Below are 134,183 nucleotides of genomic sequence, written 5' to 3'. Positions count from 1 at the left end.
GGATGTAGAATGACGCTAATACTCGTAATACAATATACAAATTATTCTTTTTCAAATATTTCATTATTTTATAGTATGAAAGAGAAAATAGAGAATGAGAAACATCCAGAGAGGAACATTTAACAGCGACTACCTAATAAAATTGACATAGTTTCTTTTTTATGTTCCTTCTCTGTCAAGCCAGTTTTTTTTTTTTTTAATTGCAGTATCCTGTGTTTGTCAAGTATGTAAATATATAATTCATAAATTGTTATGAAAAACAAGATAGCAAATATTTATTTCTTTATTTTAGCAGAAGAAAAAAACCAAGCGGAAAAATTACTGAGAAAAACATTCAGGAGGAACTATTTAAATTAAATGTAGTTTCTCTTTTATGTTTGTTCTCTGTGTTTTCGACATCTTTTAAAATTATATCCTTTAACGCTCAAACATATAAGGTATGTATATCTTATAATTTAATAATTGCAAATGTGAAAACACATGCTTTATGCAGCATCAGTCCATTATTTTTGCAATTTTCTCATATTTTGAATTAAAAAGTTTTCTTGGCTGTTTTTCAGAACAAAAATTAGAAAAAGGAGATGTTTAATTCAAATATTTTGGAACAGTTTGGACTTTTTGGTGAAAAGGTCTTCACGCTAGTTACATCTGCAATTGTGGTTATGGCTGCAATTTTCTTGAGTATTGTATACTCGACTGCAAGTTTACTTGACAATGGAGAAATAAGATGAGACCAAATGAAGGAAATAGTTCATTGCGTCTTTTCCGATATTGGGGTGAAATTGTGCTCTACCGTTTAAAAATAAGATTTGTTCGTTAAACCCATGCATACTACCTTTTTTAGTCTTAATTTCTGTCAATCTTTAAATATTTTCAATTTTACGAGCAAAGCAGCGAGGAACATTAAAACCATTTGAATCAAACACGCTAGCCAGTAGCAGCTCATACACAGGTGGTGATCTCCTCTTATTCGTGAAGCAGGTAAGGTGAGGAAGCTAATAAGTGTGACATTTTATCTGTTAACTCGGTTTTTCTTCTGTGTGTGGTGATGATGTCACTGTCCACTTAAGTTGCAGACAAGTATAGTTCCAAATGTCATGTTATTGTAATTGAAATTCTAAATTTTTGCATTAAATTCTAAGTATTTATGTATGCTGTAATATGTAGTAACAAAGTTCCAGATTGCATTGCCAAAATAAGTACTTTTATAAATTGGTTTTCTCCCAGTATTAATCAAAATTAGGGCAACAGGTTCTGCCATGAAAGTTGTGGTTAAAAAGTAGTTGCAGCAAATCAAAACCTGACTAGATAAAATCAAATAAATAATAATAATAAACCTGAATTTTTGACATCTTGAATTAAAATGAAGCTTTTTGCAATCATGAGTGTGCATGTGCTGGTACGTGTGTTTTTGTGTAGGTATGTGTAAAGATATGCGAATGTTTGAAGGCGTGTGTATGTGTAAAGACGTGTGTATGTTTGAAGGCGTGTGTGTAAGATACAGAAGCAACCGCACAGCAGGAGCGGATTCTGGTGGTCAGTGCTGCTGATGGAGACCGTGCTTGCTGAAGAAGCAGGAAGCTGAGCCAGTCAACAGTGGTGCTCCCGAGGCTCCTTTCCAAAAATCAAAGGACTAACATCATTCACCGGTGAAGTGAAAACAAGAAGCAATTCGTGATTGCTGAAAACAAACATAGATGTTTTGTCCCTGTCAAATTTTCATGCATTTGTGATATTTTGTTTGTATGCATTTTTTAAAATGTTAGTCAATAAAAATATTTTACATTAATTTTGATGACATTAAAGCTTTTTTCACTACGTAGAATTTAGTTTTAAAAAGTAGAGATTGCTGTGTGTGACTCATGTAAAGGAAGGAGCATATAAAGGTAGGTCATTTTGCCTAAAAATATCAAAATTTTATTGTAGTTCAGTTTTTAGATTTGAAATTCGACATCTTTTAAGAGATATGAAACAAAATAAATATTTTCATATTTGTCTATTATTTTTTTTTCTAGATTATACATGCATTAATCACAATGCATCATAATATTTTAGTGTGATAGTTAATTTTTTTTGAACACTTATCAAATAAACTAAACTTTATTAAGTATTATGCATTGTGTGAAATCCTTTTACTTATAAATTATATTTGAGCCACGAGTTTCTAATAATATATTATTGGATGTAAAAGTTCAAATTGGTTGCAAATAAAGTGAATTACTAGCTGAATAAAAATATTTTTTTGTGTGTGTATGGGTGAGGGGGGGGGGGAGAGGTTGCATATTTATTAGTAAAGCTACTTTAAATTACCAAGTATAATTTAAAAGATTTAATCAAATACAATTAATGACATAAGGTTTATAAAATATATAAAATTGCAGTAAGGAGGTTATTGCTTAGAGTTAGCAATTATGATTTTATCAAAATAAAGTAAAATATAAGTACACATTTTAAATTTGACATTAGTCAAAAAAATTGATGTAGTTATTTTTATTTTTTGATCAAACTACTATAAAGTGTATTAAACCTATAGCATTTAATATCTGAGTAAATATAGGTTGCATTTTTAATATTAAAAATGTTAAATTTGTCTTAAGTAAATATTTTAAATGAGTAGTAGTAAAAATATATATATTTTAATAATCTCTGTTTTTTTTTAAATGATTTAGTATTTAAAATTTTAAGGATGCATTTTATGTCCAGATTTATTTTGCTTACAGGCTTAGTACACAAAGTAAACAACATGGATATTCTAGATATCTATAAACTATCTAAATAGCTATCTCCCATGGCTATCTAATGCACGTAATCGACGTAAAACGCATATCTCGTGGATATCTATCGCAAATCCATAACAACCATTGGAGATCATATCATATCCAAGAGAGATCCAAATATCCAGACCTCCCTGGGATGTCTTTTAAGTGCAACCTTTCTGACCTCTGGTGGATATGGACTTGGATATGTAGACCACGCATGGATGTCTAGTGGATTTGGTGATGTCTGCTTGCTTTATCCAATGGATATCTTAAAGATGGCTTTTGGATTTGGTTGGTTGTCTGGGGTGGAGCCACCAAACCTTCCTGCCTAAACTAGACTGAAATTGATTTCAGTTTCAAAAAACAATTCTTGAGGGCACACTGAACCCCCACTCGCTCTTTGTCCCATCGTTATCAAACAATGCCTAAAATATGATTTTGGGACTTCCATTTCTAAAAAATTCCGGATGGCTTATGTAAACTTTCACGGCGCTAGGGCATCCGGCATCCCCCATCAATCGCCGAGGTGAGGTGGAGAAAAGTCTTTAGTTGTATTTTTCAGATACAGTGAAACCTGTGTAAGTTGACCACTTGCGGTGCAGTACTTTGGTGGTCAACTTAGACAGGTGGTCAACTTATAAAGGGGGTAATGATTTTTTTTTGTCATTTCTTGCACCATGTATTCATTTTTTGATTGATTGACACTTACTCTTTCTGTTCAATTCACTTTCATTGTTTAGCATTACTTTGAAACAATAATTTAAAATGTTATTCAAATATTTTTAAAGATTATTTTCCCGGAATGACGCATAATGTGTCATGCAAATTTAAAATTTCAGTAAATTGATCAAAAAAAAAAATTAGGAAAAGTTACTCATTTGATATTAATAGTTCCTAAAAATTCATAGCTTCTCAAAAATTACAAATTTTTTATACATTTATAACCCCATGATGATCTACTTTTCAACAAAATAACTCCTTATTGAAGTTGGCGCACTTATTAGACACTAGTTTTAGAAATTCCATATGTGTCAGCTATTTTTCTCTGGCTTTCTCCCTTTTCAAATAATTTTAATATTTCATATCTTTTATCAATCTCAAGTTCAACTAACTTTCTTTTTGAAGCCATTTTATGTAAAACTATAACACAAAGAGCAATAAGTTGGAAACTCATAGTTCAAAAAAGCAGTTGCAAATGAAAATGTCGTATCTCTTAATCCCTTGCACCAGAAATACTGCAATGCAAGTAACTTTACTCTTTAGCACAATTCCATTGTTGCCACAAAATATTGCAACTGGAAAAAAATACTTTGTACTTCTCTATAGGGTTCTTAGTAGTTTTCCCATGTGGTTAAGCTCAAAAGGAGGTTTAGTTATGCTGCTGTTCCATTTAGTTAGTAAAATGCTGGTCTGGTATCAAAAATATTCTTGGAAAGCTTTAAAAAAAATAATAATAATAATTTGCTAAGTAAAATTTTAAAAATAAACCAAGTGGTCAACTTACAAAGGGTTTTTTACAATACTCCAAACCAAATTTGGTGTTCATTAGTGGTCAAGATAGACAGGTGGTCAAGATAGAGAGGTGGTCAAGTTACACAGGTTTTCCTTTATTATATAACATAGGACTAATTCCGTTCCTGACAAAAGCAGTCAACATAGACAGGTGGTCAACTTATAAAGGTGGTCAACTTTACAGGTTTTACTGTATTGATATCGAAAAATATTCAGAAAGATCCGCTGAAGCTTCCAGGTTTCCTTAACATCACTAAAGATAGGACTAAATTGCGCTTTTTAGAGCCCCAAAATCCTCCCTTCACAAAAATAGTCTGAAATTGATTTTAATTCCGAAAAATATTTCAGTTCGGAATTTTTTCCCGTTCCCCCTATCGTGTCCAAATCTAGCCAAAAATGTGTTTTTGAAACAATAATGCCGATAAATTACCGGAGGAAAGATGCCAGACCCCCTAACGTCACCAAAGACAGCCTAAATTTGAGTTTTAAACTTCAATTTCGAAAACTTTCGATAGAAGAAGACGACCGAATCTTCCTTTCTTCAGCAATTTCAACAAAGATAACCCAAAATTGCGTGTTTAAATCTTCTGTTTCAGAAAATTTTCGGGAAGAACGCCAATCTTTCTTATACTAAGGTCACAAAAAATAGCTGCAATTTGACATCAATTTTGAAAGAATTTCAGGAAAGAACTCCAACATTACTTTCCCCTCAAGTCTCGAAAAATTTCCTAGAATTGCAATTTTTGACGTCAATATTGAAAATTTCTCCATGGGCCTTAAATGTCCCCGACTCTTTTGTCCTTGCAACCAAACACAACCAAAGATTAATTACAGCTATTTTTCATGCGCCAATATCGTATATTTTCTGGGGGCGATCCCCCCCCCCCCTTTTCTGATGTCACCAAAGACAGACTATAAAATGCGTTTTTACGACTAGTAAATTTCGGTACCTATTACTTACTTCAAAGATATAAATTGTACCTAAGGAGTTTCTAATTTTTTACATAAATTCATCCTCCTTCTGCTTTTTCTTAAAATTAGAACTTGATACAGAAATTTGAAGAAAGATTTATATGGGCGTTAAATATTTGTTAAAACATGCAAATTGCTCTTCAGGGGCGGCACATTAGGTCTTTGCACACGGGCGGCCGACACCCTAGGATCGGCCCTGACTGCAACCAACCGTCTAATGGCAGATGACAAATTTAAAAAGAATGTATGCAGTAGCGTGTAAATGCTAATAAGCCTAGTAGTTTTTGTTTATATGTATGATGATTTTTTTTTGTTTTATTCTTTTGACATTAATTTTCTCAATCTTGTGGATATTCTAGACAGCGTTTGAAAGAAATGAGAAATCAAGAAGCAGTACTAAAAATTTTAGAAATTAATGCAAATCACGTAGCTCGTAGCTCTCCAATTAACCATTTCCACGACGTTGAATTCAATTTTTATCAATTTTTGATGGAACTAAAGTTTTATAGTGGCTATAAGAATGACAAAAATAACATTTAATACTAGATAAGTTAATTATACGACAGTGCAATTGATTATCAAAAGAGGAGTATAATAATTCTTTGTTTCTGAATTAAATGATTTTATTTCGTTCGGATTCTCGCGAATAGATGGTGGTAGTTTTCTTTTTAATTGATCTTTCATTATTTCTTTAAACTTATCGAATTCTGTAATATTCCAGCTTTTTTAATCCACTCATCATAAAGATGGTGAAACTGATGAGCGAAATCTTGCCAAAGGTACTTAGCTCGCACAATATAATAATACTATATCCCTGAACAACTTTTTCGTGAAACTATTCTGCCGATAATGCAAGCAATAAAGTAAAGTTGGCGCACTATTTTGGCGATTAAAATTCTCAGCTTTTGTTTCTGCTAGTTCAAATTCTAAACATTCTTTCTCGGTTAAACATTTTTCATTTCGTTCTGCGATAATATTGTTAAGAATATATTTTGCATACTCTGTGTCCGTTCTAATAAATGCTACTGTTAAATAAGGTTAGTTAAATTAATTCTTTTTAAATTAGGCGGAGATGAAAGTCCTTATTCTTCAGCTAATATAATCAAATCCTCTTTTTGAGCTTTGAACGCACCCCTGGTAAAACTTAATCCTCTTTCAAAAATATGCTTCGAACAGACGAGCATATTCGTTGTTACTTTCATGCCAATGCGAAGTTTGTTAATACAGAACTTTCTTGTGTTTACACTTTCTTCATTTACGACGATCAACTCACTTTTCAGGGGAAAATAATTAAAACTAACACTATATTAGAAACTCGATAATACCATTTAGGGACAAAACAATGTCTGTTGCTGAAAGCAACAGACATTGTTCAACTGTTGTTAAGGCAGTTTGTTATGAGTAATTATTAAGACGCATCAAATGCGTTAATAATTACTCATAACAAACTGCCTATGTTTACCTCAACAGACACACGTGGAACGCAATGTTTTACCTTTTTCTATAATTTTGTAAATCACCGCAATGTAGAACGTATTCGAGCGCTGGAGTAGCGAATTACAGCATTAGTATCAGTGCACTGGCGAAACGATGCATTTGAGGGAGCAGCCATTAAAATTGTGAGATAGAAATCGCAATGCAAAAGTTTGTACTCCTTAGATGTTTAGTTTGTTTAAATTTTATACATTAATTTCACGATTTACTGTTCATTGAGTTGTGAAATATTTCTGTTTTCGGACGTTTTCTTCTTAATCTTAATTTATGTTTGCATTGTCGTTATGTTTGGAAAATAAAGCTCGCTAGAATGAACTTCCAAGCATTGGAAACGACCTCACATTGTAGCATGTATGCAAAGTCCTAACGAAACGCAGTGGAGAATTTTTTTCTTGGATTTGAAATGTCAATACACATGTTTTTATTGGACATATAACTACAGTTGCAAAGCGTACATATTTATCTTCTAAGAGATATTGTCATCCAAAGTGGCTATCAAAAAAAAGTTCAAGTAAATAATACTCTTTTCAAAGCGCGGTAGCTCAAGTTTGTCACCTTTTGCAACTTCTTTCTATTAGTATCACTAGAAAGAACAGATTTCGATGGTGTTCTTTGAGATAAGGATGAAAAAAATTAGCTTGAAACACTGCCTGTCGTTTACGAGAAAAGCTCGTTCAACAATGTATAACGGATGGTGATTTCCATGCAAACCGCTTTATCGTAACAACTGTTATTAGTCAGAAATTGTTTTTATTTTTCTTTTAAGAAGTTAGTTAGAAAATTAAATATGAGAGAAACAGAAAAACATCTTGTTGTGTCCAATGTATCATTGTTTCCAAAACAAGATATTTTTCTATTTCTGTCATATTTAATTTCCAAACTAACTTTTTAAAAAATAAATTTAAAAAAAGAAACAATTTCTGACTAACAACAGTTGGAAAATCACTATAAACCGTCTTCCATGTCGATCACCATACGCTATTCATTGTAGAACAAGCATTTCTCTTGAACCACAGATAGTATTCAAACTCATTTTTTAATAAAAGAACACCATCGGAATTTTATTTTTTGTATTTAAGAAAGAAATATATTCTTTCTAATGGTACTAATGAAAAGAAAATGCAAGGTGACGAATTTGAGCTGCAGCGCATTGAATATAGGCTATTTTTCACTGGAACAATTATGACAGTCATTGGATCTTGGATGGCACATATATTTTAGCAAACCAATATTTACTCTGCAACTGAAACCCATTAAAACCATGTGTATTGACAGTAGATTTGCAAAGAACGAGATTTTGAATTATTATCCATAAAAAAAAAAAAAAAAAAAAAAAAAAAAAAAAAAAAAAACCTAATGCGTTTCGCCAAGTCTTTGCATGCGTGCTCCACAAAACTTATTGAACTCAAACTCACAAAAATGCTAGAACGTATTGACAACCAAAGGTACTTCAAGCTCCAAATGTTTCAGACTTCCAGCGTGATAAAGTGTTCAGCAGCCTTAGCTTAAGCATGGCAATTCGTTGTGACAGACATAATTTCGAATTCATTTTCTCATCTTCATCTGAAAGAACACCGTCGAAAAGAAAACTTATTATTACATGAAAAAATGTGTTCTTTCTAATGGTCTAATCCTTTATTAACGCAATTGGTAAAGATTTCATTGTTGGCAGACAAACAGAGAAAGCTCGTTGATTTAAAAATTTTCTCCGTTGCCATTCAAGTAAGGTTTTATTGCGACAACCCTTCACCAGTTCGCGCTCTTCAGAGAATATTTAAAATAGAGTGTAATTTAAACTATAAATTTTCATGATAATGAACTGAAGTTTTTAGTTGCTAATTTAGTTATTTTTGGGTTTGCGATATGAAATTTTATTTATTTATTTTTTTTTAACACTCCGTATCTACTTCTACTCAACATTTTCTTTTGAAACTTTAGAATGTAATCTTCCCCGCTGGTCGAAGACCCACCGTCGTCATTAATGGGGACTGGGCGACGTTAAATATGCTCGTGGTCTCAATGTCCTCCAAGTGAAACGATACCTCTGGGGGTGCTAGTACTAGGTAGCTATTAGCTCCTGGACTAGTTCAAAATTCTCATTAACTGTTCGATCCGGCGATGGTGCTGCCATCTATCGGTATATAAAAATAATGGAGGCAAGGCACTTAGTATGCAGTCCTCGACATAAATACAGTTGAAGTCAGTTGTGACTCTTGAATAAATAGAATAGAATGTAATTTTAATTATGTATAAAAATGATTCGTGAAAACTTTTTGAATGAAAACTTTTGCAACGAATTCTAAATGAAACACGCATGAAAAAGAGTTGGCTTTTTCAAAGAAATTTTAACATCTTTATGTAATAGTTTTATTAAATTACATGCGTTCATGAGTATGAGTTAAACACAGCTAAACAAATATTTTAATATGGAAAAAAAATTCCACATTCAAATCGATATCTTTATCTTTACTAATAATAAAGCTGAAAGTCTCTCTGTCCGGAGGATGTCTGTAGGATGTCTGGATGTCTGGATCTCTGTGACGCGCATAGCGCCTAGACCTTTCGGACGATTTTCATGAAATTTGGCACAAAGTTAGTTTGTATCATGGGGGTGTGCACCTCGAAGCGATTTTTCGAAAATTCAATGTGGTTCTCTTTCTATTCTAATTTTAAGATCAAAAATATCATAAGATGGACGAGTAAATTACGAAATTGTCATAACGTGGAACCGTAACATGGGCACAAGCCAATTGGCGAGATACGAAATTATCATAATGTGGAACCGTAACATGGATACAAGCCAATTGGCGAGAAAATTCACCATACATTATTTGTAAATATACAGGCGAACCAAAAGACCTTTTAATTTTTCTATTACGGGCAAAGTCGTGCGGGTACCACTAGTTCTACAATACAAAGCGACCCTAGATGTGTGTGTGTGTGTGTGTGTGTGTGTGTGTGTGTCATGCCCCTCCAAAACCGATAAAGAAAAAAATTCTGATGTACGGCTTGCGTATGACACAGAATCATGGGTTTTACTTACTTGCTTGCTCGTAGATAAACGATGTTTGCTATAGTTCAGAATAGTTTAAATATCCCGTTTCTCAACTATTAATCAGGTCCCCCGCCGATCTTATCAGTCTTTTGTTTTGATTATTTGAACTTGTAGTCAGCAAAGGCGTTTCTAGAGAAAGGTTCTATCCAGAAATTTCCCAAGGAGGGGGCGATTGAGTTTTTTACTTGCCTCTAAACCTCTTCTCTACGTATCTGATTTACACACGCTAGGGAAGGGGATTGCAACATAATTTTTATATGAAACAACAAAAATTTAGAGATTTAGCCTAGGAGGAGAAGAGGTTCCCGGACCCGCTTTCCATTTCCGAAGGTATTGTAAAATTGCATTTTTATAACTTCAATATCGTAATAACTCCGAGAGAATGCTCCGAAACCCCCCTACATCGAATATCGTTTTTTTGGAGAGCCTCAATTTCGAAGAATTGACGGTGAAGAGTCCCTCAAGGGAGGGGCGATCGCCCCCATCGCCCCTTCCTTGTATCCGTCCTTGGTGTCTAGGAGGAGTACGGAATAAGTTCTAGAAGTTTTATGAGTAAAAATTTACTATTTCACTCAAAAATTCGTGGGGGGGAGGGGTAAGAAATGTCCAAAATTTTAATTAATTTAACTTTTAAAAATGTGCATTTACAGATGATATTTATCAACAAAATCACTTTTTTGTACACATTCCTAAGTCAGAAGGTGTATCCAGTTAAGTGTTCAAAGCAAATCCGACGAAGACTCATTTTGGGTTATGAATTCCAGTTTCTCCATAAGCTTTCATGAAAACATATAAAAAATAATAGTAATAATAAAAAAAAAGGTATTTGAACGCAGTTAAGAAAATAAACTGTTAGAATGAGGAGTCCTGACCAGCAGAAGCTTGCAAACATAAAAACAATTTTGTTCGAAGAATGGTGGTCTAAGGTTCGAATAGGACTATTCCACTAAAAGTTATTAGACGTAGAGGAAAGATCTTACCTTCCAATTTTCCATTTTTTAATACACTGAAATTATTAGCTTTTTGTTTACCTCAAATACTAAACAAGTATTTTTACTCAGAAAAAATTATAAATTAAAAAAATTATTATTCTTTTATGTTTTAAAAAACTTTTACAGAAAATAGAAAAAATAGTAGTGCATCGTAAAGACACACGATAAAAATGAAAACTTTTTTTTTACATTCTGAACTATCACTTCACTCGCACGTTTTCTCTCATGCCACGCTCTTGTTCTTGCTGCGCCTGACTTAGGCATATTCAAAACAAAATTGTACATTTTAATGAAGAAAATAGACTATAAACAACGAGAAAACTAAACAATACTTATAATTTGCTGTTAATTGTTGCTAAAAACAATGAAAAATAACAGTAATTATTATGTTAATTTCGTTAATATAAGTTAACAAACAAATTTCAAAGCTGAACTTAGCAATGTGGATTACGCTTTTAAACTGATGACATAAATCAAATAACTCTTTGAAAGCCTGAATTATTTGAGAAGTTTAAAATGCTCAAAAGCCAAGTGGATGCCGGTTAATTGAATCAGTGGTTATTTGAATCAACAGCTTTAATAATGAATCGCCATTAAATCAAGCCATTAAATTAATTTGTTAAAATTATCAACAAAACTGAATTTATTAGGTATTACTATTATTTTTCATTATTTTTTGGCAGGAATTAAAAAGCGAAAGTATTTTACTTTATAATTAGTTTTTTAATACAATTAATAACAACTTCGTCGCTTCCGTCGCACAAAAAGGTTGCAGATCAGAATTTCAGAGCCCTCTCATGAAAAAGTTACAATTCAAAAAAAAAAAAAATAATAATAATAATCAATAAACAATTAAAAGTAAATTATAAACATATTCTCGTTTCATTCAAATTAAAAAAAAAAAAAAAAACGAACTGATGTGTGGATCACATGACCTTCTTTTCCACCCATATACATAAATGATACAAAAAAAAAAGAAGATAAATTGTCCAGGCTTTCGTTACGTTTTATACAGATTAATTTTTCCAATATTGGCAATTTTAATGTGATTCAATGGTTTACTCTCTAAATATCGCCAATAGTGGCCAAAATGAAACCAAATTTTAAAAAAAAATCGCCAAATTTGACGCTAAGTTGGCGACAAGACTTGGCGACCAAAAGCTTGGCGATATATCGCCAAGTGTTTGCTAAATTATAACACCGCTTGACTTTGCATTGAAATTAACAATGATTTCTCCCCAAAAAGGCGTAAAAGACGCCCTTTGGAACATCCGAATGCAACCAAAAGAGGAGGTGCACCACTAGATCCTACTAGGAATCTACGTACCAAATTTCAACTTTCTAGCACATACCGTTCTTGAGTTATGCGACATACACACATACATACGCACATACGTACATACAGACATCACGAGAAAACTCGTTGTAATTAACTCGGGAATCGTCAAAATGGATATTTCGGGGGTCTGTACGTTCTTTGGTATGTATGCACGTGTGGTCGGGTCGAAAAAAAAAAAAAAAAAAACTCAACATTCATTCGGGGGTGAGCATAATGGCCGATTTTTGAGTGAAAATTTTTTCGCGAGTACAATACTTCCCGTTTTGTAAAAGGAAGTAAAAATGAACAAATAAACCCATTCCTGGGATTGGTAAGTACCTCCGTTTTCCTTACAACCACTATGTGCCAGTCACAAACAGGAGCGTCTCGAACTAACGAAGAACTTAATCCCCCGTAAGAACAATGGGTTCGTTTCCGAAATTTTTAAAGAACTTTTTTCTGAAAGAGCATGCTTAAAACATAGGGTTTGACCATTTTTTAAATAATTCGGCAAAGTTTAATATTAAAAAAAAAGTATTTTAATCGGTGCGCGGATTCAATTTTATTTTTTACGCTTCTGCACATGGCATCAAAAGTGATGAAATGCCATTCACTGATGCCATTAGCGTAGAGCGCAATATTTAATTCGCTTCTGAATTAACACAATGAGTACATATATTAATGGAGATTATTTCCCTAACTATAACTTAGGGGACCTGGGGCCCGTATAAAAAGTTAAATTTTGTATTTTCTGACTCATTTTTATTTTCACTTCAAACTTTCAATATCTTAACTCTGCATCTGATTTTGAACATTTTTGCAATTGGAAGAATACATCTAGGACTAACGGTTGTGAAAATAAAGGTCTTGCAGGTTAAAACGGAACACCCTGTATATCAGACTAGAGGAAAAAAAAAAAAAAAAAACAACGCTTTAATTTACTGACTATTTCTTCTATGGGGATGTCCATGAATGATGTCATACTTTTTTTCAACAAACTTGACCCACATCTTTCAGTGTCACAAAGTGTCACGCTTATCCTCCTCCCCCTCCCAGGGCCTGATTATAGCACAGGCCAACTAGGCCTGGGCCTGGGGCCCCATCTTCCTAAGGGGCCTCAAATTTCCTAAAGAATTATGCATAATAATTAAAAATAATAATTATAACTTATTAATTGCAAAAAACTTCCTTATAGAAGAATTTTTAATCATTCTGCTGCTAGCGAATTTACCATGTCACAACTATGAGGGGCCCTGAAGGGATTCATAAATGCACATGGTTAATGATTTATGTAAAATTCTGGGATAGACAAAGAGGCCCCAAAAAATGAATTCCGACGGGGACCAAACCTGTAACCACCGTATCCCACTATAGAGTCTTCAGGGGGCCTCCAAAATATTGTGGGCCTAGGGCCTCACTTTTAGTTAGTCGGGCCCTGCCCCCTCCCCCACCTTGTCACATATGCTGTTCTGCACAAGCAGATTGCGTGATGTCACACTTCTTGTTACCTCCTTCCTCTTCCTTGTCACAAACTGTCATAATTTCACAATTTTTCCCACCCTTTGAAGCGCGACATCATTCATGGAAGCCCTCTATTGAAAAGACATCTAACAGAGAAGAACCTCTTTACGAAATGAACCTTGTAAATGTGTTTCAGTTTTGCGTATAGATGGCAGCACCACCTAAATTTAAACTGCTCTAAAAGAAAAGAACGAACTTTTTTTTAAGTTAGTTAAAATAAACTGATTATTGTTCTTGTGCTATATTTAACTAAGTATGCTGTTTCGCATGTTTATATTTTCTGAAGTTCACTTCATTTTTTTTGAACCGCTTCATTTCGCAAAAGGTTCACTTTATTTTTGTCAGCAAGACCTATTGCAACTACCTTACATTTTGCATCAGGGGCTTTCTTTATGCTAAACAAAATATGCTTTCCACCATCTTCATCTTTTATTTGAACTGTTTGAAACAGTGACATTGAAGCAATTTCTGATCCACATAGCTTACTGCGCCACCTACAAATCTGGTACACATTTTTTTTTTTTTTTGTTAATTTGCCGATCAAAGCGTGTGAGATGGAAAGGTTATCAAAAAAATCGCTGTTGCTTATTTTCAGGTGGCTCCAAAATAAGATCTATTACAACTGCACCCCCCCCCCCCCATGCCAATTCCATATTCATCTAAAACAGCTCCTGCACTTCTGCATATGGTTCAAATGATACACGTTTCTAAGTATGCGCAGCTGCACCCCACGCTTTTTTCTTTTACATTTAAGGTAATTGTTTGTCGAATTATTTTATTCCTGGTATTTTAAGCTTTTTTTTGAGCAATCACGATTGCTTATTGCTTTTATTTGACCGTCCTTGATGTTGTGGTTCCTTTTTCAGCTCGGACCAGGGCAAGGCCGTATCCAGAAATGTTTTTCGAGAGGGGTCCGGATTAGCACATTGCCCTAACACACACACACACACATACAGTATATATAGACACACCAAACGCATAAAAATGTTAGCATAGAAGACTTTTTGTCTCGATTTTTAATGATTCCACTGCTTGAACTGTTGTTATTTTTATTTCTTATTATTTTTCTTATTCACCTTGTAGTGGTAAGGATAACAGGAGAGTGTCCCTTTAAGTCGGATGTAGAACATCCATAATTTCAGGGGGTCCGGGGGTTTTTCCCCCGAGAAATTTTTGAAAAAAAAAATTGTATTTTGAGGCCTAATATTAGGTAATTAAGACTACAAAAATATGAAAAAAAAAAAATAGGCAAACAAAGTCTTTTAAAAGTTATACATTCTTTTGCAAATCAAGATCAAACAAAATAAAAATTGCTAGCTCGTCAAATCATGGAACTTAATGGACAGAGAGGAAAAACGAAGGAGGAGAAAAGAGAAGCACCCCGCCATCTGCTCATATCGGCTTTTAGTGAAGTTTGTTTCTGATCACTCCCCCTACCCCCATTTTTTTTTCCATTGAATGCCCTACAGTATGAAAATTGTACAAAACAGTTTAAAAGAAATGGTGTAGACATTCAGAAAATAAGAACGGAAGAGTAATATTCTGGCCATTTGGACAATTCATACTTTATTTTCTTGATAAGATACAAAATTGAAGAACTTTTGAAGGAATTTCAAAAACTTAAATAATTTTCAAAGACTCTCGAACAGTTGAAATTATTTGAAGCTTTTTATTTACACTTTTCAGAAGTTGATTGCACAGTCTTACAAAACGATTATAACTTTGTAAGACACACCCGTTTTAAGTTAAAAATAAATGCAACGAAATATTTCTCGAAACAAACTTTTTTTTTTCAATCACAAGTAGTGCAGAAAATGAAAGAGAGTAGAGTAAGTGTTTTTTTTTCTCATACTTTAAGGTATTAACAGTATGCAGTAGAAGTAAGGAAAAAAAAAAAAAAAAAAAAACAAGCAATAACAAAAGAACTTCCATGATACTGAATTCGGCATTAAATAAATGCAAGACAAGAAACATATCAGTCACAAAAATGATCTTGAAAATTATGCTACAGAAACGCGAGAATCGTGATTTTTGCATTTTTTACTCAGGATGTATCAAGGAGCTGAATTTCGCACATCTTGGTAACAAGATACTCGCCTAATCGGAAACTAGGGGCTCAGCCTTTGGGGAGTCCCCGGCTCGAAATCAGTACAGTGTAAGTTTTATAAGAGTTTTAGGGGGAGGAGGGCAGGGTCGTGCACAGAGGGGAGAAGGGACACCTGTTGGCCCGGGCCCGAGCTTAAATGGGGCCCAATATTTTTAAACCTAGGGTTGAAAATATGGGTAAACAATATGGAGGGGACCCAAAAAAAGCATTTGTGACAGCTCCAAAATTTCTGTGCAAGCCTCTGGAGGAGGAAGTGCACAGAAGTCAGTTTGGTAGACTTGAAAAGTCTACCGAACTGACAAAGGGCCTGCCTGCCTTGACCCTGGACTGCCCTGAATTGAATTTGGAAAGAGAGCAGGAAGTCCTAATTAAAGGTCTAAAATTTAAGTGTGCCTTGCAGCTAATGAGAACTAGAACTGCTTTTTCTGTATTTCTTCAAAATATTATAAGTTTTGAATAGTAGCAAAACTAAGAATTAAAAAAAAATTGTTATTTTCCTTTTCTGACAATAGGAATTTAAAAAAAGAGAAAAAAAAACCTTCTTCTGTTTTACGGTACAAAACATTTCGGGTTTCGGGGAGGGGGCCGGGCCCGTCAGGCCCTCCCTCTGGATACGGCCTTGGACCAGGGGCACCAGCACCACCGGCCTCTGCAGGCGCGGCTGTCCCCCGGTCCTGAGCTATCCGCCTCTCCTGGTCGGAGGCGTCCATGTCCTACACACACGCACGCTCACACACATACAAACACACGACTTCACACACATACACTCACACACGCCTACGTGCATACACACAGGTCCACTCACACACACAAGCCTACACACACACAACTATGCACACGTAACCGCCCAGGAGGAGGGGCAGGCTTGGGGGGACAGGAGCCGTTTCTAGAAACAATAACTCTAATGAGTAGGGTCCTGTCGCAGTTCGTGATTGTGAAAAACATAATTTGAATTCAAAATGTCAGAATTCAAATTAATTTTCTTTCTTTCTTTCTTTTTTTTTTTTTTTTTTTTTTTTGAGCAATCGCAATTGCTATTTTTTTTTATTTGACCGTCCTTCATGTTTTGTTCATTTTTCAGCTTGCACCAGGGGCCTCTGCAGCATCGATCTCTGCAGGTGCGCCTGCTCCGGTTGTACCAATATCCCCCGGAATCCGGTGATGTGCATTTCCTACACACAAGCGCGCTCCATACACACTCACACACACACGTCTTTACACATATACACACTGACACACATACACTCACACTTACGCGCATGCACGCAGGTCTACGCACACACACAAGCCTAGCCTACACACAAACGGACAGGAGCCGTTTCTAGAAGCAACAACTCCAATCAGTAAGGTCCTGCCGAAACTCGGGATTGCGAAAAACATGATTTGAATTAAAAATTTCAGAATTCAAATTACTTTTTTTTTTATAGTTATACTAGCTATGGGACATCTTCTCGCTACTGAACGTACTTCAGATCCAAAAATTATTTTTTACTTTTTAGTTTCAAATTGCTACAAAAGCGGATTTTTATATATTTTTGAACTACTATTTTATTTTTCCATAGATCAGCAGAGCTTGAAACTGATTAATCTCGCTAATTTGAGACAAATAATTACACAAAAGTACACATGCATTTGTGTGTGTGTGCGTTAATAAAAAGGTTTAATTTTCCTTTGCACATAAGAAATAGTTGCAGGGGGGGGGGGATAGTTTTTGGAGGTGTATTTCTGTGTTCATCTACCTTCTACAGCATGCAGGGACGCTCCGATGGGAAGTCACGGGAGGTAAAAATGATCTCTCAAAATTTTTTCTCATTCGGCAAATTTTGACTGACATTTTGAAAATTTGGAATTAGTATAGCAACATTGCATTTTTTTTTAAATTACTTTTTGATGATACCTAATGTCTGTTCTAGTCTGTATGCATTTGCGTTTTATCTAGTTATTTATTATTATTTTAACATTCGGAAAAATCGGAAGTTTTATTCGGTAAATTAACAACTAAGTATTGCCAACCCAAAAATTTAGGTCCGTGACGACCCTGACCTCATGCTTCAAACTTTATTAATTCAGTTCAACTTACTGCGTCATCATGGATAACCACCTGGGGAGGAGGGGGAGAGTTCAGCCGCGTCATTTCGAGCCGCGTTTTACGGGAGGGGGGGGGGGTCAAAGGTTGTGTACTCATCGTAAGAACTTATACCGAAGAACAACCAAAACAACGCCCATGTGTAAATACATTAATTTCTCAAAGTCGGTGTGGGGGGGAGGGCTGATCGATTGCCCCCTCCTGGTCCGAACTCTCCTAAATGACGGGCCTGGGGGGGGGGGTCATGTCACCGACTGCACCAGTGTAGTTTTCAGGGAGATTTTTCCATTTTTGGGCGGCTTTCGCTCTCGGGTGTCTCTTTGTGGTATTTGGGGGGATGTTCCACTGTTCGAAAGGGGATAGGAACCTGTAACGTTAAACTACATCCTCTATGATTAACTTAATTAAAGTTCAATCATAAATATAATTCTTTTTAAAAATTAATCGAATATTTTCAAGTTTCTTTAAGAAATAAGAATTTTAAAAACATGGAATTTTTCTCAGACGAAACTTATCTCCCAAAAGATGGCGCGCAAGAGAGCGGTTTCCATCGTTATGAACTTGACAAGAGAAATAAAGCAACATAATCATTGAGGTGTGCATAAACAAGAGGGAAAATCAAGTTTTTCGTCGTTCATCGTCGTGGCATCGAAGAAGCCGCAGAGAATAGTCGCTCGCTCCACTTCTTCCAAGTTTGTGAGGTCAAGCAACTCCACATTTAGCTTTTCTTCCAGCAAAAGTCCTCAAGGTGAGTTTTATTATTAAAGTTGAATTTTCAAACGCAGCAGCTTGTCCAAAATATTTTACATGCGTGTTTATTCCCAGTTGTAACTAAAAATTTGTTTTAGAACGTTATTTTGGATGATTTACGTTAAATAATGTTCTACCAGCAGTGATATGCCTATCTATTTTTTGAGGGTATACTACCAGTAATCCATTACGCACAATATGTGTATGCGATTATACACATAATGTGTCAAAATATGAAAATTTTTGAAACTTGAGGGTATACGTTATATGTCTATAAAAAATATTTGAGAGTATACGGCATATATGGAGTATACGCATACCCTATAGGAACACCACTGTCTACCAGGAAAAACAATGTTTGGAATACTGCATTATATTCTTTTACAGAAGCATGATTGTTTAAGTGGTGATTGATTTCGTTAATTATTTTCATTCCGATAAATAAATCTGCAGCTTTTCTCTAATCAAGAGACAGTTTTCATGTTTGTTCTGCCCATTTTTGCATAATTGCACTTGTCGGGCCCTGACCCCCTGATGATAACCCCAACGCCACCCAGATCCTTTGAAGGCAATCTCCATGTAACAGACATATCAGTTCTTGCTCAATACAGCCTACAAAAGCTCCAGATACAAGGGCGCCCATATAGGGGGGCAAGGGGGGGGCTTGAGCTCCCCCTCCCCTTTGAAGTTAGAACTTCCTTGCTTATAGCATTTTTTTCTTTGCAAAAATGTAAAAACATTTCTTCTCCTGCCATTAATGAATAAGTTATTAAAAATGTCAAATTTTAATGACTCTAATCTGTCCTGAAATCAGTTTCCATGGGGAAAATATCCAGATAAACCATGGGGAAAATATTTGAACCCCCCCCCCCCTTGCAACTTCGCATATGGGCGCCCATGTCCAGATATGTTAGATAACTATTTCATTCCATGAATTTTATGAAAAGCATGGACTTGACTTCTGCGCAATGCAATAAAATTTTGAAAATTTCCATGAAAAATATTAAAATATTTGCTTTTGCTCAGTAATGGAAGTATCTCAGAAGATACATTTACTGAGCCAAAAAATATTATTTAAATAGGGTTTCTGGACGCCTTTAAAAATTTAATTGCATTGTATAAATGCAGAGTCTATGTTCTTCATGAAATTCATGCAATGAAACAGAAATCTGACATTTTTAGACTCTTTACAGAGTATTTTTGTGCAAGAAATAATGAATTTATTAAAAAGAAAATGTGCCCTACAGTAGTTTTATTTAGTTAGTTAGTATAGTACTATTTAACTAATTCAGATTTAAAACTAATTCTGTACCGGGAGGTAAACAGTACTAAATCACAAAAAGAAAAATATCCAGGAGACGTCGTCATAGTTCTCTTTTGTGATACTTTCGTTCGCACCAAGCTAAACTATGCGAAAGCTGAAAAGACGCGATAACTGAAAGCCATAAGAACTTTTAGCTGTAGCAAAAAAAATGAAGAGAATGCAATATTCCCAGCAACGAAAAAAAAATATGCACACAAAAACTTGACGACCGTCCGAATTCCTGAATTCCCGCAAAAGCAAAGCAAAGAACGACTTGAAAGTTATTTTAAAAGCCTTCTTTGAATTAATTAGATGTTTTATTTGTTAACAAACATAAGATGGCAACAGTTAAAAATTTTAAATCATTGCGATAACATTTCCGATTATTTCCCAAAAATTAAAATCACGTGAAATAAGCAGACGACAGTATTACAATTTATCTTTCTTATTGTTGCATTTATAAAGCTATTTTTATTTACGCAAAAAAAAAAAAAAAAAAAAAAAATCAGCCCTCATGGAGCGATTGGCGCCAAAATTGAAACAACGCCTATTTACAAATAGATTCACATTTATTCCAAATTTCATCCAGAACGTAGCATTACTTCTTGAGATATGGCACTCACAATGAAAAAAAAGAACATTCGATTGCGCTACCCCGTTTTCAGCTTTTGACACCAAAATAAAATCTGCTATTATACCCTCTAGGGGCTACTTGTCGATAAATTTTTGTTCGATTCCGTTCATTATTTCTTGAGATACATCAATCACAATTGACAACAAAAAATGTTCTACAGCTCAACCCCCGTTTTAGCTATTGACACCAAAATTTAATCAGCACCTGTACCTGTTAGGGGCAACATATGGACCAAATTTTGTTTGATTCCACCGTTACTTGCTGGGGAATAGCAGGCACTTATAACTCAAAAAACTTCCTATTGCTCCACCCCCCTTGGAGGAATTCGCGCCAAAAACCAATGGGCACAAGTTCACATAGCGGCACATATGTGTACCGAATTTCGTTCGATTTCATGCGGTAGTTTTTGCTGTAGAGCGGCCACAAAAAACTGGTCACACGCAGACGTGACACACACACGGACACACACATACACACAGACAGACAGACATTTTCCAAAAATGGTTGAAATGCACTCCGCACACCTCAAAACGTTCAAATCCGTCGAAATTCGAAATTCGAAAATTTGCACGAATCCAATACTTTCTTCTATATATTAGATATAGAAGAAAGTAAAAAGGGCAAAAGTACAAAATTTTGCTAGGGCTGGTTTTGAGAGCAGATGAGTGGTAATTGATGTAAATTTAACAGCTTAACTCACGTTTTCATTAAGATTTTGATGAATTTTGTACACAGGTAACTTTCCCCGAAGAAACACTTAGACATGAATTAAACTTGCATTATATCCCAAAGTATTTAGAGATATCACAAACACTCGGCAGTCATTTCATTCAACAAGTATGGCTCGTTTAAGTAAAACAATTGATTTACTAATATCTAAACAATGAATCTTTACTAATAATAAAGCTGAAAGTCCCTCTGTCTGTCAGGATCTCTGTGACGCGCATAGTGCCTAGACCGTTCGGCCGATTTTCATGAAATTTGGCACAGAGTTAGTTTGTAGCATGGAGTGTGCACCTCGAAGCGATTTTCCGAAAATTCGATGTGGTTCTTTTTCTATTCCAATTTTAAAGAACAAAATTATCATAAGATGGACGAGTAAATTACGAAATTATCATAACGTGGAACCGTAACATGGGCACAAGCCAATTGGCGAGATACGAAATTATCATAACGTGGAAGCGTAACAAGGCTACAAGCCAATTGGCGAGAAAATTCACCATACATTATTTGTAAATATACAGGCGAACCAAGAGACCTTTCAGTTTTTCTATTACGGGCAAAACCGTGCGGGTACCACTAGTACCTACATAAACTAAAAGTTACTGTTTGTGCTAAATAATGTTTCATAAACAGACATACAAAGTAAAACAAACAATTATACTTTGAAACTTTTGACAGTTCTGCTTTATTTTTTTAATAATTTCTAGTTTTGGTTTCTAAATTGGGAAAAAAATAAATAAATAAACCATAAAAGGGGGGTGGCCCCTCCCAATCGCCGCCACTGAAATTAAGTATTGTTTAATTAAGTACTTTTTTTGCGTTAAAAAAATAAGTAATATGAAACTATGACGTAAATGCATAGTCAAAATCATTATTTATTTCACTATATTGATCAAAGCTGGTTCTTATTTCTCAAAAGAAAACATAATCATAAAACTGTATTTTCTTTTAAAGAGGATCGTGGGGGAGGAGAGATAAATGAAGTTTCTCCAAATATGATTTATTTTTTTGTCTCCCACTATAATTAGATTTAAAATGAGTATTATTTAAATACAAAAGGCAATCGAATAAAATGCTATCAAAAATAATGAAGCCGTTTTTCTCCTGAAGGCGAGCCATTTCCCCTTTTGGAACTGACAATAGAAATAAATTACTTAACTAAAAGTGCCAGTTAGAGTTGAAACGTTATGGATCGAGTTACAAGCTTGTGCATTTTCTATACTTTCTTAGGAGTTGTAAGGTGCCATTCATTAATTACGTAAGGATGATTTTGCCAATTTTTGACACCCTCTCCTCCTATGTAAGGGTAAGATTTTCTTACGTAAGATTCCATTTTTCTCAAATCATCACTGGAATCGAAATTAAATTCACTATTATAAATTAAACTTTTTATGTAAAAAAATATTTACTAAAAAGTTGGAATCTGGACTGACTGTTCCTTCAACATTTTTTTTTTTTTTTGTATATAGTGCGATACTAATCTTCTTTACTAATAATAAACCTGAAAGTCTTTCTGTCCAGATCTCTGTCTGTCATGATATCTGTCTGTCAGGATCTCTGCGACGCGCATAGCGCTTAGACCGTTCGGCCGATTTTCATGAAATTTGGCACAGAGTTAGTTTGTAGCATGGGGGTGTGCACCTCGAAGCGATTTTTCGAAAATTTGATGTGGTTCTTTTTCTATTCCAATTTTAGGAACAAAATTATCATAAGATGGACGAGTAAATTACGAAATTATCATAACATGGAACCGTAACATAGGCACAAGCCAGTTGGCGAGATACGAAATTATCATAACGTGGATGCGTAACATGGGTATTGGCGAGAAAGTTCACCCCACATTATTTGTAAATATACAGGCGAACCAAAAGACCTTTTAACTTTTCTGTTACGGGCAAAGTCGTGTGGGTACCACTAGTTACTAATAATAAAGCTCAGAGTCTCTCTGTCTGGAGGATGTCTGTAGGATGTCTGGATCTCTGTGACGCGCATAGCGTCTAGACCGTCCGGCCGATTTTCATGACATTTTGCACAAAGTTAGTTTGTAGCATGGGGGTGTGCACCTCGAAGCGATTTTCCGAAAATTCGATTTTGTTCTTTTTCTATTTCAATTTTAAACACATTTTTCGGAGCAAAATTATCATAAAATGGACGAGTAAATTACGAAATTATGATGACGTGGAATGGGAGAGCGAATGAACATAGCCAATTGGCGATAAATTCGTCATCCATTATTTGTAAATATACAGGCGAACCGAATGACCTTTTAATTTTCAACTACAGGCAAAGCCGTGCGGGTGCCACTAGTTAAAAATAAAACTTGCCACGCATGATTTTTTTATTATATTTCACACTATTCATTCTTTGTAGAACAAATAAAAAACAGCTCATCCTAATACGTTTTTTACCTTCCATGTAATCCTTGTCAAATGTCTGGCCGCGCGATTTCTAATGTAAAATATCGACTTGGAAAATATTACGTAAAAATGGGTTTGGACGCCCCCCCCCCCCACCAAAACTAAGGGTATGTGGAGATTTTTCCAACTCTCCTCCCCCTCGGGATCCTTATGTAATTAATGAATGGCCCCTAAGAGGAAAAAGCAATTTGTTGTGATAGGAATACTTGCGTTTGTTCTCACTGCCGGTGACGTCTGAACCCGGAAAGTAGTAACTGAGTAACTTCCGCTAAATTGTAAATTTATTTCTAATATTAGAAATCTGTTAGATTGTTCTTCTTCTTTTCCCCCCGTAAATTGGTTCTGTCTTTAACTTGCAAGGGAAAGGAAACGATGACACACAAAATGGTGAATATCAGTGAAATCACTCGATCTTTGAATTGATGCGTCTACTCGGCGAAAAGAAAAAAAGATGAATATATACTTGTGTTTTTTATCAAATTTAAAATTAATGCCAGACTAACGCATATCTACTTTTCAGGCGAGCGTAAAAACATTTGTCTTGTGCATGCATAGGTTTTGACTTGCACTCTGAAAACAACACTGGTAAATAACTATGAAGGGATTTATTTTATAGAATTACGGTGTTATGGCTCATTGGGGTACAAGATTATACGTACAATGCAGTAATAACTTGAAAATTGCCATTTTCGACTTAGTCTGCCACTGAGGTACAGAAATAATATATAAATTATATTTAGAATTGCAAGTGTGGTCCTATTTTCTATAGTTCTGTGTTATCAAGAGTTAGAAAGAGAGAGAGACAGAAACGAAAAAAAAAAAAAAAACATTTTTACAAAGAACAATAATTAAATAGGGAGGATCTTTTGTTAGGAGCATTTTCCCCACGTGGAGGAAGTGGAGGGACACAGCAATGGGCCACAGTCGGAGAAAAGAGGGAGAAAAAGGTTATTAAAACTAGTTTATATATATTTTGACAAAACTGGAAAGGGGCCAGCGGAGGTATCTGGCAAGGGGGCCCTGTAATAAATGTGGGGTCCATGAGCAGTCCTTAATTATCGGAGCGTACTTAAGGGAGGGCAGAGAGAAAGCAATTACTGTTTTGATTTTGAAAAGTAAGATACAATTTACATTGGCGAGTGTGTATTTTTTAATAAAGAATATATATATATATATACACACAGACACGTGTGTGTGTGTTGAAAGTATTTGCCCCTTCTTCCTCGAAAAATTTGAAATTAAGCTTTGCTTACGGTTCTATCCCCAACATCGCGGGGATGTAAGGGGACACCAAAACAGTGGGTCCAGTGTCCAAACCACTTGGCTTCCCAGTTCACCCATGGCCTCTCGTGACAACCATCAAACCTTGAATTTATCACATACTATCGGGGAAAAAAATATTTTGGTAATTTTAAAGCGTTTTCAAATTGAGAAACGAAATATATTGAGGTAGTGGAGACTGGAGAGCAGAACGTTTTCGTGCTCCCTGGCAAAGCCCCTTTGCTCCGCTACGTATCTCCGATAGTAACCCCCCCCCCTTCCCGGAGCTTTTTTAAATGAGGGGTGTCTATAAATGATATCACGCTTTGAGGAGGGAGGGGGTTTGTGAAATTGTGACAGTTTGTAACAGGAAGAGGTTAGGGAATAACAAGACATGACATCACGTATTGTGTAAGAATATGCTTATGAAAAAAAGTCATGTGACAAAATGTGAAGTGAAACCAGGGGCGGAGTGGGTCCGACAAGAGGGTGTCAACCTTGGCCTTCAAAGGTCGCAAAAAAAAAAAAAAGGTGCAATTAAAAAAAATTAAAAAAGAAAAGAAAAGAAAAAAGGAAAAAAAAAAAACGATGGTACAAACGTTTACGAGTTAAAAGAAAAGAAGAAAAAAGCAAAGGGAAGTCGCATAGATTTGTGAGCGAAAAAAAAAAGGAAATTGGCCCCAAAAATATTTTAAAAAATAAACAAATTAAAAAAAACTTTTTTAGATAAAAAAAAGGTGTTCAGGCTTGAGGGCGCATAGGTGGAGGGCGCATCGGATGGGTCGGCGGGCCAGTCCGCCCCTGAGTAAAAGTCGAAACTCAAATACTCGCCCATGTTCAAAGGTAGACTTGTAAGTAATGACCCAATAAATAAAACTGGGTAGCTTGCAATATTAATTGTTTTTAAAACAGATGTCAGCCTTGAGTGACTCCGGTTTAAAAATCATTATCGTTATTCTGTTCATATTATGAAGTATATTGCATTGACATAAGGTTTTTAATGATATGTCCATGATGAGTGACCATGAAGCATCCGAACAGTCTAAAAACTACGTGTAGCGAATAATTTCAACAAAATTTTGAAGCTTGAAAGTGAACAAACAGATTGAAGAAAAACAATGTAACATGTCGCAAACAACGATGAAAATAGCATGCATACACTATGTAATTACTAGAGCCCGAATTATATGGGTCAGTCTTCAAAAAGTGTTAACTTCTCGGGCACTCGCCATTTACAGTAAAAACTTTAAGGAACTGTTCATTTAATAAAGTTTTTTAATTTCAACAAAAATATATCTATTTAAACCGCCAACAATTTTTTAACAATAGTTTTTATTATAATATATTTTTGGTTCACAGCCCGTGAATTCTCACCTCCGTGGCATGTCAAACACCTGCTATGGCTGTTTATATTGCTTAATAACTTGTTTAATTAAAACTATATGTTTATTTATTACTTCCTTTTACAAAAAAAGGAAGTATTGTATTCGCGAAAAAAATTTCACTCAAAAATCGACCTTAATTTCCATTTTGCTCATCCCCGAATTAATGTTGAGGTTTTTTTTTTCCTGACTCGACCACACGTGGATAAGTGCCTAAGAACGTACAGACAAGCGAAATATTCATTTTGACGATTCCTGAGTTAGTTACAACTGGTTTTCTCGTGATGTCTGTATGTGCGGATGTGCGTATGTATGTCGCATAATTCAAGAACGTTATGTCCTAGAAAGTTGAAATTTGGTATGTAGACTCCTAGTGGGGTCTAGTTGTGCTCCTTTGGTTGCATTCGGGTGTTTCTAAGGGGGTCTTTTGCCCTTTTTTGGGAGGGAAATTATTTTTAATTTCGTTATAAACTCAAGTGGTGTTACAATTTGGCGGACACTTGGCGATATATCGCCAGTGTTTTGGTCGCCAAGTTTTGTCGCCAAATTTGGCGACAAATTTGGCGTGCTTTTTAAATCTGGTTTCAATTTTGCCAATGTTGGTGATATTTAGAGAGTAAATTATTGAATCACATTAAAATTACCAATAATTGGAAAATGATATTAAATTGAAGTAAAAGGAAGTCATGTAGGCACACATCAGTTCGTTTAATATTTCTTTCACAAGTGTCACAAATACTAATTGTTTAAGCACATTTAATTTTTTAATATTGGGTTTTAGTTTGCTTTAGCAGGGTAATGAATCATGTCACACAATAAATTCTCACTACCGTTACACACAAAATGCCTAACAGATTGTAGTAATGACATCACATTTTGTTCCCCATGATACAAGGCAGCTCCTTGTTTGCCGTAAAGAAGTTGTAAGACTTTTGTTGAAAAACAAGAAGATACATTTTGTTTTAAAAACCAAGTGTGGTTATTTGAAATTCTCACCTTCCTGACATTGAATTTCAGGGATTTAAATTATAGTAAAAAAAGAAGTGCACATGTTTTCACATGCTTTACATGTGCAGATTGTAGCAACGAAGAAAAAATTTCTTAGTCCTGAAAAATGTATCCATTAGGCCTATTGGAAAATTCGTCACCTCCATGATAGACCTCATCAATGTCCTTATTTCTGAGTTGAGAATAAATGATGGATGGGGAATACATCAATTTTAGACAGTCTACTAAAACTATAAATTATCAGTAAACTCAAATTTACTAATTCGGAAATATATTAATACTATACTATTTTTAACACAAATTTGAATTAAAGAGATAACTAAAATTTAAGCCGTTATCTAAATAAGAAGCTTAATATTAGATTCGCAATAATCATTGAACTTGCTCATTCTTTGCGCAATTAACAAAATGACTTCTTTGACATTAAGTTGTCCTCTGTTTTCAAACACTAAAAGTTTTTCTTTTTTTTTCATTTCCGTAAACAAGTTTTTATTATTATTATATTTATGAGTAATCAATGACCCATGTGCACTAAAAAATCATGAAAATATGCATGTATAAGTGCACTAAAAGTTTCTAAAATATGGATTAATAGCTAAAAATATAAACACTTTTAAAAAAACACCTGAAAAGATTGTTGCTTCTGAAAACAAATAGCAGCTCTATTTTTTCATTTTGCGACTGAGGCGTTTCTATATCTATATCTAGTAAAGCAATTATTTAGGCAGAAAAGCGATGACCCCACTAATTACTTTTATTGTATCAAACTACAATATGGTCTTGAAAGTTTTCTTTCTAAGCGATTTTTTTTTTCATTTAATTTCATTTGTAAAATTGAAAATATCTCTTCAACTCCTACAGAATTACTTAAAGTAAAAAAATATCTTAAAGTGCGTAAAAACTACAGTAATATGCATTTATTAAAAAAATAATAATCCTCCGTTTTTATGCATTTATAAGCACTGACATCATAAGAGGATAAAAGATACAATTGCTATGCACGTTATGCATTTGCATATAACCCCTGCTCTAGTAATTATTTATTTTTAATACAATAAATTAAAATGCGGTTTTTTTATCTCAAAAAATAAATGAATTAAATTACTTGTAATATGATTTAAACAATGGGGTTGTTTCCTTCAGTCAAAAGGTACTACTTTTAATCCCTGAAATTGATAGAATAAGCAATAATAATAATAATAATAATAATAACATGGAGGTAGAAAAAACTTTTATTTTCCCAACAGTTATTTTTTATTCAATTTTTTTTAAAATGTCTGATATTGGAAATAAGGCGTGGTCTTTACGACGACACAAGTGTACTTTGGCGCGATACTCCATTGCCGTGCTAAACGTTTACGCAGCGCAAATTATCATAACCGCGTTGCCAGTTTATGATAATTTGCGCTGTGCGCTTATGCTATCAGTGAAATGCATTTCATTACTTGTGATGCCATGTGCGGAAGCGTAAAAAATTAATTTCAGTCTGCGCACCGATTAAAATAATTGTTAAAAAATATTAAACTTTATCAAATTATTTTTAAAAAATGGTTGAATCCTATGTTTTTAAGCATGCTCTTTCAGGAAAAAATACTTTTAAATTTTCGGAAACGACCCCATTGATGCAGTTTGGAACAAAAGAATGAAAGTAGGCGTTTTGAAGTTGTGAATAAAACGAGTTTTAAGTTCAGGCCCTGTATACATGGGCACCCATATGAAAAATTTTAAAGGGGGGGGGGGGGGGGCTCGTATATTTTCCCCATGGTTTAGCAGGATATTTTCCTCGTGGGAACCGATTTCAGTACAGATTAGAGTGACTTAAATTTGACATTTTTATAACTTATTCAAGAATGGCTGGAAAAGAAATGTTTTTACATTTTTGCAAAGAAAAAAAGTATTAAAAGCAAGGAAGTTTTAATTTCTAGGGGGGGGGGGGCTTAAGCCCCCACTTGCACCTCCCCCCCCAATAGACGCCCTTGCCTGTGTAGACTTGAATTTTTTCTAAATCATGTTATATTTATGCTGCTCTTACCAGGGCTACTATTATCATCGCTTACCCCCAAACAAATGAAAGTATCTCTTTCTATTAAATTAAAGTTTTGGCACTTACATCCCTTTCCTTAAACGTTCGTGACATTTTTTGAAATATTTCTTTGAATGAATATGGAAAATATTTTATTTGAAAACTTTTTTGGAAAAAATAGCGAAGAAAGTCTCTTGGAGGATGTCCCCTTGCTCCTCGCTAGGCGCCCGCTCTCTCTCTCTCCGCTCGGAATCTGAAAAGTTTGTGTATTTTATTATTACGAAAGAGCTCTAGATGACTATTAACGCAAATACGGTACAGTAGGCACAAACGCTTTGTCTACTTTGATTACATTGGTTCTCAAACTTTGTCGATTCGCGGCACCATTTGCAATAATTGGCTTACCCCCAGTTTCGAAACATTTCAAAATCCCTCCCCCTTTAATGTTTTAAAAGACATGATTGAAACTGAAAAACAGGCGGGGGGGGGGGATTTCGTGTCGTAGAATCTGGGGAGACACCAAATAATTAGAATCTTCTCACGGAACACAGTGGGGCAAAAACACGAAAAAGCGCTGATATAAATGGGTTTTTTCCCCTATAATCAACCAATTGAGAATTAATAAATTTTGCACAGGCCTCCCTCTTAGGCAATCAGAACTGGAATTTTAGAGCTATTCGTCCACTACAAAGCTAAGGGAGCCTTTAGAAAGTTGAAGAACCATGAGTGCGGGAATTTAAAAAAAAAAATGCTTTTAAGCAGTCTATTTTTTTTTTCTTATTAAAGGCGGGTATATTTAATTTCTCTTGGGGGTGTTCAACGATAGTATTAGGATGAATAAAAAATGAATAATTAAATTCTCAAACCGAAAATCGGTTTTGATCAGCATCGAAAACTTGGGAATACAAGGTTATTTTTTTTTAAAACACTCTAAAAAAAATTTCTCTTATGTCCTCTTTGAAATTAATATTAATTAGTCATCAATGGTCTGTAGAAAGACCCTGAAAAAGAATTAGCTGCGTAAACCTGCGAACTTTGAACACTGAGCCCAAACAAATCGAAAAAACTCCCTAAGAACATTCCTGTGTATCAAACAAGCGATAGAGGTATGAAAACATTTTTAAGCGCTTTTTGGCGTTTTCGCCCCACTGTGCGGACAGTGTTGCCAGGTGGACAAATCCAGATTTCCCTAATTCCCTTCCAACTTTTCCCCAAAAAGCGATGTTTTCTATCAAAATTCCCCAAATTTAAAAATTATTTTTCCATCAATATTTTCATAAAATAAATCGATTTCCTTTAATATTTTTGTCTCTTGAAAAATTTTGTTTTCCCCAAATAGCCAAATTTTCTTATAAAACTCTCCAACTTCTTTTTCTTCCCATTTTCGCTTTTTTTTTTTTTTTTTTGTCTTCTTCATCTTTATCTTTCATGATCTTTACTATTACTTATAATAAAGCTGAAAGTGTCTCTGTCTGGATATCTCTCTGTCAGGATCTTTGTGACGCGCATAGAGCCCAGACCGTTCCGCCGATTTTCATGAAATTTGGCACAAAATTAGTTTGTAGCATAGGGTTGTGCACCTCGAAGCGATTTTTCAAAAATTGGATTTGTTCTTTTTCTATTCCAATTTTAAGAACATTTTCCCGAGCAAAATTATCATTAGTTGGACGAGTAAATTACCAAGCTATCATAACGTGGAACCGTAACCTGGGCAAGCCAATTGGCGAGAAATTCATCATGCATTATTTGTAAATATACAGGGGAACCAAAACACCTTTTAATTTTCTACTGCGGGCAAAGCCGTGCAGATGCCACTAGTCACAAATACAAGCGCCTGACCGAGAGATAAGAAATAGCCAAATGTTTTTTTTTCTACTTGCATTTACTACTCTGCTTCTGTATGTACATTTAAACTACGATTTTTGTATATATTTATCCAAGAACATTCTTCATCACACTTATTTTTACCTGTTTCACGTATCAACTAGTTACTCACGCAGAACATTAATGCAAATTTCGTAGCATAATATTCTACATAATACGAATTCTATAAAGTTTAGCAAAGCTAAACCAATGCTGTTTGATACAAACAATGTAACTATATTTCTTGTCGTGAATCTAAATACGAAAAGAATTCTTTTTTCCTCGAGGTTTTTTCTTTCCCCAGGTTTTCCCCAAGAAAAAAAATTTTCCCCAAAGAATTCCCCTCAAAACTCATTTCCCCGAAATTTCCCCAGAGAGCACCAGATTTCCCCAAAATGGGGAAATTTCCCCCAATCTGGCAACACTGTGTGCGGCACCCCGTCATTTCGCTATTTTTCCATATGAATATATTGAAACCATTCTTCCCGGCAACCCCCCCCCCCTTCCCTCCTTTTTCCCATCTCTCCCTGCAACACCCCAGGGTGTCGCGGCACTCACTTTGGGATCTCCTGCACTAAGAGAAGAATTTAATCTCTTCCAATTGGCTACAATAATTAATAGCTGCTCCAAATCCAAACCAAACAAGAAAAAATGCAAGTCCAGCTATTGAATCATCATGTTCAATATTTTAAATAAAAATTAAAAATAAAAAATTATTTATCGTTCGAGGCTCCGAAAGTTGAAAAATGCGAAATTTAAAGCGGGAACCAAGCAACTTTCATACGTAGAACTATAAACGATCAGGGCCGATCCTAGCAGGTGTGCAGGGTGTGCACCGCACAAGGGCGGCCAAAGCAAGGGGCGGCCGCAGGCCGCATCATATAGTTCTTTTAATCAAGCAAAATTCTTCAAGAATTTCTCACAAGACAACTTATAATAAGGCAAATAAATATGCTGAATTTTAAATGTTCAATTACCAACGTAAGTGCCGATTTCTAGACAGCATAGCATAGTTTAAGAAAAATAGATTGTTAGGGAACATTGTGTTGATTCATTGTCCATTAATATCTACTCTTTACACACATGCTTCATTTGGTTGCAAAATTTGTCGCAGAACCGGTAATCAGGCATGGATACAGAGGAGGGGAGATGAGGGAAATGGCCCCCTCCTGAAGCATGAAAGGGTGCCTTCTAAAAGGAGCACTCAGGGCCCAGGGCAGCCACTAATGTTTACCCCCAAGCTTTTATAGACATAAACAATGAAGACATATTTTATATATTATATTTAAAAAAAGCTATACTGATTAGATACTGTCGCAAGCATTTCAAACAATAAATTCTGTTTTCAACATTCACGGATACGTGAAGAGACAGTGGAAAATTACGACTCCCCTGAGTGTCAAACATATATAAACAACGAACAAAAATTCTGTAATTTTCTCCCTTTACAGCATTTTTTCCCAATTAAAATCACGAATGAACTGCCCGGTTTCAGATCAGGGCTCTTGCCCCGGGTATTAAATTTAAACGTGGCTTCAAAACGAAGATCCAAAAGGATGCCATAACCTCTTTAACGAGAGTAAAGAAGGCTTAAAATTGCGTTTTTAGGACTTTAATTTCGGAAAACTTTGCTGTTTGAACCACCGTTCTTAAGGACCCAATTAAATCTCTGATTCACCCCTGCCACCTTAACTTAATCAAACAAGCCTGAAAATGTTGGCTTTAAAATCCAAAATGTGTTTTCAGAGGACAGCCCTTCTTAATGTCATCAAAATTTGCTTAATGACATTTTTCGTATTTCTTTTTTGAAATTTTTGCGATGGAGTGCCCCGAAATCCATTCCCAAATATTACTACCAAAGATAGTCTCAATTAGCGTCTTTAGAGAGCCCCCTAATCCCACCCCCTCAGTTTGAAATTGACTTCAGTTTCAAAAAACGCGAGGGCAAACGAAACCCTCGCCCGCTCTTTATCCCATATTTATCAAACAATGCGTAAAATACGATTTTCTGAAAAACTCTGGAGGAGAACTGCCTGGCTTATGTAACTTTTTAAGGCGCTAGGGCATAGGGTAGGTGGGGGTAAAGCCCCGCGCGGGGTAAAAACCCGCACCGACTTTTTGACCTGACCGCCTTGGAGTGAAAAGTTTAATTTTAGGTGGTTGATTTGTCCTATTAAAATCTATTATGTCATGAAAATCTGTCCTTACCAGGCAATCCAGACACGAGAAAAAGGGGTAAATCTGTTTTTTACTACTTTGATCTAACTTTTCTAAAGTATTATTTGAACATTGGAAAATATAGGATTTGAAAAGAATAATCAAGGAGTAACATGTTGATACTGTTGCGTTCAAGCTTCACCTTTGAGTAAAAATAGTTATTCTAATGTCTGTTTGAAAACAACAGGGAGCGTTTTTCATAAAGTGGCAAAATGGGGGAAATCCCCGCATCTCCAAAAGTGTGGAGATTTGCTCCATTGCGCTTAAAATTGTCATTTTTGAAGTTTTATTGACATTTTTGTTTAGCATGCGTTTTGTGCAGTTTATTCTACTTTAAAAATAAATTGTCGCTGGACATTTATTCATAAAGATTTAATTTGAATAGGAATTTTATGTATAAAACCTTACGTCTATTTAAACTCAAATATGTTTCTAATAATATAATATAATTTCCTTTTTTTTTGTTCATATACGTACGTATGATTTTCTGTCCCAGTACTTATAAAAGAAAACAATTTGAAACCATGAGAAATGTCAAGCTTAAATGAAGCACTTAATTGCCACCGTTTCTGCGTTTTGTATGTAGACATTAAAAATCGGTTCAAATAGATGGAATGAAGAAATCGCTGAAAAATGGAACAAAAGTGTGGGATTTCAAAAAAGAAAGATTTCTCTTCACTTTGAGTAACAGTGCTGGGAAAAACCGAAAACTTATCCCTGCGCAATGTGGCCAAGATAACTCCAATATGCCAAGAAGGAGAAGGCTATGTAAAAGGTTTTTTTTTTGTATTAAAAAATATTCCAGTAGCCAGCAAATTTGCTGAGACACAAAGTCATTCATAGCAAATGAAGACATAAATTAAAAAATTGTCGTAACCTCACAGGACAGCATGGTTTCACAACACAATAACTGTTTTAAGAGACTAAACTGGGTGAACTATATGCTACGTAGGTACCTATAGTGGCAGTAGTAAAACTAACCTGGCAGCGTCGCGTCGTAATGCTATGATAAGAATCAAGAGAGCCTTCAATTATGCAGCCAGGTTAGGTTCGTCCCAACTATACATAGCTTAGCTTCAGCCGATTAAGTTATTTTTCATAATGCGACTGTAATATTTTCCCACGTAACTGAATCCTTCTCTTGTGGAGACGGAATTATTTTTATACTAGGTTTTAAAAAATCTTGTTTAAATTTATGAGATATTCAAGTTCAATACTGATGAATAACAATAAACCAATGACACTTTAGGGGTTGTCAAATGTTTTCCTCAAGCAGTCACTCTTATTATTCACATTCATCTTGAATGGTGTAAAGCTCCGCATTGCGGGGCTTTACCCCATTTTATGGGGTAAAACCCCGCAATTTCGATTTTCAACTAAATTGTTTATTTCTGGATAATTATAAATCAGACAGAGTTTGAATTCGATGGAGTTATAGTTAACAAACCGTTCTACGACCCTAATTTAAAAAAGTGCTAAAAGCTATCCTTTCTTGACTATGATGTTATAGAAACTGTAAATCGCGGGGGTTTTACCCCCACCTACCCTATACCCAACAATCGTCGAAGTGAGATGGAACAAATTCTATAGTTGTGTTTTTCACATATTAATATCGAAAAATATCCGAAAGATCCGCCGAAGCTACCCAGTTTTGTTAACGTCACCGAAGATAGCATAACATTGCGCTTTTAGAAATATCCACTTGGGAGCTTCAAAACCCTTCCTTCCCAAAAATAGCCTAAAATGGATTTTAGTTCTGAAAAATATTTCGGTTCGGAATATTTTCACGTTTTCCCTATCGTTTTCAAATGTAGCCAAAAATGGGTTGTTGAAACAATAGCGCCGAGAAATTACCGGAGGAAAGACGCCAGATCCCCTACCGTCACCAAAGACAGCCCAAATTTGCGTTTCAAACTTCAATTTCGAAGACTTTCGATAGGAGATGATTGAATCTCCCTCCCTCTAGCAACGTTAACAAAGATAACCCAAAATTGCTTGTTTAAAACTTCAGTCTCGGAAAATTTTCGGGAAGAGCGCCGATCTTTCCAAAGCTGCGGTCACAAAAAATAGCTTCGAATTTATTTCAATTTTGAAAGAATTTTAGAAGAGAATTCCAGCATTACTTTTCCCCTGAAGTCTCGAAAAAGTTCCTAAAATTGCGATATTTGACGTCAATTTCTAAAATTTCTCCATGCACCTTGAATATATCCCACTCTTTTCTCTCCTTGCAACCAAAGATTTCTAAAACTATTTTTTGTACGCCAATTTCGATAATTTTCTGGGAGCAATCCCCCCTCCTTTGTCCTTTCTCTGATGTCACCGACGACAGACTATAAAATGTGTTTTTACAACTAGTAAATTTTGGTATCTATTTCTTTCTTCAAAGATATAAATTGTACTTAAGGAGTTTCTTATTATAAAACTTTTCTTCCTTTTTATGAGTTAATCATTCTTGTTTTTTTTTTCTTTTTTAAATTAGAACTTGATATAGAAATTTGAAGAAATATTTATATGGACGTCAAAGATTAGTCAAAATTTGCAAATTACTCTTGAGGGGCGGCACATTAGTTCTTTGCACACGGGCGGCCGACACCCTAGGATCGGCCCTGTAAACGATTGTTTCCGACAGTTCCATTTGGAATACCACGAGGAAATAAAATTAATCTCCTCGCCTGTGTGACGAGGAAGTTTTTTCTGGAATCGCCTCTAACTGCTTCGAACAGTAAGAAAAAAATTGTTCTTTTTCCTTTGTCCTTCTGCCTTGCGAGTAAAGGTAAGGTGTTTTTGCTCACACGAGGAAACAGACGACGAATAGCAACTTTCGGTTACATTAGCATAGTTAGCGTTCTTATCAGTATTATTAAGAGCGAGCTGCATCATTTCGTCCTTCTGGATCATTCAGAATGGAAATTAGAAGGTTGGATGTGATATAAGATGTAATACAATAATAAGCTGCAAGTCACAGCACCTTGAGAGTGAAAATGAAGTGTTTTGGTATCGGAATCGTGCTGTCAGTATAAGTTGCGTAGTAAATATTTTGCAAATGCGGGGTTTTTATGAAGTCTTGCACTAAATGAAGAAAATTCATTAAAAAATGAAAAATGAAAAATAATTCAAAAAAAAACTTCTTTAGATATTAGCAAAATTCCTTTTTTATTCTGATGCTTATCTCAAAATGTTTTTTTTTTTTTCCCGCCAACTTTAATGCACTTCTACATATGCCACTCTATTTTATGTCTTACAGTAAATATGTACCTTTAAAAAAAGTGGAAAATTTACCTTTTTTTTCAAGGAGCAAAGTGAAAAACAAAACATCCTTCGCCTTAAATATCCTTGATTCAACTATAAAAAATAGTTTTGATCAAATGAATGAGTAAATAAAAAAATAATGAATAGATGAAAAGAAAGTGAAAAGGAAATTAATAAAAATAAATAAATTTATTAATATATGAGAAAAATAATTGAACAAAATAGTGAATGAATAAAAAAAATGGGTGTGAATGGATGAATAAATAAGGGAACTATTAAAAGAAGGAATGTAAATGAATTAATTAATAAATGAATACGTTAGGGGTTTAATAAAGGATTGAATAGGCAAACGAAATGAACTATTTCCCTTTGCTCTGTATGCACTTGACTGATTGTACAAAGCATTTAAAATGCAAATACGCTTAATATTAAATAAATAAATACTGTATTGAATATTATTTGGTCTCAATTTATATTTGAAATGTTAATAATCAGAACTATATCATTTTGAATAACAAAAATAATTTTTACGTATAACAAAATATTTCAATATGAGTATCAATTTTTGATAATTTTTTTAGCATCGTACATTCTGATTTTCATAGATAACTCTTCCCTGTCCAGAATAGAACACATGTGTTACTACATAATTAAATATTATCAAATATGTGGCGCTAAAAGTAGGATAAATATTTTTCCATTTCACTTAGCCCCACATTCCCCGACTTAACCTCTAACCAGTCAAAGTGTGCATATTTTTGCTCTAAGAAGCAGCATTACTCTGAGATACACGTTTCATTCAGGTTTCCGGTCATAAAGCAAACTAAAAGTTAATTTCTTAGGTAATAATCGGACACATTTTTCTGTCTTACATAAATAGGTAACTATTATGCTCTAGGACATCTTATAACAACTGATATTACCTTCTCGAAACGAAACATTAACCCTATAATTTTGATTGTCACGCTTTGGAGACTTTTTCTTTCTTTATTTTCGGCTATGTTATCATTACACCAAATAAGGAGGCTAATGAGTTGCCTTAAGGATTTTGAGATACACTATAGTTTTTACCATTTCAATCATGAGCTTCTAATGCTACGGATCTGGTTTTGGTATTTGCAGGAGGTTGTTTTTTACTTCCTTTTACAAAAAAGGAAGTATTGTATTCGCAAAAAAAATTTCACTCAAAAATCGGCTTTAATTTCCATTTTTCTCGCCCCCGAATGAATGTTGAGTTTTTTTTCCGACCCGATCGCACGTGTTTATGTGCCTAGGAACGTACAGACACCCGAATTATCCATTTTGACGATCCCCGAGTTAATTACAACGAATTTCCTCGTGACGTCTGTATGTACGTATGTATGTGCGTATGTGTGTATGTATCTCGCATAACTCAAGAACGGTATGTCCAAGAAAGTTGAAATTTGGTACGTAGACTCCTAGTGGGGTCTAGTTGTGCACCTCCCTTTTGGTTGCATTCGGATGTTCCTAAGGGGGTCTTTTGCCCCTTTTTGGGGGGAAATCATTGTTAATTTCGATGTAAACTCAAGTTGTGTTATAATTTGTCGAACACTTGGCGATATATCGCCACTGTTTTGGTCGCCAAGTTTTGTCACCAACTTGGCGACAAATTTGGCGATTTTTTTTCTTTTTAAATTTGGTTTCAATTTGGCCACTGTTGATGATATTTAGAGAGTAAACAATTGAATCACATTAAAATTGCCAATAATGGGGAAATGACATTAAATTGGAGTAAAAGGAAGTCATGTGATGCACACATCAGCTCGTTTGTGAAAGGGTTTAGTTCATGAAAGTATGCTATATATATAAATATATGTATGTGTGTGTGTGTGTGTGTGTGTGTGTGTGTGTGTAGACACATATATATAGAGCGAGAGAGAAAGAGAGAGAGAGAGAGAGAAAGAGAGATTGTAGACACTATTTTGGTTTTGGTGTTAAAATTAAGCTTTTCAGAATGTTCAAAAACTAATCCGACTGCAAGTGTTATCCTATGCTTTACTTCTTGAAAATGACTGATTAAAATTCCATATTATAAATTCACACTAAATTTAGTCCTCTTAGCTTTAACTTTATTATGTTGATAGTCAAGTTCTGAAAAATCTCTAGAAAAATCATTTGTGGAAAAATCAAGGTTTCACTTCATCGCATCTTTACTGTGCATCAGCTTTGTATCAAGGTCTACCGCTTCGTCTGAAATGGAAGGAAATTTCCCGACAAGGTCTTTCTTTTTTTAATCAAATTTTGTTCCAGGTAAATCTGAAACAAATATGATCAACCTTGGGGGAAGTAACAGGTTGTTGACTTGCAGTGTTTTTCCAGTTGTGGTTTCTCATGTGAACAAAAAAGAGAATGGTTTACTTCCTACGTAATTTCTTATGTTAATTCGCTAATTTCAATGGCTGAAAAAGTTTAGAAAGTTCTAAAACAGATTTTTTTTTTTAAATACATAACTTAAGCAAGTTACGAAATAGTGTCAGTTCAAAATACATTGTGAGAGTTTGCGAGTATAAATTGTTAAAATGAGAAAAGGGAAAAATAAATCATTGTAATGAAATTTGAAGAGAATTTTTTAGCGAAAAAAAAAAAGTAGAAGTGATGAAAAAAGAAATGATAGATGAAATAATTAATCACTGATTTAAATAGCATCAGATGTATGCCTGCTATTATTTAAAAAAAAAAAAACCCTCAAAAATGATTCTCTAGTGTCCAGTCCCAGAGATAACTTCATTTATTTTTAAAATGTAAAGTCGAACTTTCTTGGAGCGAAAAATTAAGATAGTCCTCAAACCTTCACTACAGTCTTCCATTTCATATTAAGAAAATTATAAATTTTTTTAAAAGGAATTAGTAATCACTATTCTGGATTTTACTGTTTCTTTACACTTCATTCCTGCGAGATAAATTTCAGTCCTATAAGACAATAGTGCCCAACCTACAGCCCGCGAAGCTGATCAGTGTGGCCCGTCGTTATATTCAATGTTACGAATCGAAAACGACTTTCTAAAAACTTCCAAAACAACCGACCGAATTACGAAAGATTGTTTCCGATTCGGACTCAAATGGTCGGAAATTGGTTTTCTAAAAGGTAAATGGAAACTTTTATGTTGTAATTTTAAACATGAAGTATTTATGCCAACAATTTTTGGTTTGTAATTTTTCTTTCTTTTACGTGTTTTCCCAAGTTATTTTTTAAATAAGAAGTTCCGCCCAGAACTAAACGAGCCTACTTTCCCGTATACCAGTATAGACTTTCTAGTATCTGATCAGTGTTCTCAAAATGACGTAAAATCGCAAATTATTTCAAACGTAACTTTTTAACATTTTAACCTGATTTTCAAAAATAAAATATGATTCGCTCAACTGAAGAAAAAATACTTAAAAAAATAAGTAAACGAACAAATAAAGTAGTTGCACTTTTTGAACAAAGCAACTAATATATTTTTTTCCACTTAAAAAAATTTTTAATCGCTTTGAAAAAAATAAAGAAAAAAGAATGAAACTAATAAGCTTATTAAAATAAACACATTATGTCAAAAAAAAAAGAAAGAAAGAAAGAAATCGTTTGCTTTGCCCCTGTTGCCAAAAAAACTTAATACTTTCAATGTAAATAAAACACAACAAATTGTCAACTTAAACAAATAATTTTCATTATCAAAAAAAAAAAAATTAAAAAAAATCGTCTGCGCATATTTTTATGCACAAACATAAATTACTCCGAATTTCTCCACCAAAACCTGAATACATAAATTAAAATTTTAGGGTGAAAATAAAACCAATTCATATCAATAATAATTATTTCAAAGTAAAAACCATGGCTGCGGAGTCGGAGTCAATCTCATTTTTGGGTAAAAGAGTCAAATTCGGAAGTCGAAGGTTTTTAAATCGGTCATTTTTCATCAAAGTCCGCAACTCTGCCAAGGTTTGCTGAGTCGAAGTCGCACTTCTTTTGGGAAAAAAGACTCGGAGTCGAATACTTTAAGGGGAGTCAGTACCCTAAATACTTTCAAAAATTCGATTTTTTTTTATTTTTATATATTTTGAAACTCCATTTCAATACCTTTTTAATGATACAAATTTTTTGATCGTGCTCATATTAGAAGTAAGTAAAAATAAACTTTAAAAAAATTTAAACCTATTTTGATGAGGTATGATTTTCCCCTTCAAATTGCAATATCTCGAAATGGTATTTTTGAAACTAAATGTTCCTTTTTCTCAGAAACTAAATTGTGTTAAGCTTTGAAATTGTTGCCACCAATTCCATACATCTAATTGCCTATATTGAAGTAAAATTTTTCTCATATTGGAAAAATATTTTTCTATAGAGCTGATTTCGTGTTGCAAAATCGCATTTTTTGAAAAAAATAGTGACTTACACATTAGAATTTTTTACAAAAAAAACTAAGCTTTATTTCTCTAAAATTTTACTTCAGTATAGAGAAAAGAGTCTACTCAAGGTACAGAAAAAACTTCATAATTGTATCTCTAATAGATTTTCAGAAAAAGGTACATGAACCAGTGCAAATTAACATTAACGGTATAGGGGGTACTGACTCCCCTTTTAAATTTCCAAAAGTCGGAAGTCATTTCCCCTCCGTGTCTAAATTTTTGCCAAAGCTGCAGAGTCGGAGTTCGACTAATTTTCAGGTACAGGAGCCAAATTCGGTATCGACTGCCCTAAAATTTTAAGAATCGGAGTTGGGAGTTGGTCATCAAGAGCTATTTCCAACAAAATTTGTTTGAAGTAAATCTGCTTTTAAGTTTGGGATCTATTTTGACTTTAAATTTTGCCTTAGAAACAAATGTTAAGGGATTTGAACTGTTCAAAATTGAACGAAAAATTGTTCAAGTCAAAAAATGAAATTTGGAAATAATGTGTCAATACCAAGCTCTTTCGAACTACAACAAAAAAAAAAAAAAAAAAAGGTTTGAATCGGACTACTCATTCAAAAGTTATTTAGTTATTTGAGGGGGGGGGAGGCAGACCGACAGACATTTTTCCCCATCTCAATACCCTACTTTCCAAATTTTAAATTTTCGATATTTATTTAGATAATGGGGTTGTTTCCTTCAGTCAAAAGTACTACTTTTAGTCACTGAAATTGATAGAATGAGTGCAAAAAATAACATGGACCCAGAATATACTTTCATTTTCCCAACAGTTGTTTTTTAATTAATTTTTTAAAATGTCCGATTTTGAAAACAAGGCGTAGTCTTTATAACAAATGATGCAATTTGGTGCATCTTTCTACCACGTTTCCACGTTATGATAATCAAGAAGCAAATTAAATATTGCACTCTACGCTTGCTATCAACCATATCATTGACAATGCACGTGAGTAAAGATGTGAATTAAATATTTTGCTCTGTGGATGGCAACACTGAATGGCATTTCACCATTTGCGATGTCACACGACAGAAGCGTAAGCAATGAAAGCGCACCAATTTAAGTAATTTTTTAAAAATATTAAACTTAAATAAATTATTTAAAAAATGGTCAGATCCTATGTTTTTAAGCATGCTCTCTCAGAAAAAAAATACTTTTAAAATTTTGAAAACGACTCCATTAATTTATTTTTGCTTTTTTGTTTTGGTTTGTTTTCCGCGATATTTTTAAGATGCATTAAGCTTTTTTTCATGCTTTTTTCTTCATTTTACTGGGAAAGTAGGCTAAAAAAAAAAAAGAGTTCAAATATATTTAAATTTTATATATGTTCTGGCCCGCCAGATTCATCCATCTCAATATGACGTGAAAAAAACAAAATCTTCTGGTAAAAAAATGGTTGTGAAACCAATTGCTACAAGAAATAACAAGGAGTGTTTCAGCGCCATGGATGTGGGATGGATCCTACCTCCATGTTTTGCGCCTTGAATATGTACTTCATTCTATACTTCATAAGTTCCACGTATTTATATTGTGTCTCAATCAAGTGCACTTGATTGATACATAGTATAACTCAAGAAATTTATGAGCAGAAAATACCTTAGCACAGGCGATTCTTAAAAATTCCAATAGGGAAGTTTTCGATTTTTCAATTTTATTTTTATATGATAGAGTAACATGTATGAACATCATACGTGAAAAATTTTTGCGATACAATAAGTATTTTTTTTTAAATTAATTTTTAAAGTTTAAGCAATTGTGACGTCAAATGGCACAGGAAGTGACGTCATGCGCTCTTCCGTCGCGGGAGAAGCCGAAGGACGTGCAGTTGGCTTCGAAGACGAAACGTAAGGCTTACCTCCTCGCATTTAACTCCTGGCGTTTCTGGAACATTAAACCTCTCATCCTCTCGGAAATATTCGAATACCATCATTGATGTTACTTGTGGAAGATTATTAGATTGTGCTTTAACGAATTCGGCCTCCATAGTATGTTCAAAAGGATTATTGAATTTCTAAAAAATAAAAATATCAGCGCGCTCAAAATGTCCGTAGCGAAAACAAGGGATCTTCGGCGGAAGGCTGCCCATTAGTGCCTGTGACGTAAGCTCGTGACGTTTCAGAAGAGCGCACTTTTGCGCTTAGATTTTTAAAAATTCATTAAAAATCAATCACGGTGTTTTAAAATTCGGCGATGGTTAATTTTTTAGTTTTGATGGTCAATTAACAATATCCAATAGTCAAAATATGAACATTTAATGGGTTGCAACTTCCCTATTCGAATTAGGTCAATTTTTTTTAAAGTTAAGTCAATATTTCCCTAAAAATCCCCATCCCCCGTCAGATGGTTCCCGGTTTCACACCAAGGCTATCTAATTGATAGCATAGCTTCTTGTCCAATTCAACCTGCTGTCTCAAATAATACAAGTAGTTTTTACTTCCTTTTACAAAAAAGGAAGTAGTGTATTCGCGAAAAAAATTTCACTCAGAATTCGGCCTTAATTTCCATTTTGCTCGCCCCCGAATGAATATTGAGTTTTTTTTTCAACCCGACCACACGCGGATATATATATATATATATATATATATATATATATATATATATATATATATATATATATATATATATATATATATATGCCTAAGAACGTATAGACATCCGAAGTATCCATTTTGACTATCCCCGAGTTAATTGCAACGAGTTTTCTCGTGACGTCCGTATGTACGTGTGTATGTGCGTATGTGTGTATGTGCGTATGTATCTCGCGTAACTCAAAAACGGTATGTCCTAGAAAGTTGAAATGTGGTACATAGACTCCTAGTGGGGTCTAGTTGTGCACCTCTCCTTTCAGTTGCATTCGGATGTTCCAAAGGGGGTCTTTTACACCTTTTTGGTGTAAAATCATTGTCATTTTCAATGCAAACTCAAGTCGTGTTATAATTTGGCACACACTTGGCAATATATCGCAAAGTTTTTGGTCACCAAGTTTTGTCATCAACTTCTGTGTTTTTTTTAAATCTGGTTTCAATTTGGCCATATTTAGAGAGTAAACCATTGACTCACATTAAAACTGCCATTATTGGGAAAATTTATCTGTATGAAACGTTTTCTTTGCTTCGGTTCGCAACAAAATTGGAGTGAAAATACTTAAAATGTTTCTTTGCTTACTCCCGAGACACTATTATCATTAAATTGGAGTAAAGTCATGTGATGCACACAGAAGCTCGTTTTAAATGTTTACATAATCGGATTGTGCACTTTTCCAACAATGTTCACCTTAAAAGTTTGATACAAGATTCAAATGAAAATACTACATAAAGTTTAAGAGGAAACAAATGCAATCGTGACTTGGCATATCGCAAAAGCTTCAATAGTTAATGACAGAGGACAATTTATTAAAATTTTGCATAATCTAATGCAAAGTACAAACATCGCGAGAGGGTATTGTATGGATTATAAAACCTCACTGTATTGAAACAACATAATCATTACTATTGTTTGATGTTATGCAGTACAATGACTGCACGAACGAACCAAAATTTGTTTAAAGCGCGTAATATTATCACGCACTTCTTGTGACTCACGACGCAATCATCGTGAATATTTGTAAGAACTTCGAAATAAGGAAAATTCTATTGCATCCATTAACCATTGTTCAGCTCGTGCAATAATTAACTTTTTTCCTTTCTTTGTTTTTTTAGTCATGGGAAAAGGTTGTGGAAGTTTACCATCAGTATCATTAACAATTTTATATGTTTGAATCACATAAAACTAAATATCGATGTTCCAAACCGTTAGTATACTTGTAATAATAAACTTTCATAGTTTTTAGGGTCCAATGATTGTAAAATTTCTTTTCTTCCCGTATTTCAATAATTTTAAGTTTGATGGAACACTAATAATAATCTTTTTTTCTGTACAGTCCTTAATAACTTAATTGATTGCTCAGATACTGTCAATTGCATCCGTCTGGTGTTAACAAATAAGACTTAAAAGTCATTTATGTTTCAAAAATGTTTTTGCTAAACTTAATGATATTTTTTTTTTTCCTATTTAAGTTTTGCACACTTTTCAACAGTTGTTTTCGCGATTAAGAGCTTTTCAACATGCCTTTATAGGATTTTAACTTTTAAAAGTTTTTTTATTTATTTATTTATTTATTTTTATTGCTCCAGTCGTGTTTCTGATTTTATTTTAATTGCTACCATAATTGAATTTTTTTCTGTAGTGCAGAAATATTTTTAATGAATGTTACATGTTGGAGTAAAAAAAAAATAACCGAAAGTACCCTATTCATGTCTACATAAGACACGCATTTAGTAAGTTATTACTTAAAATAATACTTTCTCTCAAAAATTGTTGCTTAAAATCTTTAGAAGTAAATGACGTATTGAGAGATGAGTTAAATTTGAATTATTAACCAAAAAGTTCTCATTATATTCAATAGAATCGGATGAGCAACTGGTGGACATTTTTCTCTTGTCTTTAGGAAATCAGGAATCAACGGAAGATGGAGTTCTTTATTTTCAAAAAATGAGATAAAGTTTTAAGTTGAGTTCTAAAGCTTAAAGTTTGCAATATTTATAAAAATATTTTTAATGATATATTCTTTCATATATATAAAATTGAAAAATCAAGATTTGCACGTTAACTTCTGAATTCTAGTGTAGCTGAATGCTTCATTGCCAAATCGATTAAATCCATAAAAAAAGTAGAGAAAAATGATGAATGAGATGGCGCTATCCATAGAAATAAATGAACCCTCGTGTTACATTTTTTGTCGTTATATACATGATCAGAAATCAGAAATGTACTGAACCTTAACATAAAATCTCATACTACGTGTCAATAAAGTATCATTAAAGTTGAAATAAAGACATTCTTAAAAGGTTTAAAAAATTAAGTTTTTTTTATTTGGCAAGTCGGACTGATTCGGAATCGACGTCGGGACTCTTGGAGTCGGAGCTCGGAGTCCATAAAATTTCAGGAGATGGAGTTGGTCATTTACTTTCCAATTCGAAGCTCTGCTAGGGCTGGGGCAGTGGAGTCGGAATCGGACTGATTATTATAGTGTGAAGCAATCGGCATTGGGGCTCACAGGTTTTGAAATTCCAAGAGTCTGAGTCAGTTATTTTTCCTCCGACTTCGCAATCCTGGTTTTTGGGAATAAAATTCGCGATTATTATAACACGGTTTCGATATTATACGGTACGAAACTTGATTTTAAATATTAGTCGGTTTTATGTAACTCGAATGTTATGTTTAAAAAAGATGGAATTTCATTTTTGTTTAATACACTCTGTTAATGGTTGATAACTCTAATAAGTTTTTATTTTGTTTTTATGAAACTTGGTTTCGATATAACACGGTACTCATCCCTTGATTTACATTATTTCGTATAACACGGTTTCGATATAACACGATGCATCTTAACCTGTTTTTTCTCATGCACATGCATAATTAGTATCAAAAATAAGTAAAAATGCTATTTTAAAAAAAGTCTCGTATAACACGGTTTCGACACTGCATGGAACGAACTAACCGTGTTATACGAGGTACGCCTGTAGTTTGCATCAAAGTAGACAAAATTATTCGTTTTATCTGAAGAAAAACTTTTTAAAAAGCTGCATGGATAGTCGTTCCTAACATCTAAATTAATTTTTTGCAATGAAAAAGTATGGTTAATGCAATTTTTCCAAAAAAAAAAAAAAAACGAGCTGATGTTGTGCATCACATGACTTTCTTTTACCCCAATTTAATGTCATTTCCCCATTACTGGCAATTTTAATATGATTCAATCGTTTACTCTCTAAATATCACCAACAGTGGCCAAATTAAAACAGATTTTTTTTAAAAAAGTGAAAAAAATTAATTTGAATTTTGTCGTCTTGAATTCAAATTATATGTTTTTTGCAATCACGAGTGTGTGTGTATTTGTGTGTGGGGAGTATGTGTATGTGTGTGCAGGCATGTGTGTTTGTGTCTGTGTGCAGGCATGAGTGTGTGGGTAGTTCTGTGTATGTGAGTGTGTAGGTGTGCGTGTGTTTGTGTGTGTGGGTAGTTGTGTGCATGTGAGATTGTAGGTGTGTGTATGTATTTGGGTATGTATGTGTGCGTAGTTGTGTGTATGTGAGTGTGTAGGTGTGTGTGTGTTTGTGTGTGTCTGTGTTTGTGTGTGTAGGTGTATATATGTATATGTGTGTGTGTAGGTGCGTGTATGTATGCGTGTAAGTGTAGTATATGGACGCAAACTGGAGACGGTTTTCGCTAGAGGAGCAGCATCGGGAGGAGCCGGTCGACGGTGGTGGTGCAGAGGGTGGTGCCGGTGGGAAAATGAAATGATAGCACATCAAAACAGTCAAATGAAAGCAATAGGCAATCGCGATTGCTCAAGAACATCGCCAAATTTGTTACCAAGTTGGCGACAAAACTTGGCGACCAAAAGACTGGCGATATATCGCCAAGTGTCCGTTAAATTATAACACCATTTGAGTTTACATCGAAATTAACAATGATTTCCCCCCAAAAAGGAGCAAAAGACCCCTTTAGAAACAACTGAATGCAACCAAAAGGGGAGGTGCAAAACTAGACACTACTAAGAGTCTACGTACCAAATTTCAACTTTCTAGAACACACCGTTCTTGAGTTATTCGACATACATACGTACATACAGACATCACGAGAAAACTTGTAGTAATTTACTCGGGAATCGTCAAAATGGATATTTCGCGTGTTTATACGTTCTTGTGCACTTATCCACGTGTGGTCGAGTCGAAAAAAAAACCTCATCATTCATTCGGGGGTGAGTGAAATGGAAATTAAGGTCGATTTTTAAGTGAAAACTTTTTCGCGAATACAATACTTGCTTTTTTTAAAAGGAAGTAAAAAAAGAACTAATCCTTCTTACGTTTGTTGTTTCTGGCACATCCGCCAGTGACCAGAAACAATGGATTAGGTGGACCTGTGTAGGAAAAGTCCCCGCTTAGTCTTCAGAAAACTATTTCAGAACATTTCGAAACGGATAAATTATGCAATCGTCAGAAAGAAAGGCATGCATTTGCACCTTACGTAACATTATGAAACAAAGTGCAAATATCATTTTTTGAAATGTTATTCCTACATATATGGGTCATTGGGACTCTAGTTCAACAGTGAGCGAGGGATTGTGGCTCATTGTCAAGGCCTCGTCCCAGAGTGACCCTAAAAGAGCAAAACGCGGGAAGATCAGACGAATTATGAAGCTGAGATAATAATTCAGAGAGAGAAGGGCTGGAACCTTCCACACGCGCATGCGTTTTTATCGTTTTCGAATCTTTAGTGTTAGATAATCGCTGAGTAGTTTCACTCATCGATTCGCCGCGAGCAGCTGTCATTGCATCTGTAGGTGAGTTGTAGTTAATTTTCAAATTTAAGTTACGACTTGTGTAATTTAAAGACATATTTTTTATTTATGTCTTCAATATTTTTTACTCGGAAACAAATATTTTAAATATATATATGCATGTTCCAAATATTAGTTTGGAATTTCTTTTAAACTTGCGATGCGCTTTTGAAATTTTAAGATTTTTTTTTTTTTCGTGTTATGGCGTACAAATGTTCGAAAAATAAATTTTATAACTGAAGCACAAGAACTTTTCCGTAAGCATAAAACTTCAAATCTGATAAATAAATAAGCAAATAAAATGGAATTATTTTTAAACTACTATACAATGGCAGTTAAATTTAACTTTTATAGCTAAATTTAGTTTAAATTTTAATTGTTCCAAAGCGAAAAGAAATATATTATTGAAAAAGTTAGGAAGGAAAAAAGAAAGAAAAGAAAGAGTACATCTTAATAATTCATTTGTGACAAAAATATCATTTTTCGCAGTTCATCCGTTCAGGTGAAAAATAAAGCGCTTCGAATTTACTGAACTAATCAATCAATCTCTTACTTCCATCATTGTAAACTCTTCGAGAAAACTGAATTTCTGTTTTTATTACCAACTTTTTTTCTGGAAACAAAAGACAGAAGCGTATAGTTCATAAACTAGGAAGTTTTTATGCTTTGAAACAAATAGTTCCGTCTAAAACTAAACAAGCTTACTTTCCCGCTGACCAACATTTTATTTTTCCAGCATCAGATCAATATTCTCTCAATTAACTAAGCTTAAAAATCATGTAAACACACCTTTTTTACATATGGATTTGATTTCAAAAATAAATAAATAAATGAATGCCTCTCTCATGTAAAAAAATCATAATGTAGAATTTATTAGACGTATCGACAGACACGCATTTTCCCCATCTCAAAACCCTACATTCCAATTTTTAACTTCTCGATATTAATTTAATGATTTTGTTTATTTTTGATCTTTTCATTTTTAGCGATATTTTTCAGATGCATTAAGATTTCTTTCATGCTTTCTTCAAAAACTTTTACGAGAAAGCAGGCTGAAAAGTGAAAAGATGAATAGTAATTGAAACAACATACGGTACGTGAACAAACACAAACCAGAATTAGAAAGTTTCCAAACAATCTACGGTGCCCCCACGCCGCGCTTGTAGTTCAAGATGCATCCGAGAAAAGGATGTTGATAACTTCCGCATCAACACACTGAGTTGGGGAACTATTTATTCTCTCATCTTTACTTTACACACTGGGACAAATGTACTGAGCGTTTTCAGTTTTCTCCTTATCAGACAAAACGATTAAATGCAGGGGTGCCCACAGGGGAGATTATGGCGCAAGATGCAGCATCAAAATGGGGGGGGGGGGATTTTTTTTTTTATTTACTGATTTATTTTTAATTAAATTATTTGTTTTATTTTATTTTGTTCTGTTTATATTTTATTTTATTTATTTATTTAGTTTGTGTGTGTATGTGTGTCGTTAAAGTTTGAACTTTTCTAATAAAATAATAATAATAATTTAAAACAAATAAATAAATAAATAAGTAAATAATCAGTAAAAAAAGAGAGCTTTAAAAAGGGAATGAAGTTTGAGTTTTTTTTCGGGGGGGGGGATTTGTGCCACTGGACTTGGGGGGGGATGGGCATCCATGATTCAATGTATCGTGAATTCATACACTCCAACCCGAAATGATATGCGTTGGATTTTAATTATTTAATTTGTTTAAGTACAGTCATTCAGGATAACTTTGAACCTAAATTTCTCTATTTTAAAACTGCTCCTCTCATATTTTGATTGTATGCCGTGGGCAGGTAAGCAGCATTATCTACAGAAATGAATTTCCAAGATATTTGAAGAAACGCGTTTCAGATTCAATACTAACAATTGGGAAATATTTAAATTAGACATCTTTTTCGCGCTTTTTTTTTCCTGCAGAAACCAAATAAGCTAGCTTGTACAATGAAGCTTACTTACAATAAATGACAAAAATGCAAAAAAAAAAAGATAAATTTGCGGTTACTGCCCTTTGCCTGCTCACGGCAGTGTCATATTTGTTGGTATAAAGCGGAAGAAGCACACTTGAACTGGTGTGTAATTATCCAAAATTAAGAAATAATACTGTACTTTTTTTTATGTTTTGTTTTATTTTGCCTAAGATTATGATCAAGGTATATATTTTATTTTAGGTCAAGTAGTATAGATTAATCCTCTTATTTACTGGTTTTTAACTTTTGTTTCTCTTATCAAATTTCCGTAAATAATATATATTTTCGTGAGAAATATTTTTATTTTACCTGAATTTTCGATTAGTCGATTTTAAACTTTATTATTGAGAAAGTCTTTATTGTGATTCCGTGTCAGGTTAAATTTCTGTTTATGCATATAATTGACGAAACATTTTAATATTATTGATTCCTTACTTAAAGTATTGTTGGAATTAGTTGCATCACGACGACAAGCAAATTGATTTAACATTGTTTTCGCAAAAAAGATTTGATTTTGCACATGAGTGGTCTGTGTTGTTTTGACTGATAAGAAAGGAGAACAAACGCCTAAAAATCGATGACTTGTTATAAATAATGTCAAAAAATCTATGTTGGTACATGGGAAAATAGACTCGTTTAGTTCTGAGTGACTTTCTTCATAAAGATCAGTGTTATTTGATTCTTTCGAAAAATCACCCCGTTTTAGGTAAATAATTGACTTTTTAAGATTTTTGTGGAAAACTACTTCAACGAATTTTGATTTCCACATTCACACCAGCTTGGTTTTAATTTTTAGATTTTTATGTATTTTTGTTAAAACATTATATTATAAAGAATTGTTATCTTTCTTTTAATTTTCGCGGTAGATAGTTTCTACAAACCAAATAATATTATTCAATTTTTAATCATTTACGTTAGTTTCAAATTAGTTAAAATTTCCTAAATTCTTGTAATCACTATTCGTGTTAAAAATAAGCCATAATATGTAAATGATGATAATAAAGAAGGGAGGGGGAGCAGAGTTGAGGACAGCGAAACCTCACTCAGACGACAATAAAATGTTTTTTTTTTTTTTTTTTTTTAGCAATCACGATTGCTTATTGCTTTCATTTGACTGTTTTGAGGTCCTTTCATTTTATTTTCCCGCCAGCACCCTCTGCAGCATCACCATGGACCGGCTCCTCACGATGCTGTTCCTCTAGCGAAAACCGTCCCCAGGTTGCGTCCATATCCTACACACACACGCATACATACACCTACACACACACACACAAACACATACACATACATACACCTACACACACACACAAACACATACACATACATACACACACAAACACATACACATACATACACCTACACACACACAAACACATACATACACACACAAACACATACACATACATACACCTACACACACACAAACACATACACATACATACGCCTACACACACATACACAAACATACACACTCAAACACATACACATACGCATACATACAGACACCTACACATACACACAGATACACACAACTACTCACACACTCATACCTGCACACATACAGACACCTACACATACACACATGCCTACACACATACACATACCCCCTACACACAAACACACATACCCTTCCACACACACACATAAACACACACGCCTAAATGCACACACACTCGTGATTGCGAAAAACATAATTTGAATTCAAGAGGTCAAAATTCAAAAAAAATTTTTTTTTTTTGGTGTATTCTGAAAGTGTTAAACTGACCGGTAGGAAGTGCAGCATTGTAGCAACAATTTGATTTTTTAAAAGTCATATCTCAAAGGTCCCCCTTCAACTCCGTCTCTTCGAGTTCACTCAACGGAGAGGAGCGACTAATGCAACGTGCAATCTTAATCGACGTATATGTTAAAACTAGGAAATGGAGGAATATGTGATGTGTGCAAGCAATACCAATGCTAATTTTCCGAAAAATGGCTTGTTTAAATGTATTCTCATTATTTTCTTCCGTGTTCTAAGAGGGAGTTCCGAGTTTTGATTCTCACACTATGCTTTTATCAGGAATCGTTTCCTTACTTTTTTAAAATTTCCCATATGCTTCATTATCTGCCCTTTTCCAATGATTTAGCGAGATTATTGTTGATGCTTTGTTACAAAATATGTACCTTGATGCTTATGAAACAATGTCTGGTTTAATGACTGATAAGAAAACAAACATTAAGATGATTGTGATTTGCATAGGTTTAAAAGAAAAGAAAAAGAGCTTCTCTAATGATGATGATAGAAAAGATAAACGTTCTTATGAAAGTTTGAGGGCAAGAAATGAATCACATACTGTTCAACCACGGATTGCATGGAATTTTCAAAAGTCCAGATAAGACGAATCTCTGTGAATAAGGGGGAAAAGTAAAAATTTGATACGCGTATTCCGCTCATTTGAAAGAGACTCTGCTTCTGCAACAGCTGACATCGGTAAAAAAATAATAGATTTGTCCATTTCCGGCTGTAAAACGGATGTTTGTCTTTCCATACAATCCGTGGTCAGACAGTATATGAGGTGTGGTCATAATGAACGCAAATCCACAACTAAGGACGTAATATGAGTGTGGTTGAACTACAGTCAAGTCGTGATGGCTCTTATAAGGCTTGTAACTAGAATTTTCCTTTACCTCAAAGTTTTCATTTCGTCTCAGACTCTTGAGAAGACTGTGGGAACTTCCCATAACTCGAACTAACAATAACTCGAAGGTTTTAGCCGATCCCCTAATAGAACTTTGAGTCGTCGAGAGTTGGTTGCACTATGACATGTTATAATTTGCTAGTTTTTGTTCGATTGAACTTCTCTAACTTCGAGCATTCTTGGAGCATTATTCTACCGTTTAGGCTATTTCGTATACTAAGAATGTAACAGTACAGGGCATTTAAATAAATAAAGCTCGAATGTACAGGGCGTCGGAGTCGAGGCTTCGGGAGTCTATCAAATTTAGAAGGAAAGAGGTCGGAGTCGAGGATTCGGAGTCTCTCAAATTTAGAAGTAAAGAGGTCGGAGTCGACTGATTTTGGAGACAAGGAAACAGAGGCTTTATGATTCCGAGAGTCGGAGTCTGTCATTTCCCTTCCAACTCCGCATCACTGCTTTTCTACGCCAACGGCTGAGTTCTCTCGTAGCTTAGAAACAGCACAATTCAATGTTTTTAAATTTTTTAAATTGAATTTAGGACATTGACACACTTTTTCTGCTTCAGCTTAGCACAAAATCCTTTTCCGCCTTTATTGTTAAAAATTTATTGCTAAACTTCCGTTAAATCGTGATAGAGGAGAAAAGAGCCAAGACGTATGTTGACAATCTGTCGCTTCATGAACAGCCATGAACTTTCTTATCGAGAAACCTGTTGACATTTCTGATATAAATTGTCATGTTTCTGTACGGCAAAACGTGCGCTCTTTTTATCGGACATTATCCTCAACGAAATCCCTGAACAAAAGCTGTTGACGTTTGTTCATCTTATCGGGGGAAATGCCGCAAAAACTACCAAAGCTTACGAATCGTTTTTGGACTAATTGTGTTTGAATTATTTTTATCAACCGTGAAGTTTGTGGTAAATATGTCAATTGCAGTAAATTTCAATGTTGTTGTTGTCGTGTCTCAGCTAGGCTGGCAATTTGGGTTGCGCTGCTTCACTTTTCCAACTGTACCGTAATTTGGTGTGAAGTCCGACTTCCACAGTTCACACATGCCATAGGGATCCGTTAATAGGGTAAGCAACCATTCACAGCATAACAACACATTCACACAAAGGAAGGACAAGAACAGGAGAGAGAAAGTACGTTCATGCCCGAGCCGGGATTCGAACCCGGACCTTCCTGTCGCAGTCAGACATCTCTGACCACTAGACAAGGCAGGCGGCATTTCAGTGATTGTATATGTTTGGTCGTTGTTAAACGAAACTGCAGAGTTTTGCTTCAAGCCAAGTTGTATAAAAATACGCAAGCTCCCCCCAAAACAAAACTACATTGTAGTCAGCTCATACCAATCGCAATCACTTTATGTAATTATATTGTCAAATTTTAGAATCGCGCAGAACGATCTCCTTTGATCGAACTCTTTATAATAAGATACCCATACTATTGTACGAAACGCTTCATTTAAATTCCAATCTTTTTTGCACTTCTCAGAGACGTCTGAACCCTGTCATCCTTGAAGTTGAATCATTCCCGTCACCGTTGCAGGAATATATAATCGCGTGTTCCGTGGAAATCTACTCACGGCTTCACCGAAGCCTTCCTGAGCACGAGAGGAAATAATAAATCTGTGATGTTTTGCTGCATTTTGTTTAGCGAATGGCATAACAGTACAACATAACGTTCTTGACGGGGTTCACTTGTTATTCACATTCATTGTGTCTGTAAACAGCCTTGAGCAAACAGGTTAGTTGATGTGTTCACTTTCTTGCCTTGTTTGACACGGCAAAGTTGTAATGGAAAGTTTGTTTTGCATCGTACTACAGTAGACCCACGTTTTATGCGGGGGTTTCTGTTCCACGGAAATGCCGCGTAAATCGAAACCGCGTAAATTGAGACCTGATACTAGTGTGTTTGATAGGGGTGTGGTTCCGTAGATAACAAAATACTTCTTTCTAGTGATGACTACTTGTAAAATAAATTTAATGTGTACTTATATCGACTTTTATGCACAACATGCATAAAGAAAACATAAATTGATTTCGCGTTCTGTTTATACAGAGGAGCTGGCTATGGTCGTCTTTTAGCAGTCATTGAGAATTTTCCTCTGTAATTCTTTGCAGAGCATTAATGCATCCATGATCACTTGTGTCACTTCCATGATAGAATCTTCCTTCACTAACGAATCAGAAAGATCATTTCTATTGTCTTGGAATGGCTCAAAATTTTCAATGTGAACTTTTTTGGTTGTGCGTCACCGACGTCGGTATCTTCGTTGGTTTTGCCCTCCTTTGTCACTCCTAAAAGCTTTTGCCTCTTACAGTGTGAACCTCTTACAGTGAGTTCTGAACTGTGTGAGTTTAACAACTTTTCTTCGGGAAAGAACTCTGGAACCAATCGCATAAAATGTCTCGAATTACCCAAGCTCGATTATTAGCACGCCAAAATGCAGTTGATTAAGCGTAATCTGCAATCTTTAGGAGTTTGGATTTTGAAAGAGAGGAAAATTTTATATTGTTTGCATTGCCACATCCGCGTAAAACCGAAACTTAGCCACATAAAATAAAAGTGTCAATTCTTAGACTACGTATAATCGAAACCGCAAAATAAGCCCACGTAAAACACGAGGGTCTACTGTATTTTCTTTCTGGAATTAAAATATAATTACTCCTGGGTAGCGAGCGGGACCTGGCCATGATAAAATTCAGACCACTGCCTAAACGATATTTCACCCCCGTCCCCTAAATCAAAGTCTCGACTTCTTGTTAGTTAGCTCAATTTTTCATTAATTTATTTACATTTTACTGACAATGATTGAAATTTAAAAGCAATAAGCACTTATAGTTAGAGCAAACCAAACCTTGCGAAGTCTATGCGGATCTTAATCACAGCATGAAGACGCTGTCAGGCTTGAGATTTGGTGATTAGGATCCAGGCCCCATGGGCGTTTTAGGCTCCCCGAGGCCAAAATCGAAAGCCACAAAAAATCCCTGTTAAGCTTTTTTTATTCCGATATTTTTGTTCCATATTTCCATAGGCTAAAATGTTTACTTGATTTAATAAATGCTACACAAATTACTATCTGAATAATCTACGCAGAAAATTTGATAAGAAATATGTTTTGTTTTCTGCCGCTTTAGCATTCTGCCTTTCAACGGCACGAAATTAATGGTCAATTGTAAAGAGGCAATTTGTAGGTAAACGATTATTGTCCCTAACACAGAATCGCAATAACTGGCTGAACCGCCGAGAGATGGCGCCACCAGTCAGATCCACTTCCCAGTTTCACGCTAGGCTGAGAGGGAAGGAAATTTTCTCCATACCCAGTAGTGAATTTACCATTCGTAAATATCGTAGTTGCGAGGGCCGTGCATGAAATAACATCACCGAAAGGGGTCAAAACTTCACATGAAAAAATATTTACGTTGGACAAAGGGGCTCCCAAAAATGCATTCAGAGAGCCCCCAAACGAGTAAATCTCGCTGTACCTATGATAACTAGCTTAGCAACTGACCAAAGGACTTTCTGGCCCGTGTACTCAGTAGATCCTTATGACCTCAGGTATCGAAGCCCGGGACCCTCTGATCCAGATTCCTGTGTCCTAACCAATAAGCTACACTTTGTAAGTATTTTACATTACTTCATAATCTAGGATGAGTACAAAACGGGAGTGTGAAAGCATGAATATAAAAAATAATTTAGCTAATTATTTAGAAAATGCAGCGAAAAAGATATTTAGGCTTCTTCATGGCATATCGCATTAAATTTCAAGTGGAATTACGACCCTTTAACCTTGCAGAAAGGGGTAAAAAACAGTCGAATTCGAGTCACTATAACTCTAAAAGAATACATTTGAGATACTCATCTTTCTTTTCTATAGCTGGGGCAAACCTAACCTGGAGCAATGCTGCGTTTAGGATCTGCGTAGCCTTCGCAATACTGCCAGGTTAGGTTTGCCCTAACTACAGACAAATGCATGTTCCTTCTTTTACTGCACGTATTTTTTTAAACCCAAATATTGGTAAGTGTTTATTTAAGTGATTAATTAATATGAACAAAACTTTTTAATAAAAATTGCATTAGTCACTTTGCGCACATGATTACAGAAAATTTTTTAGTCATGCCAGAATATTTTTGTTATTTAAACAATTCAAACTAATAGTTTAATCAACTGTGAACAGGTTCTTTTTACATTTATGCGTAATTTCTATTTTGTATGATAATTTAGATTTAACTGTCAAAAAATGATCAACATTTCACCATTTTTATACCCTACATAATTGTTTAGGAAAGAAATTGTGCAGAAATTGTGTGGTTCACTTTGTAAAGCAAAGCATTATACATGTTCATTAAAGATTTCATGCTAAATATTTCTTAGTTTTTAAGTTATTATGCACGTAATATTGAAATAAAAACACTTACGTTTCGAGAAAAACTGCTTTAAAATCATTTTTTGATACATTTTCTCCTATAGTTTTCTTGATTACAGGAACTTTTCAAAGCTGTTTGTTTTATTTATTTATTTATTTTTCAATAAATGGGATATTTTCAAGCTTAAAATTCGTATGTCCCCTTTAAAGGATCAACAAATACCCATCCTTTTGTTCAAACCCATCACTTGTTTCTGTATAATTATGTATAGTATATAAAGGAGGGAAAAAAAATATTCGAAAAAAAAATTAAGTCGAGTTAAGTAAGAAAAAAAAACTAAGATTTTGAAGGGAGAATTTTTCTTTCTCTCTCTCTCTGTTTTTTCACCCTTTCATATCGAAATTTGCGTTATACGAAAAGTCGTACAGGTGTTAAAAAATGAAGTACATTTTCCGATTTATAGCTAAAAAAAATGCTGAAGAAGCTCTTATCAAAATTTAAGAAACGTGACATTATCCAAATTTTACTGGTTATAGTATAACCGATTAATCATATTCACAGTAACATATTCGTATATACACTTCGTTTTCTGAGAATCAAGTTTTTATAGAGCCTTACCTCCATTTTCCCTATTAAAAAAAAATTGCAAACCAACTTTTTAATCGAGAACATACTTTTACTGACATCAATCTGTTTTACTTTCGCTCTTTGAGCTGCTTCACTTTTTTTTTTTTTTTTTTTTTCTGCCGGAGCAGAGGGTCTGTTGCATTTTTGTCAAGAAAGATATGTTTCCTGAGGCTGCATGCGAGCTAAACTTGTTCCTCGGGTCTAAACAAAAAATAAGTTTATCTCGAGTTTTTTAAGAACAGAAGTGAAGGTCAAGGTTTTGCGCTTGCTAGTGCCGGTTCTAACTGCAGTATCAGCGAAGCATAAGCACTTAAAACCTCGTTGGCCATCCGGAGTTTCTGGTAAGATAATTTGAGTTTGTGTCCGAAAAAGCTGTATGTATCCCTTGCTCTTTTCCACTAGAGCCCCTTGAATAGGACAGGCTGACTTATTCGACATTTTGGTTCCAAGACAAAATTGGATCCAACCTCGTTTCTAGTATTTTAATATGGGTTGGATGCTATGTCGTAAAACAATTGATGATAAGTTGAGTAAAATGTCACTTAAGGTGAATCTATAAAGATAACTTAGTTCATAAATTCAACAAAAATGTATCGGGAAATGTTTACTGTAATAAACCTCATTTTCACACCTTATTCGTTTTTAATTTGTATTAATTAAATCGTCATCATCTACAGAATAAAATAATCAAACATCAATCAGGCAACACGTCTAAAACTTGGACAACAGTTTTCTGCAAGGAGGCTTTTGTACAAATACTATTTTTTTCGCCCGACAAATTTGGAACCAAAATGTCGGATAAGTTAGTTCCCCTTATACAGGAGCCTTATCTCTCTCTCTTTTCCACTAGAGCCCCTTAAATAGCCCCTTATTTTCCACGAGTGGACTGACCGTGAAAAAATGTTTTTGATACGTAAATTCTCATCGAAATAAACGCTTACAAACAGACAGCGCCATATTTTTGTTCATAGCATGTAGTTACTGGGTTCTCTAAGGGACCATTGATGAAAAAACAATGGCAGTTTATGAACAATATGGAATTGATACATGAAGAAAGCAAAATTTTCATTAATTACTTGCAATAACTTACTTTTGCTTACAATACAGATTATAAATATGATAATTTGAACAAGTTGATTAATTCGAATTCATATTTATCTCCATATATCGACAGTAGCGTAACTATTGGGTCTAGCGCCCCTGGCAAAATGAAGAAACTGCGCCCCCCCCCCCCCGCCTTCCAGGGTCACCCACATGGGAAGTCACCGGAGTTCAATGTGACCTCTAAAAAACTTTTTTTTTTTTTTTGGAACATTTTGATTAGTTGATTCGACAAATAGGAGGCAGCATTGTAGTTTTTTTTTCTTTTTTTTTTTTGAATTTTTTCAATGATGCCCAATGTTCCTTCTCAGTAAATGTTATGTATGTGTCTCTAGCTCTTTTTCTTGCGAAGTTTTTTTTTTTCCCATTTTTAAAGCATTTTTCAAATTCTATAATAAAAAAAAATATAAAAAACTCTTAAAATTTTTTAAGAAATCAGTTGAAATATCGCCCCCCCCCCCTGGCTGCTGTGCCCCTGACGAGACCTACTCCTGCCAACCCCTAGTTACGCTACTGTATATAAAAAAAATGTAACGTCAAAGAAATTGTGAAAGGAAGTCTGTGGCGGGTCTGGGTCTAGGACACCCCATAGCACCTACAGCCTTGAAATTTGGTACAAAATTACTTCGAGCCCCGAAAGTTTGCACTTGGGGATTTTTATTTTAAATTTCGAATTAATTTTTTTATAATTAAGTTTTTTAATCTAAAATCTCACGTAAATTGCCTCTTAAAGGGATGAAAAATTTCCCATACCCCTTTGCATTCTATGCCGTTCGAAAGAGATTTTTTTTTTTTTTTTCTTCATCAAATAAAGCTTGTTTCAACTTTCTCAATTCATTAGAACAGCATATAACATTGTTTCTATTTTAACGGAAAATCCTAGGCTCAACTAAATTTAAACCCATAACTAAAGGGCAAAATATATTACTTGAAACTACGAATCTGAAAGCGCTTTTTCAAACGTACAAAACTGCCGTTTTGCATTGCTCAGGGGCCCCTCAGCACCTATAGCTCTGCAAGTTAGTTTAAAACCCGAGAAAGGAGTACTTTTGTCCCAAATGGAACTCGTAACGCGTTTATAATCTGATTCTTTCCCATTGACGATTTAAATCTTTGCGAATCAAATAAGATTGCGAAGCAACCTTGAGGAGTTGGTGAGCGTTGACGAGCAGAGGGCGGCTCCTTAAAAATTTCTTCTGAGCCATGAAATGTCATAAGTTTAAAAATAATTAGCCACAAAATTATCACAAAAAATAATAGCTAAACATTATAAACCTATTAAAAATATATTGAGCTTTCTTAAATATCATTATTCGGAAAATATTCCTTATCTTTTGAAAACTGATTTTTTCAGTTATATTTTTCAAAGAAAACTGCCAGCAGCAAACGAGAAAAACCAATAAGGCATTCTTCCTCACCGTCTTTGATTTTCATGAAACTTTCGGAAATCTTTTTTTTTTTTTTGACATCTTAAATTTATGAATAAATATTTTTTAAATCTATTATTCAAAATTGAGTAGTAATTATTTTTTAAACTGTGAAATAGCTTTTTTTTAAACTTAAAAAAAGTGTTTTAAAATATTATAACTCAATTTCTATGAGAGTTATGAATATGCTTTCATGCTCATTTTAAAGACAATTACATACACTTTTAAGTTAATTAAATACTTTTCTAAAAAAAAAATTGTTTTCCCAAAAATTAAAAAAAAAAGAATTTTTCAGACAATTTCTTTCAAACTTTTTTGGTGAAAAATCTATGATTTTTAATTTTAATGCATTTTACTGAATACATCTAAACAATTTCAGAGTGATGCCATGAAGGGATCAGCTGTTACAGCAAATGATATAAGAAAGTATTTTTGTAACTTTTGCTAACGTTGCTTTAAATTGTTGTAACTCACAGAGTTGTGCTCATTTTAAAGAAAACTGCATGCACTTTAAGTTGATATGGAACTTGAATACTTTTTCTCAAAGCATTTTCAAAGCAAAAAAGAATGTATTTTATTATAAGTATCGAAACATTTTCAGAGTGGGACCATGAAGCTTTTTGCTGTTGCAACAAATTATTCAAGGCACTTCATTGCGGTTTTTGCTAAAAAGTTTTAGTGACAGCTGATCCGTTCATGGTTCCACTCTGAGGTTTTTTTAATACATTCATTAAAAAACATGAAAAATCAAACATTTTTCCAAAATTTTCAAAAGAACTATCGGAGAAAATTTTGAATTTAAAAATTTCAGTGTTTTATTGTGATAAGAAATACTTATCGAAAATCGAAAAGTGTTTGTATTGCATATTTAATTAAAGTATTTGTAAATGTCCTTAGAATGAGCAATTAAACAACTCTGTAGCTTCCATAGAACTTAAGTTAAAATCAAGACCTGATTAACGCAAGGTTCCACGGGTTTGAGGATCTTGGCACCCTAATTTTAGGGGCACCAATTTTGCGTAAAATTGTTTCTTTCTTTGTTTCTCATTAGTTTTCATTGTTTTCATTTCTTTAGTAAAAGAAGTATAGTGATTACGAAAAATGTTTCACTCGCATCTCGGCCTAGATGTTCATTTTACTCCCCCACCCCCCTCCAAATGGTTGTTGAACAGTTTTTTTTTTTTTTTTTTTGTCCGATTGTCCGTGCATATCTACATAAGAACGAAGGGACAGCCGAAATATCCTTGTTGAGGAACCTTGAGTCAATTATCAGGAGTTTTCTCGTGGCGTCTGTATGCAAGTGCGAACCTTCGCATATAGGTTTGATATGGGGTCCTCTCTTTTGTGAACCTCTCCTTTTGGTTGCATTTGGATGTTCCAAACGGGATCTTTTACGCATTTTTGGGGTATAAGAGTCAAGTACTTTCTATAAATTCGAAGAACTGTCGTACATTGGCAACCACTTTGCGATAGATCGGCAAGCTTTTGTTTGCAAGGTTTTTGCCGCCAATTTGGCGATATATCGCCAACTTCGCAATAAAAATGAAATTTCGAAATGTGGGGCAGTTTGGCGATACTTTGCGAAATTCTCTTACAATCAGCGTTAAAACTGTCGATATTCGGAAAATTAATCTCTGCAAAAATCTTATGCGCATCGGTGTTCGACAAACTAATGCTGTACTTATTTTTAAAATCTTTCTGTTCACTTTAAGACACTATTATAATGTATTTAATTCTCCTTTTACTCTTACACGTTACATTTAGTTTCGGTTACTCTGAACTCAAATCTTAGATAATACGAAAAAGTTGCTTTTGTTTACATTGGCATTATTTACATTTACCTAACTTTTATAGGCGTAGAAAAATGTCGAAAAAGTTAGTTATTTAAGAAGTATTGCATCTAACGTGAGTATACGCCACCATATTTTTGAATTTGTCAAACCTCATTAAAATGAACTCAAAGGAATAGTAATTTGAATGTACAAGTTTAGTAGGTGCAATGAGAGTTTGATAGGTTTTCTAAAACTGGTTATAAATTTAAAGCAATACCGGCATGTTAAAAAGTACTTTTTTACGAATTTCAAAAATTAAGAGAAAATTTTCTGGAAGTTTAATGACAATATGAGATGGTCAGGTTGAGTGCCTTGTTGGTTTGACATGGAATGACCCTTCTAGTTTGCAACGACCAGCTTTCTTTTGAAAAATAAAGCTGGAAAAATCAGATTTCAAAAGATAGGAAAATGTCTTACATTTACTGTGTTTTAGATGTTCCAGCAGAAAAAGATATGTTGTGCACCACTGTTCCAGAGTTTATTCGCCATATTCCGAAATACCGACAGATTTTTTGCCAATAATTGTAGAATAAATCCGGGCTGCGGAGTCGGAGTAGGACTGATTTTGAAGTAAAAGAGTTTGAGTCAAAAACATTCAAATTTCAAGAGTCAGATTCTGATTTCCCCTCCGAGTCTACCATGACTGTGGAGTTGGACTGATTTTGAGGTAAAGGAGTCGGGGTCCGATTGATTTTGGGGCAAAAGACTCAGAGTCTGATTGATTTTGGCATAAATGAGTCGAGAGTTAAAGACTTTGAAATTCTAAGGGGCAAAGGAGTCGGAGTTGGCGTAGAAGGCTCTAAAATTTTGGAGTCGGGAATCGGAGCTAGAGTCGGTCCTTCTGACTCCGCAACTCTAGTATTTATAACCTTTTTTGATCAAAATTTTAAGTGCAGCTATTGAATGTGCGTAATAAATATCAATATAGTCCTTGCTTTTTTAATGATAAGCATAAATTGTGTATGCAAAATGTTCTTCGATAAATATTAAGAATTGAAACATAAAAATCCTAGGAAACAATATTTCTCTTCTCTGTTGTTTCGATGGCATGATTTTGAATTTATCGGAATGGTGGAAGTAAACATTATTCTTATCTATCTGTGAGCCTACCCCATGCACATTACTGATGTTTATCAGATTTCAATCATTTTATTTTTTTTTTATGTGTCAATAATACTAAAATATTTGCGGTAGCTTCCTAATTCCTTGAACTACCAAATGCTTATTTCTACGTAAAGTATAAATTACACTCCCAGAAGTACGAATATTTTGCAACTTGAGATTTTTTGTATTTCGTTTCCCAACGGACTCTCTTACAGATTAAAAGATAAGTGTAGCCGTGTTATTCTATAACTGGCGTCATTTCTAGGGAGCAGATCAATTTCAATGCCACTAACGATAAAAACTATTTAATCTAAATATTATTGTAAGAGATGTGAATAGTGGAGAAATATAGTTTACATTACATTTTGTTCAGTAATTTCATCACTCAAGATAAATGTATCTGTTATATTGTATTTCTCTTGGGTTAATATTCAGCAAACTACTGTAGGGCGAATCATTAAATGCAGTTCTACGGTTTTGAATCTAAACAGGTAATAGAGTATCATTTAAAAGTGCTACTGACCACCTGAATAAAGGTTTAAAAAAGCAAAAGAGTAATCTTGCTTTTTTCCCCCCTCTTGTTGGAATTTTAATTTATTTGAGTCATTAAGTAAGTATTCACCGAAAAAACTGTATGCAGTGGCGGATCCAGGGGGGGAGGGCTAAGGGGGTTATAGCAGCCTCCCCCCCACCCCGCATGAGGTCTGAACTTACATTAGATAAAATCAAAGTTTCAGAGATTTTTAGTACTGCAATCCTTTTGCGAATTTAAATATGCATTATATTTAATTAAACATCTGCACTATACATGTAGTGGCGTTACCGCCCTACAATAGGGCGGTAACTTACTGACTATACCTTGCCTTTTGCCTCGCCTTCAATATTCGAGTTGAACCGAACCATTGTTTCGGTCACCCGTCTGGTCAGTGCTGATTCTGTATTAGCTACCAGTTTGTTTGGCACTCTAGGCTTCCTTAAGAGGTTTTCCACCTCCAGCTCAGTCGCTCCTATGCCGGGCTGATGAGTGCTAATAAGCACGAAACTGCAGTCCTCGGCTGGAATTGACTGAGCTGGCGGTGTATTTCATGTACAGTGAAACCTGTGTAAGTTGACCCCTTGCGGTGCACTTACTTTAGTGGTCAACTTAAACAGGTGGTCAACTTGCAAAGGTTGATTTATATGATACGGGCTAATTCCGTGCCTGAAAAAGCGGTCAACTTATACAGGTGGTCAACTTCACAGGTTTTACTGTATTTCTGCTTAGCCCTGGCTGTAGGGTGGTAACTTACTGAATATATAAAATTGCTACTTATAAATAAAAACAGAAATTTACTAATCATATTTCTCTACCTCAGAGCCTGAAGGAAACAATTCAATAAAAGTTTCTGCTCGTGGAAAAATTTTTAAGACTGGGGAAAAATAGTGTAAATAAAAGCAATAGCTTGGCATGATTAATTTTTTAAGTCTATTATTGACCTGAGAATCATAAGTTTTTGTTTCCACAGGGGGGGACATCTCCCTAAGTATCATCCCCCTAAGAGCGAGACCCCTCAAAAAAAGATAAAAAATACCCCTCATAGTAACCCCCTCTGGAAATTTTAATGGCGCAATCTGCGCCGCCATTATCCCCCTGGATATTCCATGTACCAGCTAAGAAATTTATCAAAGAAAAGCCTTCCCTCCACGCCACTCTTTAATGTCACCAAAGACGACTTGAAACTACATTTGTAGGACATTAATTGCGAAACATTTCTGGAGAAAATATTCAAGTCTTTTCCAACTTGTCTGTCCCTTTTTCCCCTAACTTCCCTAAACATAATGTACAGTGTTTTTTTTCTCTCTCTCTGAAACCTCAATTTCAAATAATTTCTGACGGGAAACCTCTCCTTCTTTTCGTTTTTTTAAAGTACAATTGCGTTTTTTAAAGTTCAATGTTGAAGATTTTCAGCGAAAGAGAACCCTATTCGATTCGATTCGATTCAGAGTCACAACTGACTTCAACTGCATTTATGTCGAGGGCTGCATACTAAGTGCCTTGCCTCCATTATTTTTTATATACCGATAGATGGCAGCACCATCACCGGATCGAGCAGTTAATGAGAATTTAGAACTAGTCCAAGAGCTAATAGCTACCTGGTGCTAGCACCCCCAGAGGTATCGTTTCACTTGGAGGACATTGAGACCACGAGCATATTTAACGTCGCCCAGTCCCCTTTAATGACGACGGTGGGTCTTCGACCAGCAAGGATCGAACCCGAGGCCCTCTGGCCCCGAGTCCAATGCCTTACCGATCAGGCTACCACGGCCTAAAAGAGAACCCTACATGGAGTCTATAGTGACGGTCACCAAAACCTAGAAAAAAGTATAAAAAGAAAAAAAAAAGGTCAAATTAATTAAAAAGATTTTTACAGCAGGATCATGCGACGGGAGGAAGTGGGACGGAAACTCCTAAAAGAATTTTTAAGGTCCCACATCACTCGCTGAAAAATAAATAAATAAATAAATAAATAAAATGGGACGGATTTCTATGCGCGCTCTCCATGTACTATGTACTCCAAATGTTTCGTATCTTAGAAGCTGCGTGAAAAATGCTGTCCTGTCATTTAAATAGCATGGCGGCGTTTGTTTACATTTTAAAAGTTTCAGTCCTTTTCAATTGAACTTTGTATATTTTGGTATTTTATGGTCACTTTACATTTTAATCTTTAAGCAATTATCTTTTTGGTATTTCAATTTACTTTTTTTTCGAAATGCATGAATTTAATTTCTTTTTTCAGCAGTTTTCTACTTAATTCTTCATTGTAAAATCTAGTTTTTTGGAAAATAAATAATAACTATTGAATGTATTCCTGTTGTTTAAAATAAAACTAGAAGCAAATGTATTAAAATAAAATATACAGTAAAACTTTTCCTAAGCAATATACGACAGAAATTCCTTTTAATTACTGATTTTTCGTATGATTTACAATTAAGGTTTATATCTTGCCACTCTATGTTAAGTTACCATTTTCTTCTTTTTTAACTAAAATTCACTTTAATGAAGATAATATTAAGCATAAGTCTATAGGCAGTAGGGAAGTTATGAACATTCATTTATTTAAAACACGTTTTGATGTTTTAATCTAAAATGAGGTCACTTTTCTTTACATTGAAAAACTTTACAAATTTTTTGTACTCATTGATACATTGTTAAAAACTACTTCCTTGACAGAGTTCAGCATCAATTTATACACTTGAGTATTTCCGGGGTCATCTATTTATCAAATTTCGAGATAAGTTTGGCGAAGTTATTTTAGTCGGATTCTAATGTTATCAAGATAATGAGTGATGTGCTCCAGAATTTTTTGGGGCATCTTTGACCTAAATTTTAATAATTGCGATTATATTCCAGTAGCCTTGACTTTTTCTTTTCTTTCTTTTTTTTAAAGCTTTAACTTTTTTTATTTCATTCAGTGCCTTTTCTCATTTTCTGATGATGTGTTAAAGTGTTTTGAAGCATATTAAATTTTACCATTTCTTTTGCAGCTGAACGTTTTGTAGCAAAGGAAAAATGGCAGAAGATGAGAGCTTATTGCATATGAACAATTTGTACAGCAATGCCACATATGAAGCTCTTGGTCGAGACCTAGTAAATTGGTATTTCCAGCATCAAGTAGTCATATGGACTGTCGTAGCAATCACTCCAATCACTGTAAGTTATTTATTTAGTCATTATCATGTTAACTAATTTGTTCAATATTATATTTATTCCTTGTAATACAACCTTGTTTGAAAAAGCGGACATTTAAAAAAATTAATTAAAAATTAAACGTTTTGAAAATAAGAGATTTTTCTCTCTCCATGTTTTTTTTTTTTTTTTTTTTGTTCATTCCATCAATTTCAGTGACTAAAATTAGTACTTTTGACTGATTGACAGGGGCGGATTTGGAAGTGTGGAGGCCCCTAATCAGGGTTCAAAAAGATCATCATATTTCCGAAAATATCTGATACTTTTATATATATCCAAATATTTTGATATATATGTATATATCCAATATTTTCGATTAGCACTTTAATAGTAAATACATCCCCTGACCCGTGACAGTTAGGATATTTTGTAAAAATTTTATTGTGGGGGCACCGTCTGCCCTCCCCTAAATCCAGCCCTGCTGATTGAAACAGCCCTATTGCCTGTTTGGTGATATTTCGATAGTTGAAATTTTAACCCTAACTCCAGTGAATGAACCCTAAACACCAGTAGATAGCGTTCATTGTTGACCACTTTTTCGTTTCTTCATTCCCCTGAAATGACAGTCTTACCAGTAAAGCAGTTAAGTAACCAGATCCAGTTCAGCCTTGTCAAAATAAAGCATTTCCTTGCCTGTCAAACATTTCCAAAAAAAATATTATCAAATTATCCTGCGGTGGAGCGAGTTTCATTGCTGATGACACCAGGAGCGTTACTCGATCATTTGCTATTGTACATATGAGGATGCGGAATGCAAAATATGTCTCCCATACTCCACTTTATAGCAGGACTCTACCGTATTTAATAGTCCGTACCGTATTTGAGAGATGATTTTTCATTTTTAATGAATTAAATAATACCTTGATTTTCATATTAGTTTCTTTCTTTGTTCCAGATCACGCTTCTATTGCCATTTGTTATGTTAACATTAGTGTACATATCTGCACTCTATTTGAAAGCATATCGATATTATTATAAAATAAATGGTTATACCTTTACACCAAAGTGTTGGGAAGCTGCGAGAGCTATTTTGGCCTATGTATGGGATGCACATTCAAGGTTTTGGTATGGTAAGTTCTTTTTTCTTTCATATTTATATGAAATATTAATATAAAAATAAATTTCTTCAAGGTCCATTTCAATGTAACATGTATCAATAAGAAATTCTTTTTTCTTTCATATTAAAGTGAAATAAAAACATTCTCTTCAAGTCCATTTAAATTTTACATCCATCGATAATGCCATATTTTCCTCAACATTCCATGTGTCAATGAGAATATTCAGTATGGGTTATTCAATTCACTTTAGTTGATATTAAATATTCAGTATTTCTCTTAAAGCCATTTCTCAAAAAAGTCGTCATTTTGCTCTGCACCAGGAAGATCATATATTTTACTAAAAAGTAATAATCTTAATAAGCAATGAACAAAATTTTTGCTTAATGAATCAGACATACTTCTTAAACATTAAAATTTTGTAAATAATTATTAACAGTTTAATATTTTTAATGAGATATAGTTATTTTTAATGAAATATTTGCACTGTCATTTGCGGAACAATCTGTGGTATGGCCCTTTAACTCTTTTTTCCCACACCTTTTCGAAAACTCTATTAAAGGCTCTTTAGAATTTAAAACTATTCATCAAAACACATGAAAAGATTAACAGTATTAAAACTCAAAGTAATCCTTCAACTTTATAGTTCATCGCTTAACGTGTCAAGCAGCCAAGCTACCGTAACCCTGCCCTTTAGCAAGTAAAGCAGTTTTTTTCCTGCAATTTAAAATATTTCGCCAAATAAACAATACTATAATAAAAATGATATAAAGAAGAATCACAACTGAATAATAGGACAAGTCAAATTATTTACTTAGACAAGTAACTATCTTAAACTATAAGAACAAAAACAAATGTTGAAGAAATGAGGAAAACAAAACCCAATATAAAATTCCTACGAAATCAAATTATGTACCTGAATATCGTAAGATAAAAACGCTTTCAAAAATCAATTCTCTGACCCTAACAGTCCCACAGTAGCATAGCGTCTGAGCCGCACAGCATGGTTGCTCGCAGCTATTGACGCTGTCAGCCAGGGTCCTCTGGATCCTGTGGCGCCGACTCCATGGGGCCTGAGGGGGCCCGAGCCCCCTCAAAAATATTTTTGAGGGGCAGAGCCCCCCCCCCCAATAAATCAAGAAAAGTATTAGTTATATTATGTTTTCTAAACTCATAAATTTCTTTTATTTTCCTTCTTTGAAGATAGTTTACCTTGTAAAATACATTCAGTACTGAGCTAAAACAAATAATTATTACAGTAGTAAGCAGGTTAACTGAAAACAAGTAGTGTGAATAATGATGGTGTTATAGTGCTGCAAGCACACTTAGAATTTGTCTCAGTGTGCGAACTCACGGGTCAAATCTGTTGCCGGAGGGCAGCGCTGCGGCGAGCTCATCTAAGTGTTGCTGATCCGGAAAAAATGTATGAGGGTTTGATTTGCATATTAAATAGTATTAAATGGGAGGCGTGATAGTTTTGAATTCTTTTGAGAATCGTGTTTAAAAGAAAAACCTTCACAAAAGGATGATCCTTCGCTTCCTCAGAATCGACGTATACCAAAGAAGTATGAAAACTACGAAGCCAGCTCATCGCACGCTTTCAAAATCCCAAAGAAGTACTACAATGCACTTTACATTGAGATTTGAGAAATGGTGCAATCTTGCATTATTGGGCGGTTTACATCAACTGGACTCACACAGATCATTGCAGTTGAACAAGAGTGCCTGCTTTTATTAAACAGAGGTGAAATAAATTTTGAAAAATCAACTCGGTTTTCAAAAATAACCTAGACATTGACAGACTGCATTTTCACTTGAACTTTGTTAGCCGGTATAACTAATGAAAAAACAACTGGTCTTAAAAAAAAAGACATGGGTAAATTAAATTATTTTTTTACGAAAATACTGTGTGTGTTTCTATTTATTTTTTCCCTTTTTCAAAGCCAAAAAATTAGTGTCAGGCTTGTAGAGTTTTTGGGGTTCTAATGTTGATTATATGACTTTAAAACGCTTAAAAAAACTTTAAAACTCGCTATTTTTCATGCCAAATTTAGAAAATTTTCCCCGGTTTCCCCTCCCCTATTTTTTTAAAAAGTCAGCGCCTCTGGAGTGCCCTTTCATTCAAGTCAAGTGTCCTTCCTACCTCATAATATCAATGCCTAGCTACGGAACTGCACGGCTCCCCCATAAAATAGAACAAAAAAATCTCTAACTAAGACAAGTGATATGATTTAAAAGTTGAACCAGAAAATTTGTAAACCAATTTTTAAATTCTTTTACTTCGAAAACACCATGTTACATACTGTTTGTTTGCTAAAATTATACACACCAGAAAATATGGCGTTTTCAAGGCACAAAAATCTGACCTTTATTTGGGGTGGGGGGTCCTTCGAGGGATTATATAACCCCCTAAACCCCCGATGATGTCCGGCCCCCTCAATAATTTTTGCAAGTTGGCGCCCTGTCTGGATGAGTTTTCTTTCCCTGCCATCTATTAAAAATTCATAAAACTAGATTTACCCCTATATACATCTATTTGGAATTTATAGAACTAAACAATTAATTAAAAATTTAATATGCAATTGCCTAATATTTCGGTCAATCTCATTTTTTAAAAATATAGTCTATAGCTGTCTTCAATAAATCGACTATTCAACACTAAAAGAATTTTTCTACTCGAACCAGTAGTTCCTGAAATTAGCGTGTTCAAACAAACTCTTCAGCTTTATATTATTAGTATACATTTTATACAAAAATGTGTGATTACAACTATTCACTATTAAGTAATGTATTTTTCATGCACTCTTTAAATCCATTCACGGCATTGCTTGTTATTAGCCACATGCAACTTGTCCATCTCCCCCCCCCCCCACCGCATCCTGTACTTTAAAGGTAAAAGAAGTTGAACATGCTACATAAATTTAGGACTAATAGGTGAAAAAAAACTTCCAAAAATTGATGAATGATTGATTGATGGTTCCTTATATTTTGCTGAAGGTACATGGGGGTTACTAGATTTTTTTATGAATAGTGGTTACTTGGTTATTCAGTACCCTTAAGATTTAATTTGGATGCTAAATTTTCATAAGAAATAGTTCTTTTCTCAGGAAAAAAAAGAAAGAATTATAAAGTGATTTTTCAATAAAAAGACTTTTAAAAAAATTTTTTGCTATGTTTTAAGTTGAAGAAAACTTTCCAAGTTTCATCCATGGTTTTTACTTTGATTTTAAATGCATTATTCAAATCTTTCTTCTATTATTTGAATTACTTTCTTTGAAAAAAAAAAAAACATTCAATTTGAAAAAGCGTAAAACTTAATTGGTCTAAATTTTCTACATTGCTATAATTGACTTATTTCTTGTTTAGGTTACGATATTGAAGGCTTGGAGAATATTCCTAGTGAAGGGCCTGCATTAGTTGTATTTTATCATGGTGCCATGCCAGTCGATTGGTATTATCTTCTTTCAAAAACTATTATTCATAAAAATCGTCTGATATGTGCTGTTGGCGATAGATTTCTTTTTAAAGTCCCTGGTAAGTTGTATTTTTCATTCCTATCTATATTTCAACTTTGTTTAAGGAATTATAAAAAACTATTTTTATGTTTATTTCAAAGCATTCATCCCTTTTCAAAGTTTAGTCTAGAAGTAGAAACTTTTGGAATCAAAAATAGTTTTATCATTTTTATTTTTTGATATTAAAACACTGATAGATTTAGTTTTCAAATTTGGTGCTAATTTTTCTAAGTAGCAATTAATGATTTGTTTTTTGGGTAACTTTTTTTAATGATAATGTTGTGAGACTTAACAGTATGTTATCATATTTTCATGGGACTGCTGTTAGACACATTTTTAAAAATGTCTTTTGCTCTTAAGCAGCCAGAATTTACCTGGGGGAAGGAGTGGTCATTATAATTCTTACATGCAAAAAAAGAAAAATAAATAAAAACACTGATCTTCATCGGGGACTAATAAAATGACTAGGACCAGCCTAGCTGGGCCCAGAGCCTATTGTTGGTCGTCACATTTGTATATTAGCAAATATATTAGGTGCAATTTTGTTTGAATAAATCATTGTACAAAATTTTTGCACTTAGTTTCTTTCTGAAGATTTGTTTGTAACAATTTTACCTAAGAGTTTTAAGTCATATGTTAAAAATACTGAAATCAACTATTTTCTTAAATTGTCAACTTTAAATGTAATAATGAAATCAAAAAATTTCAATTTCAGGATTTGACGCTCTTATTGACTGCTTTCAAATTTACCCTGGGACAATTGATACCTGTGCAGACATATTAAGAAAAGGCAATCTTCTGGCTATTGCACCCGGTGGTGTTAGAGAAGCTTTATTTGGAGATGAAAGTTATCCCTTAATCTGGGGTAAAAGGATAGGGTTCGCTAGAGTTGCCATGGAAGCTAAAGTGGTTGGTAGAATTCTCGTTTTTCATACAATGGGGTAGTTTCCTTCAGTCAAAAGTACTACTTTTAGACACAGAAATTGATAGAATAAGCAAAAAAAAAAAACAAGGACCCAGAAAATACTTTTATTTTACCCCAACAGTTATTTTTTAATTAGTTTTTTAAAATGTCCGATTTTTCAAACAAGGCGTGGTCTTTATGATGTCCTTTAGCGCATCTTTCACTGTGTTTCCACGTTATGATAATCAAGCAGTGAATTAAAAATTGCCTCTAAGCTTGCTATCAACCATATGGTTGCCAGTACACGTGAGTAAAGATGCGAATTAAATATTTTGCTCTTCTGAATGGCAACAATGAATGGCATTTCATCATTTGGGATGTCATCGGCAGAAGCGTTAAACAATGAAAGCGCACCGATTAAAGTAATTTTTTAAAAATATTACACTTAGTCAAATTATTTAATAAATGGTCAGATCCTATGTTTTTAAATACTCTTTCAGAAAAAAACAAAACACTTTTAAAATTTTGGAAACGACCCCATTAAATGGAGAGATTTTTTAGTTATTTATGTGTAAATTTAAAAATCACTAACTATCATGAATGTAACTCCTGAATTTCTTGCTCAAATGAAATGAACTCCTATTTTCTGTTAAGTCTTCTGCATTATTAAAACATGGTGTCTACTCCCCTAACCTGGAAAAGTCTGGGAAATTTTTGAGATAGCGTTTTTTTAAATTTATTGTGTCCCCAGGGTAAAAAAATAAATGTATGTCTTTAAAACCACAGCTTCTTAGCCTAGTTTCAAATTCCATTGCAGTAAACCCCTGATTACCCACTAAATAGGAGAGACAGTAACCCAGGATAAGCGAATTTGGTGGATAGCAAGAATGTCCATATAGGAGGGCAAGTGGGGGCTCAACCTCCCTTCCCCCTTAGAAATGAGAACTTCCTTGCTTTTAGTGCTTTTGTCTTTGCAAAAATGTATAAAAATTTCTTTTCCAGCCATTAATGAATAAGTTATTAAAAATGTCAAACTAGAATATCTCTAATCTGTACTGAAATCGGTTTCCATGGGGAAAATATTCTGCTAAACCATGGAGAAAATTTTTCAGCCCCCCCCCCCTTTAAATTTTGTATATGAGCACCCTTGGTGAATAGTGGACAAATAAGTAAAAAGCAGTGGCACACACAGGAATTTCTTCAAGGGGGGATCCAGGATCGAAGATCCACCATTCTCATCATACTCTAACACACATGCCAACGTATTCTTTTGATTTTGTCGATTGTCGGGAACAAAGAAAAAAAATATTTTAAAAAAAGAATATTGAATAATTACTGAGCATTAGTTAATAAAATAAATTTATGAATAACAAATACTTAATTAAAATACCAGAAAGCACAAGAATGAGTGTATTTACTTTTCTCATAGTTAAAAATTAAAACAGCGAAGCAAATTCATCTTTCTAGAACAATTTATGCTCACATACAGTTCGATTTTGTAGGAAAAGATAGATAAAATTTTATTTTTCATTTATTAAATCTGAAAATATTGTTACCTTTATATCACAGTCAGTTCTAGTCAATTAAAAAAACTCAAGGGCCATGGGAGGGGTCCGGACTCCCTGGATCCTCCCCTTGTGTGCGCCACTGGTAAAAAGCAATATTAGCGTATGCAAAAGTTTGAAAAAAATTCAATAAACTTGCATACATTTAAATTACAGCTAAGAACAATAACTGTGTTTGTAAAAGCCAAAAAGGATCGCTCATTATTACAAACGGCTTACACACATATGTGAGCAAATCCTACAAACAGATTAACTGAAGTAGATCAAGCTAGGGTTCACCAAAATGTTATAGGGAAGGGGAGGGAAATTCTTTCGGTCCGGTCACTCATTTACGCTTGTAAATAGTGTAAATATAAAAATAAGGTTTCAACTAGCTGTGCAGACAGGCAATTTTGGGCCCCCTGCAACAAAATCTGTAGGGGTCTCCCCAGAGGCCAGCAGTGCATATTTACAACTTTAATAAGTCTTAATGCTAGGGGTTTTTTTTTCCAATTTCTTGGTCCCCTTAAGTGTGTGGACCCCACAATGCAGGGTCTGTGGGTACGCAGATACGGGCCTGAGTGCAGATCAAAAAATTGTAAGCAGTCTAGTGTAAGAATCAAGTTTCAACTCATCTGGTTTTGGTGAGCTTGGAAGGGTTGGAGTCATAGGAAGAGAAGGAAGAAAAAGAGATAAGAGAGCTTGTCTAGAAATGAATTTTGCACTTTTTATGTTGCATTTGTCTACATTAAGTTCTTCATCTCCCCTGCCCAATTTTTTTTAAGAGTGATAGACTGCAGATGATTTGCACAGTAGATAAGCATCCCGCGTATAATTTGGAGTTTACTGTTTTTATTCTTCAACCTGTTCCTTTTGTCATCCCTTAGAATATTCGTAACTTATTACTGCTCTCCCCTTCCTTTTGTCTATCAAGTGATGATAACCCTTCAATTCTTTGTACTTGGCTTTGCATTCTTTCCTTTTTGCTATAGCAGGATCACAATATTTAATCTGTCCTTTGTAACCAAATGGATTCAAATAGATTAATTTATTGCCTCCTGTAGTTTTGCTGGGTGGGAATGAATTGTAGCTTTAGTTGTATTTTTTTACAATAAACCTTCATAAGTTACTTATAATAATGGATTTAAGCCCTCTGAGAGAGTCAGAGAAGTTGAAGACTGATCTGGAATAGACTCATTGTTAAACATTTTCCCACACTATGTGAAGAAAGCTCATGGTATATTGAAAACTTTGACTTGGTACATATTTTTCTTTACATTTATTTGCAAGGAAATATATTTTAGATATTGGGGAATTGATCTTATTTTGCCTGACAAGTTCTTCCTTCCTGCATGAAAGAAGTAGAACATAAATCTTTAATCAAGAACTTTTGAACTATTCCATGTGTTTTATGGGAAGAAGATAAGTTTCTTAATTGCATTACATAGGCTGCTCCAAAAGTCATAAAAAACCTCAATGTCATGAAATTATAATGTTTGTTTTTGTTTAGTTATATTAACTCCAAAATATTTTTTCCCACGGTTTTTATGCAGACTTATTCTTATTTGAAATTATCCAAATTTTATATGTAGTTGAAATTTCTTTGAAAAGTGGTTACGGTTACATATGATCCCTTACATTGAAGCTAACAGGAACAAATTTTATATTTTATAAAATTAAATTTATGTTTCAAAGTATACATAAATTCAAAATTTGAATTTCAATATTTTACTTTCAGCTATATTTATGTACTGTCTGTTACATGAAACAAAATTATATGTATACTGAAATCATAAATCACCGATTCATTTCATTGAAGAAAAATAATTTTAAGTGCAAAATCTGTTTAACTTTTCAGAATTTTATAATATATTTACAATATTGCTTGTTTGATAAGTTATAAGTAAAAAATGAAATCAATTGCTTTTATTTTTTAGCCAATCATTCCAGTCTTCACTGAAAATATCAGAGAAGCTTTCTTTACTCTCAAATTAGGAAAGAGTAAGTTAATACCTTCTGTTATGCTTTTTTAAAGCTTTGAAGATTTAGTAAAAAACATTGGAGACTTACATTTTCAGTACTTATAAATTTTAATGCAATTGTGTTTGCATTGCTTCTGGTATCCTCTCATGCAAGAGGGGGGGGGGATCCATTTTAACACTATGGCAAGGGCAGGCTGTTTTCCCTGCATTAACACAACACATGCGAAGAAACAACTTGAACAGAATTTTTTTAAGTAAAATATTATGTACAAAGAGCTTGGCACATAAAACCTCAATTCTCCTGGCAATTACACAGCACACATAACAAACTTGGCAAGTCAAAAAAAAAAAAAAAAATGCAGCACTTTTTTTTTTTTAATGTAAACAAAAAATATTGTTATACATGAATAAAATAATTAGGGAAATATACTTTCTATATCTCAATATGATATTAGGGTGATTTAAATCATTTTCTAAAGTCGATTAGTTAAGGAAGATTCAGCAAAACATGTATTATCCTGCAATATACAAGCATCATTGTAGTCTGATGAAGTATTTGCAAGTGGTAAAAAAAAATCTAACATCTCAAGTTTTTTTTTCAATTAGTATAATAATTATTGAATCTTTGCAATTTTTAAGCTTTATTATTATTTGTTTATTTATTTATTTTTGCTCAAATATTGTACTTTATGTTTTATTTTCATATTGCACAAAAAAAAAAGAAAGAAATATGGAATAGGGACTATGTATAAGATGTTGGCACTCAAAAGGAATCTAACTTCAAATTACTTTAAAGTTTGACATTTTGATCAAGTTCTATTTGTAATCCCTGAATTATAACTTTCTTATCCTGATAGTGTTCTCTGGAATTTTCCAACTCGGAGTATTAAAGTAAAAAGGATGAGTGAGTTAGAGGTTAGATGGGATATGTTAGGTTTGCAATCAGCTTGCATTTGACTGTAATGTATTTTAGGTGTCTAATAAATGTTTGATAGGTTTCACTTGGTGTTTTTAATAGTATTCTAGTACTCTGTTTAAATAGTAAGATTACTATTGCTCTGCTTTTTGTGTAAATAATTTAGTGAAATTGTTTGTGGTAAATATACCTTATTGTATTATTTAAGTATTTTGATCCATCTATATTTAGATTTAATTCATCATTGTTGTGATGGTTGTGATGAGATACTTTTCCTTTTCAAAGCCTTTAAACTTTTGTTAAGTGCAGACTTAGTGCTTTCATAACCTAAATGAAGTTTTGTGTTGATGACATTGTGTCTGTATGTTATATACTTCACTGAAATGCATTTTTAAAATATTCAACTTTTTTTCTTTTATGAAAATCATTATGTATTCCTTTTTAGTGTGAATACAATCAAATGTATGCATGTTTTCAAAAAGTTTTCATCAAAAGTTCTGTCAATACATCACCTCCCCCCTCCCTTTCATAATTGTTTTGCATTTTAGAAACAAAAAGGAAGTGCTAGCTTTTATGTAATAGAGAGGATTAATAATGATGGGATCTTTTGTGTCTTGTACATTATCTCTTTTAATAATCATTAACAATTCATCTGAAGTTTCATTGAAAATTTATATTACTTGTTCCGTCTGGCCATAATTTCTCATCATGAACAAAAAAAATTGTGCCTTACTTTAAACACTTCAAGAACAGGTCGAATCTCCTCACCCTTTTAGAACAAATCGGAATCTCCTCACTCTTTCTCGGTTTCTGGGAGCTTTTTTAATCACACCATTTACTATAATATTTTACAGTTATTTAATTAACCTGAATGCTACTAAGGAAATTTTACTCAAAAAAAAAAAAAAATCTTGATTTTACATTTTAAACATTATAGAAGAAAAATACAGCTCAATATAAATTACAATTAGCACAAAGAACAAACCTTCATCTTGTTTTCCTGCTTACTATTTTCTTCTGTATTTATTACATAATTTCTGTATTTGTCATTATTTCAACTTTAATGTGCTTCATGTAAATGTATTGCATTTATTATTTGAAAAAAAAAAGTGTCTTAACATTGTTGAATATTTTTCCAGATTGGCTTCGAAGCATTTATGAACGAACAAGAATACCCTTAGTTCCTATTTATGGCGGGTTCCCGGTGAAATTAAAGTAAGTTCATAAAAATTGTTAACTGGCTAGTTTTTGCCTTAATTTAATGATTTTTCTTTTCTATACATTAAAAATGTATCTATCTCTTTAAAAAGTTCTAAATTTTCAGGACTTTTCATTTTTGTTCCAAAATTGTTGAATCAATATTTTGTTTATGTGACAATTTCTTCTCTTTCTAGAATAATTCCTATCCTAGTAATGATGATGAACTATATTATACCTTTCAAATGCATAAAGCATCCTCCTCTGCATAAATCTGGATAAGTTAAAGAGCTAAACATAAGGATTCTGGTCATATAATAGTGCTAGTTTTTAAGTTAAAAATCAGTACACCTATGTAATTTCATACCTAACTTTCACATCAGTACACCTAAGTAAATAGAGAAAACTTATATAGAATAAAGCTGGTTTTTACTAAATTATGTGAACTTATTCAGAGTGCTCAGATGTTTTTTTCACAAGGAAAGGTCTTATAACTCTAGAAATATTCTGCATTCATAATCATTTCTTGTTATCCTTCTGGAACTTTAAAATGTTAAACATTTATTAGTTTTTACTCTTATTTATTTATTTTATTTTACTTATTTGTTTATTTATTTTTGGACTTCTATTTCATCTTATTTTATTTATTTGTTATTTCTTTTATGTGCATTTATAAGTTTTGTTTTAAAAAGTACAGTGAACTCTCGATTACCCGCAGAATAGGGTGGCACGGTAACTGCGGATAAGCGAAAACCGGAGATTATCCGAATGATAGGTATAACACAATACTACTGTATACAATAGCTAAAAAATATGAATAACACTCACACATACATTTAAATTATAGCTAAAAACATTGCTGCATTCAATCCACTAACATTGACTGTAAAAAATATACAAATGTAAAAGCTAAAAACAAACAGTAACACAGTCATAAGCAGTGGCGGATCTAGCCGATCATTTCGGGAGGGGCCATCCAAAATTTTTGAACAAACTCTCGAGAAACTTTATTAAAATGAATGATTCTAAAGGGAGATTGAGTGTGTGTGTTTGGAATCCAACCTTCTTAGAAATATTTTACTTTAGAGGCTCTAAAAATCTAATTTTAAGCTATTTTTACACGTATTAATAAAGCGATGAGGATTCGTGAGCTCTCCCAACGAAACATTTCGAAATTAAAGCCATAAATACGCAAATTTAGGCTCTCTTTGGTCTCGAGAGAAATAGGTGACTCTGAGGACAACAGCATTTAGAGAACGTCCAAGTGTCTAAAGTTGGGATGCAAACGAAGGAGAAAAATTTTAGGAATAATAGTTCTTTTTTGAGGAGAGAGATATAATTTCTCTCCCAATTAAGGCCGAAATTTCTTTTAATGTAAAAAACATGTGTTAAATTTTGTTATTTTTTCATAATATTTTCGTTTTTTTCTCCTTTAAAAAAAAAAAAAAAAATCCTACAATCACAAGGCATTGGGAGGGGCCATGGCCTCCATGGCCCCCCTCTAGATCCGCGCCTGGTCATAAGTTCAAAAAGCATTTAATACTAGTTTAAAAAAATAGTGAAAAGACCTACTGATAAACCGACCACCGATGATAGATGATCTATCATCGATGATCCAGAGTTTACTGTATGCTGAAGAGTTTCTAATCAATGGCTAGTGGCGCCATCTCTCGATGGTTATGCCAGTTGGTATCCAATTTAGAAATCGAATCTCATAAGGCAATGACACCCTGTTTTGATGAATTGTCCCTATCTATGGATACAAAAACTGCAACTCCTTTTGTACAGTAACAATGTTGTATTTTGTGGGCTACCTACATGCCATGTCGTCATAATGGCAGCCTACCAATAACTGTCCTGCAATACATGAAGCATCAATTACAGTCTGACTTTTTATTCTTTACACTGTATGATTTAGTGAAGCTTAGAAAGGTTTGAGAATCATTGCATGTCTGTGATAAATCACATTAATATGGTGCATCTTGGTATTTAAAGAACAACATACCCAATCTATCGGCACCTTGTGTTAATCACAAGGTGTAATCCCAAACAATAGAATTATTTGGCTCTTGAGCTTTAAAATAATTGGTGTGGTACATAAATATCTCTATGTATATGTATTTAACACATTATGCTAAACTAAAGAAATCTTAATAGTGCAGAAATGATTTACAAACAAAAAATATTGAGTAATGCAAAAACCCTAAGTGAGAACTGGAACAGCAGTGAAAACTCAACTAAAGAGAAAATAAAAAGACAAAACTGTTTCATACTACTAACTTCTTGATTAGTTGGCTAACTAGAATAACGCAAAGCACTTAAGAAATTTGTTAGCTAGTTTTAAGATAGGAATGCAAAGTGCCTGGACATATCTGAACTCTCACAAAATTTTTTTAGTTTTTTATTTATTTTTAAGGTTTGGTGCACAATAACTATATCTCTAGTTTATAAATAGTTGAATCAATTTTCGAAACCATAATCAAAAGAACTCAAATAAAAGATAATTTTTAGAGTATAAATCACTCCTCCCACTCAAAATTTCTGAATGTTCTATGCCAGCGTTTCTTAAATTGTTCTGCAAAACCTCAGGGTTCCATGAAACTTTTCTTTTCTTTTTTTTTTTTTTTCAGTACGTTTAAATTAGTCACTTAAAAAATATGTTTGAACGAGGAGTTATTTTAGTATTTTCGTAACAAATGGTTGAGCAATATATCGATAGTGGATTAAAAAGCCATTTATTGTCAATGTTCGGCCTTAAATTAAGTCAGCTCTAGACAAATTTTTTTAGTGAAATCACACTAGATCCTTTGCCCCAGAAATTGAAATTGATGCCATTTAGTGAAATTATTGTGCAATTTAAAAGATGAATGTTCTCAGTCATCACAAAGTTCGTTATTGGCACTTTCACTATTTGCAACTAAATGTATGTTCTCAACTCATCTGTTGACAAATACTAAATATCATTACAGACTTGGTACTGATCCTGATATTGTATTACCCCGCGTTATCTGGCATGGCGAAAAAAAATAGATTGACCAGCATACCGGGAAGTTTGAATTTTCCTGCATGCTGGATAGTTCAAGATTTATTTTGCAACAAAACAAAAGTAAATTTCCCCATTCAGGTCCAATCGGAAAGCAAACCACTGTAAGAGGGAAAAAATAAATTCCAATATTTTCAGTCTAAAAACATTCGTTTAATCAAGAATAAAAATGTAGTAGCAAGAAAAAAGTTATGTATTGCATATAATATGTGCTTGTTATTTATGGTAGGTCATTATTGTCGGATTTAATTACAGTAGAACCTCTGTTATCCGAGCTAATTGGGACTGCTAGCGCCTCGTATGTCGGAAATCTCAGTTAATAGAAACTTCGTATAAAAACTTGTCAAGAGCACAATTTTTTTAAATGTATACCAGAAAAATACAATAGAATATTTTTAAAATATTAAAATAAATGCATAAAATGTGATGTTTTACAGTTAAAAAATGAAAATAGAAAAAAGTACAGTAAAACCTGTAAATTTGATCACCCTTGTAAGTTGACCATCTGTCTAAGTTGACCACTATTTTCAGGCACAGAATTAGATCTTATCATGTTATTCAACCTCAATAAGTTGACCACTAAGTTAAGTTGACCATTAAAGTAGTGCACTGCAAGCGGTCAACTTACACAGGTTTTACACACTGTATTAAGTTTTAGAAAGTCAATTGAGTTTTTTTGCAATGTCAAGTTAAAATATTGAAACATGCATGTAAATAAACAGAAAGTTCCAGAAAATATTTTTTTTTTCAAATTAAAAATTCCTCATTTTATTGAATTTACAATATTTTTTTAAAAATAGACTTCATTACTGACTCGGTTTAATAGAAACCTCGGTTAATCGAGGTTCTACTATATATGTCGATAAAATAACAAATTCAGAAGCAGTCATTGTTACTGCAATTCCTTCATAAGTTTTTTAAATAACTATTTTTAGGTTCCTTTTAGGGAGGTAAGTTTAATTTTTATTTATTGAGTAGCTATAGTTATTTCTTTAGGTTTGGGCGATGGGGGGTTCTTGGTTTGGGGCGGTGACTTACTGCTTAAATGTTTGCTTAGTTTTAATTTAATTTTTATAATATTCATTATTGAATAATATTTTTCTTGTTGAAATAACAAGTGACATTGTTAGTTAATATTTTTACAATGTTAAACTGTTTATTAATACTAATAAGATATGTATAGAAATTATATTATTTTTTAAGCTTAATTTTTTTGCCCTTACCTCAATATTTCCGGCATGCCGGAAAGAACCAGGCAAGTGTTATTGAAAATCTGCTGACCCCCAAATTTTGCTGCATGCTGGCTAATGCGGGGTAATAAAGTATGAAAATGCAACTTTCATTATTGGAATGCTTGATAATCAGGATGTATCTGTGATAGTAAAAATATGTACCACTCATGTAGTTAAAAATTAAAACTTTAAATTTTTGTTTGAAACAAATTGTAGATATTTAGAAAAAATTGTACAAATTTTGAAATAATTTTTTCTAACAAAAAAGTCTTTTATTTAAAATAAACCATTTTTAGAATATTCAGTAAATTGACAGAAAAAAGGGTTACACTAATCAAGCAAATTAAAAATATGCTGTTCTTCGAAATATTTTACCATATAGCCAACTTTCTGTGTTGACTACAATGGGGTCATTTCCAAAATTTTAAAAGTATTTTTTTCTGAAAGAGCATGCCTAAAAACATAGGATCTGACCATTTTTTGACAAATTTGTCTACGTTGAATATTTTTAAAAAAATACTTAAATCAAAGCGCTTTCATTGTTTACGGCTTCTGCCGATGACATCACAAATGATGAAATGCCACTCAGTGTTGCCATTCACAGTGCAAAATATTTAATTCGCATCTTTACTCACGTGCATTGGCAACGATATGGTTGATAGCAAGCGTAGAGCGCAATTTTAATTCGCTGCTTGATTATCATAATGTGGAAACGTAGTAGAAAGATGCAGCAAGGTGCACTATTTGTGACGTCATCAAGACCACGCCTTGTTTGAAAAATCAGACATTTTAAAAATTGATTTAAAAAAAACTGTTGGGAAAATAAAAGTATTTTTGGGGTCCATGTTATTTTTTTTGCTCATTCTATCCATTTCAATTACTAAAAGTAGTACTTTTGACTGAAGGAAACAACCCCATTAAATGTAGTTGACACTATACTCTTTTTTTTTCCCCCGAAAAGTTACTCAAAGACAAATGTGTTAAAATATCTTAACAACTTTTGAGGCACATGGGGCTTGGTGCACTCAAACCTGTTTTTGTGCAATCTTTTTTTCAAGCTTTTTTTTTTTTTTTTTTTTTTTTGTGAGGTACATGAAAAGATTAATCAAACTGATACATAATTGACAAAGTTATCTATAAAAAGTGCATGGTAATATCTTCAATTGACAAAAGCGCTTTTGAATCAGTTTACACCACAAAAAAGTTCATGTATTGTCAGATATAGGATAGTGGTCAGAAATTTTAAAAAGTTTTGTATGTGTAAAATAAGTACATACGTATGTAAAATATTGAAAAATGTTCAAATGTGTATTTTCACTTTTTTTTTTTAATGAAGGCCCTATTCACTGCAGATTTTTTTTCGAAATTATGTTACAAAAACTTTTTTTTATAGCTGCTCTTGAAGTTTTGAGTGCCCCCCCCCCTCCCCCGCCTCCCTCTGCAGCACCACCATCGACCGGCCTCACGATGCTGCTCCTCTAGCGAAGACCCTCTCCAGGTTGCATCCATGTCCTACACACACGCGCATACATACACAACTACACACACACACACATGCAGGCATACACACGTACACATATGCACACGCACACATACACACTCATGCCTGCACACAGACACAAACACACATGCCTACACACACACAAATACGCACACAGACACAAACACACACGCCCTACACACACACACTCGTGAATGCGAAAAACATAATTTGAATACAAAATGTCAAAATTCAAATTAATTTTATATATATATATATATATATATATAATAATAATAATAATAAAAGTGAAAAATATTGAAAAGACCACACCAAGAGCCCATAGATGCGCAACGCAGCAAAACTAAAAAGCCAAGTAAATATAGGATTAAGCAAACAGAATTACAAATATTAAACAAATTATAAATAACAAATGATGATAAAAAGGAAAAATGCAAACAGCTATTAAGTAGGAATAGAAAAAGAGTGAATCCAGAGCTCATCAGCCGTGGAGGATTCATTAATTATGGTCAAAAGACCAAAATTTTAACTATAAACTAGAAGAGAATGCTTAAGCTCCAGTACATGTAATATAGAGTAACAATGGGCAAACGCACCACTTGCTAAGCTAAAAACAATAAACTAGAGCTCAAACCTAAAACTAAAAGCAGGGGGGTTTCGCCTCGACTAATTAGGAAAAACAAGTTCCGATAATTAGCCTTCCACGGGACAGTACCTGCCAATAACAAAATTGTCTTACCTTGAAATCCGCGTAAACAAATCCTGTCCATTGTTCAGCCTGATAAAATAGCCAATGTGGTGCGTTTGCCCATTGTTACTCTATATTACATGTACTGGAGCTTAAGCATTCTCTTCTAGTTTATAGTTAAAATTTTGGTCTTTTGACCATAATTAATGAATCCTCCACGGCTGATGAGCTCTGGATTCACTCTTTTTCTATTCCTACTTAATAGCTGTTTGCATTTTTCCTTTTTATCATCATTTGTTATTTATAATTTGTTTAATATTTGTAATTCTGTTTGCTTAATCCTATATATATATATATATATATATATATATATATATATATATATATATATATATATATATATATATATTAATGTGGTTCCTCCTATCCAGTGCCCAAAAACAGGTTGAGGTTATTTTGATCTCATGATGAACAATGTGCGAAAATTGAATATTTACTTTTTATCTGAATTATCCTGTTTTTTGTTACTAGAACATATGTTGGACAACCTGTTCCTTATGATCCCGAGTTAACACCAGAGGAAATGGCAGAAAAGGTAATGCTTGCTACTTAAAATTATTAAACTTAATACATGTAAATTATTAAACTTAATTATTAAACTTAAAATTATTAAATTTTATTCAACTTAAATGATTGTGAAGGAGTTTTAACCAGTTGAGTCAAATTAATTTCAGAAAATTACTTGATTTAATTTCAAGATCCGTTTTTGGTTGTTGAGAATGTTTAGCTGTTACTTCATGTAAATTTTTGCAAAAGAAAACTTTGGCGAGAAAGAAAGTTTTTCTCTTTTAACTTACATTTTCCCTTTTAAAAACTCTTGAAAAGTTGTCGTTGAAAAACTTTTTAAGTGGATTTTGGCCTCTGCAAATATGTTTAGTTCCATTCTTTTTTTCTCTGAGTATTTTAATTGCTGACAACATTATATGTATCTAAACTTTTAACAGCACTGAAATATATATATATACATCTGTGTGTATTTGTATGTCTCGATTTTCCATTTTAAATCTCTTCGTAATAAAAAATAAATAAACAGCAAAAAATTATGTCTTCTGAAAATTATGAAAGAATGTTACGCTTTATTTCCCTTTGTAATGATGTTTGTTCAAAATTGGTTCTGTTTATAAAATTTCAGAATTTGATAATATATTATGCCCAAAAGTTATACAACTACTGTTTTACTTTCAGGTTGCTGATAGAATGAAAGAAATGATAAAAAAGCACCAAAAACTTCCTGGAAACATATCCCGCAGCATGTTAGAAAGAATTCAGCATTTGTTTAAGTTGAAAAGTTTGTGAATTTAAAACCTTTTGGACTCGTTTTCTATTCCATGTTCATCCTCATCTTAAATAAGTGTTCAAAACGAATTTGTTTGCAACCACTCATGCTCATAAAAGTATTATTGTGGGAAGGTTTTTCTTTTTTCATCTTCGGTTTTTCATTTTGACATTGATATTTACATGCATTGGACGTTTTCTTGTTTCTTTTAGGTGGAATATGATTTATGTGAACATAAGTTCCTACTTCTAAAATCTTAATATTTAGCTTCTGAAAATGATTTTTTTTAAACATTTCTTATTCACAGATGTACAAAAAAAAAAAAAAAAAAGTGTCTTTGCATTTTTTTATTCTTGATCTTGAACTTATGATTACATAATGTGCAATACATTAGTTAAAATTTTCCATTGTTTGTGATTTATTAAAAGTATTTATTTAAAATTTTAGTTCTAAAAAAGTCTTTCACATTTAATAAATTTATATATTGCTGTGTATTTTGTTTGAAATTTAACTGTTCACATTTTTATTTTGATATTTATTAATTTCAAATTTATTTACCCATGAAGGTCCAAGGACATTAAAAATTTGCCATTGTGGTCCTATATTGGGCTGCAACTGCTTTGTCTATAAACTGATATGCAATTTTTGCAGACTTGAAACGGTGTCTCTAAAAATGAATCTAAAATACTTGTATGACTTATAATACTCTCTTGTTACACAGGGGTGCCTAGACCTCTAAGGGCAAAGGCACACCTCTCCCCTTATATATGATAAAGACCCCCCCCCCCCCAAATGCAAGAGCCCCCCTTAAAATGATAAAATACCTCTCAAAACACCCTCCCGCCCTAAAAATTTCAATCGCTCAGTCTGTGCCACGACCCCCCCCCCCCCTATGTGGGCACCCCTGAGTTACATTTTACAATCTCTTTGGATTCATAAAGAGGCTAAAACTTTTTTTGAAAAAAGTGGCCCACAAAAGGTTAGTTATACATTTATAAAAATTATTTTGTGTAACTCTGAAATTGCTCGAAACAAGAAATTGGAAAATCAAATTATTGTAGTTGAGTACGACATAAAGTGATAGAAGAAATAGATAAAATATTTTTCAGTGTGTTTTCAGCTTATCAGTTTTGTATGCACGGGAATTAGAGTTGATATAAATTGAACAAATGTGATATAAGCAGCAACCTAATGGCACCACAAAAACTTTGCCAAAAAGGGAACGTGCTTTTTACCATCAACAATGATTCCTCATGCCAAATGACTTCAAATAGCCCTGCAGAAATACACACCAGCAATTGACCATGATAACAAAAAAATATCATTGGATAAACTACAAAGAAATTTCTCCAAAGTTCAAATGATGCTAATGGAGGTTTATTTATATCTGTACAACATACACTGTTTTTACATAGATTTCTATTTTAAAAATCAATACATTCTTTAAAAATTTCACTGTACATTAATTAATGTACTGTTTTAATCTGCCTAGGTCAGTTTGGGCAGTTATATATTTTTAACAATGTTTTGATAAATGTTATTTTCTGCAATTCTTTCCAATTCAGTAATGTAATCTTTTCACGCCAGCAGTTTAAAATTATATAAGAGCTTAGCACTTAAAGTTTTGAATAAACATTTGAACATTTCTGTTTTGTATGATTTTAAACTTTTTCTAAGGCATTTTAAGCCAAAAGAACAAATTTTTAAATGCTGTGACCTTTCTCATAAAATTTCATTTTTTGTTTTTTGTGCACTGAATGATCTTTTTATTTCTAAAGTGCCAACCCACAGATGCACTCATATCCTCGCCTCAGAGCAACCATAAAACACCTAATCCCAGAAACAATCGTAAGATACCCCCTACTGGTTGTTCTGAGGCGACAATATGTGTGTGCTCACGGAGGTCTCAGGAGCCTATTAACAATAATATTCGAAGTGTGAACTGTCCTATGTGAGAAACTCAGAATCAATAAAATTATAAACTGTTTATGCACTATCTAGATCAGTGATCGACAACGTTTTTTACAAGTAGGTTAGTTTTCAATTCCCCCCCCCCCCGCAAACTTTTTTGCTGGTGGGTCCAAACCCTTCATTTTATATTTTTCCCGAGAAGGGGGGGGGACAAAGGGTGCATATCCAACAGAAATTTTGTCGTCTATCAACAAAAATTACACCCACTCATAGAAAATAATATTAATATTTCAAAGCCGGGTTCAATTCCCCCCCCCCCCTTTGAACCACCTAAATGACAAGTCTAGGTCGGTCACATCACTCCTAGTTTAGATTATGCTTTGCCTTAGAATAAAGAAAATAAAAACAAATGGCATTCTCTAATACAAATATAACAGTATACCTTAATCGTTTTAATGGCTATCTTAAGGCTGAAAACCAAGGATGGATAAAAGAGAAAGGCAATCGCCTTTCCACCATTACCTGGCATTTTTTCCGAATTGAAGTCTCAAAACCCAAGTGCATGCCATCGTTTATGACATTAAAGAAAGGAATGGGGGTTGGAATCCCCCTCCCAAAAACTTATTAGAGTTGAAGTTTCAAAAAGAAAATTTCAGATTATTTTTGGATGTTAGAAAGAGGAGTTTGGAGGGTCTTGCACCAGACGTTGTGCAAAGTATAAGTCTTAAAGACAAAGTTGTAGACGTCTCAGGTATTGTTCAGCAAAGGAATGGTTTCAGTGATTTTCTTTTGGCAATGTTTCGATCAAAAATTACAAAAAGAGCAGTTTTGGACAACCTTTGCTGATGTTGGAGAAATTAGTTTTGAAACGTCATCCCAAAACTATTACAAAATTTAAGTTCTGCAACGCAATTTTAGAATATCTCTTTCAACTGAAAAGGAGAAGAATAAATTTGGGGATCTGTTTAGATAAATCTCTGTATTTTAGCTGTTTTAGATTAAAATAATGTGCTATCTCCCCCTGCCAGTGGCGCAGCGAAGGGGAAGGGGTTGGGGGTTAAAACACCTCCCAGAGACATTGGTTTTAACATAAATGCAAATTCTAATACAGTAGTTTATGCATATGAAAGAGCTTTGATCAAAAATTAGAAATTCAGATATTTTTGATTAAAAAACCCTCTCCAGGACATATTTTTCATCGAAAAAATACCCTCCAAAAAGTATTTTTGATCAAAAGCCCCTCCAGGGACGTATTTTTCATCAAAAAAACCCTCCAGAAAGTATTTTTGATCACCTCCCCCCTTCCCCCACAAAAGGTATTTTTCATCAAAAAAAACTACCAGAAGGTATTTCAGGTGCCCCCTGCCAATATGTGTAAATTGGATGCGTAGTAAGAGGCTAGTTAAAATACCAACCTCCCCCTTCTTTTGCAACTTCTAGATCTGCCCTTGTTGAATGCACCTGTTTTAGTTATCAAGAATACCTTCAGATTGTTCTAGCTAAGAACTGATTACTCCATCACGAAATTTATTTTACCAGTAGGTCTTTAGCTAACCCGATGGTTATAGGGTTGCCAACCACTCATGTAGATCTTGCGTTTCCCAAAAGTAAAATCTTCAAGACCTCTTTGAATGTATTTGTTATGCATTTTATTAAGATATTTTTGCTTTACATATGAGAAATTTTGTCATTTTTTGAAAAATATAATGAATTGTTGCTCAGTTGGCATATTAAAATCTGGAAGTGTGTGGTAATGTTAGATACAGATAAATTGAACAAATTTTTGGCTCCTGTTAGAGGTTATGTTAATGTGTTTATATGTATAGTATGCTCAGGGCCGAATTTGGAAGTGTGGAGGCCCCGGGGCAACGAAGGAGTGGAGGCCCCTAATCAGGGTTCGAAAAGATCATCATATTTTCGAAAATATCCGATACTTTGATATATATATATATCCGAATATTTTGATATGTATATATCCGATATTTTCGACCTGTGAAAGGTAGGATATTTTGTAAAAATTTTATTGCGGGGGCCCTTTGTTGTGGAGGCCCCGGGGCAGTAGCCCCACCTGCCCTCCCCTAAATCTGGCCCTGAGTATGCTTTCTCATGTATGCATATATAATATTTAACACACACATATATAATATATGTGTGTGTGTGGGAGAGAGAGGAAGGAATCCACGTAGTAATATCTTCCAATAAAAGAAGAAAAGAGAATAAATCTATTTTTGATATTTTAATCCTTGTACAACTAGTTTGTCCGATAGTTTTCTCCTATGGTGTTATATTCGATTTACTTAATGTTGTTTTTACTTTTCTTTGTACAAATGATTTTTATACAAACAGTATTTCCCTTTGTTCATAAAAATTGTTTTTATTGTCTGAATTGTTTCTTTTTCTACAGTTCCCAATGAAGAGGTTATAAATTTAAATTCAGTGTATCAGTTGTGATTAATATTGTTTTTTAAATTTAAAGATTTATCATGTTGAATATCATGATTTAATCATTTTGCAGTAAATGAACATCATCACTTGACTAACTAAGCGTTCATAGGTCTCTTAACATTATTTCTGCAGTTGCAGTTCTATATGTGTTACGGACTGCTAATTTCGTGAATTTTATCTGTAAAAAAAAAAATGTTTTTACAGAAGCAGGTGTAGATATTTTGTTTCCTTTTTCGGTTTCTTCTTTTAGATTCTAATGACATAAAATGTAAGCTGTACGTTAGAAATTGCAAGGATAGACTGTGATGCTTCAAATATATTTCATTAATGATTTTAGTTAAAGAACAGGGGTGATTGTGTTCCGGTATTTTACCAGATTTCCGGTATTTTCATCCTGAATTCCGGTATCTTCATCTTCGAAAATACCGGAACTTCTATATTTTCAGAAAAGTCCACTTTTGTAAAACTTAGGGCGATGTTTAATGAAACACTAAAAGTCCAAATTGAAGACGTTTTGTTTGGTATAAAGCGTAAGCTACTGTCATGTTTTGTAAACTCTATGGTAATTATCGAGGAACAGCTGGGGTGGGGGATGGAATAAAGGCTAGATAAGAAGAATCTCTGAAAAATTTCAAGAAATGAGAAAAATTAACAGAATTTAACTCCCACCATGCACATGGACGTACTAAGTCCAATTAAAACTTCGAGTTTTAGCCCCAACAAATAATTATGTATACAAATTATTTATCTTATACATATAAAATCTGAGTATCTATCTATCTATGTCCAAGCTTCTTCTCCCGAACGACAGTGAAGTGACCATCGAACCAGGTATCGATGGATTCGTCATCTTCCCGTCTTCATGTTTGGCTATTTAACATAATCCTCTGATAATAATTAGCGGAGATATCAATTAAAAATTATTAATTATGACTCTTAGATTTCAAAATAAAATCCATATTTTTCGAAGGCTTTCCTCCATTCAAATTATTATTCAGTGCTTCATCTCAACTTTCGGCAACAACGCTTTTATTAAAATGTATAGCGTGAAGAAAATCATTAAGATAAAAGATCTGTTGCCATTTTTTTTTCTCGAATATGAACAGGTAAAATTCTTGTTTTTGTTTTGAGGCTTTTCGTGTAATCAGGGGATTTAAAATGTTTACTTTTTTGGGGGGGGGGGGGGGTCCGCAATCTGCCGCAAAATTTCACTGACTTTTTTTTTTTTTGGTTCAAGCCTGAGTGTTGAACTCGCGTCACTTGACATAACTTTTATTTTCGAGGTGGACCGTGCAAAGCCGGGCGACGCAGCTAGTATACATAATATAATGTGTATATACACGTAATATGTATATATATATGCCCATCAAAACACTTTTTCTTCTTGGGAAAAAAAAAGTTCAGGTATTTTTTCATGGAGTCACAATCACCCCTGTAAAGAAGTCACCTTTTTAAAAAAGAAAAAAAAAGTACTTTGAAGTATGGTGTCTTAGAATCTAATGAAATTCCGTCAATCATTCTTCATCCCCCGCCCCCGTTGTTGTTTTTTCAAAGAAATTCATGCAGGTCATGTCTATATGTTTGATTGCTGTTTCCATGTGGGTTAAAATTGGAGTCGTTTGTAACTCGAATGTTTTGTAATTACTAATATCATACAAAAAGGTTTTTATACTTTATTGTATTTGTTCCCTGTTTTGTAACCAATTTCAAGAAAAATATACTTGTTTTTTTACAAAAAAAAATTGTGTTTTCAATTTATTTTGCTCTTTTCTCTTGTAAATACGCATTAGGTATGTGTGTGCATGTGTATTTGTGTGCATGCCTGTATGCAGAGCTACCAACTCTTGAAAATCTAAATTCGTAGTAGAATTTTGGGTGGGGGAGGGGGTGAAACGACGCATTTCATAACAAATGTAACAGGTGTAATAAATGAGTTACGTTTGTAAAATCTAGAGTACCCCGCCCCCTCCTATTTTCAGAACCAGACTGATAAGTTTAAGGTGGAGGTGCGGGGGGTTGGGGATAATTATTGAGATTATTTTTTAAGTTGGTTTTAGTATTAGGCTATTTCTAAGTTTTGCAACAATTTCTAAACAACATGTTTTCCACATGCCATCAAATTGAAGTTTGTTCATTTTTAGTGTACCTTCAGAATTCGTTCGTTCCAAATAAGTTCCTATTTGTAACACATATGAACAAAAAGAAAAGGCATCCTAGAATCAAAATGGGCCAAGACAAAGTGGAAGGAATGAATCCCTTTAACTGGCTAATTGTTTTTTTTTTTTCATGAGGCTTTTTTTTAAATGTGTGATGTTGTTTTCTTTACTTTTGTTTTGTTTTTTAAAGAAAACCTGCACATGGAGGGGGAAGTAAAATTCTAAAAACGTTCTGACAAGCAGAGCTGAAAATGTTTGGTGTGTGTGTGTGTGTTGTTTTTCGATTGAGTGGCAAATGAAGAAGATTGGCAAAAATTACGAGGATACACTGGATTACAGAATGATCTTGCTTTCTGATTCTGTCAAAAGGTGGGGGGGGGGGGGGGGGGAGATATAATCAATGAAATGGTCAACCCGTGCCAAACCTGATCAGCGTCGTCATGCAAATGTCTTTTGAGTGCCTTTATGCAGTGGCGTTCGGCGAAAATATAGTTAACAGCTGGATTGATGTTTTGAAGACCAATATGACGTAGAGAAAATGTTTGGCATTTAAAGTATTTTTAAAAAATGTTTATTTAATTTTGGATTACAGTGTATGTTTTCACTTTATATCTCGAACTTGTTTTGAATTCAGTAGCTCCTCTGATACGCTAATGCGTTTTGGAAAAAGAAAATATTTTAAGTAACAAAGTTATCGCCGCTCTAATCTCTAATTCATGAATAACTAATCAAACTTTTTATGCCTGTCAAAACATGACCACGGGGGTACTTACTCATTATCCTTATATATTATTTCTGTAGCCTGTTTTTGGTTTCTACGCGAGATTTTCCTCAATTCTTGATCGATTTCTTTGATTTATCCTTATATATTATTTCTGTAGCCTGTTTTTGGTTTCTACGCGAGATTTTCCTCAATTCTTGATCGATTTCTTTGATTTACACCTTATTTTAAAGCTTATCGTGCAGGCTACTGACGAAAAATAGACCCACGGTCTAAAAATTTTTTTTTTTCGGGCAAAAAAACCTGTTTTAAAGAACCAGAATGAGGTTTTCGGTTAAATTTATAAATTTAACTTGCACTGCTACTGACAGAGCTGAATAGCTTGAACGGCAGAGCATTCGACTGGTAACCGGGAGAATGCGTGTTCGGGCCCACGTCCGGACAATCTGCATCAAAAAATTAGAATTAATATCGCGCATTACATAAACAATGAATAACAAATATGAGGAAATACATTAGGTAGAAACACTCCTAGCTGTTATGAAAACTTGATGCAACACGGAGCTAAATTGATACTCGATTGTAAGGTTTTTTTTAAAGCTTCGGCTCCGGGAAGAAAATTAAAGCATAATGTAAGCGAAAATATAAGTATCAGGTTTAAGATTTCAGACTACGTTGGAATTGTTTTTTGTTCAGTAAAATATAATGAATCGTATGTTGAAATATAGATTCTTCTAATGAGTTTTTGACTCTTTGTACAAAATTTAAAAAAATACTACCTCAATTTAAAGGGTAATATATATATTTTTCTTCATTTTGCAAAAAAACAAATAGCGTATCACATTTTTACTACATTTGAAAAGCTACGCTTAAAAAAGAACTTAGTTCAAATTATTTCGTATTTTAACCGTGCTGTTAAATGATGAACACGTGCTGCCATCTAAGTTATAACTGTTCAAACAGCCTGCGATAACAAATTGTAAAAAAAAAATTTCAAAAATAAAAACACTTCTCGGCAAGAAAAAAAATTTTAAATTACCTATGGATTTTTTTTTCGATAGAGCGTTCGGCTATAAACTGTCTGAACTTCGGGCCAGTTCGGGCAGTCCAACATAATAGCAAATTTACAGTAAAATTACGCATTGCATGTACTTATAACATACAAAAAATAACACACGTAATAAAATAAATGCAGTGGGAATGCCGTTTGGTGTTTCGACTCCTTTATGCAGGCTACAGTTATCATTTAGATAAGTTGACTGCTAATCGAAAGGTTTTCTTCCCTTTTTTTTAAGCTTTGACTCCGTCCAGACCACTGAGCATAATGTAAGCATAAAAAAATATTAGATTTACTTCAAGGAAATCCTTTTTCTGCAGAAAAACATTTTCATTGTATGCTGAAATATAGATTTTTCTAATAGCAGTGTTCGAACTTTAGTACAAATGAAAAAATACTACGCCAAATTAAAACTACGAGTTTCAACCAGTAAATCTTTAATTATTTATTCGAATACGATATAAAACATTAAAATTATTATCAACTTTATTAGTAAGAAATCATTTTCTACTCCTCTGCTTTCGGCTGAAAAAAAAAAAAAACATTTTGTCTACGTTCGAAAAATTACACTTAAAAAACGGGCTCAGTTCAACTGGATTTGGTTTTGAATTTTAAGTGTTCGTTTAAAAGAAAAACAAGTGCGGGCTTTTAAGCTGTACAGGTTAAAGAAGCCTGCTATGGGAAATTATTGAATATTCAAAAATAAAAACACTTATTTTTTCAACCGAATTTATTACATCTCAAGTATGTTTGTTTGAATCGCTACGTGAGATCTTCCTCATTCTTTAATTAAATTCCATGTTTTACAAATAATTTTAAATCGTATCGTGCTGGATAATGACAAAATATAGACGCATGATCTTATTATATTTTTTTCGGCGAAAAACTTTTTTACTGTGTTTTATTACGCATTCCTTCAATGAATAGCATTCGAAATGGAAGGCACAGTTGCTAGGTTTGTTGGAGCGTCGTACTGTTAATCAGAATGGCGCCAGTTCGAATCCGTGCCACTAAATATCTCTTTAATGTTTCTTTTTTTTCCGTCTGATGCTCACATGGGCGGACTGTATTTGCCACAACCTGTTTTTTTCACATTCAAAATTACTGATTTTTCACGTGTCACTCAGCCACATTTTTAATGATATTAATATTTGCATTGAAAATACGTACAACCAAAAGGGGAGCGATGATCAAATTATCACAACGTTGTATTTAACGAGGTTTTGTTACTGATGTCTTCAAATTACATGCCTTCTCTTGTGCGCTTACTTTTTTCTGTTTACTTTTTTCGGTTTTTCTTCATAATATTCTTTCTTTGAAATTTTTAAAGAGCGAAATGCTTTATGAAACGATTCGAAGTACAGTGTGGAGTTCCGCACGGGTCGACTAGTATTTCTAAATTAAAGTATAAAGGACATCCCCCCTTAAAATCTGAAACTGAAAACTCTTCCGGTTAAGCTAATAATTCTAAAATACGAAAGGCATTGAGTATGGTATCTAAAACAAATACATTGTCTAAAGCTCTTTTTCTGACACACCAATAGTTAGAGAATAAGGACGGGGAATTGAGTAATTATGATCAAGTCATTACTTCTTGGAGCTAAAATGTTAGTCAATATTTTTGTCTGCAATATACAAATATTACGCACAAGTAAAATATATGAAAATGTGCTTACAGTATTTTTTAATGAAATAGTCGAATTACCATGAGCAATAATTAAAAATCACAAAAAGACATATTGCACAAATTATATTACAACATACTCACCTTAAGATCCAAAATGACGAATTGAAAATTTCTTGCACCTCATATCGTGGGGTTACAAGTGAAACCCACGAAGTCAAATGTAATTGATTTTCGGAATTTTAGCTTTTCTTGATCACAGAAATCAGTTTTTTTTGACTGGTGAAATGTATTAAAACATAGCTTATTTTTTACTTCCTTTTACTAAAAAGAAAGTATTGTATTCGCGAAAAAATTTTCACTCAAAAATCAACCTCTTAATTTCTATTTTTCTCACTCCCGAATAAATGTTGAGTGTTTTTTTGGACTCGACCACACGTGGATAAGTGCCTAAGAACGTATAGACTCACGAATTATCCATTTTGACGATTCCCGAGTTAATTACAACCAGTTTTCTCGTGACGTCTGTATGTGCGTATGTATGTTGCATAACTCAAGAACGGTATGTCGTAGAAAGTTGAAGTGTAGTACATAGACTCCTAGTGGGGTCTAGTTGTGCACCTCCCCTTTTGGTTGCATTCGAGTGTTTCTAAAGGGGTGTTTTGCGGCTTTTTGGGGGGGAAATCATTGTTAATTTCCATGTAAACACAAGTGGTGTTATAATTTGGCGGACACTTGGCGATATATCGCCAGTCTTTTGGTCGCCAAGTTTTGTCGCCAACTTGGGGACAAATTTGGCGATTTTTTTTTTTTTTTTTTTTTTTTGAATCTGTTTTCAATTTGGCCACTGTTGGTGATATTTAAGAGTAAACTATTGAATCACATTAAAAATGCCAATAATGGAGAAAGGACATTAAATTGGAGTAAAAAGAAGTCATGTAATGCTCACATCAGCTCGTTTCTTTTATATTTCAAAGTTTTGTAATCACATAGTCATACAATTGATGATAATTAATCCTAACCGTATCTATGGTTAGTGTAATATAAACGAGCTGATGTGTGCATCACATGACTTCCTTTTACACCAATTTAATGCTATTTCCCTATTATTGCAATTTTAATGGGATTCTCTCTCTAACTCTTTAAATATTACTAGCAATGGCCACATTGAAAGCAGATTTAAAAAAAAAAAAAAAAAAAAATCGCCAAATTTTTCGCCAAGTTGGCGACAAAACTTGGCAACCAAAAGACTGGCGATATATCGCCAAGTGACCGCCAAATTATAACACCACTTGAGTTTGCATCGAAATTAACAATGATTTCCCCCCAAAAAGGTGCAAAAGACCCCTTTAGAAACACCCGAATGCAACCAAAATAGGAGGTGCACAACTAGACCCCACTACGAGTCTATGTACCAAATTTCAACTTTCTAGGACATACCATTTTTGAGTTATGCGAGATACATACGCACATACACACATACGCACATACATACAGACGTCACGAGAAAAGTCGTTGTAATTACCTCGGTGATGGTCAAAATGGATATTTCGCGTGTCTATACATTCTTAGGCACTTTTCCGCATGTGGTCGAATCGAAAAAAAAACTCAACATTCATTTGGGGGTGAGCAAAATGGAAATTAAGGGCGATTTTTGAGTGAAAATTTTTTCGCGAATACAATACTTCCTTTTTTGTAAAAGGAAGTAAAAATAAAGTTATGAGAACCAAGACTGTTCCATACTTTTAAATAAAATGCCATTGGTTTAACTTTTTTGATAAAATAATAGCAGTACCAAAGTAGACAAAGCAAAGAAATCTTTAATCAGCGTTGACTCAAAACCATGTTTTTTTTGACTTAGTGTATTTCACTTGTAGTCCCACAATATGCTCATCCTCTTGTACTATAGACCTGAAACAGCATTCATAGCTTCACATTAAGTATGCATTAATAAGCACCACGACATTTCAGTGTAAAAGATTGCGCTTTTGAATAGCATGTTTAGACACAAGACAATCATTTTTCCTTTTAGATAGACAGCGAGAGGATTGCTTGTTTCAATGAGCAGTGCAGTTTCACCGCCACCATAGGATATAATCAGTGCCTGGTGTACTTATGGTTCGACAGGTCCATGGACCTGGGCACCAAAATAGGGTAAATTTCTTTATTTCTTCCCTTTTTTGAAAACTTCCACACGAAAAATGTGCTAATTTTTTTGTGAGAGGTGCACCAAATTTTGCCTGAGCATCACTCTGGGTTGAGTGGGCCCTGGATATCATAAAAAGTTCAATTTGACTATTTTTTGGAGGGATCACCCCCTCCCCCCATTTCGAATTTTTTTTTATTGGTGGAGCTAGGCGCCTTTTTGACTCTGGTGCCCTCGTGCCCCGCACGACCTGGCACATAGAGACGACTAGGCCCTGGAAATGGTTATTTTCGGGATTTCACGATAAATTTACATTAGGACAAGTTCCAGTTCATTTTGAAAAAATATTTAATTTTAATTACTTGATCATTTAGTATGTTAAATTCTTTTTATTTTTAAGCAAAAATTTTTAACATTAGTTAGCACAAAATTATTATTAACTAAATGATTACTAATGTACAATATCTGTATTGATGAAAAAAATTTAGGGTTTTAAAAAAAAGGAAAAAAAATCTTAATTTTTGACGTGTTTTCATAGGGTTGTAGTTCAAGGCTGTAGTTCATAGAAACTGCGATTTTTTCGCAGCAGTTGGCAGCTCTGCCTGTATATATCATACCTGAAAGTATCAGTGCGTATGTGAACACACGAAAGGAAACCAGTCAGTTGAACCTTGATTAACCCAAAATTATTTTGATTGTGTTTTCAAAGTAATGCATCGTCCAAACGCTGAAAGTTTTTCACTGGGGCTGCTGAAGGGGCTTGTATTTCAAACAACTAAAAATAATAAGCTAGAAATTGAAATTTCACTACTGAAAACTAAAGCAGTTAAATGGTTTTGAACGTGTTGATGTGTGCATCACATGACTTCCTTTTACACCAATTTAAAGTTATTTCCCCATTACTGGCAATTTTAATGTGATTCACTAGTTAACTCTCTAAATATCACCAACAATGGCCAAATCAAAACCCGATTGAAAAATAAAAAATTAAAAAATAGCCAAGTTGGCGACAAAACTTGGTGACCAAAAACTTGGCGATATATTGCCAAGTGTTTGCATAAATTACAACATCACTTGAGTTTGCATTGAAATTAACATTGATTTCCCCCCAAAAAGGTGTAAAAGACCTTAGGCACTTATCCGCGTGTGGTCGGGTTGAAAATAAAGCTCAACATTCATTTGAGTTTAAGCAAAATGGAAATTAAGGCCGAATTTTGAATGAAATTTTTTTCGCGAATACAGGACTTCCTTTTTACCTTCCTTTTACAAAAAAGGAAGTATTGTAATCGCAAAAAACTTTTCACTCAAAAATCGGCCTTAATTTCCATTTTTCTCACCCCCGAATGAATGTTGAGTTTTTTTTTTCGACCCGACCACACGTGGATATATGCCTAGAAACGTACAGACACCTGAAATATTCATTTTGACGACCCCTGAGTTTATGACAACGAATTTTCTCGTGACGTCCGTATGTACGTATGTATGTGTGTATGTATCTCGCATAACTCAAAAACGGTATGCCCTAGAAAGTTGAAATTTTGTACGTAGATTTCTAGTGGGGTTTATTTGTGCACCTTCTCTTTTGGTTACATTCGGATGTTCCTAAGGTGGTCTTTTGCTACTTTTTGGGGGGAAATCATTGTTAATTTCGATGTAAACTTAAGTTGTGTTATAATTTGTCGGACACTTGGCGATATATCGCCAGTCTTTCGGTCGCCAAGTTTTGTCGCCAACTTGGCAACAAATTTGGCGATTTTTTTTAAAATTTGGCTTTAATTTGGCCACTGTTGGTGATGTTTAGAGAGTAAACAATTGAATCACATTAAAATTGCCAATAATGTGCAAATGACATTAAATTGGAGTAATAGGAAGTCATGTGATGCACACATCAGCTCGTTGTAAAAGAAAGTAAAAAAGGAGGAGTGTCTTCCACATTTTTTTAATAATAATTAAAATAAAAGAAGGCAGGGGAGTATCTAAGAAGGGAAAAGCAGGGTGTCTCGAACTTAATTCCTTCATTTCACGTTACCAAAGGTAGCCTAGTTAGGAGTGTGTAATTTAAACTTTGATTTCTGAATAATTCCAAAGTAGAGTTCCCGAACCTCATCCTGTCGGGTCGCCGCGAAAATAGACAGAAAGTCAGAGCTGTTTTTCCTTTAAGTCGCCACGGCCCTGATCCTGTCCCCTAACGTCATCAAAGAGGCCCACAGTAGCGTGTTAAAATATACTTCTAGTTTTGGAAAACTTCTAATTTAGGAGAGCCCCATCATTAAAGAAATTTCATTTTCAGGATTTCCAATTTCGAAATAATTGTGAAAGTCCAACGAACCACCCCTTCCCTTGATATCATCAAAGATTGTAAATTTTATTTTCAAGACTTTTATTTCGATTTTTAGGTTGAAAGCCCTTGAATATACTCTCCTTGCAACATCATCGACTATCAAAATATATTTTAATGAATTTTGATTTCTAAAAATTGACTAAACCTTTTCTCAAACGAATTACCAAAGATCGTCCGAAACTGATTTTTTAAGTCACAACTTCTAAAATCTTTCGGGGGAGCTTTACCGACCGACTTTGTTTCCACAACATTAAAAATCGTCCTATACTTTATTTTTTTGGCTTCAATTTTACAACATTTCTAAGAGAGAGCCCTCAAGAACTCTCCCCTGAAAATCCCCTAACATCATCGAAAACCCACTAAAATTATTTTTGGAATATCAGTTTCAAACAACGACCTGTCCCCTAACGTTGGCAAAGATGGCTTCCAATCACGCTTTCAAAAATTGTCTTTTGAAAAAGTTTCGAGGGACGACCTCCGAATCTCTCCTTCTCCTAACATTACTAAAGATCGTCTAAAACTTTTTAGAACAGCAGTTTCGTAAAATATCCAGGGGAGACCCCCGCAAATCCCTTCTCCTTTTCATAACCTAAGATTATCTACATGAGCGTTTTTGGAGTTTCAATTTCGAAAAATTATAGCTTGCGAAACCCCTAAATTACGCTTCCGAAACAGTGTATATGTATATGAACTCGCCCTAAGTGACCAACCAGGCGGCGAACGAGGATTGGCGAGAGAAAAATGCGTGAGGAGCCCCCAATTATATTTTCGAAATTTGATATTGATAGGAAGTATTAGCATTGCAATAAAGATTATTAATTCGAAACTAGCAAACTTTTTTCAGTTTTTTTTTTTTTTTGGCCTGCTCTGGACATTCAGGCTGGCTACGACGGCTCTGCGGTAAGCAATGCCAGCAAGACGCAAGGGGACCTGTTTTTGAGCTGCGAACGAATAATGCAACAAACATGTGAAATAGTAGAGCAGACGAGCAAATTCAACAAAACAACGAAACGTGTGCAAGTTCAATTAAGATACCGGCGGGGGGGGGGGCTATTCAAAAAACCTTACTAAATTAGAAGTTGGCTGAAACAGCTATAGCAATTTGGGGACCCCAAAAAGTGGGGACCCTAGGCCAAGGCCAGTTGGCTTATTCCGTAATCAGGCCCTGCGTGTAAGCATAGAGCAATTCCGTGCATCTCAATCACAAGAGGCATGAGCTGAACAAAATCAAATCAAGCAAATGATCGACAACGCCAACAAGTTCATTGAGCATTTACATCCACTTCGTCTCACATTCAAGTACGAGCCAGCTTCCAAATAACTACGTTCGGAGCAACAGAAATAGTTCTCAATACTGCGGCAAATGGTCAACAGTTCAATTCCACGTTCAAAATCAAAGGCCAAGTGTGCCACAAAGTATAGGCTCATTTTGCTACCAATGTCAAACGAACTACACTGGCCTCAAAAAGTTAAGGTACAACATGTTTTTCGAAGCTCACCATAAAAAAATGGCAGTAGCAACAAAATTCATAGTTTGCATGAATGATAATAACGAACTTGAAAACCATTCATAAAAAAAAGTTGCTACACTTTTATTTCATGGAAAAGAACATATTTTTATGAGTGAAAAAATAATGCTAATATCGAGCTTTCGTACTTTTGTGTGTAAGTTGTGTCGACTTTCAACTGTTGTTGGCATTTTTGGTGACAATAGTCAATAAAGTTTAGAAAATGTCTCAGAGACGTCGTTTCCTGATTCGTAAAGGTGGAGGGCAGTTAGATGAATGGAAATGGGATTATCGCAGGCTGGATGCTGCTATGTCTCAATATGTCTCGTAGTGTTGCTCAGCGACTTTAGATCGATACCAATCCGAAGATTCTGTGTCCAGAAGACCTGTTCCAGGCCGACTACGATCTACAACACCTGCAAAATATAAGTTCTTTCGGCCCGAAGGAGAAGAACCACTACTGTGCCACAGCTCGTTGTAGATCACTTTGTAGCATCAGGAAGAAAAATCTCTGCTACTACGTTGCGAAATCGTCTTCACAATGCAGGTCTTTATGCAAGACGACCAGTCGTTGTGTGTGTTCCCCTCAACGATGAACCACAGCGAAGGATCCGCTTATGCTGGGCAAGAGAACATAACGTATTTCCTGGACCCAGCAGCAATGGGCTTCTGTGCTATTCATAGACGAGTCCAGATTTACATTGGAGAGTATTATTTATGGCGTATACTGATCTGGAGGGGGAACAGCGCAACAGATACCAATACAACACTGTTGAAAGACCACAGTTATAGAGGTGGTGGAATCATGGTTTGGGCAGAGATCTCGCTCGGTGGTCACACTGACCTGCATGTGTTTCATGAAAGAACTCTGACTGATCTCAGATTGTAATACACGACCTCACCGAGCTCGGATTGTTGAGGAGTATCTTGAGGATCACAACTTGGGACGAATGGAATGGCCAGTTCGATCTCCAGACCTGAATCCGATCGAACATTTTTGGGAATATCTTGGCAGACAGATTGATGCTTTAAATCCTCCTCCAAGGTCGTTACATGTGCTAGAACAAGGCTTACTCTACATCTAGCCTTCGCTTCCTATTCCAGTGTCCGACAACTTAATAAACAGCATATTTTTGTATTGTTTCTCTGACACTTTACTTCATAACACTGTGATGTTCTGTTTTCTTCAAGAATGGACTTTTCCGCAAAGATTGCTTCTTTTTTTTGTTATAAATTACTAGCAGTACCCGCACAGCGATGCCCGTGCTAAAAATGTAATGGAAGTCCGTTGAATAAAAAAAAATTACGCCCCTTCCCCCTTTGATGTGAAATGATCGTTTTTCTTTGTATAAATGCGTACACACCTTTTCAAAAAAAAAAAATCTATTTAAGTTTCTTTGGAATTTAAAACTTTTCGTCAAATCATTATTTAGATTTACAGTTGGTTTAAAACTCTATTTAGCGAGTGAAGCGGTTTTTACTGCATCTTAAAATATTTCGCCAAATAAACAAAAAAAAAAAAAACATCGAATAATATCTTTCAAAGGTAAAAATAATTCCGCAGCTCTACTGTTCATCGCCAAACTTGCCCAGCAACCACGCTATCATAATTCATCCGTCCAACGAAAAAAAAAACCTCCCGTGGAACATTCAAAAGTCATAGTCAGAAAAAAAAGAAAATGTCGTACATTTCAATCGGATAAAAACAAATCAAAAGTTTCTTTTCTTTCAAAACAAATCACCAAAACAATGAATTACATTAACGGTTGCCTTAAAACAATAATCCTAGACTGAACTGCTCAGCACCTAACGTGCCAAGCGACCACGCTACCGGAACCCAGCCCTTTTGCGAGTGAAGCGGATATTTTTTCTTTGTCAATAATAAATGTTTCGCCAAACAAACAAAAAGGTATAAAATCACATTAACAGTAGCTTTCAAATCTTTACATATTAGGAGCTGCGTTGCTCGGCTTTGCCCGGTCTACCTTGAGAATAAAAATTGCCTCAAGTGACACATATTCAACAATTAATTAAAAGAATAACTTAATAACTTAAAGAATAACTTAAATAAAGAAAAAAAAACACCATGCAAAATTACTCTTCCAAACAATGACGACAGATATTAAAATACTTTAAAGAAATTAAAATGCGAAAGATGGATTTTAAAAGCGTAACCATGGAAACATGAAATAAAATAAGTTTAAGAAATCTGGAAATAAACAAATGGATTCAAAAAGCGTAACCATGGAAACGCGAAAATAAAATGGTTGACAACCTGAATCAAAATGACATATTTCGAAATTGATTTAAAAACGCTTGTAACTTTTTTTTCCTTTGAAGATAGAAGCTAATTTTTTCCGACCATAGGTCGAGAGAGATCTGTAGTAAAAAATCTCGCTTTTTCCAATGCTGTCAAAAAGAAAACTGTGGGACAATTTCTTCACTTTTTATTGATAGATTTAATGAAGAAAGTAGTGCCTAAATTTCAGCTAAGCCTAAAAAAGTTCGAGCTAAAAACGCAAATTACTTCCGCCGTAATTAAGTTAGAGCATTGAAATAAATTGTTTAGAACGCAGAAAAATCTACCCTTTTTAACGATAGATAATATTAATTTGTGCAAGTAATTTTTCACCCCTTTAAACCCTGTGAAATTTGGGCCTAAATTTGAATAAAAAAGAACTATTTATCGGATTTTTTCAAATTACAGTGAAACCCCTCCTAACGGACACCCCTCAAAGGCGGACACCCCTCTTATGCGGACAATTTTTAATTCCCCAGTTCCAATGCAAATAACATTATTAAACCCCTGTTCTGCGGACACCTCTCTACAGCGGACAAAAAAAATTGTCCCGATAGTGTCCGTATTAGAGGGATTTTACTGTATAGCCTATGTTACTCAGTAAGAAAGCACCTTTCATATAGTGAAAGAATTTTTCAAATAGGTGCAGTGGTTCCGGAGGTTACCTCGAACATATAAACACACAAAAATCCGCCCTCTCTCTTTATAATATTAGTGAAGATTTTTGCAATACACTTATGCAAATTTCTATGACGCATTTAATAAAAAAAATAACCATTTAATGCTCATATCCTCCAAATTTTTTGTTTCTATAGTCACTCATTTGTAAATTAGAAGCAAAAAACTGGTTGTACCTTAACTTTTTGAGGCCAATGTTTTTAGTTTTTTTACGAATCTACTTCATATGGGAATCTACATCATACAATAACTTCAATTTGCCTAATGCCAGGCGCATCGTCGGCGAACTGTATGCCCTATTGAATGAGTGCAATGAATTATTGAAATTCTTCAATTCACACATGCACGAATTGCAGAGTGACAACGGCGCTATTGTCATCAATCCTGATAAAACACCAGCTGGAGAGTACGGGCGTACATTCAATGCTCTTGTTGACGACGTTGCTGGAATCATGGTTGGCGATCGCACATCGACGTGAAAAATCGTGACTCGAAGAAGAAACAATAATCTGGAGTTCATCGCCGACACACACAGTTCATACTTCACTCTCCAATATCCGCTAATTTTCTGGAAGTGACAAGACGCATGTTGCAGAAACATTAAACAACGAAACCCTTGTCACAGGTAATTCATTCATTATGAACATCATTACTCCTTTTGAATTAATATTTACGTTACATTATCATAATCGAACCATTAGATTATTCAAGATCATTCAAGAACTCGATTATCACGAGTTCTCGATTATCAGGTTTAGAGTTCTCGATTATCACAACTCGAGTTATCGATTATTGTACCTCGAGTTCTCAATTATCACATCTCGAGTTCTTGATAATCACATCTCGAGTTCTTGATTGTCACATTTCCTTGAGTATCATAATATAAAAATTGAGAGTTAGAAAATAAATAAAGTTATCGCTGTTTTTGCGTACATTCAGTACTCAGTACCTGCAAATTGACCTTTGGTCCAGGTTAATAGACACGCGTTTGTTCAAAGTACATGCTAACTCTATTCGGTCCTACTCATTTTGTTACTCAGAAAATAAATTAGATCTGCTTAGACTATTACTTTTTTCACGTTACGTTTAACTTTAAAAAGATCAGCAATGATTTCTTTCGTTGCGTTGATTAAATACGTTATGTTCAGAAAATTAATGTTTTTTTATTTTTCGGTGATCATCTACAGCACTCCACATCCTCGAAAACATTTTATTTTTAAGCATTTGTTTAGTTAAGTTGTTTTATTTCTGCACTCATTTTTTAGGGGTATAATATGGGTGAGAAATATTTCCTTCACATTTTTAAGTTTTAACTCATTCGAAAGCTTGGAATTTTTTGCGTAAAAAGCAGACGATTCTAAATGAATAAGCTCGAGAATAAAATCAAAAATTAAAGGTGAATATTGAAAAATTATTTTCGAAACGGAAATGAACTTTTTTATGTTACCATATGGGAACGTCTTTGATTGTTTCATTATTTTTTTTCCCTGTATTTTGTTTTAAACATTTTTAAAAACGTAAGGTTTATATAGTGGTCAGTGCTTCAGTAGTGACCACTTCAAGGTTTATATTTGAAAAAATAATAGTTTAAAAAACTAAAAAAAAACACGCTTTCGTAGCAAAATGAACTAAAAAGTGAAAAATAATCTTTGGATGATAGTAGTTGACCAATCACTTAATTTTAATGTAATACAAAAAAGCGTGGGGTTCTGTCTATTTACATTTTTGCATGGACAACAAATGGAAGAAATTCAAGACAACTGCTGAGAAGCCAACCACGCTTTTTTGTATTACATTAAAATTAAGTGATTGGTCAACTACTATCATCCAAAGATTATTTTTCACTTTTTAGTTCATTTTGCTACGAAAGCGTGTTTTTTTAGTTTTTTAAACTATTATTTCGTTTTTCTGTTTTTTAGTCTTATGTTGGAGAATTATCAGGTAAAATTGCAATAACTTCTTTTCGTAAAAGTCTTAGTATTGCAATATTTTTTACTTTCATTAAGTTTGACAAAGTTTTATATACAGAATATGACTGGCAATGTGGACGAGCAAAACATTTCGGGCGAGCAAAATATATTTATAGTTGAAATATTTATCCAGAATTGACGAAATTATTTATAAAACGAGTGCGAGGTAACGTCTTAAAGTTAAGACAAGGGCACCCCGATGGGAAGCTACTGTGAGTCATCGATGTATGTTTGCGGAAATCATATTTATATTACTTTGAAAATTTGAGATGCATTTGAATTAAAGTTTTGTTCAACAATGGTCTGATCAGCAATGAATTTCCAATTGAAGGCTCACCTAAATTTTGGCATGAAATTAGTCAAAAACAATTATATTTCATGTTCTAATTACCTTGGAACATTGGAACAAATTTTGTCTGACGCAGAAAAATTATAGGTTTTTATGGATATTTTTAAATAATTTTTGCGAGCATTTTTTAATGTATTTTTTAAATTTTTTCCTTTTTCACATTGTTGGATTTATGCCAAAATATTGATTAATATTGGAGGAAACTAACAATTTAAAGAGTTAATTAATTAATTTGATTATAGAATATTGCATTGTCATCGAGTCTGAGGTCGCATGCCAAATTTCAAAAGAATCCGATCGCAGGAAGTAAGCGAAATTTGAGCTGCAAGATTCCGTTACAAGATACATACATACATACATACATGCAGGTGAAGCTAATAAATGCGTGTTAATAAAAAATGCACGTTTGATGGAATTTTGAATCCATTGGGAGACCTGTAAATCCTATTTTTTCAAATATAAACCTTGAAGTGGCTACTACTGAAGCACCGGCCTTTGCTAATGTGTTCACCTTAGTTATTTTTGCAGTAAAAATTCTTTTGTTATTTAAAAAGGTTAAAATTCAAATATTTTAACTGTTAAGAAAAAGTAGCCTGCTTTTATGGAAAAATGTTTCGAAAATTATTAAAATATTGTTATTACAACAATCTTCCAATAGTATTTAATTTTGGGAAAATGTGTTATTTTGCGTTTTAAGCAAGGAAGGGAAACTTCTTTCCTCTTTTAAAGTATGTCTAAGGCTTCTGCTGGTATCTGTTAAGCTACACGCTAAGTTTTCAAACCTGCCAAAAATATAAAGAGATCATGATTTAGAAAAAAAAAAAAAACGCATAGTGAACGTTAACTGGTTCGTATACAGGCAAACCAACGGACCTTTTAATATTCTACTCCGAGCAAAACCGTGAGGGTACCTCTAAGTAAAAAAACAAAGGTTTAATAATTTATTTTTAATGAAAAAATCTAAACTTTTTTTGGATGCGCTTTATTTTTGGAATAAAAAAATAAATCCTGCGCTTTTGTATATCCCTCTTCTACGCTTCTGTATGCTGTATCTCTCCTTACTTCTGTACAAATATATGATGTCATCTTTTGAAGCTTAAAGCTGGACAAGAGGACAAGGAAAACAGAACAATTGGTTTTCTTCATATTTCCTTCTTTTTTCTTTTTCCTCTCATAACTTACAATCAGTTGTATTGCAAAAGGAAACCTAAGTTAAAGCAACTAGCAGCGGTGTAACGAAAACCAGTTCTTTTTAATGTGTTATTTCGCTTCACGCGGCGTTACTTACCAGTGTGTCTTATTTGCATGATCTGAAGAATTAATTCAGGAGGCGTTGATGAACTTGTCTGTTATGACGTGAAATCGGTAAGCTTGTGATTCAGTTATGTATCAAATTAGTTGTAAGTTTCAATCAATCGGGTTGCGGGATGTTCACTATTTGAGTGAGTTTGTGTCCACTGATTTCACTTTTCATTCACTTTTTTTTTCGATAAAAATAGCAAACATGTTTCTTTTACGAAAAATGTTATGCTCTTTAGATCAAAAGTTGTGCATTTTAACTTCACTCTTTTTTGATGAAAATAGCAAACATAATTTTTTTTTCACAAAAAAAAAGTCGTGCTCTTTAACAGCTCTGCTCTTTAGATCAGCGATTTTCAACCGGTGGTCTGGCAACCGTTCCGTGGAAAAATTTAATTGGTTTTCACTCGAAACTCCAATAAACTATAGGGGGCGCTGCAGCTACTGTCTAATGGCGGATGAAAAAGGTAAAACAAACAAATGCCGTAACTTATAACTTGTTTTGTCGCTTAGTGAATGATAGTAATTTTTCATCGTGTTTGTGGGAAGCTTTCTTTTCTATTCTTCTGAAGTAATATTACGCCATAAATTGTCTGAAACCTGTAGTTTACCCCCCAAAAAAAACACGTGGAATGGAATGTTTTACCTTTTTCTTTAGTATTGTTAATCACCGCAAGGTAGCGTATTCGAGCTCTGGAGTTGTGAATAGATTTTTGCTCGTTCTCGTTAAAAAAATAAATAAATAAATAAATAACTTAAACGAAAAAAGAAAAGAAAAAAGCCCCCTATGTACCTTTTTTTTTTGTTTTGTTTATTATTATTATTTTTTTTTTTTTTAAGTATGGTCATCGTTTTCTACGATTGCTCTCAAATAATCTTACTTATATTTTTTACGACAATTACTTAATATTTTTTTGTGACAGTTCTTCAATACAAAGCGACGTTTTTATTAATTTTATTTTTAAAAAGGGGGCAAAGTTTTAAACGGTCTACGTCTGCGAATCGATTTTATTGCTATTATCATTTACTAGGAAATTGCCCGTCAAAGTATGACGGGTGAAAATTGCTTCTACATTTGAACGAAGCCGTTGCCTGTTTGGTGATATTTTGATAGTTGAAATTATAACCGTAACTGAAATGGATTAACCCTGAACTCCAGTAGGTAGCGTTCATTGTGTTGACCATTTTTTCGTTTCTTCATTCCCCTGAAATGACACAGTCTTACCAGTAAAACTATTAAGTTGCCGGATCGAGTTCAGTCTTGTCACAAATAAAGCGTTTCCCTGCATGTTAAGCATTACCAAAACATATTATCAAATCATCATGCCGTGGCACGAGTTCCATTGTTGAAGCTAACACGTAACTCGATCATCGGCTATTTTATATATATGAGGATTTGAGAAAAAAAACCCTCACGTTTCTACGAAGTTTTTTCAATACGTTTTGCCGGTCCGTAAGTCAAAAAAGGTTAAGAAACGCTGATTTAGATAATAAGTTGTGCATTTTCACTTCACTCTCTTTTGTTGATAAATAGCAAACATTCTTACAATTTTTTTTTTTTTTTTGAAATATTTAATCTGTTTAAATTGCGTTCCAGATATCTTCAAGGAAATATATATATATATATATATATATATATATATATATATATATATATATATATATATATATATATATATATATATATATATATATAGCTATTAACAACGAGTTTTCTCATGACGACTGTATGTACGTATGTATGTGTGTATGTGTGTATGTATGTCGCATAACTCAAGAACGGAATGTCCTAGGAAATTTAAATTTGGTACCTAAGACTCCTAGTGGGGTCTAGTTGTGCACCTCCCTTTTTGGTTGCATTCGGATGCTCCAAAGGGGTCTTTACCCCTTTTTGGGGGGAAATCATTGTTAATTTCGATGTAAACTGAAGTGGTGTTATAATTTGGCGGACACTAGGCGATATATCGCCAGTCTTTTGGTCGCCAAGATTTGTCGCCAAGATTTGTCTAAAAGGAACCTAAAATAATTTATTTAAAAAAATTATGAACAAATCGCAGCAACGATGATTGCTTCTGAATTGATTACTTTATTGATATACAGGGTGTCCGAAAAGTCCTTGGCACATTTAAAAAATTCATAGAAAACCAACAAATTGTCGTATGAATTTGCGGTTTGCACCATAATACTTCACAGGTTCAAGAGTTTTTATGACATCGGAAAAAAAAATGAAAAGGGGAAAAAAAAAACTTTTAAATCGTTTTTGTTGACATGGGAAAACGCAAAAAAGGAATGAAAATTACTAAACGAAGAATTACAAGCATAGCATATACTGATACCCTGACTGCGAAATGCCTTTTTTCTTCTTCCTTTTTTTCCCTTTTTCTTTTTTTTCTTTTTTTTCTTTTCTTTTTTTTTTCGATGTCATTAAAAACTCTTGAACCTGTGAAGTATTATGGTGCAAATCGCAAATTCACACGACAATTTGTTGGTTTTCTATGAATTTTTTAAATGGTCAAGGACTTTTCGGACACCCTGTATAATTAAATCCATTAATAATGACCTACCATAAATAACAAGCACATATGTGCAATACGCATGTTTTTTTTTTTTTTTTGAAAGAAGGTTACGTTCGGGATCTATTAATTTTTTCTGTATAGTTGTTTGCTTTCTGATTGGAACTGAATGGGGAAATTTACTTTTGATTTGTTGAAAAATAGGACTCGAATTATCCGTCATGGCGGAAAATTCGAATTTCCCGGCATGCTGGTCAACCTCGCTTTTTTCCGACATGCTGGATAATGAGGGGTAATACGGTATATTTAATACATACTTTTATTATTAAATATCTTTTGCGTCCTTTTTATCAATATTGAAGTTAATTTTTCAAATATATTTTTGATTGTTGTTTTGTTTACCTGTTACGTGCAGTTCACACTTTTGGACATCAGTTTTCGGCTTCACAATTCCAGCAAAATTTCCACCAAATCTAATGTTATTTTTTAAAATTTATCCTTTTATTTTCTACTGATTATTTTTCAGTGTGTATTTCTAACAGAAACAAATAGTATGCCATTTCAGAAAAAAAATAGGCATTTTGTCCCGCATGCGAAATCTCTATATTTAATTACAAAAGTAGGTAATGCTTAAGAAATGAAAAAAGCAAAAATCTTTTACTGAATAAAAGCATAAGAAACGTATTTTCTGCACTAAATAGCTCCCCACAGCTATGAACAGTCCCTTTCACAGTCACTTAAGGGGACTAGGGGAGGGGATAATTGTCCCCCATCCCCCTGAATTCAAGAAACCAATATATTGCATATTAGTGGGCCTGGTTTTTTTTTTTTTTTCTTTTTTTTTTTTTTTGTCACTTTTCCATATATTTTGTATTGAGTTTTTACTCTTTGCCCCCCCCCCCCATAGTTACTTCGAGCTTGCATCTCGGAGCGGTTTTTTTTTTTAATTTCGAAGTAATTTGTTTTTACACACAAACACACACACACACACACACACACACACACACACACACACACACACACACACACACACATATATATATATATATATATATATATATATATATATATATATATATATATATATATATATATATATATATATATATATATATATATATATATATATATATATATATATATATATATATATATTTTTTTTTAAGATTAAAATTTACCTAAATTACTTGTCAAGGGAATGAAAGATCCCCCCCCCCCTAACATTCTATGTCACTCGAAAGAACTTTTTTTTCTGCATCAGATTAAGCTTGTGCTAACTTCCTCAATTAATAAGAACAGCAAATATGAAGGTTTCTATTTTAACGAAAGTCCTAGGCTAAATTCAGTTGAAGCTTGGAATTAAAGTACATAATGCTATTAAATACCATAAATTTGAAAACTATTTTCCAAAAGTAAAAAATATCTGCTTTGTAATGCTTAGAAGCCCGTTTAGTACCTACAGCTGTGCAAGTTGGTACAAGTTAGTTTGGAAATCGGAAAAGGAGTGGTTTTTAAAGCGTGTTTTTTTTTTTTTTTTTTTTTTTGAGCAATCACTTTCTCATTCACAAATTTTAAAGGTTTTGATTTTAACGGAAAATCTTAGGCTCAACTCAATTCAAGCCCCGAGCTAAAGAGCAAAATATATTACTAGAGACCACGAAAATGAAAGCGACTTTTCAAACGTACGAAACTGCAGTTTTGCAACGCTCAGGAGTACCTTAGCCCTTACGGCTCTGCAAGTTGGTACAAGTTATTTTGAAACCCGGGGAAGGAGTACGATTTAAATCTTTGCGAGTATTACGAAGCAATCTTCGGGGGTTGCTGAGCGTCAACGAGCAGGGGGTGGAGCCCCCTAGTATTTTAAATGTTAATAACAAGATCGTTTTCATTTTGTGATAACAAAAATATTTTTTGACTTACAACAAAATATAACAATATAAGTATTAATTTTTAAAAATAGCTTGTATTATCATATCTTTGATCTTCAGATGTAACTTTTTCCTGACCAGAATAGACTACATGAGTTACTACATGTTTAAAATATTACCAGATAGATAGCGCAAAAAAAACAGAGTAAATATTTCACTTTGCCGCTTTGCCCCACTGTTTTACTTTGCCCCACACATTCCCCTTCTATAACTAGACTATGGCACTGCATCACATTGGTGATTGTTGCATCGAAGAGTTTACTTCTTCGTGGATAGATTTTTATCATTAACTAAATTTAGACAGTCTTACTTTCAATGAAAAATGATCAAATAGGTTTTGTGCTAAAATATAAATAAAGTGAAAAACCGACGTAGATAAAGCACAAATTCTCAAGAAAAATGCAACAAAGCTATTTCCGTATTTGTCTTCAGAAGACTTATTTAAAAATATTCTGAGAAATATTTATCAAACAATGCTGTATTTTAAAGTCAGAACAAACAACGTAAGTAGAAGCACAAATTTGTAAATTACAGCAGACACGTGTTTCGGACACGTGTTATGCAAAAAATAATGAGCTTATGGATGATCCATAAGCTCATTATTTTTTGCATTGAAAAAGGCGTTCCCTGTAACGCCGAAACACGTGTCTGCTGTAATTTACAAATTTGTGCTTCTACTTACGTTGTTTGTTCTGACTTTACTATTCAGCACAAAGGTATTTATTTATCTTAATGCTGTATTTTGTTTGAGAATTTAGGCTTTATCTACGTTGGTTTTTCACCTTTATTCGGCGTCTTACATTGACTCTTTTTACTCCCAAGTTGCAGATATATTTGCTTAATTTGGGGAAATTGCATTTAAGATATTATTCCAATGGGGTCGTTTCCAAAATTTTAAAAATATTTTTTTTTCTGAAAGAGCATGCTTAAAAACATAGAACCTGACCATTTTTCAAATAATTTCTTTAAGTTTAATATTTTTCAAAAATTACTTAAATCGGTGCTCTTTCATCGTTTAAAGCTTCTGCGGATGACATCACAAATGATGAAATGCCATTCAGTGTTGCCATTCACGGAGAAAAATACTTAATTCGCATCTTTACTCACGTGTATTGGCAACGATATGGTTGATATCAAGCGTAGAGCGCAATTTTAATTCGCTTCTTGATTATCATAACGTGGAAACGCGATAGAAAAATGCAGCAAAGAGCATCATTTGTGACGTCATCAAAATCACGCCTTGTTTTCAAAATCGGACATTTAAAAAAAATAATTAAAAAATAACTGTTGGGAAAATGAAAGTATTTTCTGGGTCCATGTTATTTTTTTTTTTTTTTTAATTCATTCTATCAATTTCAGTGATTAAAAGTAGTACTTTTGACTGAAGGAAACAACCCCATTAAGCTAATGTGGTTTTAATTATCGTTAAATTTTTGATACTATAGCGATGCCAATCGAAAAGAAGTGCAGACGATTTTTTCGGTCAAGTCGCCAATAACATATTGTAGATTATTATGGAATATAGGAAGTACTTCATTTTCCTCTTTCTCTTGCATTTTTGTTTGTTTACTGTTTTTTTGAAATACATAATTTAATAAGGAAATTCTTTTCTTGTTCTTCAAAACCTCTCTTCATTCAAAAACGAACTTGCTTCCAATAATTACAGGAAATATTAATTGAATTCTGTGGCGAATACGGAAAATGACATTTGCATCTGAAAACCAACTAGTATTTTTCTTTTGACACTGTTAAAAGTTTTCGTCAAACCAAGGTTGCAAAACCTGCCACCATTCGGGAGTTTTTTTTTTCCTCGTTTGATCAAGAGTGCAGCATTACTGGTCATTACAGAATGAGTAAGTTTCAGAAATTCTTTTAACGTAATTTAAAATTTCAAAAGATAGAATTTTTTTAAGAATTTAAAAATTAAAAGTTGAGCAAAATCCAATGCGGTCGTTTCCAAAATTTTAAAAGTATTTTTTTCTGAAAGAGTATGCTTAAAAACATAGGATGGACCATTTTTTAAATAATTTGTTTAAGTTTAATATTTTTAAAAAATTACTTAAATCGGTGCGCTTTCATTGTTTACGCTTCTGCCGATGACATCACAAATGATGAAACGCCATTCAGTGTTGCCATTCACAGAGCAAAATACTTAATTCGTATCTTTACTCACATGTATTGGCAACGATATGGTTGATATCAAGCGTAGAGCGCAATTTTAATTCTCTTCTTGATTATCATAACGTGGAAACGCGATAGAAAGATGCAGCAAAGAGCATCATTTGTGACGTCATCAAGACCACGCCTTGTTTGAAAAATCGGACATTTTAAAAAATGAATTAATAAATAACTGTTGGAAAAATGAAAGTATTTTCTGGGTCCTTTTTTTTTTTTTTTTTTTTGCTTATTCTATCAATTTCAATGACAAAAAGTACTACTTTTGACTCAATTGCTAATGATTTCGAAATCAACAACCATGTTTGCTTTTGTGACAGTTTCAAAAAAAAAAAGTCATTGGCTTTTAAACAATTAAGAGAAATATGTTGTAATTTTATAAATCTATACCTCTCAGAGTCAGAAGGACGTAGGTCCAAAAATTGCGATTTTCTGTTTATTAGTGCATTGTATGTAAAAGCCTATCCCGCATCGAGCCATGAGAACGTAATTCTTTAAAAAAAAAAAAAAAAAAAAAAAAAACTTTTCAATTTTTTGCCAGGGTTAAAAGATTGCGCGTCCCATCCTTTGCATGTGCCAGGACAAAGTTTTTCCTCTCTCCTGTAAAATTATCATAATGTAACTTACGTGCCTCTGGCTGTGAGGTACAGAAATTTCGACTGGTTTTGCATTCAAAAGTATGCTTGAATTTTTGTGAGGCGAGGCGAATAAATTACTATCGGGGTGGTTTACACCGGACGGAGTTTCTTTTTTTTTCCCTCACTGTTTTTTTTTCTTTCCGTTTTTAAAGTATTAGCGATGCATGAACGAGAAATATGTGTGTCAAATAAGCTGTAATACATTCCATATAAAGAATACATTAAATGTTTCTTCCCCACTTTCCACTCTGCTTGAATATTTGAAAAATATGTATCACACACAAACACTAAACTGAATTCGCGATAACTCGAAGCCCTATAACTCGAATATTACTATAACTTGAAGTTTTTATCAAGTCCCGACCCCTTTGTCTTAAATTCCATGCTAGTTATTCTCAATGTCTCGAAGTCAACTTCCTATAACTCGAAGTTTATTCCAAGATTACTAGAAATTTATTTCAAAAGAACGACAAAAAAAAAAAAAAAAAAAAAAGAAAGAAAGAAAGAAAGAAAGAAACAGGTGACTATGAGAGAAAAAATATTTTACCTTCACTTTCAATTCCTGTGAGCTTTCTTTACTATTAAAGATGTCTAAGTAAGTACTCTTCTTCTTATTTCTTGAGGTATAATGCAAGTACTCTGTCAATAATATTAAAAGAAAAATAATCCGAATTTGAAACGAATGAAGATGTGCACCTTTCCTAAAGTAGAATCAGCTCTATTCAAGTGATTCCAGCAGTATCGAAATCAAGACAATACATTTGATTTTTTTTCTCTCAATATTTTTGATTAAACTGTGCATATTGTTCTTAAAAACTTTTGAGGTCCATCATTTTGTCTGTTATATGTACAATGTACATATTAATTAAAATATTCGATGATTTTTAATATTAAAATGTCGGAAATTGAAACTAGCGGTAAGTTGAACTTCCGATAAATCGAGGTTTTTCGTCGGTCCCTTTAGATTCGAGTTATCGCGAATTGACTGTATATTGCAGTTTTATCACGCATTTTACTTCAGCTTTACTGTATAAACTTAATAATTTGGTTTCCACTGAAGAGAAAGCATGAAATGATCGCCAAATTTCAACAAATTTACTATTGTTTGAAGGAGTATGAAAATCACGTTTCTTCAACTATCTCAAAAACTTCTTTTCGTACTATCTGACAACCTAAGGGATGGAAAGGCAGTCATCCGGTTTATTAGAGGCGGAGATGAACGCATCACGCATCTATTAGTTTCATGGGATTGCAAGCTATTGCAGAAGCGTGTTAATTTAAGCATAAGGGAGTTATGGAGTCGCAGCCGGACTTACTTTTGGAGAAAAGGAGTCGAAGACGGGAGTCTAACGCTTTAAAATTCCAAGAGTCGGAGTCGGTCATTTTCTCTCCGAGCCTATTTCTGCCAAGGCTGCGCAGTTAGAGTCTTAGTCCAAGGTTCTAAAATTCTAGGAGTCCCGAGTCCAACTCCGCAGCCCTGTTAAAAGTATTTGCGCTTTGAATTCAATTCATTTTTTTTTTTCAGTCATATTTATAGTCAATGTTAAGTCTAAAAGAGATCGTATTTCTATTTTTATTTATAACTTTTTTCCTATTTCTTACAACTAAAATTTAAGAATACATTATGCCAGAAAGTGTCGGAAGTTGTTTCTTTAATGTTTCTTTTATTCAAGAGCTGTTTGGAGTAAATTTTCGGAAAATTTATTCCTTTGTATAGTTTGAACCCCTGTTGATCTCACTTAGATCGCTGCCAAAATATGTCCATTGAAGTTTCACTGCGGTAATACAGTGGTACCCAACCTACGACCAGTGAAACTGATCCATGCTCTAAGGATCCATGCACCCCATTGTTTTGTTCATACTGTCGGCCCCGCTTAAACGAATATCGTCGGTTCCAACACATTTTATTCGATTAAGAGAGATATTTGACTAAGCGGAGAAATTTACTTTTCGTTCCCAAATAGACAACATTTGTCTTAAAACATAATAAGGATAAATCAATAGCTATATAAACGAAGTAATTAATTTTATTGGTAAGAAGGTTTTGAAATAAGCTAAGTAAACAGCAAAATAATATAACAATTAAGTAATATAAAAGTACGTATGAAAATTATTTTTAAAAAACTTCTAATTTAAGTTAAATCTTTGTTTTGGCACCTTTTTTTCACTATTTTATAAAAAAGTTCATCATAAGTGAATTGCTTGCTCGAGGCCTTTTAGAAACACTGTCCATCTTTCCCTCCTCGTCTGCCGTGTTTAACGTTTAATATCTATGGAATTATTACCGTTAGCAATCTTTATATTTCTTTGTGTTATTTAATTTACTTATCGCCTATGCTATCATTGTCTTAGTTTTATTTTATTTATTTATTTATTTTATTTCATTTCATTTTATTTATTTTTTTGTAATGTCAACGACAAAATAAATTAGATTGATTAGTGGAAATGTTTTGATGGAATGTGTGAATGCTATTCGAATAATTCGTTTATCGGGTATTCGTTTATTCGTTACCCGATCAAGCGAGGCTGACAGTATTCAGAATCTGCACATTTTTTTCAAAATTTTTTACTTCCTCCTGTAGTTGTTAAAAATTTCTGAAGTGTTCAAAAAATAACCTTTAACTAGCTAAATCAAAAAACTCTTTTCAATACATCTTCTTCGTCAAGAGTCTAATAAAGTTTGTTTGAAGCAAATCCGTCTTTAAGTTCAGGATCTATGTTTGCCTTATTTCTTCGTAGATGCTAATGTTAAGTTGCTTTTTTTTTTTGAACTGTTCAAAATTGAACGAAAAATTGTTCAAACTAAAAAGTGAAATATGGAAATGAGGTATGCTTGCCGTGACCTTTCGAACAAAATACAGTTTGTTCAAATCGGAATATTCACTCAAAAAAAAATTTTGAAAAAAAAAAATAGAACCGACTTCAAAATTGCTCTAAAAAGGGAAAAATAATTTTATTCTTTAAACACCATCGATAATACTTTTAAACATAATTTTTGAAGTTGGCGCAAAAACGATCGATAAAATCATTCACAGCCATAACTCAACTACAAGTATAAATTTAACCAGGTCCAGTTTCTTCACTACCAAATGCATTACGCATTGATGACAGCATATTTGAGTAACGATTAAATGTTTCGTTCCTAACTTTGGATGATTTTTTGATAAAAATATGAGCGAAGCATGGTTACAATGGATTTTACTTTTTGTTTTTGCGCCAACTTCAAAAATTATGTTTAAAAGTATTATCGATGGTGTTTAAAGAATAAAATTATTTTTCCCTTTTTAGAGCAATTTTGAAGTCGGTTCTATTTTTTTTTTTTCAAAATTTTTTTATTTCATTCTTTTTAGTGTAAATGTAGATATTTCAGTAAAAGTAAGAAGTTACCTAGTAAGAAGTTCGGCCCTATATTACTATATTGCTTTAGAAAAGCCTTTATTCAAAATTATCATTACAATTACTATTAATGTTACTCTTAGATGGCACCAAACTTTTATAACAATGAGTTTCCTATTGTCGCGTAGATGAAGATAGCGAAGACAATGTGAAAGCCAAATGACGCGAATACTCAAGCGTTAGTCTCAACTCGAGATCTTTATTCAGAACCACGAAGGAACATTACATCTCCTTATATACAACTTGAGAAAGTGATGGAACTTTCCAGACTTGGAAAGATACAGAAATTAATAGAACATTCGAGAAAATACGGGAAACAGTAGAAACGAAATTTTAGTAAAATTCACTTTGTTCTGGTCGGGATTTGAACCCGGAGCGCTCGTGTGGGAGGCGAGAATTCTACCACTGAGCCACCGTTATCCACGAATGAAAGGTGCGAACTTCGCTACAATATTATAGGGAAATTGCATAAAATTTACTGTTTTTTGCCCATAACTTTTTTTTCTAAAGAACAAATATGGTCAAACAAAGTAATGGGACCTAAGTTGAGCCATCCCCTATCCATCAAAAAAAGAATCATCAAAATCGGTTCACTAGGTGAGACGCTATGAGTGGACAAACAAAAAAAAAAAAAAACATACATACGGTATGAACTGATAACCGCCTCCTTTTTGAAGTCGGTTAAAAAGTTTTGGGTGTGGGGGAGGGGGGCATCATTACCTACAAGAAGGCCTCATCAGTGGTTACCTTAAAAAAATTTTGAAAAAAAAAATAGAACCGACTTCAAAATTGCTCTAAAAAGCGAAAAATAATTTTATTCTTTAAACACCATCGATAATACTTTTAAACATAATTTTTGAAGTTGGCGCAAAAACGATCGATAAAATCATTCACAGTCATGACTCAACTACAAGTATAAATTTAACCAGGTCCAGTTTCTTCACTACCACAAGCATTACGCATTGATGACTGCATATTCCAGTAACAATATAAATGTTTCATTCCTAACTTTGGATGATTTTTTGATAAAAATATGAACGAAGCATGGTTACAATGGATTTTACTTTTTGTTTTTGCGCCAACTTCAAAAATTATGTTTAAAAGTATTATCGATGGTGTTTAAAGAATAAAATTATTTTTCACTTTTTAGAGCAATTTTGAAGTCGGTTCTATTTTTTTTTCAAAATTTTTTTATTTCATTCTTTTTTTTTTAGTGTAAATGTAGATATTTCTGTAAAAGTAAGAAGTTACCTAGTAAGAAGTTCGGCTCTATATCACTGTATTGCTTTAGAAAAGCCTTTATTCAAAATTATCATTACAATTACTATTAATGTTACTCTTAGATGGCACCAAACTTTTATAACAATGAGTTTCCTATTGTCGCGTAGATGAAGATAGCGAAGACAATGTGAAAGCCAAATGAAGCGAATACTCGTTAGTCTCGACTCGAGATCTTTATTCAGAACCACGAATGAACGTTACATCTCCTTACATACAACTTGAGAAAGTGCTGGAACTTTCCAGACTTGGAAAGATACAGAAATTAATAGAACATTCGAGAAAATACGGGAAACAGTAGAAACGAAATTTTAGTAAAATTCACTTTGTTCTGGTCGGGATTTGAACCCGGAGCGCTCGTGTGGGAGGCGAGAATTCTACCACTGAGCCACCGTTATCCACGAATGAAAGGTGCGAACTTCGCTACAATATTATAGGGAAATTGCATAAAATTTACTGTTTTTTGCCCATAACTTTTTTTTCTAAAGAACAAATATGGTCAAACAAAGTAATGGGACCTAAGTTGAGCCATCCCCTATCCATCAAAAAAAGAATCATCAAAATCGGTTCACTAGGTGAGACGCTATGAGTGGACAAACAAAAAAAAAAAAAAACATACATACGGTATGAACTGATAACCGCCTCCTTTTTGAAGTCGGTTAAAAAGTTTTGGGTGTGGGGGAGGGGGGCATCATTACCTACAAGAAGGCCTCATCAGTGGTTACCTTAAAAAAATTTTGAAAAAAAAAATAGAACCGACTTCAAAATTGCTCTAAAAAGCGAAAAATAATTTTATTCTTTAAACACCATCGATAATACTTTTAAACATAATTTTTGAAGTTGGCGCAAAAACGATCGATAAAATCATTCACAGTCATGACTCAACTACAAGTATAAATTTAACCAGGTCCAGTTTCTTCACTACCACAAGCATTACGCATTGATGACTGCATATTCCAGTAACAATATAAATGTTTCATTCCTAACTTTGGATGATTTTTTGATAAAAATATGAACGAAGCATGGTTACAATGGATTTTACTTTTTGTTTTTGCGCCAACTTCAAAAATTATGTTTAAAAGTATTATCGATGGTGTTTAAAGAATAAAATTATTTTTCACTTTTTAGAGCAATTTTGAAGTCGGTTCTATTTTTTTTTCAAAATTTTTTTATTTCATTCTTTTTTTTTTAGTGTAAATGTAGATATTTCTGTAAAAGTAAGAAGTTACCTAGTAAGAAGTTCGGCTCTATATCACTGTATTGCTTTAGAAAAGCCTTTATTCAAAATTATCATTACAATTACTATTAATGTTACTGTTATATGGCAGCAAACTTTTATAACAATGAGTTTCATATTGTCGCGTAGATGAAGATAGCGAAGACAATGTGAAAGCCAAATGAAGCGAATACTCGTTAGTCTCGACTCGAGATCTTTATTCAGAACCACGAATGAACGTTACATCTCCTTACATACAACTTGAGAAAGTGCTGGAACTTTCCAGACTTGGAAAGATACAGAAATTAATATAACATTCGAGAATATACGGGAAACAGTAGAAACGAAATTTTAGTAAAATTCACTTTGTCCTAGTCGGGATTTGAACCCGGGTCGCTCGTGTGGGAGGCGAGAATTCTACCACTAAGCCACCCTTATCCACGGATGAAAAGTGCGAACTTCGCTACAATATCATTTTAATCATTTAATAGGGAAATTGCATAAAATTTACTGTTTTTTGCCCATAACTTTTTTTCTAAAGAACAAATATGATCAAACAAAGTAATGGGACTTAAGTTGAGCCATTCCCTATCCATTAAAAAAAGAATCATCAAAATCGGTTCACTAGGTGAGACGCTATGAGTGGACAAACAAAAAAAAAAAAAAACATACATACGGTATGAACTGATAACCGCCTCCTTTTTGAAGTCGGTTAAAAAGTTTTGGGTGTGGGGGAGGGGGGCATCATTACCTACAAGAAGGCCTCATCAGTGGTTACCTTAAAAAAATTTTGAAAAAAAAATAGAACCGACTTCAAAATTGCTCTAAAAAGCGAAAAATAATTTTATTCTTTAAACACCATCGATAATACTTTTAAACATAATTTTTGAAGTTGGCGCAAAAACGATCGATAAAATCATTCACAGTCATGACTCAACTACAAGTATAAATTTAACCAGGTCCAGTTTCTTCACTACCACAAGCATTACGCATTGATGACTGCATATTCCAGTAACAATATAAATGTTTCATTCCTAACTTTGGATGATTTTTTGATAAAAATATGAACGAAGCATGGTTACAATGGATTTTACTTTTTGTTTTTGCGCCAACTTCAAAAATTATGTTTAAAAGTATTATCGATGGTGTTTAAAGAATAAAATTATTTTTCACTTTTTAGAGCAATTTTGAAGTCGGTTCTATTTTTTTTTTTTCAAAATTTTTTTATTTCATTCTTTTTAGTGTAAATGTAGATATTTCAGTAAAAGTAAGAAGTTACCTAGTAAGAAGTTCGGCCCTATATTACTATATTGCTTTAGAAAAGCCTTTATTCAAAATTATCATTACAATTACTATTAATGTTACTCTTAGATGGCACCAAACTTTTATAACAATGAGTTTCCTATTGTCGCGTAGATGAAGATAGCGAAGACAATGTGAAAGCCAAATGACGCGAATACTCAAGCGTTAGTCTCAACTCGAGATCTTTATTCAGAACCACGAAGGAACATTACATCTCCTTATATACAACTTGAGAAAGTGATGGAACTTTCCAGACTTGGAAAGATACAGAAATTAATAGAACATTCGAGAAAATACGGGAAACAGTAGAAACGAAATTTTAGTAAAATTCACTTTGTTCTGGTCGGGATTTGAACCCGGAGCGCTCGTGTGGGAGGCGAGAATTCTACCACTGAGCCACCGTTATCCACGAATGAAAGGTGCGAACTTCGCTACAATATTATAGGGAAATTGCATAAAATTTACTGTTTTTTGCCCATAACTTTTTTTTCTAAAGAACAAATATGGTCAAACAAAGTAATGGGACCTAAGTTGAGCCATCCCCTATCCATCAAAAAAAGAATCATCAAAATCGGTTCACTAGGTGAGACGCTATGAGTGGACAAACAAAAAAAAAAAAACATACATACGGTATGAACTGATAACCGCCTCCTTTTTGAAGTCGGTTAAAAAGTTTTGGGTGTGGGGGAGGGGGGCATCATTACCTACAAGAAGGCCTCATCAGTGGTTACCTTAAAAAAATTTTGAAAAAAAAAATAGAACCGACTTCAAAATTGCTCTAAAAAGCGAAAAATAATTTTATTCTTTAAACACCATCGATAATACTTTTAAACATAATTTTTGAAGTTGGCGCAAAAACGATCGATAAAATCATTCACAGTCATGACTCAACTACAAGTATAAATTTAACCAGGTCCAGTTTCTTCACTACCACAAGCATTACGCATTGATGACTGCATATTCCAGTAACAATATAAATGTTTCATTCCTAACTTTGGATGATTTTTTGATAAAAATATGAACGAAGCATGGTTACAATGGATTTTACTTTTTGTTTTTGCGCCAACTTCAAAAATTATGTTTAAAAGTATTATCGATGGTGTTTAAAGAATAAAATTATTTTTCACTTTTTAGAGCAATTTTGAAGTCGGTTCTATTTTTTTTTTTTCAAAATTTTTTTATTTCATTCTTTTTAGTGTAAATGTAGATATTTCAGTAAAAGTAAGAAGTTACCTAGTAAGAAGTTCGGCCCTATATTACTATATTGCTTTAGAAAAGCCTTTATTCAAAATTATCATTACAATTACTATTAATGTTACTCTTAGATGGCACCAAACTTTTATAACAATGAGTTTCCTATTGTCGCGTAGATGAAGATAGCGAAGACAATGTGAAAGCCAAATGACGCGAATACTCAAGCGTTAGTCTCAACTCGAGATCTTTATTCAGAACCACGAAGGAACATTACATCTCCTTATATACAACTTGAGAAAGTGATGGAACTTTCCAGACTTGGAAAGATACAGAAATTAATAGAACATTCGAGAAAATACGGGAAACAGTAGAAACGAAATTTTAGTAAAATTCACTTTGTTCTGGTCGGGATTTGAACCCGGAGCGCTCGTGTGGGAGGCGAGAATTCTACCACTGAGCCACCGTTATCCACGAATGAAAGGTGCGAACTTCGCTACAATATTATAGGGAAATTGCATAAAATTTACTGTTTTTTGCCCATAACTTTTTTTTCTAAAGAACAAATATGGTCAAACAAAGTAATTTGACCTAAGTTGAGCCATCCCCTATCCATCAAAAAAAGAATCATCAAAATCGGTTCACTAGGTGAGACGCTATGAGTGGACAAACAAAAAAAAAAAAAAACATACATACGGTATGAACTGATAACCGCCTCCTTTTTGAAGTCGGTTAAAAAGTTTTGGGTGTGGGGGAGGGGGGCATCATTACCTACAAGAAGGCCTCATCAGTGGTTACCTTAAAAAAATTTTGAAAAAAAAAATAGAACCGACTTCAAAATTGCTCTAAAAAGCGAAAAATAATTTTATTCTTTAAACACCATCGATAATACTTTTAAACATAATTTTTGAAGTTGGCGCAAAAACGATCGATAAAATCATTCACAGTCATGACTCAACTACAAGTATAAATTTAACCAGGTCCAGTTTCTTCACTACCACAAGCATTACGCATTGATGACTGCATATTCCAGTAACAATATAAATGTTTCATTCCTAACTTTGGATGATTTTTTGATAAAAATATGAACGAAGCATGGTTACAATGGATTTTACTTTTTGTTTTTGCGCCAACTTCAAAAATTATGTTTAAAAGTATTATCGATGGTGTTTAAAGAATAAAATTATTTTTCACTTTTTAGAGCAATTTTGAAGTCGGTTCTATTTTTTTTTCAAAATTTTTTTATTTCATTCTTTTTTTTTTAGTGTAAATGTAGATATTTCTGTAAAAGTAAGAAGTTACCTAGTAAGAAGTTCGGCTCTATATCACTGTATTGCTTTAGAAAAGCCTTTATTCAAAATTATCATTACAATTACTATTAATGTTACTGTTATATGGCAGCAAACTTTTATAACAATGAGTTTCATATTGTCGCGTAGATGAAGATAGCGAAGACAATGTGAAAGCCAAATGAAGCGAATACTCGTTAGTCTCGACTCGAGATCTTTATTCAGAACCACGAATGAACGTTACATCTCCTTACATACAACTTGAGAAAGTGCTGGAACTTTCCAGACTTGGAAAGATACAGAAATTAATATAACATTCGAGAATATACGGGAAACAGTAGAAACGAAATTTTAGTAAAATTCACTTTGTCCTAGTCGGGATTTGAACCCGGGTCGCTCGTGTGGGAGGCGAGAATTCTACCACTAAGCCACCCTTATCCACGGATGAAAAGTGCGAACTTCGCTACAATATCATTTTAATCATTTAATAGGGAAATTGCATAAAATTTACTGTTTTTTGCCCATAACTTTTTTTCTAAAGAACAAATATGATCAAACAAAGTAATGGGACTTAAGTTGAGCCATTCCCTATCCATTAAAAAAAGAATCATCAAAATCGGTTCACTAGGTGAGACGCTATGAGTGGACAAACAAAAAAAAAAAAAAAAACATACATACGGTATGAACTGATAACCGCCTCCTTTTTGAAGTCGGTTAAAAAGTTTTGGGTGTGGGGGAGGGGGGCATCATTACCTACAAGAAGGCCTCATCAGTGGTTACCTTAAAAAAATTTTGAAAAAAAAATAGAACCGACTTCAAAATTGCTCTAAAAAGCGAAAAATAATTTTATTCTTTAAACACCATCGATAATACTTTTAAACATAATTTTTGAAGTTGGCGCAAAAACGATCGATAAAATCATTCACAGTCATGACTCAACTACAAGTATAAATTTAACCAGGTCCAGTTTCTTCACTACCACAAGCATTACGCATTGATGACTGCATATTCCAGTAACAATATAAATGTTTCATTCCTAACTTTGGATGATTTTTTGATAAAAATATGAACGAAGCATGGTTACAATGGATTTTACTTTTTGTTTTTGCGCCAACTTCAAAAATTATGTTTAAAAGTATTATCGATGGTGTTTAAAGAATAAAATTATTTTTCACTTTTTAGAGCAATTTTGAAGTCGGTTCTATTTTTTTTTTCAAAATTTTTTTATTTCATTCTTTTTTTTTAGTGTAAATGTAGATATTTCTGTAAAAGTAAGAAGTTACCTAGTAAGAAGTTCGGCTCTATATCACTGTATTGCTTTAGAAAAGCCTTTATTCAAAATTATCATTACAATTACTATTAATGTTACTGTTATATGGCAGCAAACTTTTATAACAATGAGTTTCATATTGTCGCGTAGATGAAGATAGCGAAGACAATGTGAAAGCCAAATGAAGCGAATACTCGTTAGTCTCGACTCGAGATCTTTATTCAGAACCACGAATGAAAGTTACATCTCCTTACATACAACTTGAGAAAGTGCTGGAACTTTCCAGACTTGGAAAGATACAGAAATTAATATAACATTCGAGAATATACGGGAAACAGTAGAAACGAAATTTTAGTAAAATTCACTTTGTCCTAGTCGGGATTTGAACCCGGGTCGCTCGTGTGGGAGGCGAGAATTCTACCACTAAGCCACCCTTATCCACGGATGAAAAGTGCGAACTTCGCTACAATATCATTTTAATCATTTAATAGGGAAATTGCATAAAATTTACTGTTTTTTGCCCATAACTTTTTTTCTAAAGAACAAATATGATCAAACAAAGTAATGGGACTTAAGTTGAGCCATTCCCTATCCATTAAAAAAAGAATCATCAAAATCGGTTCACTAGGTGAGACGCTATGAGTGGACAAAAAAAAAAAAAAAAACATACATACGGTATGAACTGATAACCGCCTCCTTTTTGAAGTCAGTTAAAAAAGCGATAGCGTACTAGAAAACGGCCGAGTCAAATCCTTATTTGGCTGTTTAGCACTCTCAGCACTCGCCAACGCGAGCGCGTATCTCAAATTAAGTTTCGAATTATTTGCCTCCCCCCTCCCTCCCACTAATGCTCTACTGTACAGCAGAGTTCACTCTGGATTTAGTAAAACTCCTTTTTATAGCGAAATTAATTATACAAAGATAAAAGCATTTTAGTAATATTACACTGCAATGAAGAATAAAAAAGAAATAAAAATAATCTATAATGGATATAATTTGCATCATAAAAACAGGTAAGAAATTTTGTTTTCTTTTTCAAACCATCAATGGCTCGTTCTTTCTCGCAAATTGCATTTTGCAATGAAAGAAATATTTTTTAACTTTAACATTTTAGATATTTTTTTACATTTTGCACGAAAGAAATTCTGATCACTAAATTTTTTTTTCATCATTTCAATAATTTTAATAGCATGCAGCTAGTAATTTCACGAAAATTTGTAAGAATAAAGCTAAAAACTTGTTTTTATTGATTGTGATAGATGAAACTTATGTCGCCAAGGAAGGTAAACCCAGGGCTGTGGAGTCGGAGTCGGAGTCGGAGTCGAAGAGTCGGAGTCGGACTGATTTTGGGGTAAAGGAGTCGGAGTCGGAGTCGTTAGAAAACATGCCGACTCCAACTCCGACTCCGGGCTTCTTTTTTTCTTTCCTTTTCACTGACTCCCCTTGCATTTTTTTAAAAACTAATTACCAACTGGTTCGATTAGATGCATAAAAAGATACTAATGAGAAAATAACTGCCATTATGGCAATCAGCTAGCTTGAATGCTTACCGAACTTTCTGTAGCCGTCCCCTAATTTGCTTGTTTTTTAACTTAACTAGTAGCAACTGTCAGCAAACGGTTTTGTTGCCTAATATTTTCAAGTAATCACTTGCAAATAAAAATAGAAATACAGTGTTTTGTTCGATCTCAGTTATAAAATAGTAAAAGAAACGTAACAAATTAGTCTGTCAAGTCCCGTAGCTAAGGTTGAAACGTTTAAGGGTGATCGGCAACTTCAAAGAAGTTCTGGCACGAAAGCACGAATCCAAAAGATTCAATGAACTTATCTAATGTTTCTTTCTTTATTAAGACTATTTCTATAAGCTTGGTTCTCGCTAAAAAGTATGGAACAAAATAAATGTAAATGATTTCTTGATTACAACACTCAATAATTGCAGTTAATCTTAAAATCTTCATATTAAGATGAATTCTAAAGCAGCCAATAAAATTTAAATTAAAAATTTAGCGAAGAAGAAATATAGATATAGTAAAAGCTATTCGTATAAATTTGTATGCCGCCGCATTTTGTGTAAAATTAGCTCCTGACGTATATGTGCCCTATTTTCGTTGAAATTTTGTTGATAAAATATAATTTAAAATATATTCGTGAAAATTTTCAGGATTAAAATATTTATATTTTTTATAAAGTCTGAAATTAACTTTGGGTGTCATCTACCAGATGGGTGTCACCCGGGGCAAACCACCCCCTCTCAAGAACTTGGATTTAGAAAAAAAGCTTTTTTTCTCTTAAGATACAGCTTTCAAAAATTGAAAGCACACGATGTGATCAATATCTATTTGTTAAACATTAAAAGGGGGAAAATTACAGATAATCCTTTTCAAATTTTTTAAAAGGGATTTTTAAGTCATCTCACTTTTTTACTCGTAACTATTGAAAAATTTGATTTTTAAATTGAATTTCTAACGTTGTATGCGTCTTGGGTTTACAATAAAAAACAAAATGCGAAATTTTCATGAAAAGGAATTAATATTTCAATCTTTGTTTAGAGGTTTTCCCCCTTCCCATGAAGGGAGAGAGCGAGTTGAAAAAATACAATTAAATTTTCTTTTCAAAAATCCGGAGTTGGAGTCGGAGTCGGGCGTTTCAAAATCCGGGAGTCGGAGTCGGGGTCGGAGTCGGCCATTTTCCTTCCGACTCCGCAGCCCTGGGTAAACCAAAAAGAAAATATCTCACTCACAATTGACATTTTTTTAAATATTGTTTTCTGTTTCGCAAAATAATCATTTGATTACTTTGTGTTGAAGATAGTGACACATGATTTACATAATTCCCATTTATATTTTCATATTTATGCAGAACGCATTTCATATTCAATTATACATTTTTTAAGAATACTTTATTGTGATAGCCATTGCGTTACTAAATACGTGAACGCTTCTACGATAAGGGATGGGAAAATTTCAAGTATGTCGTACTTGTTTAAATATGAGTCTATGATAGTTAAAATTTAAAATTTTCATTTATGTTTACTTCGTTATGATATTCATAACTAAGACATTATTTTTCGAATCTAATAAGACTCCTTTAAAATCATACGCATATGATACAATGTATTCAAAATTTTGGTTACTGTAATCTTGTTATTCCCTGCGTTCTTCCTTATATATTTGCTTAAATTAAGAAAAAAAGAGCGGTAACTTAGAAAATAAACTTTTGATTTCTCCTTTGATCAATTTTAATACGTATGTTTGGTGAACTACTGTTCTCAAAATAATAGCTTTAGTATGTTAAGAGACATAAATTAAAGCAATTTTCATCAGAAAATTTCCTCTGAGTCAGCCTCTTTCGGTCACGTGATGAAACCAGTGATAGGACTTTCTATGTAGGAGGTGGTGGTGGGGGGGGGGGGGGGGGGTGTAAAGCACTAAATCGGCGGATGCAAGGCTTTGGGGGGGGGGGGATAGACAGACCGACAGACATACATTTTCCCTATCTCAAAACCCAGCTTTCCAATTTTTATTTTTCAATATTTATTTGACTAATCATTTTACTTTGCCTTTTTTGTTTTGTTTTGTTTTAACTATATTTTTGGGATACATTAAGCTCTCTCACATTTTTTTTTCTTTCTTTCGTTGACTTTTGCGGGAAAGTAGGCTAAAAATGTATTTTGGGCTGTCTTTGATATTGTTAGGCAAAAATTCAAGGTGGGTACTGACCTCCATTTTTTTATTTATTTATTTATTTTTTTTTTATGGTGGAGATTTAAAAATGTTATTTAAGGCTGCCTAGTAAGGTGTTATGGAAGGAGATGGGTAATATTTAAAAATATTTTAAAATTATAAGTCAAAAAAATGTATCTGTACTATGTTTCTTGACGTTAAGTGAGATTCTGAGGGCTCTCCTCTGAAATTTTTTTATAACTCTAAAAACGCAATTTTATGCTCATTGATGATGTTAGGAGAAGCGATAGGATATTCATTAGTTCTCTCTCCCAAAAACACTTCCTAATAGAGTCAACGATTTTTCAGAAATTTTCGTGCCGCACCATTTTTGATTATGATGAAATTCAGTAGGTAATAACATGTTATCAATATTCTGTACTCTCAAACAATTTTATTTTTTCCTTGAAATTTTTTTATTCCTGGGGTATAGTTATTTAGTTTTGCTCCGCGGATGAGTAAAATTTGGCATTTTTGATTCCTTTTCGCAAATTTGTGCTTCTACTAACGTTGTTTTGTCTTACTTTACAGATACTAATAGTCCTTTATTGAGAAAAAAATTTTTAAAATTAAGAAAAAAATTAAAAATGAGCTTTTTCACTCTCCAAAAACAACTGTGGGTGAGGTGATAAAAATAAATTGCCTTGTTATTCCAGGTGTAGAAAAGGTATAAACCTTTAAAATTGAAAATACATGCATTTTTTTTTTTTTTTTACTCAAGTTAAAGAAATTATGAACATGAATAAGGTCCTTTATGCAAGAGTTCAACAAATATTTATCACTAGCTGTGTCGCCCGATTTTGCACGGTTTGCCTCGAAAGTAAAAGTTGTGTCAAGTGAAGTGTGATCAACAATCAGGCTTGAACGAAAAAAATCTGTAAAATTTCCCGACAGATTGCGGAAAAATAACCAAAAAGGCAAAATTTTAAATCCCCCGATTGCGGGAAAAGCCTCAAAACAAAAGCCAGAATTTTATTTGTTCATATTCGAGAAAAAAATGCAACAGATTTTTCTTCTCAATGATTTTCTTCACGCTACAAATTTTAATAAAATCATTGTTCAAAAATGACCGTGATCAACAATAACTTTCTAATTGAAGGCTTACCTGCATTTAAGCATGACTAGTCAAAAACAGTAATTAGATGTTTCTGTGGATATTTTATTCTAATTTTTGAGCACTTTTTCGCCCTCATATTGAAAAAATGCCTTTTTTTTTCGGGTTCTAAAATTAAAATTCACACGGTTCACATTTTGTTTTGGGCGTTCGAACTCCCCCCCCCCCCCTCCTCCTTTCCTACATTCCTGCTCGGAATGTAGGAAAAAACCTTCGTGCCCAAGTATCTATCCCTGCCAAATTTGATCGAGATCCGACGTAAGCTGTGAATTTGTATAAGGAACATAAATACCTGCACACACACACACACACACACACACACACACATATATTCTCTGTTTTATTTTTGCAGATTAAATTTATGACTCAAAATATACCATGAAATGGCTGTAATTTACTAATGATATTGAAACATCTGAAAAAATTGTATTTGAAATGTTTTTAATTTTAATTGTTATCGGGATTTTCTTTTAATTCGTAACGGGTTGTATACAGTGCCGGATCTACGATTTTTCCGAGGTGGGGCAAATCTTGAAACTACTACCCATCTTCCTTCAACTTTTTAAATTGAGTTTCAACGAAAAAAAACTTAAAAATAGGGTGAATTTGCCGCGCCCTAGAAGTCGCCGCCCGGGGAAAGAACCCCGGATTGCTCCCCCCTAGATCCGGCGCTGGTTATACAACCTGAAATTATTAAAATACTAATAAAGGTAAACTGGAACAAATAATTAATTTAAAAAAATCTATTACACAATTGTAATTGTTGTCACAAGATTTGTTTGGAGATCTTAGAAAATTATTAGGCTTTTGTAAACATTTCATTCAAATGTGAGTGCAAAAATAAAAAGAAAAAAAAATCTTGATGCATTGACATTTTGACCACTGGTTAAGTAAGCAAGTAACACTTCAGAGAAAATGGGGAGTTGAAACAACGTTATTGTTGCGTAAAGAGCCTAATTCGCAACTTCAACAAACTATAGGGGGCACTGCAGCTATCGTCTAATGGCGGATGAAAAAGGTAAAACAAACGGACGCCGTAGCGTAGTAAATGCTAATAAGCCTAGTAATTTTTGTTTGTATGCATGACTTTTTTGTTTTATTCTTTTTAAGTTAATTTTTAAAGTCTTGTGGATATTTCAGCCCACGTAGAAAGAAATGAGAATTCAAGAAGCATTACTAACGTTGGAAATTAATGCAAATTTCGTAGTTGTAAGCAGCCATTTCCCCGATGTTGAATTCGATAATCAATTCTTGATGGAACTACATTTTCATTGTGGCCACTGTAAATATTTCATGTAACAAAACCTTTGTTTACCAGTGTTATCAAAAGAGGAAAATAATACTTCTTTGTCTTGTTTGGCTAGCGCTAATTGTTTTACATTTGTAGCTGAGTTATTTCTCAAATTGCCGAAGCAGTGAATTTTAATTTTTTCTGTTTCGTATGTTTCTAATTTCTGAATTATGATCTAATTCTGTCATGCATCATCAATAAAATTCTCACGGATATATGGTGGTAGTTTTCTTTTTAATTGATCTTCCATTATTTCTTTAAACTTATCGAATTCTGTAATCTTTCTACCATTTTAATCCACACATGATAAAAAATAAAAATGTTTTACAACTGACATGCGAAATCTCACCAAGACCCCTTTTACACGATTCCCGCTTTCGGACATCGGACGGCAGACATGTGACGTCGCAAGTCAGAGGAAAATCGTTGCTCATTTACACGAAGGCGGAAAGCGGGAAGCGTATGCAAATTTCGTAACCGGTTCGGTGTTTTGACAGGGCGTCTGCTCCTGTTTGTTTATATTCGTTTCCGTTGAATCTTCTGTTATTTCCTACTATTTTTTTTTAATTGTTAAAGAATTAAAGTGTTTTCCGTAAATGTTGAAGGTTTATTTTTTAGAAAACATGTCTTGGATAGCGCTGATTTATTTTTTAATCTTTTTTTGAGCCACGCTAAAAAATAGAAGTAAAAAATTCTAAATTTGCCAAACAGTGCTTTCCCGTGTTTCGCGGTAATGGTTTACCGCTGTTTTTTTTTTGCGTGTGCATATTCAATACATAACATGTGCACAATTAAGCCAGGCTAAAAAAATAATAGAAGATAATTCTGGGTTCATCCAACAAGCATTCCCTCCCCCCCCCCCCCCCGCCTGAAATTCAAAGATTAAATTAAAAAATAGAATGGTGTATGTTCTAGGATCTTATCACATCATGCTGCTGTTGTATGCATGAAAAAATAAAATTGCACAAGGATTTCATAAATAAAACAATTTTTAGAATACTGAAACATTTATTTATTTGCTTATTTAATAAATTTCAAAAATGAGGTTTTTGGCTTGTGCAAATTATTCTCATACAGTGATGTTCCCATCTATTTTTCTGAGGGTATACTCCCAGTATTCCATTACGCATAATATTTGTATGCGATCAA

General features: G+C 33.7%; 1 protein-coding gene across 1 annotated transcript; it reads left to right on the top strand.

Annotated features, from left to right (window-relative positions):
• The first annotated feature begins 18,532 nt into the window (after nt 1-18,532).
• LOC129226254 (transmembrane protein 68-like) lies at nt 18,533-86,384 on the top strand. The gene is made up of 9 exons (XM_054860858.1): nt 18,533-18,564; nt 67,093-67,258; nt 68,190-68,364; nt 71,716-71,883; nt 72,580-72,773; nt 76,250-76,313; nt 78,350-78,425; nt 85,403-85,466; nt 86,117-86,384. Exons 2-9 carry the CDS (start codon nt 67,118-67,120, stop codon nt 86,225-86,227), a joined length of 993 nt encoding a protein of 330 aa, XP_054716833.1. The 5' UTR covers nt 18,533-18,564; nt 67,093-67,117; the 3' UTR covers nt 86,228-86,384.
• Nucleotides 86,385-134,183: the final 47,799 nt, after the last annotated feature.

Source organism: Uloborus diversus, chromosome 1 (assembly GCF_026930045.1).
Source record: "Uloborus diversus isolate 005 chromosome 1, Udiv.v.3.1, whole genome shotgun sequence".
In the NCBI taxonomy this organism is placed as follows: Eukaryota; Metazoa; Arthropoda; class Arachnida; order Araneae; family Uloboridae; genus Uloborus; species Uloborus diversus.
This window is presented reverse-complemented; position numbering and strand designations above follow the sequence as displayed.

Coding starts and splice junctions, on each gene's coding strand:
- LOC129226254 (XM_054860858.1), top strand. CDS start 67,118: ATGGCAGAAGATGAGAGCTTATTGCATATGAACAATTTGTACAGCAAT. Junction 67,259..68,189: donor TAGCAATCACTCCAATCACT/GTAAGTTATTTA, acceptor TCTTTGTTCCAG/ATCACGCTTCTATTGCCATT. Junction 71,884..72,579: donor ATTTCTTTTTAAAGTCCCTG/GTAAGTTGTATT, acceptor TTTCAATTTCAG/GATTTGACGCTCTTATTGAC.